The sequence below is a fragment of the Orcinus orca genome, chromosome 3, assembly GCF_937001465.1.
Source record: "Orcinus orca chromosome 3, mOrcOrc1.1, whole genome shotgun sequence".
Taxonomy (NCBI): Eukaryota; Metazoa; Chordata; class Mammalia; order Artiodactyla; family Delphinidae; genus Orcinus; species Orcinus orca.
In genome coordinates, this window is record NC_064561.1 from 152,755,600 (window position 1) to 152,899,778 (window position 144,179).

Below are 144,179 nucleotides of genomic sequence, written 5' to 3' on the forward strand. Positions count from 1 at the left end.
GCTGTTTTCAAGCTCTGGGTTATTTTTCCATCTCCTTTTTGGCTTCTCAGCTCTCCCACCACATGTGTAACAACACTGTGTGTTAAAATTCCTGTTTTAAATACTTAAGAGTGGTTTCATTTTCCTGGATAGACTCTGACTGTGACAGAGTATCGGGAAAGACTAAACGGAAGAAGCAAGATTTAAGAAAAGAACTAGGAAACTAAAAGGATCCAGACGTATGATGCTCTAGAAGGAGGACAGTCCAGGTTGATAAACATGAAAGCCCATAAAGAATGAATAGCCTTGGACTTTCTAAGAAGCATAACGCAATCCAGTGCAGCTGTACCATCGTGTGAGAATGGACAGCGATTAGTTAAAGCCGGAGAGGCAGATGGATGCAGGATCGCATAGGTTTTCATTCTAAGTGTGAGAGAGATGGACAGACATGCTTTGATTTGAACTTTTTGAAGATTTCTCTGGCTACCTTGTCTATAATGGATTCAATGTTGGAAGGAAAGATAGTCCAAAGTAGCAGCTAAGGAGATGAAGAAGAGTGGGAAATTCACAAAGAGCTTTTGAGATAGCGTAAACCCAATTTATTAGCAGTGTCGATGTTGAGTGTGAGAGAAAAAAAAGAAGAACCAAGGATGACTTTGTAAATTTTTATTTGAGCAACCGGGTGGATCCTGGCACCATCAATTGAGAAAAATGAGGAAGAAGCAGGTTGAAGAATGAGAAACGGAGAGAATTAAGGGTTCTGGTCCTGTTAGGTTGAAATGCCTCTTAGACCTCCCAGTAGAGATGTATAAAAGGCAGCAGGTATTTGAGTCTGGAGTTTAGGAGAGAGGTCAGAGCTGGAAAATAACTTTAGGAGCTCTTGGTATATAAATGGTTTTTTAAACCACAGATTTGGATAACATTGCCTGAGAAGGGAGTGAAATTGGAAATGATTTATTGCAAGCCATCTGTGATTGTTCTAAACACAGGATTTTGAAGGGAAAAAAGTCATTAGACATAACCATGTTTTAATAAATAGACTTTTTACAGAACAAGTAGAAACTTTTTGTATGTATGTTTAAAAATAGCCTGAGAACCCAAAGGCTAGCCCTACACAATTAATTTGATTAATGTAGACAGCTTTTCAAATAATTTAGAACACATGACAGATTGCCTGAATGGTCTTTGCCATGTATATGGTCTCAGTGAAACAGATCCTAATTAGAAACTCTTTTCCTTCGGATACATAAATTTTCCCAGGAAATCAGTCATATGTGATGCACTTGAAATGAGTGTAGAAATATCAACTGACCCTGAATATTACAAAGCTTTAACAATTTATCCTCCATTTCCTGTATCTCTATCAGAGGAAGTAATGAATCATCTTTCAAATATTCTGAGTATGGACACTGAGAAATCTTCAGCTTCTTACTGTCTTTGGCATTCTGTGTTCAGTCAGTTAACCAAACACGACATGTACTTTCTGTAGCTCATATCTCTTCTTCTTTAATCCAACTGCTCCACTTCTAACCCTGTGGCTCTCATCTTCTCTCATCTGGATCACCTTCCTCCTTCTGGGCAACCCCTTCCCAACACCATCCCCTTCATATGTTCTCTCACTGCCATTCCCAGAGCAGCATCTTATCCTGTTACCTGGAAATGCTAGAAGGGCTTTCTAATTCATTCCTGATTACATCTTCTGTGTCTCTAGTCCTCCAAAAGAGCATCCACATGGCCTTATCTGAAATCCCAACCTCTCGGACATCTCCAAAACATCGCTAGCTGCTTATATCAGTGGAATACCAGGCGATTCAGTGTAAAATGTTTGCTGTGCTTTGTTCAACATGTGCTTTTAAACAGTCAGAGAATAAAAGATGTAGTCCCTAAATAAGAGTAAAGTTTATTTTAAAGATTTAGAATTATAAAAGAGGCTGCATTGCAAACTGAGTATTGATAGTGTAGGGAGAGGAAAAGTCAATGGAATGAGTCAGTCGTGTGTTTATTGGCTGTTTTCTCTTAATTGAAAAGCATCTCGGGGTTGGAGGATAGTTTTAGCAATGTAGAGAGTGGGATTCTCCCCCATACTTTTCTGACCATGCTAAGAAAAAGGAAAAAAATAAAGGCACTCTAAGTGTAGAGAAGAGATAAATATAAGCCTTCCCAAAGATTTTAAGACAACCCTATTTCTCACAAAAAAATATAAATTTTGAGAACCGAGGAAGAGGAAGCATTAGATGAAAGCAAGGAAATGTTGACACCCCATACAGTACAGCTGGATACACACCAGGTGAGAAGAAATAAGAGATTCCTGGTCATAAAGAGGAAAGTTAAGGGTAGCATGATGGGAAAAAAAATGAAAATAGTTTTATTATTTATTTTATTTCTTATTAAAATTATATATACAAATGTAATTTTAATTGTAGGTCACTTAAAGAGATCAACCATCTTCATCTAGGAAAATACCTTGAAAGTTTGCTTTGGGTAGAAAAAATGAGACCTCTCCCAAAACATGGTGTGTAAAATGACAGGATTTTCAGAGATTAGATAAGCTGCTCTTCACAAACAGCTAACAGTTAATCAGTGATTGGGGTAAGAAAAAAGAGAAAAGAGGGATGAAAAGTAAGAGAAGGATAAAGGAGCTAAGAAACACAGCAGGCTGCAAAGCCTGTAGAAGCAGGGCTCCATGAGAAAGCCCAGTGGCGGGGCACCGGGGGTCACTTGTGAACAGCAGTGTGAATGCTCAGTTTAAAGTTATCTGTAGCGCTGTGATGGAAATCCCCTGCATTGCCCTAAAGCGTCAGCAAAATCTGTTACACACGTGTGCACCAAGGCTTTTCGAAAATTACAAAGTAATAGGCTTTGTTCAACCTTAGAATGGCCTGGAGCAGAGAGCAAAGAGGAGCTTCAGTTGATGAGACAGGAAGGGAAACACAAGCTATCCCCCGCCGCACCACCAATTCCTGGATATATTAGAGGAACAGTAAGAATAGAAAATGAGGTATAGGACCTCATTTGTATTTAAATCTGAAAGAGAAGACGTCCCCCTTGACATGTGGATTACGTAAGCATTAACGATAGGTAAATTCATTGGGAGAAATTATTTAATTTCCAATGCAGCTGTTTTCACGTCTCGTATTATGTCATATTGGCATGTTTTTAGCTTGTAAAAATAGTAATTTATAATTATCTTTGTTGAAATCCTTACTTTTTATGAAAATGTTACAATCTCTATAGGAAAAAAATTAAGCATTGAGTGGCATGTGGACTAAATGTTACACCCTAGAAGGGGTTACCTCTTGCTTGCATTTTCTTTGCCAAGCAGAGAATTTTAGTCACAGTGCCTAGGAGGTAATTATTACTGATGCCTAACTGTTTCTAGTTCCATGGAACTTTGAGAATCTTTTTTAAACTGTGGATCTTCCATCCAGACGAAGAACACTCACTTAAATGCAAAAGTTTGCATAACATTTCAGGGCTTTATTTACTGCCCTGTATCTAAAAGCCCAGCTATATTGTGTGTGTGTTTAAAGGGGATGATGGGGGGGAAAAATTGGGAGATTGGGATTCACATATACAGACTACTATATATAAAATAGATAACAAATAAGGACCTACCGTATAGCACAGGGAACTCTACTCAGTACTCTGTAATGACCTATATGGGAACGGAATCTAAAAAAGAGTGGATATGTGTATATGTATAACTGATTCACTGTGCTGTACAGCAGAAACGAACACAACATTGTAAATCAACTAGACTCCGATAAAAATTAATTAAGAAGGGCTTCCCTGGTGGCGCAGTGGTTGAGAGTCCGCCTGCCGATGCAGGGGACACAGGTTCGTGCCCCGGTCCGGGAAGATCCCACATGCCACGGAGCGGCTGGGCCCGTGAGCCATGGCCGCTGAGCCTGCGCGTCTGGAGCCTGTGCTCCGCAACGGGAGAGGCCACAGCAGTGAGAGGCCCGCGTACTGCAAAAAAAAAAAAAAAAAAAAAAATTAATAAAATAAAAAAAGTTGGGAAATGTGGCTCCCTGGCCTGCCTGCCCCAAACCAATACAACCAATCCCTGTTCTCAACAGTTGACTCCTGACCCCCTACCTCACCCAAACCAACTTCCCAAAGTGATAAGAAAAAAAAGGAAATGTGTTGCTTTTCTTTATCTTTTTGCTAGAGGTTCTAGAATTTTTTTCAACTATCCCTGTTTGGAATTCATGAAAGTCAGTATTGGTTGGATTCTGACCTATAGTTCAGAGAAAAATGGACTTTACCTTCATCCTCAGTCTGAGCGTGGCATAATAATGAATGAATGGACTATTCTTTACCTGGGTTCCATGGTTCTTGGATCCCAGCACTAAGAGTTCTACCCTCACTGATGGAACATGGAGAACATCATTTAGGCTCTCTGGGCTCTACCTTATTTATGCAAAGAGGAAGTTTACAATTTCTTCCGGCTCTAACATTTTATTCGTCATAATATAAAATTTTATCAGAATAGATAAATATTCCTCCTTCTGATCATAAATTTCTGAAAGCAAAGCTGTGCCTAGTGCCTCAATTGTCCCTGTTTTTAAAATATATACACAGAAAAACAGACTCTCGTGATTATAGTCCTAGAACATTACCCATTGTGGGGAAAGGGTGGTCAACTCTACTACTTTCCAAATACTGTATATTCTTTCATCACAAACATCACACTAAGGAAAAGTAGATCAGATGAATATACCGGTAATGGTGCCATGAATTATCAGGATGACTATTTCCATCCAAATACAGCCCTTATTTCTCTGTACTATGGCATCAGCAGTTCAGATTGTTTTCCTGCATCCAAGAATCATGGAGTCAGGAGTCAGGAGGGTTTGGTGCTGAGCTTGCCAGAAACTAAAGCATTAAAGCCAAATAATATGTCATCTTCAGTCCTGAAATGTGCAGAAAAATTCTAAGTGCCTTTTAATAGGTTATGTAACCTATCCTCTATTAATGGGCCTTTGGATTGATTCCAATTTTTTTCATATAAACAATGCTGCCATAGACATTTTTGGATAAATGCCTTTGTGGATACATTTGAATATGTGTATATGTTACGTATATGACCTTCATTTGGTGACCATATTATCAAGATGTATGAGGTCTTTCAATCAAATCACAAGCGATTAAACAAAGGTAGTTGAGATTCAGATGGATCGAAACCAATGCCCCGCTTTCTTCTTGTCAGTAGAATGTCCTTTGAGGTTGCAACTGAATAGCAAGGGAATGCCATGGGACAATATACAGGTTCAATTGATATTATTTTAATATATAAAAGAGCTGCTCCACATGCTGCGGAGCAGCTAAGCCCGCGCACCACAACTGAAGCACATGCGCCTTAGAGCCCGTGCGCCACAACTGCTGAGCCCATGTGCCACAACTACTGAAGCCCGCGTGTTCTAGGGCCTGCGTGCCACGACTACTGAGCCCGTGCGCTGCAATTACTGAAGCCTGTGCGCCTAGAGCCCGTGATCCGCAACAAGAGAAGCCACCGCAATAAGAAGCCCGCGCACAGCAACGAAGAGTAGCCCCTGCTGGACACGACTAAAAGAAAGCCTGCACGCAGCAACAGACCCAACGCAGCCATATATGGAGGAGTTTAGTTAACTAAGTGCATAAATGTGATTACACACGTTCAAAATTTCCCTAAAAATGGTTACTGAAATCATCCAGATTTATAAATAGAGTAATAAATCTGTAAACTGAATTTAAAAGCTTAAGAAGTATGGCTTTGGATTTTTAATTTTAGTCAATTAAATGCTAAGTTTTTAAGCAAAAGCAAATCCCTGAATAGTCTTTTCTACATACAGAAACTACTTTTAAGACAAAAATATTCATACTTAATAGTTGTCACCTACACTATATCCCTCATAACAATGTAATAGGGCTAAGAAATAAATTTTTAAAAAGGAACTCCTACACACAAATAAGAATAGCCCATTAGAAAAATTGGCTAATTTTAAAAGAAACGAAATATAAACAGCCAAAATATATGAAAACGTACTTAACCTCACTCATCGTTAAAGACAGGGAAATAATCAAAAGTGTGGTCCCATACAGATTCAGTGAGACACAGTAACTGTCATATGTAGATAAACATGTTAACTAGAACTACTTTTTTGGAACACAATTTGCCAAAAACTGTCATGTTTGAAAATGCACCTATCTTTGGATGTGACATTTCTACTTCCAGGAATTTATCATGTATACATATTTGAATGTGTTCACAAAGGCATTTATCCAAGAATGTCCACTGCAACATTGTTTGTAATTAAAGAGTTGGAATGACCATCAGTAAAGGACAAGTCAAATATATTATTAAATCCATGCAGTGGCTTAGCACACAGCCATTCAAAAAAACAGAGTAGCTTTTCATATATTGATATAGAAAAATCTTCAATTATGTTAACATAAAAATAGATAATAAAGCCAAATATAGAGTAGATATGATATACTTCCAATGTATACTGGAAGGAAAAAAGATATCTATGTAAAGATATTTACATAGAAATTTTCTGGAAAAATATAAATACATAGATGTCTCTTATAGGTGATTGACTATAAGGAAGATGTATCAGCTTCTTAGAGCTGTTATAACAAAGTACCACAAACTGGGAGACTTAAAACAACAGAAATTTATTCTCTCACAGTTCTGGAGTCCAGAAGCCAGAAATCAAGGTGCTGGCCAAATTGATTCTTTCTGAGGTCTGTGAAGGGGAATCTGTTCCATGCCCTTGTCCTAGCTTCTGGTGAAAGCTGGCAATCTTTGATGTTCCTTGGCCTGTAGTTGCATCACTCCCATCTCTGCCTCTATCCTCACATGACTTTCTCCCCATGTCTTTATGTCTTCACATGGTCTTCTTTTATAAGAACAATAATTGTATTAGAAGGCTTTTCCAGTACGCCTTCATTTTAACTTGATATCTGCAGTAACCCTATTTCCAAATAAGGTCACATTCTGAGATACTGGGGATTAGGGCTGCAACGTATTTTGCCAAGGGGGTGGGGGGCAGAATTCAACCCATAACAGAAGGATATGGCCATCTGGGCTTAGAGTAAAACTGGTTAATAAGAAAGGACTACTAGTTAAGTGATACAGGCATGATTAAGTGTTATTTGTGGTCCTGATCCGTTCTGAGATAAACATTTGGACAGCAAATACCATGCTGTATAAACTGATCTTCCAAATCTCAACATTTGGCATTCAATTAATTTTAACAGTGTTTCTCTCCCCCACTCAGAAGACTTCCTTTTGGTTCAAAAGAACAAGTCATTAAAACTCAATTTCCCTCAAATGATATTTTTAGTTCATGGAGTCTCAGAGGTAAAAGGGCCTTTAGAGACCATTTCGTATATGCCTGCAGTGCTTGACAGTATCTTCAGCAAAAGGCCCAGTCTCTGTGTGAACACTTCTAGGAATGAAAAACCTACTGCTCCCAAAGCAGCCCGTTCTGTTCCAGGACAGCCCTGATGGTTAGAAAGCAGATACTGAAATTCTGCCTCCCTAAAATTTTCACCATTCTGCCTGTAGTCAGCCATCTGAGCTTTGCAAAATCACATGTATATTTAATATTTAAAATTTTATATATACGTGTATGTAAATATATATTTTATAGAATGTATTAAAATATATTAAAAGTACATTTACACTACTACTACTAAAATATTGTGGGACATCTTTGGGCTCTATCACATGTCTTACTTGAGTGGCAATTACAACCACTTCTTAGAGGTAAATATCAAAAAAAATCAAAATCACAGAAGTAACAACCAGATAAAGGAAAAATGCCAGAATGAAAGTATTGGATAATACAAGCAATCAGCTATCTAAAAAACAGTACGTGGCCACATTCTCATTGACATTGATCCTTTCAAATACATGCGTAGCAAATGTCATCACATAATTTGATTAACATTTTTATAAGAAAATATCCAGTATAAATGTAAGTTCTACAACTTTTCTTTGAAGACTCAAGTCTTATTTCCAAGATGTTCCTAAAGAGACATATTCCCTTGGGGAGAATGTTAAGAACAGGAAAGTTATCTCATGTATATAAGGAAGAGCTGAAAGCCTTGAAAATAATAGGGGAAATTTTGTGGGAATTTTGCCCAAGAAATCTTTTAGAAAACTTAAATACTTTAGGCAGCTTGAACAAAGGCATGAATTCTGTATGTGAAAGGATTCCATAAAATTGTGACAAATTGTTGCATTCACAGTTACTCTGCCAGATTTTGTCACACAGTTTGAGAGACATTAATAAGTATATGTCAGCTTGTCTTTCCTTGACAAAATACTCCCTTCACCCAAATAAATGGACTTGTTGGAGGCTACAGTAGCTGTCTGTGTCTAAGAAACACTCAATTTGTAGATGCATGCTCTTTGCTTGCAGCACCAATTCACACAAAACTCTTTACACCTGGGCAAAAACAACAATGATGCTTCTTTAGAAATATGAAATATATCTAGAGCTCTCAGAAGTGCTGTGGGAAAGTGCAATCATGAATCACTTGGACGTTTCAATAATAGTCAGAAAATCAAACCTAATGTGTTACAAAAATGAAGCTCTGTATCAAAGTAAGTTTGCCACCCAGTTGTACAGTGAAGTAGCTCAGAAAATTGACGATCTAAATTTACCCTCTTTCTTTAATCAATTGTAAAGGATAACATTTCTTCATTGCCTCTCTGATTTAAAGAAAACAATAAAATGTCCCCTGATAATTAAGGCCTGAGAATCACAACTTCACAGCAGGAAAAAAAAAAAGAAAAATTATCACTTAAAAGATAAAAATTCTACCTTTACAATAATACCTATGACTGACGTGATAAAAACTAATGGTTGTACAATCTGTGAGCACTTTAATGATATATCCCACTGGCTAAGCAACACCCAATCATGGGCTTTTTCTGCTGTACTTAAACAGAATTTTCTTACCAGGAAACAGTTGATTCGGTTCTTAGAGGTGAGCTGTTTATTCCCAAAGATCAGTTTGCTCAGCATTAAAAAGAGATACCACTATTATTTAGTCCTTTTAGGATTCATGTTTTAAAAATGGTTTGTTGGTTACTTCTTTGTTTTCCCTTTAACAATGATTTTTGTAGAACTACTCATGACTGTACATTTAGAACTAAATAAAATCTAGACAAAATGTAAAAGAACAGAAACCTTAATAAAGTGATGGCGAAAGGAGGGAGTATATGAAGTCAGGATATCTATTAAATTCTGTTTCAGGTTAAGTTAATCTATATGTCCTACATCGTACACTGCCAAAAGCCACTGATGGAAGTGCTGCTTATCTGGAAATATATACTATTAAGTTGCTCACAAATTGCCAAAATAAATATTTTTTAGCACAATCAAGTCTCTAATATTATTGTAACCTGCCGTCACTAAATTTCAGTAGTGGTTCGATGGTAGGGTTTGTTCCTTGTGGAGTGAACGTTCTGCTATTCTTCTGAAAAATACTTTCTAAATATTGTCTGTCACTTGACTGTACTCAGCCAGACTTGGTTTGGGACTAGGTTTTGCAAAATCAGGGGTTTTGTCCAACAATGGCTAATTTGGGTTTTGGTTTGGCGTCGTGGCCTATAAGAACATGGAGGGTTTCCACTTTCCAAGTTTTCTTCACTGATGACGTAACCTGAAACAAGAATCCCTGTTTTTCTTTTCAATAATTTGTTCTCCCTTCTGGCAGGGTGGCCTGTGAAACTCAGTTAAAACATGTTATTTCAACACTACCAAACAATAAGTGAAACTAAGCTTTACAACTTACTTTGTCATAGACCTGGATAAGTGTATTGCGGTAAGGAGTTTTATCAACCTGCAGCCTATCTTGTTTATTTAGGAGAAACCCCACAACTTCCCTACACTGTCCCCATTCTTCTTCCATGACTCTGTTTCCTCTTTTCTCTCTGAGCCAGGAAACTTTGATAGCTCCATGGTCTTACAGCCCTTATTCCTCGTGCTCTAGAAGTCCAACTCAGGACTCCCATTCTATTCCTTCACAAACTTGGCATACATATTATACATATACTTAACTTATATGCGCCACAATTCATGAACTCTACCACTCCTTTATTGCAAGATGCGCCATTATGTTATCTACCACTAAAAAGGTTGGTAATGCTGCCGCTTAAAAAATCTATGCAAGCCATCAAACGTATGACATATTCCAACTTCAGAAATATTAAAATGTGAAAAAAATTTTATTGTAGAATTGATGAACTATGGTAATTTAAGGCAAGAAGAAAAGAGGATACCTTTAAATATCTGTAGAAAGGCATTAACAGAACCACTGACTTTCTTCCATTTTGATTTACCGATTGTCTACAGCCCTGACTATCTCATCCTTCACTCACTTTCTGCATTACAAAAAAAAAAAAAAAAAAGCCTACCATGTGCAGGTCCTGTGGTAGGTGCTGAGGACATGCAATAAACAAGAGACAGTCTTTGTGCTCGAGATGTTTTCGCTTGGGGAATGGATACCGAAAGCAGCTAGAGAATTACGATAGAGTGACTATCACTATACTAGACAGAAGCAAGAATTCTATGGGAGCACAGTGAAAGGTGACCTAACTCAGCCTTACAGAAGTTACGGAGAGCACTCCATAAAGAAAGGCAGCGTCCTTGTTCAAAAGGACAAGGCAGATGAAGAAAGGATACTCAGGTAAAGGAAATAGCGTTGTGTTCTGGCAAATGCAAGAATCTCCATAAGACTCTGCTGGACTGGAAGAAGTGAGGTGAGCTAGGACCAGCTGGTGAATGGCCTTGCCTACTGTGCAGAGGAGATGAAAATTGATTCTGAAGAAATTGGTGAACCAGTGAAGGTCTTAAGGATAAAGTGACAAGATTAGTTTAACCCTTTATTTTAATTTGTCTTACTTTTACTTTGTAAGGATCAAATTAATCATGAATAATTGGGTCATCTCTGTCTCCTTGGCTTCTGAAGTTTCACTGTGTTTGTACTGAATACTCAGGTTTGTTTTTTCCTTCTGCAGATGCCTATCTATCCATTTTGATAAATTTCCTTTAATCCTTTAGAATTTTCTTCCTCTAATATCTCTTTCTGAAATTCCTACAAGTCAGATAGTTGACTCTCTAAATTGATCTTCTATGATTCTTACTCAAATTTTCCACCTCCTCATCTTATGGTTCTACTTCAGGGAGCATTCCTAGAATTTATCTTCCAACCCTACTACTCATTTTTTATGGAAGGAATAGCACTATTGTATTTTTAATTTCTACGAGCTCTATAGGGTTTATTTTACAACAATCTGTTATTGTTTATGAATTTAATAGCTTTTCACATCTCCCTAAGAATATTATTATAGAGTTTTAGCATATGTATTATCCCTGCATTATCTCCATTTTCTTCTCTTGCCCTGTTTTCACCTCATTTACTTTGGCCCCCCTCTCCGTGGTGAGAGCATCCCTTTACATTCTGGTGATCCAAGGCTTTTCATTCATATTTAAGAGTGGAGCTTCAAGACCTGAGTGGAAACTCAGTATACACGGACAGGGTTAGCTGACTATCCTTCAAGTAGATCTTGTAGGCAGCTGGCCATTCCATTAGGGCTTCCCAACCACTAGTCTATAGGGGATCTTTCTTCTACATGATTCAGTTTTTCTAGAGACCTTCTAACCTCTTGTCTTGGGGACAGCTTCCTGGTTGTGGTGTTGTGTGCATAGGAAGGAAAAGGGGGCTGGAAGAATCAAACTATTCTAGAAGTTTCCAATGAGAGCAGATTTTATTTGTTTCCTTGTATTGAACTATGACTCTCACCTTCACACCCTCCACCATGTCTGGTGTCTATGAATCATCAGCCACTCTCATCTAATTTCTCCAGTTAATAAATAAAACTCTAGTTTCTTATGGTAATGATGGGCAAGTCAGGGATATGGTAGGCATTGATGTTCTGTTCATGGTGGGCATTGGGGAGTTGAAAGGACCTGGTTGTTAGTGTTCTATTACTTGATGAGAGGATCGATTTATACAACCTTACCATCTACTCCCTGGTCCAGCCCCATGCCTCAATCCTCCATCTACCTTACCAGCTACTGCCGTGAGTTAAGCCTCTCCAGGGTTCTGCAGTGCCAACTGCTTCTTTATAGTTATTGTGCTACCTGCATGTACATGAGGTCTGGATTTTTCTGCCTTAATAAACCAACGTCTACACCTTCATCCACTCTCCATTATTCAATGATTTGTTCAAACAGCTTGCCTGCTGATGCCCTCTTCTGTTCTCTTTGTCCTTTTGGGTTTATAGCCTTGTGCTCATTTAATAATAGTTTAATGGGGGCTTGGGAGAGAGACAGGGTAACACATGAGTTCAGTCTGCCTTCTTTAACTGAATACTATATTTGCAATTTAGGTTTGCAATATTTTAACTCAAATAATTTCTTATGCTCATATATGGAATAAACATATTTTATGAATCATAAATTAATAAGCATGATATGAACGTTATGAGAGACAATAACCACAGAACATTTGCAATCAGAGCTACCCTGAAAAATTAAGAGTGTACAATCATATTTCCTAACTGACACCTATTCTCTGCTTCATTTTCATACTTTTTATAGCCTTAATTAAATTTTCTAGTCATAAGCCAAAATGAAATAGTAATATGTCAGAAAAACTTGAACCCAGGCAACTCTCACCCCCAATCCCAGCTTTCTCACTCTCTTCCCCCAGAGTACTTTCACCAATACTCCAAGGAATTTATACATCCAATTTCAGACTTAGACATATTTTTAATCTAGATAACGGCCAACTTTTCCACTCTTGGCTCAGAAGGATATCTATTTTTACTTTTTCACATGTGGCACAGCACAACTGAACCAACAACTAAGGCTTAAAAATCTGTACTTTGTGGTAGTCAGTGAATTTATCCAGAATTCACTATTCTCTTGCTCAGTTGTTTGAATTCTTCCGTTATCCTTGTAACCTTCTCAACAAAGGCAATGTAAATGGAGCAAAACCTGGAAAGATTCTCAGACACCAAAAACTTTTAAATATATACATATATTTAATATACATATATTACATAAATATATGTACATATATTATATAATATATTATATAAATATAATATAAATATTATATGTATTATACATATAAATATATTATATGTATAATACATATATTATATAAATATATTACATAAATATACATATTCCCCCCAAGGAGGGAATAGTTTAATTTAAAATGTCTTGGTAAACCTTTGGGGTGGATGATAAGAACTTGAGAGCATGAAAATGCTTCAAGTAAAAGAGATAAACATATATCAGCATGTCACCAACAAGAATTTAGAAGTTTGCATAATACCCTCCAAGTCTTTCCATGTTTTGCAAATGGCAAAATTTCATTCTTTATTATGGCTGAGTAGTATTCCACCTTCTTTATCCTTTCATCTGTTGATGAACACTTAGGTTGCTTCCATGTCTTGGCTACTGTAAATAATGCTGCTATGAACATTGGGGTGCATGTATCTTTCTGAATTAGTGCTTTCATTTTCTTCAGATATATACCCTGGAATGGAATTACTGAGTCATATGGTAGCTCTATTTTTAGTTTTGTGAGGCAACTCCATACTGTTTTCCACAGGGGCTGCACCAGTTTACATTCCCACTGACAGTGTACAAGGGTTCCCTTTTCTCCACAACCTCACCAATGTTTGTTATGTGTGGTCTTTTTGGTAATAGCCACCCTGACAGGTGTGAGTTGATACCTCACCGTGGTTTTGATTAGCATTTCTCTGATGATTAAAAATGTTGAGCATCTTTTCCTGTGCTGTTGGCCCTCTGTATGTCTTCTTTGGAGAAATGTCTATTTGGGTCTTCTGCCCATTTTTTTTAATCGGGTTGTTTGGTTTTTCGATGTTGAGTTGTATGAGCTATTTGTATATTTTGGATATTATCTCCTTATCGGTCACATCACTTGCAAATACTTTCTCCCATTCAGTAGTTTTTTTGTTTTGTCAATGGTTTCCTTTGCTGTGCAAAAGCTTTTAAGTTTAATTTGTTCCAGTTTGTTTATTTTTGCTTTTGTTTCCTTTGCCTTAGGAGATAGATCCAAAAAAATATCGCTACAGTTTATGTCAAAGATTGTTCTGCCTCTGTTCTCTTCTAGGACTTTTATGGTTGCAAAGACACTAGGGAGCAAACAAAAGGGATTTCTAAACACTCTGCGTATGAAAAGAACAGGAATTTGGGCTTGGGAAAAAGAGTTTGGCTCTATAAAGGAGCAAAGAATAAGACTTTTAACAATAGAGATTCTAACCTTCAAATATATATTGTGTTGTATATATGTCCAAATGAATATATATGAATTTTAATATCTATTAAAATATATATTTAATTAATATATGTACATCAAATAAAATGTGTATATTCAACACAAGTCAAACAGAGAAAGATAAATTTTGTATGATTTCACTTATATGTAGAATCTAAAAGGAAAACAAAACAACTGACAAACATAACAAAACAGAAACAGAGTTATAGATACAGAGAGTAAACAAGTGCTTGCCAGAGGGGAGGGGGGTGGGAGGAAAGAAATAAGTGAGGGAGATTAAGAGGTACAAATTTCCAGCTGCAAAATAAATGAGTCACAGATATGAAATGTACAGTGTGAAGAATATAGTCAATAACTATGTAATACCTTTGTATTTTGACAGATCAAAACTAAACTTATTGTGATGATCATTTTGAAACGTATAGAAATATTGAATCTCTATGTTGTGTAACAGGAACTAACAGTGTTGTAGGTCAATTATACTTCAAAAACAAACAAACAAAAGAACTCATAGAAAAAGATACCCAAATTTGTGGTGACCAGAGGCAGGGGGTAGGGGGAAGGGAAATTGGATGAAGGCAGTAAAAAGGTACAAATTTCCAGTTATCAGTGCTAGGGATGTCATGTACAACATGATAAATACAATTAACACTGCTGTATGTTATATATGAAAGTTGTTCAGAGAGTAAATCCTAAGAGTTCTCATCACAAGGAAAACGCATTTTTTTCTATTTCTTTAATTTTGTATCTATATGAGATGATGGATGTTCATTCAACTTACTGTGATAATCATTTCATAATGTAGGTAAAATCATTCTGCTGTACAGCTCAAACTTATACAGTCCCGTATGTCAACTATACCTCAATACAACTAGAAAGAAAAAAAGAACACCTTAAACAATAAATAAATAGGGGCTTCCCTGGTGGCGCCGTGGTTGAGAGTCCGCCTGCCGATGCAGGGGACACGGGTTCGTGCCCCGGTCCGGGAAGATTCCACATGCCGCGGAGCGGCTGGGACCGTGAGCCATGGCCGCTAAGCCTGCGCGTCCGGAGCCTGTGCTCTGCAACGGGAGAGGCCACAACAGTGAGAGGCCCGCGTACCGCAAAATAAATAAAAATAAATAATAAATAAATAAATCCCATTTCACTTCCATACACCTTCAGAAAAGACTGCTGTATCACAAACGTCTTTATTTACGTGGGTTTCATATGCCGTACAGTGATTTGATCAAGGAAGGATGTTGAGTTTGACATGGTGCAAAACAGACAAGGCAGACAAGGAGCAGCAGGGTGAACAATGAGCTGAAAAAAAAGTAGCAGAAACATGAGCTCCAAGCCAGCCAAGAAAACTGTAAATCATCTCCCCTCCAGAGTCCACAGAGAGATAGGAAGGAACTCAAGGTTCCCACTCTAAGTTCATAATACATCAGCTGACATCTGCGTTAGTTTTATGCAATGTCTCTGAGCCTTAAAAAAAAAAGATGCAAGCAAAACCGGTAGCTTGCAAAAGGAGGCTGAATCTTCTCCTGTATCTGCTTTTGATGAGAATCAAACAGAAAAGGTATTTAAGCTAAGTAAAGACACAACAGAATGCCTCAGGACATCCCCTTTGCTGAGCGTGTTCTAGGGTAAGGTGAATAACTTCTTAGGGCAGGGAGGGTACTGTAGAAGAAATGTAAGGGCTGGCTGGGAGACTGGACTGGATGAGGTTCTTTAAGATCCTGAAAGTCTATGGTTCTAGGTGATATGCATACCATTTCAATTTTCCTCAAATGCAGCTAAAGTTAAACAGATGTTATGTATAATGCCTCAAAGCTCTCTTAGCAAAATTCAACACCACCACATGGTAGTCCTTATTCTTGCTCAAGCCAGTGGTGGAGAAATGGAGGTCTTGCAAAAACTATTCCAGTATTTCCTGTTGGATAAACTCTATCATTCTCTAAAACACCAAAAGGAAAAGTGAACAGAGTCAGAAGTAGAAAAGCTTCCAAAACCAGGAGGGCTGGGCCAGGTTGAAAGAGCAGGGCCAGTGGCTTACACAGAGGTCTCCTCCTGGTTGGAACTGGGTTTTTGTTCCTCTGAAAAAGGTTGGCATGCTAAATTATTATTTGTATTTATGATGCTTTCTCATAAGCACCCTCTGGGGACTTGCATTTTAATTCAAGCTGTGGTCTTTATTTTAGGGATAAATCAGTAAAAAGGGTCTGTGCTAACCTGTCATTTTCCTCTTCTATTTTGAAGCTGTCTGTATGGGAGTTAACATCTCCCAAAAAAAGCATTTGGAAAATTCCTGGTTAGGCCACTTGCTTGTTTTGTGAATGACGTTTGTGGTCAGCTATATCATATATAGCATGCCTTCTTCTTATTGCTGCCTTTTTCATGCATGTTTTTCTTATTTTGGCATTTTTATGGAAGTGATTAAATATTATTGGGTTTTAAGCTGGTGTAGAAATTGTGGAGATGTAGAAAATACTCTCTAGTTGAAATCCAACATACACATACCCACACAATCATAAACACACACACATATGCATGCAACATTCCTAAAATATGTCCCAACAGCTTTTGTTTGATTCCGCTTGTCTTTCTTTCTTTGCTTTTTTCCCCTTTCTTTCTCTTTTGAGAGAGAGAGAGAGAAAGAGAGTGGAGGGAGGGCAATGAAAGGAAATATGATTTCCATTTCATTTTAGGCCTGCTTTCTAATAGAAGCAGCATTCCTTGGATGTCCAAGCCTCCTGCCTTCTTCCAGAGTTAAATGTTGTTTCAAGTCTTATTCAGAATAACTGAAATGTTTTTGCAAGGTGTCACCTTCCAAGCTTTCATTAATGTTTACGGTTTCAAATGCAAAATTGTATTGCTATAGTAACTCTTAAAGGAATATTCATTCTCTACCTCAACTTTAAGCTGAAGAGAAAGTAAATCCTGGTATTTAGACCAAGAATTCCGGACACATTGATTAATATTTAGTAACTTCCAAAACATATCCCCAAGAAGCAGAATGTTTCTTATTCTATTAAATCAGTTTCATATCATGTTGTATGATAAAATCTAACTATTTTAAGAGAAACTCTGGTTTTGGTTATTACAAACATCAACCTCTAATTGATACAAAGAGGGAAGCATGAAAGAGTACAATTGGGAATTGTGCCAGAATAACATTTTTTGTGAGGAATCCTACAGCTATCAGGAGGGTTAAAAAGTCTACTCAATATTTCATAGCTGCCTGTAGACATAATAAGAGAAAAAAAGTCTATTTCATTGGATTACTTCCTAGAAGGTTGAATTGGAATATTTTGGCTTCATCACTGTATAATCCACTAGTTGGGTCTGCATAATGTTTATAACTGAAAGGAGATTAGATATTTGGATACATTTTTAAACACTCTGTTTATATATATTATAATAATAGTAGTGATTAAAGTCAGATTCAGAATTTTTCTTTACCTATCCATAGTATTTAGTTGCTAGGAGATAAATATGAATCGTCTAATATCATTATTGATAAATGAGTCATAATCCACTTTCAATTTCCAATGCCAGCTGCTTTGGGACATGTATTTATTTAGACTCTGTAGACATATTGTATACTCAATGCAATAAGAACATCTTTCTCTGCCTGATCTTTCATTTGTAATTTGGAGAAAGGTTAATAAACATAAATCTTGCTAACTAAGCATGTTGAGGGTCCCCTAAAAAGTAAAATGATCTCTAACTCAGAGCATTGTCAAATTATCTGCAATTTAAAATTTTGATGATTTACATAAACCAGTTGAAAGCAGAAACATATGTTTCATTCTCCTTTCACACCAAAAATGTGTAATGAGAGGTCTTCCAACAGTAGAAGTGTTCTATATAACATTTCTCTCATGATTGATTTTATCTCTTTTATCACAATATGCAGGACAGGTATTTTTCAAATTGAAGAATGCCACATGTAGAGATCAGTCATTTGCCACAGGACACAAAGTAGTGACTGGGACAGTATTAATCACCATGTCAACTCTACCTCAGCCCAGTGTACCCTCTATTGGATTGAAAAAGAGTATCTTTTCTACTGAGAAATCTCAAACTTCAACCTTCTTTGTTAAGTAAATTATCCTATGATTTTTGCGTCCTCATTAGCTTTTGTGTTCTTTACAGTGTCTTCTATTATATTTTAAGAAGATCCATTCAGATAAATAACAAGTATATTTACTTACTTCTTTACTTAACATAATACTTCTATTGCTTTAAAAAAAATTCTTGAATTTTTGTTGTGTCTGGACTTACATGGTAGTTCAACTTGGAGACTCTTCAATAATAATAAAGAGTACAAATTCTTTGGACTTCCCTGGTGGCGCGGTGATTAAGAATCCGCCTGCCAATGCAGGGGACACGGGTTCGATCCCTGGTCTGGGAAGATCCCACATGCTGCGGAGCAACTTCAGCACAACTACTGAAGCCCATACGCCTAGAGCCCATGCTCCACAACAAGAGAAGCCACCGCAATGAGAAGCCCACGCACCACAGTAAAGAGTAGCCCCCTCTCTCCACCACTAGAGAAAAGCCCATGCGTAGCAATGAAGACCCAATGCAGCCAAAAATAAATAAATTTATAAAATAAAAAGAACTGCCTGACAAATTCTGGGTTACTACCTATGCGACCTCAGGCAAATTCCTAAGCCCATGCACCACAACTACTGAGCCTGTACTCTAGAGCTCGCGAGCCACAACTATTGAGCCCACGTGCTGCAACTACTGAAGCCCACATGCCTAGAGCCCGCGCTCTGCAACAAAAGAAGCCACCACAATGGGAAGCCCACTCACCGCGACAAACAGTAGCCCCCAAATGCCACAACTCGAGAAACCCTGTGCACAGCACCCAAAGCAGCCACAAATAAAAAGAGTACAAATTCTTAAAAAAGATAACTTCAGCCCCAAAGTTTTCCCAATCCAAAGAGTAAGTTTTCCACCTGATTCATCTCAGGCTTTACTTTTTTGTGTGAATACACACTTCTTTGCCAACCCTACCTCTATTTCCTCACATTGCTTTTCTTGCTTGGATCGAAGGCTATATCTCTTTTATGGGCTTTGCTTAGGAGTGCCATAATCAGTGAGCATTCCTCAGCTAAGAAGAACCAGATGGCCATGAAGAGATGTTAATATTCCCCTCACATCTCCGGGCAGTCCTCATTCATAAGGGACAAGTGTGCTGACTTACCACTACTTACCACTACTCTGAGACTTACGTTAATCCAAATAACCAAGGACAGTTTTCCTATTTTGATGGCAGGCATAAGCCAGAGGATCCTACCTTTGTCTAGCAATTAATCAACTTGTTTGGAGACAGCCCTGAATTGTGCCATATATTATATACAGTACCAAAATAATATTCTGATCCAATGAAAATATTTTAGGCAAAATAGAAGACTCTATGATTTTACATTATAATGCCCAGAGATTTTCGGAGATTAAAAAGAGAATGTGTCTAGCACTAATAATAGTAATAAAACATAGCTAAGTTCACAGCATCTGTGCTAATGAAGACATGGATAATTTTAAAACTCTAATATCTATACGCTTCTTCCTTGCTTTTCATCAAATGTTTAAGAGGTCATACAGAGTAATTGAAAGGTCACTGGGTGGGGTAATAAGACTTAGAAGAATTGGTTTGAATCTTGGCGCCTTCACAAGCAATCTAAGTGCACTTGAAGGAGTTCCCTGACTTTTCTGAGATATAATTGTATCATCCTTAAAATGGAGACGGTTATACTGGTTTAACTTGCAAGATGAATATTAGGATCAAATAAGAATATATTTGAAAGTCTATTAAACTATAAAGTTGCATGCAGAGAATGCATAACCAGCATCGTCTTCATCGAGGTCAAACAATTTCTGAGTTCTATCCCATCCCTCTTCTGCCCTTGACAGAGGTGCCACAACTCTTGAGCAACAGGAGAAAAAGGAAGAGAAGTGAAATCCCTCACACCTCTCCCCCCCCGCAATATCAGCAGTAACTTTACAATGTAGAATTGCCTTTGGTAGCCATATCCTGACTACCAAAGACACCCCTGAAAAAAAAATCTACTTGAAGCACTGTGGTTGATTTCCTGACTTTATGAAGCCAGAAAAAAGAAAAAACAAACTCTGGAACATCTCATCAGACAAGCACATGACAGCACTATGGGCCTCTGTCTAGGGCTCAGAAGCCAAACAGACTTTGCACCTATTTGTTCTCACCCCCGTGGTGTGAAGCAGACAGGAGAGACAAGGTCCTTCTGCAAGTCACCTGACTCCAGCCTGAAGTCAGTAACCCAGAGGAAAAAAATCTTGGGACCATAGGGGCGTCAAAGAAGGGGCCAGGCCTGGGCTTGCTGATAAGGCCTAATGTTGAGTGGAGGGTGGTGGGTATGACTCAGTTGATCATTCAGCCCAGAAGGTACTCCTCCAGCAAACACAGATGTCTGGATCCCCTCTGGAGAGGAATTAGGGTAAAACAAAATCACCCTCTCAGACACGGGGTACTATTATATCCGGAGTCTGATTCCTGAGCTTCTCAACACTGACAGAATATTGGTTTTCCTATGAAATAGCTCCATGTGAAAAGTTCTCTGAGCTAAATCATGGAACTCCTAGGGTAAGTTAAGGCTTGTTTATCTACAGCACTCACTGGTAGCCCAACAGTAACTAGCCCATGGAAAAATGGAATGAACGAACTCCACGGAACACCTAATGGTAGCAGTGATCTTTAACTTTTCTTATTACGGAAATTTTCAAATATAAACCAAAATAGAGAGAATTGTATACAGAACCCCCATATACCCATCACTCTGCTTCAACAATCTTGTTTTGTCTCTTCTCCCTCATTTTGGGGGATGGAGTAGGTTATCATTTTACCCGTAAACACTTTACATCTCTAACTCATAAGCACAATGCATTCACACACCTGCAAAATTAATAATTCCTTAGTATCTTCTAAAATTCCAATTTTTCTGCCTCAGAAATATTTTTTAATGTTTGTTTGCTAGAATCAGAATCCATGCAAGACTCACAAAATTGCATAGTTTTTTCCTTGTCTTCGTAAATCTATAGAGGTCTTTCCCACCCACCCCACTCCATTTTGTTAATACCATTGACTTGTTGAAGAAAGCAGGCTTTTTCTGTAGCATGTGCCGCATTCTGGATTTGGCTTACATGCCTGGTGGTGTCATCTAATTTGATTCACTATATGTGTATCTCCCCTAAACTGGTAGATGTGTCTAGAGGCTTTCTTAGAATCAGTCTGCTTCAAATATACTTCATAGTTAGCTGGGTACTTCCTACAGTATCTCACAGAAGTGATCTTTGAAAAAGCATCAAATGGCAAGAAATCAATTTGGTCTGTCTATATGCCATATATAGGTTATAGCAGGCGCATATTCCAGACATACTAGAAATTCAATCCTCACATTAAATAACATATACTCTCTCTTTTTGGTCTTATTTGTTTTAATGGATCTGTATTGGTGCAGTAACTACACACAGCTATTTTCTTGAACCTGAGACAGGAGGAACAGTAGAAGTTAGATGAGTTTAGCAGGTATTCCCCTTACTAAGGAAGCAATGTCACACATGTAGGGATAAACATTTCCAGTTGGAAGAGTAGGTGAGAAGGGAAAGTTAAGTCACGTTTGGAGACTACAGTGATTTGCTAATCGCCACAGTCATGAACCATATTGCTCAAGGGAAACCTAGAAACCATCAGGCTCTTGTCAGTTAGTGAGAGGTGCTATGGAGAAATGTAAATCAGAAGTTATGTAGGAGGTAGAAGGTAGTGGGGCAGTAATTTGAAATCAAATGATTTTATTTGCTTTCTGGGGCTGCTGTAACAAACTACCAAAATCTAGGTGGTTTAAAACAAGAGAATTTTATTCTCTCATAGTTCTGGGGGTTAGAAGTTTGAAATCAAGGAGGCATTGGGGGCCCTGCTCCTTCCGAAGGCTCTAGGGAAGAATCACTTTCATGTTTCTCCCTTGGCTTCTGTTAACAGCCTCAATCTGTGGTTACCTAGGCTTGCGGCAGCCTCATTCTAACCTCTGCCACCATCTTCACTTCGCCTTCCTCCTTATGTGTCTTGTGTCTAAACTTCCCTTTTGTTTCTGTTTCTTTCCAGTTTTACTGAGATATGATTGACATACAGCTCTATAATTTTAAGGTAGACAACAGAATTATTTGACTTATGAAATGATTATCACAATAAGTTGAATGAACGTCCATCATCTCATATAGATATAAGATTAAAGAAATAGAAAAAAATTCTTTTCCTTGAGATGAGAAGGCTTAGGATTTACTCTCTTAACAGCTTTCATATATAACATGCAGCCATGCTAATTATCTTTATCATGTTGTACATTACATCCCTAGCACTTATAACTGGAAGCTTGTACCTTTTGATTGCTTTCATCCAATTCTCCCTCCCCCACCTTCCACATCTGGTCACCACAAATCTGATCTCTTCTTCTGAGTTCCTTTGCTTGTTTGTTTTTGAAGTATAATTGACCCATAGCACTATGTTATCTCCTGTTACCCAACATATACATGCACACACACATAGAAATGTATATTTCCATACATTTCAAAATGGTCACAATAAGTCTAATTATAATACAGCACCATGCAAAGATATTACATAGTTATTCACACTGTACATTTCATATCCATGACTCATTTATTTTGCTGCCAGAAGTTTGTACTTCTCGGGAATTCCCTCATGGTCCAGTGATTAGGGCTCTATGCTTCCACTGCAGGGGGCACGGGTCGATCCCTGATCCCTGGTTCGGGAACTAAGATCCCACAAGCCATGCAGAGTGGCCAAAATTTTAAAAAGAAGAAGAAGAAGAAGTTGTTTGTACTTCTCAATCTCCCCCCCTTATTTCTTTTCTCTCCCAACCCCTGTCCCCTCTGACAACTACCTGTTTTGTTCTTTGTATCTATAACTCCGTTTTGCTGTTTGTTCATTTTTTGTTTGTTTGTTTTTTAGATTCCATAAATTTCCTTTTCCTTATAAGGACACCAGTTGTTGGATTTAGGGTCCATCCCAATTCAGTATGACCTTATCTTAACTTGATTACATCTGCAAAAACCTTATTTCCAAATAAGGTCACATTCACAAGTTCCAGGCTGGACATGAATTTTTGGAGGACACTATTCGACCCAGTACAATGGTCAAAAGTACTCTCCATGAGAAGGTGACGATTGAGCAACTACCTAAAGTAGTTAGAGAGCTAACTGGTCATGAATCTGAAGAAAGACAGTCCAGGCAGAGAATAACAAGTGTGAAGGTCTGAGATGTGAACAGGCCTGGTGAGTGAAGCGAGTGAGGGGAAGGTCAGTAAGAGTGGCAGTTACATAGCACGGGGGTGGAGGGCGGTCAATACAGCCGTGGAGGCCATTTCTAAAGACTCTGGCTTTGACTTTGATGGAGAAGGAGTTTTGAAGGGTTCTAAACAAATGTGTGATGTTATTGGACCTTTCTCGTGAGAATCACTCTCTCCTCTGATGACAATAGACTGTGGGAGGGATAAGAGCATAAGTAGTGAGAGGTTATTTCAATAATCCATGTGAGGAATGATGATAGTTTGGACCACAGTGGAGGCAGTTGGAGGCGATCAGATAATAAGAACTATAAATTAAAAAGTTCCAATCTGTTTCCATCAATACCTATCTACTACATTATCGAGTGTTTTGTCACCTGTTAGTACTCACCCCCAGACAGTGGAGGCAACACCAAAAGTTTAAGAATTCTTTTCATAAGAAAATCTTCAAATGAGAAGAATGTGAGTTATTTGCCAAGAATTCGTTATCTCACATCCATTATTATATCATTTAATCCTGAAAATAAACCTGTACCACAAGCATTGTTTCCCGTTTTACACATAAGAAGTTTAAGGTTCAGAGAAGTTAAGCAATTCATCCAGTCATATGAACAGTTAACGACAGAGCCAGAGTTTGAATTTATACACACTTAATCTCAATCCCATGTGATATTCATTGTACTACAGTGTGAATTAGGAAAAGTCATTATTCTGTTTCCGTATCTAATCATTATGGCCCAGATCTTGTTCCAGAGAAACATTCTTCATTTATAGGTAGTTGATTCATCAATTTAACCGATGGTTATTGACCAGGAATATTGTGAAAATAGTATGAAAATAGTACCTTCGGTAATGAAGGTATTGGGAGAGAAAGAGCCTAGTACATGCCTTATACCAGGGCTGTGCTACAGCCGGCACCCGTGCTCACAAGAGCAGATCTTTCCATCTCTACATTCAGTGATGTGATGTCACATCCTACATTGAAATAAGCCCTGGTGGGTGTAGTTACCTCGTGGAAGTCAGCTAACACACTAAAGCAGAGCTTTCTTTTTCAGAGACCTGGTTTACCAACATACTATTGCCTATAACTCAATCACAACTAAATATAAAGGTGTGGGGTGGGGGACAGAGATGGGGGAGGGGCGGAGATGGGGGAGGGGCGGAGATGGGGGAGGGGCAAAGTGTTACCAAATTACTAAGTATAGTTAATGTCTAACAGTAGTTTAAGGACTGCCTCAATATAAAACGAAATAATAGAAAGTGTCCGCTTGACAGATAAACACATTTAGAGTTTATGATTACACGTTTCCTGGTTCGCCTCAGCAAAATGACCATAGGACTTAAGCGCATTCACCTGCAACTGCAGAGTTCTAGACTGGTTTTCCCTAAACACCAACACACCTAGCCTAGCTTTGGCAGGTGGTGTTTCTTCAGCAAGTACACCTTTGGTGAGCTCGGTTCCTCCACGGAAGATCAAAGCCACAGCAATCCTGGCAGAGGCAGGCCAATTGCCTGGCTGGCCTGGAGGAATGCTGTTTCACCAAGGAGAGACTGAGGAGAGGAAACAGCCTGAATATTAACCAAAGTAAGTATGCTTTCCTTGCCATGGGGAAAAATCAGGATACCTTCATCTAGATGGAGTGATGACCTCTGAAAGCCAAGGAGAAATTGTTTGAGGGTTATGGGTTATTTTGAATCATCCCCACACCTTGTATCTTCCACCAGGATTTCTTTTTTTTGCCACTTTAAAATTATTTCATTTGCCGTAAAACACATATAGCATAAATATGTAATTTAACCATTGTTAAGTATACAATTAAGAAGCGTTCGTTACTCTCACAATGCTGGGCAACCATTACCGTTATCTATTTCCAGAGCTTTTTTTTAATCACCCCAAACATAAAATATGTACCCATTAAGCAATAACGCCCCATTCCACATCCTCTCCACCTAGCTCCTGGCAAGCTCCAATCTACTCTCTGTTTCCATGAATTTGCCTATTCTAGATATTTCATATAAGTGAAATAACACAATATCTATCCCCCTGTGTCGGGCTCACTTCAGTTAGCACAATGCTTCCAAGGTTCATCCACATGTATCAGAGTAGCATGTATCACAACTCTGTTCCTTTTTATGGCTGAATAACATTCCATTATATGGATATATCACATTTTGTTTATCCATTTATTTGTTGATGGACACTTGGGTTGTTCACTGCAGTATTATTTACAACAGCCAAGATATAGAAACAACCCAAGTGTTCATTGACAGATAAATTGAATATTATTCAGCCATAAAAAAGCATGAAATCCTGCCATTGTGACAGCATGGATGGACCTTAAGGGCATCATGCCAAGTGAAACAAGTCAAACAGAGAAAGCCAAATACTGTATGATCCCACTTATACATTTCATCTATTAAAACCAAACTCATAGAAACAGAGAACAGACCGGCAGTCGCCAGAGGCGGGGGGTGAGGGGTGAGGGAAATGGGTGAAGGTGGTCACAAGGTAAAATGTTCCAGTCAGAAGGTAAATAACCTCTGGGGATATAAATGTACAGCATGGTAGCTACAGTCAACAGCACTGTATTGTATATTTGAAAGTCGCTAAGAGGGTACATCTTAAAAGTTCTCATCACAAGAAAAAATTTTTGTTAACTACGTGAGTGATTGATATTAACTAAACTTGTGCCAATCACTTCACAGTGTATACATATATCAAATATTATGTTTTGTACCTTGGACTAATACAATGTTATATGTCAATTATAGCTCAATAAACTAGAAAAAATATAATATGAAAAAGAAGTAAAAGAAAAAAAAGGCAGATTCCTGGGCCTCTCCAAAGACCCACTGAATCAGAACCTCTGAGGTAGGACCTGGGAATGTGCATCTATTCCACCTTCCTGGAGACTCTGAAATGGGCCAACATTGGAGAAGCCATGCCCTACGCTGTACTGCCTACCCCTGCACTGGACCAGGGGAAGGGAGTGGGGAGGCCATTCTAGCAGAGGCTATTCTGCTGAGACCTATTGATGTGGAAGACTGTGGAGTTTCAGGGATTGCAGGAACAATGGGCGTGCCTGAGGATCCACTATCCCAGACGTGCTGGAGGCCTGTTGACCCCCACGTTCTTTTCATACTCACATCTCTAACTTCCTTCACCAGGTCCAAGACAAGACAAATCCCTGGTGTTCTTCAGGGGCACTTGCTTTCACAGAACCCAGAAGGCGGCATCAGCACTGACCCACTGGACACTCTTAGGCTGCCGACCCTGATCTAAAGGCTGAGCGTCCCTGAAGGCCTTCGGTACCACACCCCCTACTCCCATTGTAGCCCGCTCTGAACTTGGGGCTAATGGCTGCTAATGTGGCAGCCATCCTTAGCAGGGAGGGGACCAAAGGAGTTAGAAACATCCTTTTGGAGATGTCATGACACTTTACTGGTGTCATCTCATTTTGTCCTTCAACAGCAGGTGAGAGAGTGTTGATTATCTCCATTTTACAGATGAGGAAGATGAGGCCTGAGACAGGGAATGGGGAGGCAGAATTCCCTGATTGGTCCTGAGATTGACAGGGGAGAACTGGTGGCTGTCACGTAAGTGGTCACTGCGTGGATATAGAGCAGGGCCCAGATCCCCACCAGTATTTCTTTTAAAAAACAGCAGCTTATATCCTGAACCAACACACACACACACACACACACACACACACACACACACACACACACGCACGCACACCTGCTACCACCTCTACTCCTACCCAATCTCTCTTAAAACCTTTCTCAAAGAAACACTCCTTTGCAGGGCCTCGTCACTGCTGTCCTCAGCTGGAGTGTATAACTTCCCATTTTCTCTTCTCCTTCTCATGACCACTGTCCCAAAGGCCCAGACCCAAGGCTTCTCCTTGGGCTCAACATCTAGACACCAGAGATGGCCTGGAACGATGCTGAAGTCATGATCAGAGACAGACAGACGAATCCGAATGAGGTCATAGATCCAGGGAGGGGAGAAGAGCAAGGAGAGATGAGGTGTGAAGCCCGAGTGTGGGGGGGGCAGTGGAGGGGCAGAGCAGCCGCAGGAACCAGCAAGCGGAAGTGACTGGCGTGCCTTCCAGAGTTGTGCTGGAGAGTCCGTGTCACTTACAGCCTTCTCATTTCTTCATAACTTTTAACAGGAGTCAGGATTGCACAGGGGTTAATTCACAGACCTTGGAACCACACTTCCTGGCTTTCAAACCTGGCTTTGGCATTTTTTTAGCCTGTTATGTTCATCAGTTTCCTCAGTTTCTTAATCTGTAACATGGAGAAAACAATACAGGTTTTACCTCACAGGATTGTTATAAGGATTAAGTAAGGTAATATCTATAATGTGCTTAGAAGAGAGTCTATATAAAAAAGCCATAAAGGGGCTTCCCTGGTGGCGCAGTGGTTGAGGGTCCGCCTGCCGATGCAGGGGACACGGGTTCGTGCCCTGGTCCGAGAGGATCCCATGTGCCGCGGAGCGGCTGGGCCCGTGGGCCGTGGCCGCTGGGCCTGCACGTCCGGAGCCTGTGCTCCGCAGCGGGAGAGGCCACGACAGTGAGAGGCCCGCGTACCGCAAAAAAAAGCCATAAAAGTAAAACAGTACATATCCATGCACCCTGCGGCAAGTCTTAGGAAAAAAATTATCAGCATGATTGGACGTCTCTTTTATTTATCTCTCTTCCTTCTCTCAAAGGAAAGCACCATCTTGAAATTGTGACTTATCATCCCCATGCATCTTTGTATTCATTTATATGAGTATCGTGTCTCTAATGCACAATTTTATGTTTTGTATTTTAAACCGTCTATGAAGTATTTACGTGTTCATCTATACCTTGCTCTGCTTACACAGTTCATCTGTGTTGATGCAAGCAGATCTGGGTCATACATCCATGTCATTGCTATTATTGTTAGGGTATTCCCAATGGATGCCTGCACCACAATTTGTTTATCTGCTGTCCAAATGATGGACACTTAAGTTGCTTCTACTTTTTGCTTTTCTAAGCATTCTTAGACATATTTCTTCGCAAATGAGTTAGAGTTCTTCTAAGCTTATTTAGAAGAGAAATTTCTGAGGTTTAGGGTAAGCTTATTTTCAAAATTACTTGATATTTTAGAAATTATTCTTTTAAGGTATTCAGACAAAAAACACGTTTTCATCAGCACTCTACTTGTGCTAACTAGGACTACAAGTCTTTCAGACAAATTGACTTGTTTAATCCTCATAACAACACTATGAAGGAAGTTCTATTATTTCCCTCACTTTACTGAAGAGAAGTTCAGCAATTCTCAGATCTCACATTTGGTAAGCTGTGGAGCTGGGATTCACACCTAGATACACTGGTTCCAGAGTTATGCTAAATGAAAATAGGATATAAAAAAAGCCAAGAAATTCTGACCAAAAAGTATCACAAGGCAGATAAAAAGGTTTCACTGATGGAGATGAGACTTCATATAATCCAATTGAACTCATCTTAACGAATTACATTTACATAGACCTTCTTTCCAAATAAGGCCCATTCTGAAGTTCCAGGGTAGACATGAATCTTGGGGGGAACACTATTTAACCCAGCAAAGGATCCGCTTCTATCTTCTGTGGCCAAAGAGAAGAGTCTAATCTACTTTCTACAGGGCAGGCCTTCGGATACTCGGAAAGAGCTCTACTACCCATAGATCTCCACTCCCAGCCCCTGGCAAAACGCGCCCGATTCAGTCAGGCCATGCTGGCAGCCATCCAGTAGTTCTCAGTCCCCAAGAAAATTCCCTTACTGTCCAAGTGGCCCTGCTCTGGACACTCTTCCATTTGCCAGTGTCTTTTGCATGAAGGGGTATCTACAGCAGATATTGGACAGACCGATACAGGAAACAGTAAACCCTAAGTGGTTGGGTCATGACTACGTAAGCCATACATTCTAGGTCATTCAGGAAAGTTGAGTAATAGTTCTAGCTCTGTCTCTAACTTTGTAAACAGAAGTGAATCAAGGTTTCTGTGCTTGTATTTCTTAACCTTTAGAAAAAGGAATGCTTGCCCTAACCTGTTTGACAATGATGCTGTGAGGACACAAATCAGATTGGTACAAAACACTCAGATAAAAATCGTCAGATAAAAATGAACAGGAGGAATGTGACTAGACAACCAAAATGCAATGGAATTTAATCTTCTTTTACGCCATGGGGTCCTTTGATTATCCAGTGAAATCTGTGGTGCACCTCTTCAGAAAATGCACATGAGCGTGGGCACACACATATACCTAAGCTTCCAAGTAATTGGGGAGGGAATTCCCTGGTAGTCCAGTGGTTAGGACTTCATGCTTCCACTGCAGGGGGCCTGGGTTCCATCCCTGGTCAGGCACCTAAGATCCCACAAGCCATGCCGCCAACAAAATAATAATAATTGGGGAGTTAAGTTACCCTGGAGTCCAGACATGGTTTCCCTTCATTCTTTAATTAAGAAGTGATTTTGAGCCTGAGGATTAAATGAGTGCAGCAAATAGTATTCCCCCTTGATTCCAGTTTAGAACTGAGATTATTAAGCCAACCCAGGAACCCCAGCACAGCAAGTGGCCATAGTTGGAGCAGAGTGGAATCTGTTTTGGATCGAATTGAGTGTCTAGATTTTGAGACCTCTTTCTCAGTCGTAGCAACAGATCTCCGAAGTAAAAGAGGTTGGTGCTCATTTTCTGATTTTCTGCCTTTCCCCTGCTTTTAATATCCCCATTTCAGCAGAAATTCACTCATCTCTCTTTGACAGGATGAAACTGATCCATTAAAGTAATCCTCACTAATATGTTAGAAAATCAGGGTCTGGGATTAGCCCAAGGGATCAGCCTTAGGAAAGTTCACTGCAGCCAGAGGAGCATCATTATCTAAACACATGATTTACTAGTGATAGAATTTCTGATGTTGGTGGCGGAAATCATTTGGGACAAAGCACCTTTCTTGTCCCCCTCCCCCGCAATAATGTATTTTTTGAATAATTTTTGCATAATTTATGGTATTTATATAATGTCAAACTTTCCAATGTCCTCCCAGGTATATAACTTCTTTTTCTTCCCACCAGAAGCCAAATGGGAGGGGAAGACAGGGCATGCCCGTTTTATAGATAAGAAAATTGAGTCCTTGAGAAGTTAGGAAACTTGCAGAAATCTTGTAGTTTGGTAAGAGATGGAGCCTGAATTTTAACCCAGATCTGATCTTAAATCTCACTTTCCTTTGCTGTATCAGAAAAACAATTATGTACATAATATACAGCTTCAATTTTCGAATGGCCCCTTTGAAGCCAAGATGTAAAATGACGTCAGGGATAGCAGAGGGCCATTCCAGGAGTTGGAGGTCCTATAATCTTCTCTTTCTAGGTAACCTTAAGCTGGATGCAGAGTGGAGTTGACAATCACCTCCGCCTGCTCAAAAATAGGAAAAAAATCGGTCCCTGCTCTTACTGATGTCTGAGATCCTTTTAACACTGGGCAGTGCCTTTCATACCAAGTAAGGGTCATGGTTGGAAATGCAAATATCTCGGTACAGGTCCATGCAAATGACTGGTATCAGATCCTTCTCTGAAAACAAGTCTTGACAGGGGAGGGGGCAGGGAGAGAAGTCACCACCAGAGCCAGGACACTGTCTGAGGCTGCAGAGAATCAGGGGAGAGAGAAGGGGCAGTATCTAAAGACCAGTGGCACCTGCTTCCTCTCAACCTTGCTGTTTTCCCTCTCCACACAGTTCTCAGGGCTCAGAGAGGAACAAAATGAGTATCTTCTTGACCACAGGAGAAACTCAGTGTTTCTCAAAGAGGGTCCCCCAAAACACAGCATCCGAATCACCCGGAAGGTCTGGTTAAACCTGCAGATTCCCATGCACTGCATGCCTCTCCTCCCACACCAACCCCCCCCCCCCCACCCCACACACCTTTCCAGGCTCTGGGGCTGGACCCAGGAATTTTCCCGGAAGCAAGTTCCCAGGAGGCCTGAGGTGAACAGTAAAGTTTGAGAACTGTGCTCTAGAGGCCAAATTAGATCAGGAGGACACATGAACACTCACTTCTGAAAGACCTTGAGGAAAACTCCTCAGGGAAAAGCCATTTTATAGCTTTTACAACTTTTCTCTCTCCTTGTCTTAAAATCACTTGGTGTATTTTTTTTTTTTTTTTTTTTTTGGGTTACGCGGGCCTCTCACTGTTGTGGCCTCTCCCGTTGCGGAGCACAGGCTCTGGACGTGCAGGCTCAGCGGCCATGGCTCACAGGCCCAGCCGCTCCGTGGCATGTGGGATCTTCCCGGACTGGGGCACGAACCTGTGTCCCCTGCATCGGCAGGTGGACTCTCAACCACTGCGCCACCAGGGAAGCCCACTTGGTGTATTTTTTTTTAATTATACAAACCTATGGATATATCATTTCACTTAAATGCACAAATGAGATCTGTAACTATATCTGCATACAGGCTCTTTTAATTTCTTTTCCCTTTTTGCAGGGCTCTCACCCTTCTCCTCCCCCTGTCTACCCTCATCTCCATTGGGTCCCCAGTAATCTGTATTGTCACTAGTCTCTAGTGTCCCTGATAACCATGCACACACACACACACACACACACACACACTCAAACCTACATAGCTAAGTGTTGCTTTTTGTATTACTAAAATAGAAACATATTTTACATTTTTTTCTATATCTTGTTTTTCTCACTCAACACTACCTAATAGAAATCCTTCCATATTACAAGGTTCAACTCCAATTTTATTCTTTTAAATGATTGCATATGATTTCATAGTGCAGATGAATTGTAATTTATTCAATCATCCCCTTACTGACAGACATAATTTTTTCCCAGGTTCCTGCTGTTGTGGACAATGCAGCAAGTAACATCTTTGTATTTTTTAATGTATATTTTATTTCTAGGGGATAGATTCTTGTTCATAGGATAGAGAACTGTATAAGCATTTGCTACAATAATAATTAATATTAGCATTTTGTAGTATTACATGTATTTTTATTTTTAATAACTCTTTCCAACTTACCTTCCAAATAAGATAATATTTTAATGAGTAATTCATTATGAGGCCTCTTTTTCCCCTTTACAACTTCTTATTATAAAAATTTTTATTATAGCAAAATGTAACTAGTTATGTAAACCTATCATATTGAATTTTTCCTTCACTTTACAACATTCCAGCTTTTCAGGTAACATCTGAGTTTCACTAATGTTTCACATCAGAAGCAAACAATAAATATTGAGTTCTGAGGTGCGATACAGGTGTAACCAAGAAACCAAACAAAAGCAACCAACAAAAGAAAAAACAAAAACAAACAAACCAATAAAACAGGCTGCCTTTAGTAGACCACGCTCCAAATATCTTAGATTTTAGATAGATAGATAGATGAAAGGGAAAACCCTCCAATGTTTGCCCTGCCTTGCCAACAGCCAAATCTGATAGGGCCAGTTTTTCTGCATCTATGAATGTGCAGAATGAGTGAAGGTCAAAGAACATTTTCTGGGAACAATAGCTATTCTCTTCTTTTTTTTTTACAACACCGAAGAGGGGAAAAAAAAAAAAAAGATGTGACCTTGCTAGATCCACAGACTTCAAGCAGTCCTTGTTTGATTAGAACATCTGGAGGCACCCAGCAAGGAATCAAGGTGCACAGACAGTCTACCTATGGCCAAGTCTAAAGAAACATTTACAGTTCATGGGAAATGGCAGGATTCAAAATGGGATGTTTAAGGGAAACAAGAACAGTAGGGAAGGAGATAGGAGAAAACCTGGAGAAGGGAGAGAGAAAGCCTTTCGTCTGTGAGCTATAGGGGGAAAAAAAAACAGCTTAATTATGGAAGAAAAGACACACACATAGGATAGCTCGCACAGGCAGAGTTGCTGTGGAAGCACATTCCAGGAAAATCTTAAGAGATTACTTTAATAATAAACCATGCATTCTTCAGCAAGCCATCACGGGATTAACTACCCCTTTCCTAGGCTGGTAACAGTCGTCAGTTTTTTTTGGGGGGGTTTCTTCCTTTTCCCTCACAAGCAGGTTTTGTGCAAAGAAAGAGTCATGCAAGGACCACAGTTTTTCAAACATTGCACTCAATTTTCCTCACCTTAATTGTCTAAACATTAATTTCAGAAGTGATAAGAAAAGACCGTGGTTTAGGCAGGGTTAATGTCTGGGTGGGTTTGGGTGTGATTCTCCAGGAGCAAGGATGTTCATTTTAGATTTACTGAAAAGCCAACAACTTCCATGGGACAGGAGACTATGCTCTACCAGGAATAAAAAGGGTTACATTTATTTTCATTCTTCTCTCTGTCTTTTTCTTTCTTTCTTTCTTAATGTGAGCAGGATACTGAATTACTGCCAGAGTAATATCAGAGCCCTAGAGATATAAAAACACACTTCAAGTCAAATCAGAGTTCTCCACTGTTGACTCTTAAGATATCTGTGTGAAATGACAGAGCTGTCCACTTCAAGCTGTATGTGTGAGCCCACTGCTCACAAATGCACTGTTTTCATCCAAAACCTTCTCTTGAAACTACAGGTTATGGCAGATGAAATCATTTTCTTCCTCTGGCTTCTTAGACAAATCCCTTCCATTTGGTGGGGTAGAGCAAACATAAGTCAACATTTCTTGATAAGAGTCTTTCGATTAAAAAAAAAAAGATGTGGGTGGTCATTTCTGAGAAAGTGTTACATAGTGAGGTTAAAAGAGAGACCCATTTTTTTTTTCTGCAAATTGTCAAAGCCTCTGTTTGCCTGAAATCTGCTGTCATTTTTCCAGCTACTTAGCTTTTGGAAGGGAAACCAACCCTCTGTACTTCTGGATCTTAAAAATAAAGCACTATGTCCTAAAATGTACCAAAATTAAAGTTCTCTGCACAGAAACTAACACACCACTGTAAAGCAGTTATACTCCAATAAAGATGTTAAAAAAATAATAAAACAAAACACAGAATGTGGTATAAAATAAATAAATAAATAAATTTCTCTGCACAAATGTTATAAATACAGTCCCAAGACTAAATTTTATATACCTCTTGTCATTCACACAAAGTCATTTTTTTTAAATAATAGCAAATTACCTCAGAGGAATATTGAAAACTGTCAGCACCACCCTCCTCACCTCTACCTCCCCAGGTATGAGGGGATGAGACAGGTGGCAGAAAGAGTAAAGGTCAAAAGAGGTAGTATTCTCATCGTTGACAGGTTTTGCTGCTCTGCACGCCTGGCTCCAGGGCTGTCCCAAGCCTGACCTACTTGAGAGCAGGGACTGTCACTCACACTGAGCTGTCCCAAATTACGTGGTTTTGCAGTCGGATCTAGGCTGGGACCACAAAATACATATCTGGTGTCCCATGAGCCTGATTTGAACCCCCAATTTCCAGAGGTAAAATGCAAATCCACTGTGTGTTACTTACTCAATAAAATCAATAACCCCTTCCCATCCAAGTCACAATTTAGTTGTTTTCACATTTAGTACACACTGTCTCAGACTTAAAAAAAAAAAAAAAAAGAAGGAAACATAGACATACTTTTCACAAGAATAATTTCATAACTCTTGGAAATCAACAAAGCTTCTGGGGATGTTTTACAAGTGTTCATGATTTTAAAATACGGAGAAGATGAATCCCCAGCTTGTTAAGGTCCACTAAAATACGCCATGGAGTGCCTTCTACTGCTGAGTACTGTATGTCACTATTTTCAAACATTTTATTTCTCATATTTCAGATTTTTCTTAGAAGTATAGGAAACACTATAGAAATCACTGCAGATAAAGTCATGTTATGTGTCTACCCAGGAATGCCCATACTGTGGGAGAAGCCAGTATATAATCTCTCTGTTTATATCAAGTATATAGCTTAATTAGGTTATATAGGCGTGCATGTTTTTGTTTATATCAATTTCATAGAGAGTATTGTCTTTATATCTGTATATACAGGATTATATTTCATACATAAATACAGTATGTTTTACATATACACACAGATTACCCACCAATTTAAATTGGTGCACTTAAGTGCACCCACATCTGCCGTGAAAGAGACACGAATTCCTTTAAAGGGGGCAATCACACGTGGAACTGTAGCGACAGCAGATCTGAGCTAGCATCCACTGCTTCTTGCCAGGAAAGTCAGGAGTAGAGGCAGCCCTTTGTTCAAAGGGCCCTACCGGGTTAGGATGACTTGGGACGCCACATCACTGGAAGCGGCAACGCAGAGAAGGAATTTGTGAGATGAAGGTCGCTGGGTCCCACCCCTTTCCTGCGGAGTTTCCCTTTCCTGTCCTTAAGCGCACCCTCCCCTGTCCCTTGTCCCCAGCCCCGCGAGTCTGGGCTCCGGACGGCGCCCTGACTCCTTCCTCCTCCCCTTCGCTGGGCTCCGGGCGATCGCCCCGCGCTGGTGGGGCTCCCAGTCCACGGGAGCCGGCTCCTCTGCGCGGCCCCAGCTCGAGTTAATAAACAGTTAAGTTTGGAAGACTCAGCAGACACGTTGAGGGGGAGTTACCCAGCCCAGGCAGCAAAAACATCCCGGCGCATTCCTGGGGAGTCCTCAGCTGCCAGCATCTGATTAGAACCATATCTCACCGGGAGTGGCCCGCGGCTCCGAGGCTCCCGGGCCGGCGGCTATTTAAGCGCGGCCGCCGTGTCGGCTGCGCGGTAGCCAGGAGGCTCGGGCATCACCGGGAAGTCATGCTCGCATCGCGGAGGCGCTAGCTAGCCTGTGAGTAGCTTTCCGATCCTTCCTCCCTTTGGCTCCATTTTTGGCGACCTCTTTCCCTCCTTTGCTTCCCTCCCGCTCCGCCTTGGGATGCAGACCTGGGACTGCTGGGGCATCTTAGAAAGGAGACGGTGTGCTTGGGCAAAAGGCGGTTTTGTGGCCTGACATCCGAGGAATGCTCCCACGAAATGCGTTTATCTTTGGGGTCGGAATCCAGATGTCCAACTAGTGACATTTAACAAGCGCCGTGTGTGTGTGTGTGTGTGTGTGTGTGTGTGTGTGTGTGTGTGTGTGTGTGTGTGTGTGCTTGTTTAAAAGCTCTGTGGGCAGCCCGGATCGGACGCTGGTGTGGCTGCTGACCGCCTAATTAACTCCTCCAAGGGGGGTTATTTTTGCCGTGTGACGAAGGCTGGGGACCTGGTTTGTGCCCGCGAGAAGCTTTTTTCCGGTGACTGACAACGTATGGCATCAAAATGTGAACTTTGTCTTACACCCGATTCTTAAGAAAGTATCTGCCCAAGAGACTGAACAAACTTGTTTGAAATACTCTGAGGGTTTAAGTGGTGTCTGCCTGCTTGTTGTAATCTGGAAAGATTAAGTAAGAATTTTGGAAAAGGGGGGAAAAAAGAATGGTTGACTGGAGCCCCAGTCAACATAGCGGGTTTCATAAGCCTAGAGCTGACTCTGTTATTTGTTTCTGTCGTCCTTTCCTCTTGACTTAATTCTTAGCCTGGAATTCAGGTCCGCAGTCAATTTTAGAAGGGAGCCCTCTGAGTCCAAAGGGAAATCGAACTGGATTAAAAACACTTAAAGAATCTGGATGTTATCTGCACCCCATCCTTTCCCCTCCTCCCCCCACCTTATCCTCTTTCTTTTTAGTTTGTGTTTGGAAGGAAGAGAGGCACTCTGTAAAACGAGAAGAGCCGAAATAAGCTTCCAGACACATGGAAAGACTTAACAATTACGGAGGGGCGACTTCATGAATAGTAAATGTTGTTATTGCACTATAAAGTGACTTAATGAAAAAATTTCTGGCCCTAATCAGGCAAAGCAGGGGAGGGGGGAGAGGGAGGTAAGACAGAGCTAACTCAAACAGAAGGAATGGCTGAGGAAAGAAGGCAGCTGCAGAAATGCCCTCAAGAGGTCCGATAAGGCTCTTGGAATGGCTTTGATGGGGTATGTCATTGATCTTCCTGCAGGCTTGAGGTTTGCTCCCCACACAGGAGCATCTACTGGCTATTGGGGCAGGAGGGACTAGCTGGGAATGGGGGAGCCTGACAGCTACCAAATGGCTTGCCTCCACGCTCTGCAACACCTCCACCTGGCTTCTGAAACCAGCAGCCAGACCTTGATGAGGCTACTCTTCTCTGGGCGTGGTGCCTGCCCCCTACGCCCCCAGGTTCTGTCTCTCCCTCCTTGAGGGGAGATAGGCCTCTATGATACTGCAAGAAGGTTTATTGCCATGAGAATTCAGAAGTATTTGAGATTGAGCTGTCCTTCATCTTTGGGGAAGGATCCTTTTGGTTGAAGTGCTACGTATGTGCTAATAAACAATGGTACACCTAATGCAATGTGCAATCTTGTTGAGAAAGCACAAAGGAGGCCTAGTGGTTTTTTCCAATGTGTATTTCTGGAAGAGATTACTTCTAAATCCCTAGCCAGTATCCTCCTAAGGCAGACTGGATTCTTTTTCTTGTTGGTGATGACTAACTTCACTTCCCCTTCCCTTCCCACTCCCAACTCCAAATGGATGCCCTAGCAACCAGTTCTTCTTAAGCTATACCCTCCTCCGTTTTAAAGTAGATGGTAGGAGAACGTCTTCCAATTTTGAGCTGTGACACATAGGTAGTCGCCATTCTGGTGATCTTGGACACAGCTGATCTTCTCCTGAGGATGTGAGAGAGGAAGGGAGCCACAGCGCTTGTTCAAAGCCTTGCCTCACTGTTAAGGACAGAATCCAGGGTCTGCATTTCCACTCAAGACTTTTTATAGTTGGAGATTCAACTAAAAGTCCAAATTCCTGTGCATAGGCCTTATGCCTTGCCTTGCCCAAAAGGTTGAATGGATTTCAGCCACCTTGTTTGGGTTGAAGGGAATTGCTTTCAAGACACTTGTTGGCATGAAGGAAGGTGGTACAGGGACCCCTGGAAGCTGCTGACCAGCTGGTTGGGGTGATATTATTGGCCTGCTCGGCCATGCCTCCCATTACCTGAAGACTTAGAGAGCAGGAAGACGGAAGCCTTGGTCACGGCTCCTGGTCAGCAGGAGGCTTTGTGGAGACTTGGGCTGTTGGTGGTACAGCCAGTATGGGCTGCTTCACTTCTCTTTCTACCCTCATATGTCTGTAAGCCTACACTTGCTACCATGATACTTTTCACCTGGGTAGTTTTGAAGTTTCCATGTGTTTCCCTTCCTCAGTCTCTAGTGACTTGAGGATTTAGTTAATGCTTTTCTTAAAGACAAACCTAGGATGCTGAAATACTTGAGAAGGCTGCCAAAGACAGAGCTCCAGGGTGTTAAGTTGCCCTAAGGGGAAGCAGAAGATGCCTCCCCAGGTGGAAAAAGCCTTGAAACTGGACCAGTTAGGGAGGTTTTGGTATTTGACCAAAGGCATAAGGCTGTCTACACTCCAAGCAGAACCAGAATGAGAACTCGACTCGAAATATGAAACACCTGAGGAACAGGATGTGGTATTTGAAAATTCTCTGGTGCTGCTGTGTAATTCTAAAGTTGAAGCCGTGCCACTGGATTGCACAGAGGTTGGCCAAAATCACATTTAGCCGAAATAGCTGTAACCTCAGATCTATGTATTTAAGGGTAACCTAACTCATGGTAATGTTTCCTGACTGGATTAATCCTGTGACTCAGAAGGAAAGCAGGCCATCGAGCCCCCTCCTATAAAGAGTACGCTGATTTCTGGTGAGGGGAACACATGACGCTGCGTGTGGACACCAAGGGCTGGCACACAGACCATTTCCACCTCACACCTTGCTTGGCCGCGAGTGTGGGTTCGGGGGCCCCATTGCCTGAGTTCAAATCCCAGGGACAGCACTGCTGCTCATGTGACCTTGAGCAAATTGCATCATTTCTCTGACCTTAAGCTTCCTTATCTGGAGAGAATAATAATACCTACCCCCAGGTTTGTTGGGAAGACTGTTAATCCGGTATGCTTAGAATAGTTTACTCCGATGTTTTGTTTTCATGTTGCCCCCTGAACCACTGAATTATGTATCTTTGTGAAAACTAAATGCAGAACGGGGCATGTCTTTGTCAAAGTTGGACACCACCTGTCTACCTGAAAAATGTTAATCACTTAAGCACTTAGTATTAACAAAGCCAGGGAGTTTGCTGTGCTTAACACTAAACCGCCTGGGAGTTACTCTCTGTTCTCTGCCTGGAGCCTGCAGTTTGCTTTGGTCAAGCTGACCTCCTCTGGTCTCATTTAAGTCTTTCCCCCCACCCCCTACCCCCAGACCCCCTACAGAGAAGGAGCAATCCTTCTGCCTGAAGTCAGCATTATAGCAGAAGGAAGTGGGAAGGGAGAGGACCACGGGAACTAAACTGAGGGACTAGGCTAGAAATAAAAAGTCTTCTGAGTACACAGGGCCCCATGCTGTCCTTGCCCACGTAGCTGGGCAGGTTGCCACCGTTACTCCCCTTCCCGAATCTTTCTCCTACCTTGGAAGGAAGCCTGTCACTCTAGGGTAAGCAGAATCTGAACAAACTGCTTCCTGGTCTAAAAATGGAAGTTACTTTTTTTTTATTAAGTGAGGTAGAATCTCCTCTCTACCTACCTCATCCTTCTCTTCTAAAGTTATTTTCATCCAAAACTATCATCCAAATTGTCCAGCTCTTGCTAATTCTTACATCATCACGACACAAACATTATGGCTTATGAAATTTCAGGAACATAAAAGCTGTTGGCTCAATACAGAGCAAGCCAGTTAATGTTTTTCTGCTGCTGTAACTTATAACTTAGCCCCTAAGCTAGCTAGAGGCAAGTGACCTTTAACTCCTTTAAACTAGTAAGAGTTCTTTCTGAGTGAACAGAGCAGGCTGAGTGAGCGTTCAGGGCAGGGGAGCTACGGTGAGGCAGAATGCATTGGGGCTGTCACTTATATTTTTAGGTAACCATGGAGCTGGTAGGTTAGGAAGTAAGAATACTGGAAAATCTGGGTTTGAAATGTTCTCCAACCTGGAAGAGATTTGGGTGAGGAATTTACAGTTTAATGTTTTCTCTGGGTAAAACGCTACCCTATTTCTCCCTAGCAATGTGACACAAAGTGTTATTCTGAAACAGACTTAGAACTTTATGTAACCGATGAGCTGTGTAAGTTCTCATTTAACAGTCAGATTCATTCAAGAACTTTATGTAACCGATGAGCTGTGTAAGTTCTCATTTAACAGTCAGATTCATTCATTCTTTCAAGATTGGACACGTAGTTAGCTAGAGTGTATTGTTCACAGCTAGAAAGAACTCATCTCAGACTAGCTTTCAGAGTGCGGTCTCCGGACCAGCTACATCAGCATCCTTGGGAACTTGTTTGAAATGCAGATTCTGGGTTCCCATGCCACATCCACTAAAGCAGATGTGAGCAGTAGGGCCATCCAGCTGTATCTCAGCAAGCCCTTCACGTGATCTAAGACTAACTTTCAGATTTCACTTGTTCAGTGGAAAGCATAACAAAGTAACTGAATTCCTACAGTCATGGAGATAATAAAGCATTTAAACATCGCTCAGTTTAACTGAATCTGAGAAAGATGAAAAAGCACAAACCTTGACATTCTTCCTGCTATCTCACATAACTGCTTTCTTGATTCTAGGAAAACCGATCTACTCCTTAGTTTTATATTGTCAGTTCGCTTCCAAATCCTTTTCCCTTTGGGGTTTTTAAAAAAACATAATTAATCTCCGTTTATTAGAAGACTGTCCCAGTTGCTTCTTTTTAAAAAGATTTCCGTAAACTACATCATTACTCTTGAACCAGATGGTTCTCTCTAACCTATAAAACTTTTTATTTTGTTTTTTCATGCCTTGCCCAGAGTGCAGATGTAGGCCTTGCCATCATGGTAAATGAATCTGCTGCACTTAGTTTTTATAGCGCTTTATGGTTTATGAAGTACTATGCCATTCTCCCATTTGACTTTCACTTTAAATCACTTAAGGTAGAAAAGATATCTCCATTTCTTAACTCCAGTATGATCAATAGATATCAGCCTGCCCAAGGTCATACCATTAAGTGGTAGAGCCAGGATTCAAGCGTGAATCTTTATGATTCAAATCTTGATGGTTGTCAAAATATTTAGTAAACACCTGTCACATGAAGTATGTTGCTAGGCTAGCAACGGAAGAACTCCCGGTGAATAGAAGTCTAGAAGGAAGTCTAGAAGAAATTCTATTTTACGTGAAGTAAAGAATGTAGGCTCTACTCCTGCAGTGGAATGACAGCACGGCCATTTCTTAGTCCCTGACCCTTAGTCACCTCACCCTCCTTGCAAAACAGTCCTAAGAATGACCAGTGTTCATCAGAGACGGGTGTTTAGCAGAGATCGCGCCTTAGACTGAAAGATACAAGGGTGTGATCTAGAAGGAGACAATTGGAGCTCTGGCTTTGAAGAGGCAGCATAGGTTAGTGGTTAAGAGCTTGGGCTTTGAACTACAAATGATGGTGTCCACAACCCAGCTTTGCTATTGAAGGCGAGGAATATAACAACTGAGCTTCATTTTCTCCGTCAATAGAACGAGTTGCCTCCAAACTAAAATTAAAGGAGGAGCCATGAAAAAAAAAAAAAAAGAAAACAACTTCCTCAGAGCTGCTGCTTCAGAAGTGCACCTGCTCTAGGACTATAATTCTCAATGAAATAACTAAATTGATATTGGAAAATCGTCTTGTTCTCATTGTTTGTGGTCTTTTGGCAAGCTAAAATCTAGAGATGAACACATTCAGGCTGAAAATGAGACCATCTTTCTTACCTATCATGAAACTATTAAATGTGAAGTTCGAGCAGGAAAATGTGGCCATGCTTCCTAAACAAGTACAGGCACACAGATGTTAATTCTTAAGGTACCACTTAAACCTCCTCTGGGCAGGACAGTTGAGTCGTCCTGAGGTCTAGAATTAATCCATGCCCAAGTAACTGGAAAGTTAAAAATATCTTCACTAATGTATCCGTGTTGGGTACAGCTGCCTTCCTGTTCTAAACATTTCACCCAAAGGATCTCACTTATTTTTCATATTTGAAGTTTCCCACTAAGGGACCAAGAGCTGTTCTAATCTTCTATAATATGTAACGCAGATGCTAACGTGTTTTTTTGTTACCATTTAGGGCAGCAGAAATAAGCCAAATGTGTTCAGCTATTTGTCAGAGGGCTCTCGTAGTCCTATGAAGAATGCCAAACCAGTCTGGGTTTGGGGCACAATGTTAACCCAGATGAGAAACGTGTAACTTACTTGTAGATCAGAAGTTGGAATGGTACACACAGTAGGCGCGCAAACCTCCCTAAAAGGAAAATGCCAGCTGTGCTTCACTACATCAGCATTGGGTGGTGGTCGTGTTATTTTTTGTTTTTGTTTTGGGATTTCTTTTTTTACCCTTTGCTTCTGAAGTCAGATATCTTAAATAAAATCCCAGTTCTGAAGTAGAAAACAAATAGAACAGGCTCTTCCATCCATAGCTGGTTGACGATAAGGAGATTTAATATGGATTTCTGCCTGGACCAAGGTTCAACTATAGCTAAGGCTTTTCAGAAGAATTCGTGTACTTGAATTGAAATGATAGTTTTATTCAATGTCCAGCCTGTCTTCTGAAGGATATCTTGATGCATAGATGTTTGCTCGGCTGCCTGATAACTTGTTCTTGGGGTTTCTGATTTGTCCAGGTGATCTAAAGTTTTCACTGGTTGTAATTGAAAGTTGGCTGAAAGCATTTACCTAACACCTGCTAGGGAACACGTAAGTGTGAACAGTTGCTGCCTACCTGAAATTCAGAGAAAATGACAACCGCTCAACTAATGTATGGTTTTATTATAATTAAGTGGCACAGAGTGGTACAGAAAGAAAAGGACGCAGGTGTGATGATGGATTTGGCTTTCAAAGGAATGGTGGAAGTCAAATCAGCAAAGGTAGGAAGAAAAATGCATTCTAGGCAGAAGCTCATAAGTACATCATGCAGATGTATGCCCAAAGAATACTGATTGGCCAGTTTGGCCAAGAGAAAGTACAGGTGGTAGAGAGGTAAGGGGTGATATCATTTGGAAAGGAGAGATGGACTGCACTGAGCTTTGGATGTCAGGGCAAGGACTTAGATCTTTATCTGCTAAGCGGTAGATCTCTTTATTAAATCCGGAAAACAAAATGCTGACTCAGATCAATTAACCTGGCTGTATTGGCAGGAGGAGTTTGAGTAGCGATTGCTTAGCAGTTGAAGAAAGACCTGTTCTTTCATGGAAAATCAGCAAGGTAAAGATTTCTATATTAAGGAACAAATTGCAACTGTGTATTACCTCTAATGTTTTAAGTGCACTCCTTCTACCAGACTGCATGGGGGCTAGAAAAGTAGGGTAAATGATTCCCTGACCTCAGAATTTCATTGAGTTAAGGGAAGAGTTCCACAGGAATCAGAGGACAACAATAGGTCAAGTGTGGAGAAGTGTAGGGCCGGTGAGAGGTAAGTGAAGACCTAAGACAACACATCTTGAGTGAACTTTGAATGACAGGTAGGAATTTAAGTAGGTGAAGGCAGTAAGTATTACAGGCTAGGGAGGTAACAAGAGAAGGCACTGTGTACTTGTGTGTGCACACACACGTGTGTGTGTGTGTGTGTGTGTGTGTGTGCAGGGTAAATGGAAGAGATCAGCTTCTCCAGGCAACAGGTGGCTATGTATATATCTACTGTGCATTCTAAATATACAAGGCTTTGCATCTCAGATTGACTGTAAATAGAGGAATTGAACACTGATGCCTGATTAATACAAAATCAGGAAGACCCTGAGGTCTGATAGGGCGCCACTACAAGAATTCAGCCATGAAAGTGGGTCAGAGACAACTAGAGGCTCTTACAACTTAGATTCTCATTGGATCCTTTTGAGAAGATGGAAGGGAGAATTAATCCCACAAAGAGCTTTTTTACTTCAAGTATTCTAAATATGAAATACCTGTGCTGTGTGTATAAAAAATATAACACTGTACTAAGAGTTGGCTAATTGTCAGGAACAAGGTACGTGACACAAGATAGTATAGCTTTTTTGGAAGCAGGAACTCGTCGGAATGGCGATGAAGCAAGACTGGGGAGGAATCCCGGAACTAAGTAAAAAAAATTTTTTTTGGTGGAGAGGGAGCAGAGGTATGGAAATAAAGGGTAATTATGGAAAATAGAGGGTCGAAAGTTTGCCAGATTCAGTAGATATGTGAACAGTCTAAGATAAAATCTTAGCTTCATTCTAAGCTACAGACAATACTGTTGTGGGTCTTTTAGGTATATCCATGAACAAAAGAAAATCTGTACTTCAGTTTCCAGATAGTGTATAGAGATAGAAATCTTCAGCTTTGTATACAAGAAGTCTTTAACAGAAACAATGGATGCAACTGTGCTCTGTTTTAGGATCCAAATTCTTATATTTCATGCAGCCAACACTTGTTGAGCGCCTTACTATTTGGGGTGATAATAAAGTCCATGTTCTTGATGAAGGCTAACCTTAACCAATTGTTACCTAATATTCTCTTGCTGATCCTCTCGTAAACTAGGTAGTGCTCCTTAAATAACTAAAGCCACTAGTAGAGACCCATGGTTACGTTTTCAAAATATTGCTTCATTTAAATCCACAGTTCAGTAGTTTGGCCTGATCTGAAAGTGACCCTGTTGTACTCTTAGAAAAATCTGGTAATTAAGAGTGCCACAGAACATGTTTGGTTCTAGAATATAGAGGTTTGTGTCATCTCTGAATTGCTTGTACTCCTGAAGTGGCAAAACTGATGCCAAGTGAGCATATGTTTCTTTCCTGTGTTTATGAAAAGAGTGTTGATTCAGAACTCTGGATTTTAAGATAACTTTGCAGGAAACATCACTGACATTCCTTCATAACCTAGCATATCACAAGATTTTTTCCTCCCACTGGCTCTGTCACACAGATGGTCTTCCAGATTGCAATATTATTATAGGAGATTCCCAAATATTTAATGTAAATATCTCCCATCTAATTAATGTTTTAAGTAAATGTCATCATTTTAAAACTGTCTATTGAAGAGGGTAATTAAACCCTTAAGACAAAATTTTCATCTTTCCGTGGTTGATATTAATAAGAAAACAATATATAGAATTCCTTGAAGTAGTCTAATTTTGCCTTCTCTTCTAAACGTTATTAATGGCAGTGAAACTTTCTACCCTAATCAGAAACATTTCCTCTGAAATACTTAGTAGCAGTTGTAACTATTACTTGCTTATTCTCTCTCCCCTGTTTATACTGTAAGCCCCTTGAGAGTAGAGACCATATCTATTTTTGTCACTGTATATACAGCATAATACAGTGCTTGGAACACAGTAGGTATTTGGTAAACACTAACCAGATCGCCAGGTTAATGAGTGACTCAAGCGACTCTCATCTGCAACATTAATTGGAATTTATTGTAAAGGGAGCAAAACAGAGAACTTCAGCTTGCCTTATCTGTTGGTATAAGCAAAATAGTTTTGAGTCTTTTTTTGACTTTAAGGTTATTTATAATGAGCAATACCCCTAGGTTCCTCTAGTTTATATCTGCTCAGGGCCTGAGAAAAGCCAACAAACTGTTACTGAAATTCTCCACATGGTGTGGTCAAGCCTTTGGTTTAACTTCTGCCACTGGAGTATTCATCATGGCTCATACATCTATCTAACCCAATAGATATTATCACAAGGGCCAATAATAATCATAGTGGCGAATAGTTTTCAACCTGATATTTTATCAGTTTGTCCAAGGACAACTTCTTATTCTCCTCCTGTTTTCTCCTTTTAAGAGCATCTACCAAACTATTTACTAAAGAACTAATAAAAATTGAGAAAATAGATGAAACCTTTGGCTCAGTACTGAATAATTAAGGTTATCCCTTTGACTTAACACAATTTCTGCTCAGATCAAAGAAAGCTGCTTTTTTAAATTTGTATGTGCAGCTGTACTGAACATACAAATTAGGTTCTTTAATTCTTAACTTAGGTTGCCAACTTGTTCCTATCTACACAGACCCCATTGGATCCAAGAAAACCAGTCTGGAAATAGGCAATAGACCGTACTCTGATCAACTTTGAAAATGCTAGCATAAGAGTTTTTTCAAACCCCAGTGAGCAATTGATTCAAAACATACTGTTCATTTGTTTTAATATATCAGGAGCTTTTCTCAACAATTTTGGACAAGTAAACATTTAACGAAGTCTAAGATGACAGTGTGGAAACCTTCTGTGAGCAGCGTTCTGCACGCTTGCAGAGATGTTCAAGTTCAATTTGTAGGTTCTCTTAGCTTTTGAGTTTAATCTCATGTGACTGATACTAGAGTAGTTTTATGATTCTGTCTTTAGCCCAAGTAAGACTACAGATTTGCCTACATTTTAAATATTGCTATCTGACAAATTAGTACATCTCTAAGGAATTTAATTTTAAAAATGCGGAAAGGCACACGTCACCCTAATATCACTATTCTAAATGTATAAGAAGCAGAAATCTGTCTCTCACCCTACTGCCACCCTTCTTGACCAGCATTTCCTTGCAACTCTTCCTTCTAGTCTTTCAATAGTTATATGGAGAAACATATATACAATGGGAAAATGCTATCTGTTCTGCTTTAAGCAAGGAGCTACAATGACATGACTACTTTAGTCAATAGCTCCCTTTTACAAGTTCCTTTAGTCGCTCACATTTCAAATATCATTATACTTATGTAAGGTTTTATAAAACTGACATTATGGGAATTCTTTTTCTAGGGTCTTAGAATGAAAGTTATAAGACATAATGGCCTTTGATTTTTTTTTTTTAAGCCACCTTTAGGACATGTTGTTTATTTGAAGTTTGAGGGTCACCAAGCATCATAGCTCGGCAAGATGGGATAACCTTGAATCCGACATTTGAGATTGTTAGACCTTAACCTTTCAGTTAAAAGGCTTTGTTTCCAAAAGATTAACCAAGTAATTAAATGAAAGAAACCGGCAGTTTTGAATCACTCAAAATGGCAAGTTCATGCAACTATCATACTACAAAGCTATCTGACTCTTTGATACCACGGCTCCATACACAGATTTGTCACCACCTCGACCTCTACACCATTGCTCAAAACCTCAAAGTCTTCTCAGCACCGTCTAGACAAAATAGAGTTCTGTTAACCCACCCTAATCCAGTCTGACCTACTTTTCAACCTTTTCCCATCATATAACCCAGCACGGGTTTGGTATTCTAGTCAAGATTCCATAAATATCCTTTTCCCATTGCTATCAATTCCTCTTTCCCAAAAGTATTTTCTGGCTAACACCCATTCCACCTATCTGAAGAACTAGATGAATTCTCTCTTTTGCCTGTATTGTTCTAAAACAAAGACATTAAAAGCATAGATATTAGACTCATGTGACTTTCAGGGGGTTGATTAACTTCCGTACTTCAGCTTCTACTCTTGTCAGAAAGGGATGAAGATAAATTTACTTTTAAAACGTTGGTATTCCTTCTGTGTTTCTTAAAAAAACTATTTTTTTTGAATTTAATTTATTTTTTTATACAGCAGGTTCTTATTAGTTATCCATTTTATACGTATTTGTGTATATATGTCAATCCCAATCTCCCAATTCATCCCACCACCCCCCTAAAAAAACTATTAAAGCCATCCCCAACCCTGAACTCCCAACCCGCTTTACTCTGCTCTTTTTCCAGAGCATCTGTCACCTTCTGAAAGACTATAATCCATTTAAGGCTTTCCCCTGCTAGAGTGTAAACCCTATAAGGGAATAGATCTTTATTTTGCTCACTGACATATCCCAAGCGCTAGAAGAGTGCCTGGCACATAGTAGGGATGTAGCTTTATGACATGAATTGACTTGTTGGCACTGACCCCTGGCGTTCAGGAGCTAACTTTGTTTCCAGTCTCTAAATCGTAATGGCTTTGAGCAGGGATCCGTCACCAAACCCCATATGCTCTCAACAACATATGAAACAAAGCTGCCTGTATTTGAAGGCCTTTCTAATTTTCTATTAGCATGGCTTCAGAGCAAACTCTGGGGTAGCCAATGATTTACCATCTGTAGAGTCACACTAACTGAGCACAGTGTGAGACAGATGACATGCTCTTAAAAGTCAACAGGGGTGGGGACTTCCCTGGCAGCGCAGTGGTTAAGAATCCACCTGCCAGTGCAGGGGACACGGGTTCGAGCTCTGGTCCGGGAAGATCCCACATGCCGCGGAGCAACTAAGCCCGTGCGCCACAATTACTGAGCCTGCGCTCTAGAGCCCGTGAACCACAACTGCTGAGCCCGCATGCCACAACTACTGAAACCCATGTGCCTAGAGCCCGTGCTCCGCAACAACAGAAGCCGCCGCAAAAAGAAGCCCGTGCACCGCAACTAAGAGCAGACCCAGCTCTCCACAACTAGAGAAAGCCCGCGCACAGCAATGAAGACCCCATGCAGCCAAAAAATAAATAAATAAATAAATTTTTTTAAAAAAAAGGAGAGTCAACGGAGGTGGCATTTGACTCAAGGGATTTCTTAGGTGGAGGTGCAAATGTAGAATGAAATTTCAGTTAGAGAACCTCAACGCTGGAGAGAATGACCCTGAGAAAGAAATTTTATTCACATCCTACTTGTGATAATTAGTCCTGAAAGTAAAACTTTGCTTACTTTAGAGAGACTGAGAAAGCATGTTAGTGTTGTTTCTCTCACTGTTTTCTTTGGTGGAACTCATTGTCTACACACATCTATAGTTTAAGGATCACATTCTGTTTTTTAAAGACATTACAACTATGTTACAAACCACTATATATAAAATAGATAAACAACAAGGTCCTACTGTAGAGCACAGGGAACTATATTCAATATCCTGTAATAATCCACACTGGAAAAGAAGAACAAAACATTAAAACTATAGACATATTCCTAACTTCAAGTTTTACTGCAGTAGAAGGCATCATTGGGTTATAGCAAAGCTTGATCATTACTTTTTTAAGGATTTGTCTTAACCTCCTGGTCCATAATATTGAGTCTTTTTAATAAAGATTGGATTAGGAACTTAATAGTGGCTTTCAAAGACTTGTCTTTGCACAGGACTATAGAGTTCAGCTAAGGAAACAAATGATCTAATTGCATTCTCTGATGCTAAAAATGCCTACATAATAAAACTAGAAAATAGCAGATGCCACTGTGGAGTGAATCTAAATCTTCAAGGACCTACTGAAGTTCCTTTTATTTAATGACCATATATAACAGGGATCGTAAAGAGAAGCTACAAATGAAGGCCTTATCTAATCACTTATATCCATTCATGTTTTCCTCAAGTATTTAAATGTCAATTACTTAGCAGACACAGAATTTTGCAACAGGTCATTAATGGTTCAGAGAACAGATGAGATTGCTCTAAAAGCTAATGAAACCACTTGCTTAAATATTACATTTTTTATGAATCAAGTAAATTTCCTTCACAGTGAATCATTGATGTTGACATTGCTGTGTAGACTAATGAGAAAACTTTTTGTAGTTGAATATAAATATGACATCTCATAATTGGCCAGGAGGTCTCAGTGCAAGCCCAGCAAAGTGGCCGGCAATAAGGAACCATGCCTACTAGTTCATCTCACGCTAAAACTATAGACCCATGTGGCACCCCCATGATTTGTCGTCTTAAGAAGGCAATGAAACCCAACAGGGATGGTGTACATGCAGCAGGCCTGGGAGAAGGAAGAATTCTCATCTCATCTGCTTATTCTGGGAAAGTCTCCTCATAGTAAGTCACATTTTTGACCAATCGCTTGCCCTAAAGCCAAGCCTTGACCATTGGTTGATACTTGTGACTGTGAGTGCTAGGCAGGTTATAAATAATAACAATGCAAAGGGCAAATACTCGACACAATTTCTTTTTTTTTTTAATTTTGTTGAAGTATAGTTGATTTACAATGTTGTGTTAATTTCTTACAGTTTCTAGCCAAAGCTCTGAGAGCTAGAAAACAGACACACTTCACAGGTTTTTAGTGCAACTGTTAGACAATACAGTATTCTCACTATTAACTTAAGTCAAATTCATTTAATGGGGAAGGAGTAGAGGGTTAACCAGCATTAGACTCACACTAACAACATCTGCAGCTGGAGATGATTTTGAATAACACATTTTAAAAGACACAGACATAGATCTAATAAATGAATCTTTACAGTCCAAAAAGCCAGAGAAACTAGATTGTCCTAGTATATAAATTTATCATTTCAAATCTGTTAAGCTCTTTGGGAAGTAGCAATTCTTTTGTCTCTATATGAATTGATGGTTTATTTAGTTAAGGCATTTATTGCCTTTTAAAATACCCAAACTGAGTTGTTTATCAGGCTACCAGTGTAGGTTTATAGGAAACAGCATACTGCATTGAACATTACTTTATGTAAGTATAAAGTTAAGACACTGGTTACTTCTTCAATCTTGCAAAATAATATCTAGGTCAAAAGTAAAAAAAAAAAAAATTATGCTGGACCTGGGGAAGAAAAATCTCATTTTCCTAGGCTCCTACAAGCCATTGGTTAACGCCACCCGAGGAACTTATCTTTAAAAAAAGAGAAAAACAGTAAATGAAATATTCAAGACTTGAGCCTTTGAAAATGGTGTATAATGACATAACCAGGGCAATTTTCTTAGATACCTTGTTTTTATGCAGCTGATACAAATTTGATTTTTTTCTCCCTTTCTCCCAGCTCTGGAATGATTTTAATATTAGAAGAAATGACTTAAGAAAACAATCCAGTGGAATATATATGTTAGAAAACGTTCAAAGTCATTCTTTAAATCCCAGAATAAACTTTTCGAAATCTGTACAGATTAAGGTGATACTTGAGATCTTTCCTTGTGTTCTTTGATTATTGCAACCAAGAAAGAAAATCAGTAAGCTGTATCTTCATTTTCTAAGAACTCTTAACTTGGTGCTCTGAAACACCACCTCCATTATTTTAACTTTATTTGTAGAATCACTTAAATGATTGCCAAAGGTGGAATAGAAATTGACTTCCTGAAAGCTTCTTTAGATTAATAATGGTTAATGTTTGGAATCATTTAGGGGTGGCTTTTTCCCGAAGGCTTTAGTAGATACAAGGTTCCCTGAATTACTCTTCCAGACTTGCCAATTGTACACCATGATCCCTAAGGTAGATGTCTAGACATGTTTGTGGAAGGGAGGACCAGTTAATGGTGATGACTTACATGATTGTAACAGGTAAAATTTTGGTTGCATTCTCATGAATTTATGCATAGAATTCATGAAACAAAACCTGTCTCACCTACTTAGACTTTATACGCGGAAGTCTGATATTAAGTGGTAGGATTTTTTCTTGTAATTGGAACTTCCTTTGCTCATCTATCTCTGCAGTGAATAAACCATATACAGATATTTCAATAAACTAGAACACTTTGTTACATACATTGTTCAATGTAGTTGCTTCAACTGTGAAGCAATTAAAATCCCAAATCTGTTTCATTTAGCATGAGTTAATGTGCTGCCATATAGAATTTTTCCATCCCTCAGTTTAAAAATGCACTGACTTATCCCCATGTGCTTATTTGGTCCAATTCAGGGGTTCCCAACCCCCAGCCGCGGACTCGTACCAGTTTGCAGCCTGTTAGGAACCGGGCCACACAGCAGGAGGTGAGTGGCTGGCAGGCGAGCCACGCTTCATTTGCCGCTGCCCATCGCTCATTACCACCTGAAACGTCTCCCATCCCCCATCCCCCCATCCCCCCAACTCCGTGGAAAAATTGTCTTCCACAAATCCGGTCCCCGGTGCCAAAAAGGTCAGGGACCGCTGCAATACCATTTCCCAAAAAATGAGAGAATAATGATGGCGTGTGAACCTTAGTTCAAGTTCAAGGATGCTTGTGCATTTCCACCACTTTGTCCATCTCACTCTGCAGTAGCTTTTTTTTTTTTTTTTTTTTGGCTGCATGGCATGCAGGATTTTAGTTCTCCAACCAGGGATGGAACCCGTGCCCCCTGCAGTTGGAAGCATGGAGTCTTATCCACTGGACTGCCAGGAAAGTCCCATGCAACAGCTTCTTAGAGTATTTGTGTGCACACAAGTTCAAAGCAGGTGGGCTAGCTATTTCAGACCATTTTTGGAACCTGTCTCCTAAATTTTTAGTACTTGAGTAGAATTAATATATCACCACAAGAAGCAAGAAAACAAGTTGGCAGACTCACCCTTCTCCTTGTCTAACAGAATCTGCAAGTACCTGGGGATTTCTTATCTGTTAACTTATCTAATTTGGCCAGCAACCAAGCAGTAAGCAAATGAGCCTATATGCTTATTTCTTCTGGACGAGTTCCCCTGGCCTTTTAGATAGCATTCTGGAGACTTCCTAACCTTCGGCATGGTAGAGCACTGGTGTCGGGGGGGGGGTGGGGCAGAGGGCTGGTTATCAGGTTCCTGGTTCTCTGTAAACCTGAAATTCAACAAATAAATAGAAAGTCCCTTTCTATTTTTATTATTTTTTAAAATATTTACTTATTTATTTGTTTGGCTGCATTGGGTCTTAGTTGCGGCACACAGGATCTTTGTTGTGGCGCACAGGCTTCTCTCTAGTTTTGGTGCTCTGGGCTCCAGAGCGTGTGGGCTCAGTAGTTGCGGCACGCTGGCTTAGTTGCCTCACGGCATGTGGGATCTTAGTTCCCCGACCAGGGGTCAAACCTGTGTCCCTTGCATTGGAAGGTAAATTCTCAACCACTGGGCCACCAGGGAAGTCCCCCTTTTTATTTTTAAATGACTCCTTTTTCCTTCATCTTGTTTGAAAACAACCAAATCTTCTCTAAGGGAAATCAGCTAAATCATGAAGATATCCTTTGACTCGTATATTGAATTATGTTTTGGCTTCTATTTTTCTCTGTGGATTTCACTGTAGTAACTACTAAATTAACCAGGTGATTCAATCTATGGTTTTTATTAGTAGGCTTTTCTCAGAGATTTGCATTTTTTCCTGTTTCTCCTCCTTAGGGCAGTTTACACTAATCACTTTGCAGTAGCGTCTTTCTCAGGCTACAATAAAAGCTCATTTTTAAACGGTTAAAAAAAAATCCTTAAAGTGATAGTTAATATATTCAGCACACAGGTAACAGTAAGTGTTTTAAAAAAAAACCAACCTATTCTTATCTATGGGGTTAGCAGGGCTATTGTCATTCTTGAAGATGAAGCCCAAATGCCCTGTTGGCTGTAGATATCTTGCCCAACTAGAAGAGATTGTGTCAGACGTGGAAACAGGAGCCAGTGGCAAAGTCTCTCATGGAAGGTTAATACCAACTCTAAGGGTAGATTGAACACGAAAACAAAGGGCATATTCTACTGAAAAGGCTACTCAGAACCAGAGATAACATATTAGAATCAAATAACTTAAACTCATCTTATGTTGGGTCTACATAGGTATAATAACTTTTTTCATGGTTTTGGTCTATGTACAGAAATGTAACAAAAAAGAAGTCCTGACTGTCTACACACACTTACTACATACACCTCAGTTTGACTACTCTGTCCAGGTGTTACAAGGCAGCTGGATTCTTCTTCCTTTAAACTCTCCAAAATACAGCACATCTCTGAAACGTGAGTTACAGAAAGATACAGAAACACTCAAGCCATGGCTTTGAAGATTATATGAACGTGGGGCTCTGCCTAGGAACGGAAACCACGTTGGAATTTAACATAATTCAGCCAGGTTACTAAAGAAGAAACTAAATATCAAGCAGTGTTTCTTGCACTGGTTTTGGAAAGTTTAAGATGACTTGCCTGCTTTTAAAATGGCCTGATATGGTATATCATAAAATAATCCTACTAGTGTATGTTTGTTTATAGCTTAATGTTTAAAATACAAGTGCCTTATTGTATAGTACAGGAAACTATACTCAGTAATTTGTAATAACCTATAAGGAAAAAGAATCTGAAAGACCATATATATATATATATATATATATATATATATATATATGAACTGAATCACTGTGCTATATACACCTGAAACTAACACCACATTGTAAATCAACTATACTTCAATAAAAAATAAAGTAAAATAAAAAGAAATGCACACATACATGCATCAAAAGATACGTAGTAGAATATTCATAGAAGCACTGTTCATCACAGCTCCAAAGTGGATAAAATTTGTGGTGTATTCATACAATGAGATATATGGCAATGATAATGAACAAGATACAACATGGCTGGAACTTCATAAATATTATGTTGACTCAAATAAACCAGACACAGAAGCAAAACAAATTTTTTAAGTAAATAAATAAGATGCAGGTACTTCTAAATAACGTGCTTTCTTGAGCTCTTCTAATATCCACGTGGACTTTCAAGATGACTATTGTAATGGCACTCAAGTAGAAAGTGCAACATGTTTAACAGTTAAGATTTACATATGCAAGCATCATAGGTGAAATCACAGAGGGGCTCAAATGAATAAACTGTGTATCCTGAAGTCCATGTGCTAGGTGTTGCTACATGGCTGGGCTGACGTCATTCAGATTATTTCATTTGGGAACGAGAAAGCACAACTTGATACTGTGCATGCTAGGAAACAAACTGCTAAGATTCATTTGTATGATTTATTTAAAAACTAGCTTGGAATTAGGAAGAGGGGTGAGTTTTGGTAGAAGTATGTTAAAGTAACCTGGGAAGGATAGACATGAAAACGATGAAGTATTTGCTGGTCAGCTGGGTAAGTACACGTAGATATGAGGGAAGATTATTGAAGGTAGGAATAGTGTCAGTGCATTGGCCCAGAAATCAAATGTGCAATGACAATCCTTTTCCCTCATTCTGATTCATTGGTATTTTGACTACATTTTCCTGTAAGGGACAAGCATAATATCCACTGTACATTTAGATGCCAAATTCAAAGTAAAAATCATGTGTTTTTGTGTTTTTGTATCATAATGCTTCTCAAATTATTGCCTCAGAGGCCCTGCGATAGAAAAATTCCAGAGGCTTCCATGTTAGTAGTTTTGGCTTTTTTTTTTTTTTTAATTTCAAACCCTAAAATATTTCATATAAATTGTTCAATCCTTAGAATACTCTCTTCCCTTGCCTTTAGGATGGGAGGGACGCAGAATGAAGTGTAGTGTTCTACTTTACCATCTAATAGTACAAAATAGAGTTCTTCTAAACTCAGATTTTAAAACTGGTTTATTCCATCCACCCATTCTGGTTATCTCTGAACGTTTAGCTTTTCAGAATCTTATTCCTTCCACTTGCTTTTTTGGTATACTTTCTGGTTACTATCGCTTCATAACTAGACCAGACTCGGTGAGGACCCCCTTCTGTCACTGTCAGCGTGGTGTTCGCAGCGTTATGACAGCACCAGTGTGAGCTACTGTGCTACCACTAAACCATGATGGGTTTGGCCACTAACGCAAGTGCTCTGGTGACTGAGGCAGGTGCTACTCTCTCAGGTCCTGCAGTGGTGACTCAGGGTGGGGGGAGACCTGCTCTGCAGAGTTCCATCATGTCCCCACAGGCCCTCTAGTCACACAGCTCGTTCAATGTGCTCATACATATCGCCCACCAGCCAGGGTACTGAGGCCTGCCCAAAGTGCCAACATACCTTCTTGGCTGGGTTCGATGGGAACCCTGACATTTGAGCCCAGGTCTTGAGTCTAGACGTTTTGTCTTCTACTCGTTCCTCAGACATAAGGAGTTTTTCCACCCCTCCCTCCCATCTCTGCCCACACACACCACCCCATGTTGGACCACTTCAATCCACTGGCCATTTCCCAGAAATGTCTTGGCTTGGTATACATATTTACCCACTAGATCGTCAGCCTTTGTCAAGCCTCTCCTACCCCCTCAAAAGCCACACTATCCTTTCCCCCAGAACAATGGATTCCTAATAGCCTTTCCTAGAATTAAAGGGAATCACTCCTAGCTCCTTCCATAGGTGACTTGGTAGCTCACTAATAGAAAGAGAAGCAGCTAATAAGGTAGTTCAAGATGATACTTAATATTATGAACTTCACTCAAGGATGCAGTCATTACCTTACCAATCTCTCTTCACCACATAGCTCCTGAGAGACAAGTGAAAAACGGACAATAGCAACAGATAAGGAACAAATACCACATCGTTAGGGGGATCAGGGCCCAATAACCACCAAATGCAGAGCTCTGGTAAATCTAGGTTGAAGCACACTGCACACTAGACCAGAAATCCCCCATTCTCTTTTCCATGTCAAGTTGCACCCACTACATCACCCTGCCCAACTCGCTCGAGATATACAGAGCACATGTACCATAGCCTAGTTGAGCCAGTCCAAATGGTCCCTGGTGTCAGGGTTACCACAGCTACCCCAAATGATCCAATGCTAGCAATGTAAAGCAGTGGCACAAACATGATTTTCAAATCTCCAAAGTATCAATGTCACTTCCTTCCCTTTGTAGAAGGGAGCTAAAGGATAAAGTTGGATTTCAGTTTTCCTATTCTGTTCAGTCTAAGCTGGAGGAAGTCATACTCAAAAACTGGGGTAGAATGATTAGCTGAGATGTTAAAGTTGAGATGGGTATACTCACTCATGTCAATTAATCCAACCCCAAGCTTCATGTGTCTGTATTCACAAAAATTCCACACAGCCCAACGACCGCAGAGATATTCCAACAGTACTTTCTCTCTTAGAGTTTGATTAGGTGTAAGGAGGGATTCTAGAATCAGTCTGCTATGCCTTTGTTCATACAAGCATGTTAACTTGTGCCCAGCTTGCCAAGAGGCTAGAGCATACTCTAATTGTGAATCTGCACATTCTACTTTTTCTAACCCTAGTAAAGTGTTCAAAATAACAGTCATGGCACTGAAACAACTAAGTAATGTGATTGCAAAATTGATTGTAAATAATACTTCAGTTAGACTAGTGAGCTATTTTTAGACATTTCTAGTGAATCTGCTGCATTGCCCAGTCTAGAGAATGGGCCTTCATTCAGAAAACATTAAGCTCCTTCTTAAAGCCTTAAGCTCTCCCAAACACTTTTATTATGATGACTATTCTTTAGGCCCTGTTAGGAGATACTCCTAATAAAAAGTTATTTTAAAAACAAAATGGGTGGAGGTGAATACAAAATTAGGAGAGGTCATAATGAGTCAAGAATAGTGGAAAGGGCTTCCCTGGTGGTGCAGTGGTCGAGAGTCCGCCTGCCGTTGCAGGGGACGCAGGTTCGTGCCCCGGTCTGGGAGGATCCCACATGCCATGGAGCGGCTGGGTCCGTGAGCCATGGCCGCTGAGCCTGCGCGTCCGGAGCCTGTGCTCCGCAACGGGAGAGGCTGCAACAGTGAGAGACCTGCGTACCGCAAAAAAAAAAAAAAAAGAATATTGGAAGTTGGAAGTTGCCAACTCAAGAACTCAAACTTCCTATCGTGCTTTAAAAACAACAACAACAACAACAAAAAACCACTAAAAGGCCAAGCCCTGAATAGTAGAGAATGTACTGAAATAATGTGAATTCTTTGATCTGTGGGTTGCATCTCAAACCTAGCCAAATACTTTCTTCCAAGCAGCCAAATTAACATTAATGAGCCAGTTTGACCAAGCAGGACTCCAGCTACATAGGCAAAAGAGAATCCAGTGACAATGTATCATTAGACCACATAAAATCCTTTTTCTGTTTTGGTTCAGAAAACATCTATGAAAGTCCATGTTCAAACTATTCTGCTAAATTATCTTCTTGTTGTTGGCTTGGTATATCTACTAAATGGGAGGTGTTCTTGGTTCAGTCTCTATATCATGGGCCTTGTACAGCCTTCTTAAAACACAGTTTTAAAAAAAAGCTGACTCGGGCTTCCCTGGTGGCGCAGTGGTTGAGAGTCCGCCTGCCGATGCAGGGGACACGGGTTTGTGCCCCAGTCCGGGAAGATCCCACATGCCCCGGAGCGGCTGGGCCCGTGAGCCATGGCCGCTGAGCCTGTGCGTCCGGAGCCTGTGCTCCACAACGGGAGAGGCCACAACGGTGAGAGGCCACAACGGTGAGAGGCCCGTGTACCGCGAAAAAACAAAAACAAAACAAAACAAAAAGCTGACTCGTACATCTCTAGAAATAAGACACTAGAGTCTCATTTTAGGATCTAGATTTCTCCTGGTACCAACTCTTATCCACAACCAGCTGTTTAACAGTTAGACAAGTTATATACTCTTCCTTGCCCTCAGTTCCCTAATCTTTATAATGAAAGTGTATGACCAAATTATTCCCTAGGTCTCTTCCAGCTCAGTAGTCTAACCCACTTGGTATTTCTTTAAGGGGACAAAGGATTATGGAAGTTAGACTACTGTACCTCAAAGTTGTCGGTACATTAGAATCATCTGCGAATCTTGAAAATATATTTTGAAAATATATATATTGGTGCCTGCATCTCTTCCTTCATGGATTCTGAACTAACGGATCTGGGTGTGACATGGACTTCAGCGTCTTAAGAGCTCCACATAAAATTCCCCAGGGGGTGTGAGGTAGACCTTCTCAACTGCCAGTGGTAACGATGTAGGCTGAGATTTGACTCAGGATTCATTAGAGCAGGCCTCTCTGCATAACTTAGAGTAGTTTTTATGCCCACAGTCCTGTTCCTGTCAGGACCTACCTTAGTCACAGAAGCCAGAGTTGGACAGGATGTGGCTCTAACAGTGTTTCTTCTTACTAGCTGTTCACCTATTGGCCCTGCTTGTTCTAAAATCGTTTAAACACTTGCTGTGGAAGAGCAGTGTTGGCTACAACACAAGACTGCCTACATGACACAGTGTCCATGAAACCTAGCTGTGATTTAATCACAGCTGCCATTTGTTGAGCACTTTCTGTATGGGAGGCACTGGGGTCTCTACATCAGTTCTTACTGATTTTTATAACAACTCTGCAAGCTGTATTCCCATTTTACAGGTGGAGAAATGAATATTAGATAAGTTGCCTCAAGCCACTGTGCTAGAAAGTAGTGAAAGTATGTAAGATTTCTAAGCCTGAACTCTGAGCTGCTATACTATCTCACCTCTACCCAGAATGAACTGTCTGAGGAACTCTTAACTCTGGTCTGACTTGATTCCAAAAATAGGGGAAAATTTTCTGGTTCAGAGCTTTATAGGTCCTATCAGTCCTGCAGCATCCTTCCTAGGGGTTAACAGCAATGATACGTGCTCTCTGTAAATGCGTAACTAGTGTATACCTCCTTGACTTAGGCATGTTTTGTTCCTGAGGCCCCTACAGCAGCGTCAGCATTTACAAGAAAATCTCGTAAGGACTCCTTTTCAGTGTGTGTTAACATAATCTTATTTCCCCAGTTAAATAGGCTGCAAAAATCTTACTGTCTACTGTCAACTTGGCCTTTGCGGAGAAGAGTAAACCTTCCTAAAAGCATAGAAAGTCAAGCAGTTAAAGGAGAATAGCTTTACATCAAATACCAGAAACTTGGCTGCATCATTTCTGGCAAGGTCCCTTATTCTCAAAAGGCTACTTTGAAGATAGTGGTGAAGGCTGTTTGCTGCCCTCTTGGACCTCGAGATCTGCCCTAGAGGTTAATATTTCACATGTCCTAGTTCATTAGCTCAGCTGAGACAGGCATAAAGTTCCAAAGGACAAGAAAGCACATTTCTGACCTGTACAAAGTGCTGGACACTAGCAAAGACATTTATGTTGCTTTGTTCTTGATTCTCCTTAACTCGCTTTCCTGTGTCTATTTTACGTAGCTCTGTCCGGAAAGTTAATTGATATGTTAAAGTCAATGGGCTTATGACTTTGAGACCATCTGAAAAACTACAGGTTAAAATCAGTGAATTAAAAAAAAAAAAAGTTAAGTGCAGCAGCATATATAGTAGGAAAGGGAACACAGATCATGTTCAGTTTGAGCCCAGCGACTTATTAGTGGTTGATCTTGTGTTACCGAGTCCATTTCAGTATTCATAAAATAGATACACAGTCTATTCCATAGAGCTGCCAGGGTAAGTGTTTTAAGGACTTGGTAGGTTAGGTGTTTGTGCCATCCCCCTTAACATTAAAAACAAGTCCTCTACCATTTGTGGAATGGGGCTACCGTTAAATAAGTTCTTAACTCAAGTTATTCCTTTTACCAGCATTGAACCTGACCAAGAAAATATCTCTCTGCTCAGGATAATAGGTGAAAAGATAGACTGGGAGGGAGGTGGCAAACATGTGTCATGATATTGCTTTAGAACGCTGTAATCATTAATTAGAATCATTGCTGATACCAATACACTCCTATTGGTGGAAAAGGTAAGGAGGAATAAGGAGGCACCAGCCAAATTGGTCCCTACACAAATTTGTCCCTTCTGAGTATTCCAAAGTGATTGCATGAATCACTTTAAGTGCTAAATAAACTATAGCAGATTGTTTTCTAGTGCAAAGGACATAGTCATCTGAAGATGACTCACACAGTCTTCTGGTATACATTTCTCAGAGCCTTCTCAGAAATCCAAAAAAAACGTGTTGCAGAATCTCTCACGGTCATCTGATTCTTGTGCCATGGAAAGGGCAAGTCCCCACGTGGTTTGTATTAAGTCCAAAATCCAAGTTAGATATCTTCACTCAAATGAAGCTAATTTTATTGACTCAGCATAGTTTCATTTACAACTTTCTATTCTATATTGGCCTTAAAAAGGAGTCAAAATTGATGGGGAGCTCTTCGTGTGACCTTTTGTATATGTTTTTGAACTTTAATTAGTAATCCCTTTTTTATGATAACATCCCTTGTGTGTCTGTTTCCTGATTAGTTTTTGGTCCTTGATCAGAAGAGTCCCTGGGACTAAACCCAGTGAATGAGAAGGACTAGACCTGCTGGTTGTCCTACACCCACTTGTTCCCCTTTATTAAAAAATCCCTTAGCTTAGTGCAATCTAGACACTTTCTTCAGCAATGCCTAGGTTTGGGAAAGCAGTCACGGGAAATTGTAGGGCATCTTTTGGCCCCCAGGTCCCTTTTTCACGCCCAAAGCCTTTCCAAAAATCAGTTCATTATAAAACCTGCTAAAGGTTTTATGAGCACAGCTGACAATTCTGTAACATTGTTGGAAGGATTATGCATTTGAATTTTAAACACTGGATTTAAGTTGATGATTCCTACGGAGGGACCTAAGTCTGGAAGCAAGACTTCTTCTGTCTACCACATGTCAAATGGTAACTTGGACATTTGGGAAATCTGTTCTGTGGAGAAAGAATGTTTATCACTCTGGTATACACATAACTGGATGTACACTTCTGTTAAAATTTTTCGATAAACTTTAATGGTTCTTTGTAAGGGGATTTATCTTTGAGTCTTGGAGCCTATGGGCAGAATCTACCTTCCAATCATTTCAGGGAGCATGGATACCTTTTAAATTGTATGGCCTACAATGGAGACCTGCCCTTGGCTATTACAACCCACCATACACATCCATCTTCTTCAAGCAATAAGCTAAGATGCTAAAGAAACCTTTTCTCCCTACTTCTTTCTCCCTTGCCCCTTGTAACTGCTCATCCCCAACAGTGAAAGGATATAGTCAAAAGATACCAAGTACCTTAAAATAATCCCAGTGCTGTGAAAAGTTGTAGTTCAGTATCTAACAAGAGAAATTTTTTGCTGTAAAACCAAGGTAGCACCACTCATTTTAGAGCTCTTCCATTTTGGCCCTGTCTACCAACACCAGATTTGATGCTGGTTTTGAGTTATAAGGTTGTTATATCTTGTATCACCTTTATGACTAAACCGCACACCATTCCCTCTCTCAAGCCCCCTCAAAGTGCTCTGTGGCGCTTCTCAAATTCCATTAAAATACTCTCACTTTAGGACAAAACTTCCCATGTTTAATGAGCTAATAAGTCTTTTCTTCTCAGAAATAATATGTATGCTACAGAAAAGTATGGTATCAGCTTCAAAGGTGAGTGACAAACGTTTATGCCAGGTTACTTTCCAGCCAGAATTGGAGGGGAGGAAGGGAAAGTCTTCAGGGACAAATAGGTAACTGGGATGGGCAGGAAAATGGGGGAAAAGGGAGCTATGCTAATTTGAAAAGGGAAGGAGTCAAAACCAAAATGTTTTCTAAAAGAAATGAGAAGTATTGGGGTTTCTATCCAAGAATGAAAGAAAAGGATGTTGAAGATAAGTAGGGGTAAAATATTTGAGTCTCATATATAAAGTGAAAAAGTCTCAATCTTTGTCCTAAATGCAAGGGGAGCCCCAAGATTAAGTAGGAAATCTTTCAATGTTATTCTAACATTTAGGGGGCTTCATCATTTAACAACAAAAATCCGGATTATCCCAATTCAATAAACACAAGCCATGGACTGGAGCTTCAGGGTGGTCATGGGAGCAAAAAATGGTGGGAAAAGGGCTCTCAAAGAGGTGTAGGTATCTGATGCATGCAGTCGGATACCCCCAAAAGGATGAAAGCGAAGTAATTGGATTTGGTCAAGAGAGCCATTAGCCGCTGAAGTTGACTTCCTGCGACTAACGTTAAGATGAACAGTCCTATGAGGGGAAGGGGGTATGAAAAGGTGGAGGATAAGTGCCCATCAATTTTAGATGTTTAGATCATAAGATGATAACTGGAGGACTACAGGGTCACACAGAAGTGTTTTCTTTATTTCTAAGATGAGATGAGCAACTGATAAAAGAAAGGGCCCACTGGGGAGAAGGTGAGGATGCAGGAGGATGAATGTTGATGTGTCTCCTTAGATCAGAGCTTATCTCACCTCCTGACATTGTTAATGTGGGCAAATATCCTCTTGATTTGGGATACGTTTTCTGAAATTAAGAAAATGATTATTGGCTTCCTGACATTAGAAGAGTGTGGATATGACAAAGAGATTTATCATGTTGTCAGGAAATAAATCTTGGAACCATGAAGCCAACCAAGGCACACAAAATAGAGGTGTTGTATTAGTTTCCAAGGGCTGCCATAACAAATTACAAAAAACTGGGTCACTTGAAACAACGGAAATATATTCTCGCACAGTCTTGGAGGCCAGAAGCCCCCAAATCAAAGTGTCACTGGAGTTCATTCCTTCTGGAGGCTCTGAGGGAGAGCTCATTCCATGCCTCGCCCTTAGCAGCTGGTGGACATTGGCAGTCCTTGGCATTCCTGATTTGTAGGTGTATCAATCCCATCTCTACCTCTGTCTTCATATCGCTTCCTCCATGTGTCTCTGTGTCTCAAACTTCCCTTTGCCTTTCTTTTATAGTGACATTTGTTACAGAATTTAGGACACTCCCTAAATCTAGGATGATCCCATCTCAAGAGCCTTAACTTAAAGACAATTGCAAATACCCTTTTCTCAGATAAGGTCACATACAAAGGTTCATGGGTTAGGACTTGGATGTATCTTTTTTGGGGGGAGGTGAGGGGCACTATAAGTATATAATAGAGCACCTCTGTAGCGAACATGAGGCTTCCCATGTGAGACTCATCAGTGTAGTGTTTAAGGAACTCTGGCTTGGGGCCAGACAGCCTGGGTTGGAGACCTGGTTTCAACTTAGCAGCTGCGTTGTTTAAAACCTCTGTGCCTTGGCTTTCCCTCTGGAAAAGTGAAATAATACTGTATCATAATACTCATAGGGTTACCATGAACGTTCTGCAGTTAATACAGTTAAAGGGCTAATGGTGCCTGGCCCCCAACTAAATCTTGAGTAAATAAGGCTTTGAGTCCCCTATAGTCTTCACCTGTAAATAGACTGCCTCCCCAGCCACCTACCAGTCAGGTGTCTTTGGGCAAAATTAACTACTAATGGGACTTCCCTGGTGGTCCAGTGGGTAAGACTCCATGCTCCCAATTCAGGTAGCCCGGGTTCGATCCCTGGTCGGGAAGCTAGATCCTGCATGTTTACCAAAACTAAGAATCTGCATGCCACAACTAAGAAGCCTGCATGCCGCAACGAAGATCCCACATGCTACAACGAAGACCCGGCACAGCCAAAATGAATAAATAAATATTAAAAAAATTTTTTTTAATTTTTAATAAAAAAAATTAATGACTAAATCTTCAAATGAAATAATTCAGATAACATTAATCGTATACAGGTTTGTGTAATTGTGTATGTATGTATTTTAAAAGACTATTAAGATTATAAAAAATGAAGAGAGCTTTTGGGGGTAAGATGAATGTACCAGCCCATTCATGGTCTTCACAGGATTACAACACCATGAGTGGCTTTTCTTTGCTTTAGTCTTCAGTTCACATCGAAAGTTAACCTTTCCTAGCGCTCTCAGGAGCTGTGTAGAAATTTTCACTCCTGGGAGGTGAAAGAACCTTTTGAAATGTTAGTTTTGACTTCTGTGTGCTAGCAATGACGACTTTTTTTTTGTTTTACCTACCGTGATACATAGGGGAGCTTTGTGGAGCACATACCAAAGGGTTCTGAGGATAGTAATACTAAATAATAGCACAAGATCTGTTCAATGAGACACCCCAAAAATCCATTCTTTCCCTGATATGTGCGTTAGTGTCAAAAATGGATGGCTTTTAAAATACAGTGCTTAGATAGCTCTGGAGATCATGTGCAGAATCTTAATACTTAAAAAATATTTATCTATGAATAAGATAAAATTCATAACTCTCCTCATCACTCTCTATAGAGTTACATGATTTTTTGAGGAACCAGAATTTTTTTTTTTTTTGCGGTACGCGGGCCTCTCACTGTTGTGGCCTCTCCCGTTGTGGAGCACAGGCTCCGGACGCGCAGGCTCAGCGGCCATGGCTCACGGGCCCAGCCACTCCGCGGCATATGGGATCTTCCCGGACCGCGGCACGAACCCGTGTCCCCTGCATCGGCAGGCGGACTCTCAACCACTGCGCCACCAGGGAAGCCCAGGAACCAGAATTTTTAATGCCCAATTTCAGATGCCAGTTGCAATCTTCTCAGCTCAGCATTCAATTTATTTAAACTTTGCTATGAAAACTTATTCATCTACGTGTGACACGTTTTGATCCCTATCTTTAATACTACATTTTTATGCCAAAGTTCCAATATGAATTTCTGAGCTAGATAATAACATTATTTTTAAATTTTAATGAGATATCGTTGATTTACAATATTATATGTTTCAGATGTACAACAGAGTGATTCACAGTTTTTAAAGATTATACTCCATTTATAGTTATTATAAAATATTGGCTATATTCCCCATGCTGTACAATATATCCTTGTAGCTTTTTTATTTTATACATAGTATCAATAGTTTGTACCTATAATCACATTAAGTGTTATCAGATATCAACTACTTAAAGAAACATCTGGTAAATACCCTCTTGGTATTTTGGAAACTACAAAGGAAACAGTCCTACCCACTCCCCTGCTGTCAGAGTTCAGTCTAACAGAGAAGAAAGAACAAAATGAGTCTGAAGAACTATGCTCCCAAATCACGGGTTGTGGGTCTATTAGGACATAAAGTCTGGGTTTGCTATGTTATGATCTCATTATGCCTCTAAACTCTGCCCACAGGTGTCTGCAGCAGGTTATGTTTGTTTGAGACGTCTCCATCGGGGATCGCTGGGTGTCACTAAGTGTCTGCTGGTGCTGGAGTTGGCTGTCTGCCTCCTTGCCATGTCTAACGAAGCAGAAACAAGTGCAACTAATGGTCAGCCTGACCAACAGGCGGCACCAAAGGCACCGTCAAAGAAGGAAAAGAAGAAAGGTATGAAGAGGTCCTCTTGAGGCCAATGAGGGGAGCTAGTGGTGGTTACCAGTGACGAAGTGTGACGTTCAAGGCAAAGTAAGAGCTGGCCCTTGCCTTAATTCAATCTCAGCCAAGTGTCAACTTTTCCTAAACAAGAAAGTAAGACTTTGGCAGAGGAGATTGGTCCGATCCATATACAATAAGACGTATCTCTGAACTCTGTGGTTGTACCAATTTGGGTCCTGCTGGGAAGCTTTCATACATCTTGTTCAGTTGGGAAATGCAACTATCAAGTATTACATGGTTATCTTTCAGTAACCTATATACCACTTTGCTTTACTGAAGTAGCCGTTTTATAAAAAATCAAGATCTTTATTTTATGACACCCTCTTCTTTTGACCTGAAGTACCACTAGAAAGTGTCAGCATCCTTAATCATTCATAGTTTGAGAATATGCCGTGATTTCCTTGCCTTTCATGTCCACGCTTTAGAAATGGGAATGAGAAGAGAAGCAGAAGAAGTTATAAAGATGGATAATTATCTTAGTTATTTCCAAGGGAATTTACCCACAATTCTCTTTCACTTTATTGACAGTTCAACGATGCTAGTAAATTGTGCAGTGGCTTATTTTCCTTTCATTAAAAAAAAGTATTATCCTCCTTATATTCTTTTTAAAAATGATTTTTAAAACTATGCTGAAGAATATCCCCCAATCCCATCTCACATATTCCCGTAAGTTTCCCATAACTCAGCCCAGTCTGCATCTTTAAGAGTTTATTTTCTCTCCGCCCCAATGCCATACACAGTTTTACACAGTGTGATTTTTTTTACTCAAAGGAAGTAAGGATAAGGGTAGAATATTGCATACTTGATCAATTGTAGAATAATCAAGATATTTACTACTCAGATTTTTAGATCCTGGGGCATATTTGGTCATACCTGGGGCTGATATTTCAATACATTTATAAACTTTATCCTCTATTTCGTTCTTTTCTCAGGCACTGAAAAGACAGATGAATATCTTTTGGCCAGATTCAAAGGGGATGGTGTGAAATACAAGGCCAAGCTAATCGGCATTGATGATGTGCCCGATGCAAGAGGGGATAAAATGAGCCAAGATTCTATGATGAAACTAAAGGTAAAGGGGAAAAGCATACTTTGTCTCTATCTTAAGCAAATATGCAGCAGAGGAAATGATATTAGAAGTTTGTATTTACCTATATCTCAATTATTTGAAAGAAAAACTTTTCTAATCATGTAATTGATCCAGCGGTGCTGCATTTTATGAGAAGCCATGAGTTTGTTTGCATATATTGAGTGCTGTCTAGAGACCTGATTTAATCAAGTGTAGCAGGACCCTAGATGCCTTTTCCTTTGAGAAGACCAACTTTCTGAGCCTGGAAGTATTCAGGTAAAATTCAGGAGTCGGCTTCAAAACTGGTGTTCTTTAGTGTTAGCCCTTTGGTTTTTTAAAAATTTTAAATTCTAGTATTGCCATGCTGTGAAACTAATGAAGGAAGTAATACTCATTAAATAAGACAAGGCCTAGAAGGAACATCTTTGAATATGTTTGAAGATCTCTGGTCCAGTCTTCTTGTCTTTGCCAATGACTGTTTGGAGGCCAAGGGAATGAGGACTTGTCCAAGTTCACAGAGCTGACTAGTAATTGCCTGGCTCAATGCCTTCTATTTCATCCTGCTGTCTCTTATGAAAGATGCCTAATCCTTTCATAGATGGTAAACCAAGCTGAAAACAAAGCTGATTGCCTTCTAAAATTTTAGAGTCAGAAGCATCATAGGGTTCTTTTAACTAGATTTTTCTTGTTTTCCCAATTTCATCAGGGAATGGCGGCAGCTGCTCGGTCTCAGGGACAACACAAACAAAGGATCTGGGTCAACATTTCTCTTTCTGGAATAAAAATCATTGATGAGAAAACTGGGGTAAGAATTCACTTTCACTGACACCTTTCTGACCACCTGAGTCTGACAAATAATTTGTGACATAAATTTCAGCTCCCCTCTTCCCTTTTCAAAATTCTGTAGGGAAAAAAAAAAATTACATATTACTGAACTCCTCCAGAAGTAACAGGCAAAAAACAGATAGGATAGGAGGTGAGGGGTCAAGATACTTTATTTTGAAACTTTTTTCCTATAATAGATGCGGACCTCAAGTCTATAAGTCTAACCTAAACACTGGTATGCCATAGATATCAGTTAGGTATTTTTTGGACCAAGATATACAGCACGAGATCAACTAACCACTGGTTTGTGATGCTATCATAGATCTATGTATGGGTCTCATTTTAATATAAGGTCACGGGTGAACTTACTGGCTAACCAAACAGAGAATACTATCTGAAACACATCTTCTCTTTTCTCTCCTTCTCTCTTTTCCCTTCCTCTTTACCCCATAGATGTAAGCTTGCTCATTTTTTGTGGTTACTCTTATTCTATCACATGAACTCTCCTGCTTATTTTTTGTTTGTTTGTTTGGGCCTTATCAAAAGCTATCATACTTCAAGTCTTCTGGGACTCTTTTCCCTCTACTCAATATAACATCATCAGATTCATCTGCTTAAAATGTTTTTCATTGCTGCACAATAGTTTATTGTATCAGGATACTGTGGGAAGACCTCAAGTTACTATTCAACCCTTCCTAGAGATTCCCATTATCTAATATGCAAAATCCATTGGTCAAACTTAGGGCTCTGGAACCCTGGTACACGCTCACCCACCCTGCTGTCCTCATGCACTTCTGTCTCCACTGTCCCTTAACTTTTGCCTCTTGTTTTCACAAGCCTGCCAGAGAATGGTGGCACTTTTCCCACACAAGCATTCTCTCACTCCCAAACCTCCTAAGATGCCCAATCTAAACTTTTCAGTGGTCTTAGGTGCTTGGAAACAAAAGTCAAGACACATTCTGAGCATCTACAAATATGCATGAAGAGTTGAGCCCTACCATCTACTTGAAAGGGTCAAGAGAAATGGGGGAGGGGAATAGCAGGGAAAGCACTGCTAAACCAATAAGCCCTGCCACATGAAACTCCTGTATAATGACGTGGACATCTGTGTGATGTTGACAAATACTTGATGACAGAATCTGGTGACTTCCAGAATGTATTGGGGGTAACTGTACCAATAATACTTAGGAGGGTTCTCTGGCCAGTCTGAGGCAGTCAAAGGATCCTTGTGAACACTCCTCTAGCTTAATTATGCTATTCACTTGAGTTTGTTGAGTTGAGAAAGTAGACCTCCCTGGAATGCTTTAGAGGTGATATGTTCCATCTTCGCTTTAGAAATTCTTGGTCTCCTAATCCTCAGTCCTTCCTTGCGATGTGGCATCACGTCTTTGGGATAGAGAGAATCAAGTATAGATAGTTTAAGAAGGATCATTCTTTCTATTTCTGTTTTCTACTCTTTGTTGTTAGGTTTTTTGTTTTTTGTTTTCCCCTTTTGAGCCCGTCCTAGCAACGATAAATGTAGCAGTAACCTTCAACCAGGAGTGAAAAAATCTTCAAATGTTTTAGCCTTCTCATATATGCCTTGGTATCTGATGCTTAGTTGTGCTCCAGAGAGAATCTACAAATAGATTCTAGTTTTCTCAATACACCATTTTTGATGTCCCTTTTTTAGGTAATAGAGCATGAACACCCAGTAAATAAGATTTCTTTCATTGCCCGTGATGTGACAGACAACCGAGCATTTGGTTATGTATGTGGAGGGGAAGGCCAACACCAGTTTTTTGCCATAAAAACAGGGCAACAGGTAAGCTCTAAGCTTTGAGGTATACCTGGAGGGGGACTTGAACATGAGAGTGTGTGTCTCTCAACTAGAGAGCCTGCTGGAAACAATTGGATGTAGGAGGACTAAACAGTACCTCAGAGGATGACTATCTTTAATTAGTCTAAGGAATCTTCTTTAAATGTCATTGATACCCATGTAGTGTGTAGCATTGTTAGAACGGACCTTCTCATAAGATCATTGCTGATTTTAGAACGATAGTCAATTATTCCCAGAAATCTTGAAAGGACTTGGAAAATTATCATTGTGCTTCTTGTTTTATCTAAGTATTTTATGTATCTGAGGGTTGGGGTGGGAGTGGTGGTGATCTTCCACAAACCAGGGGAGGGTAGGAAGGAGCTTTAAGAGAAAGGAAGGAAACATTACTAATCAGAACTGATGGGGGACAAAGGGAAGAAAATAGTAAGATTAAAATTCTGATAAAGATGCTTTCTCTCGCTTCAGGCTGAGCCACTAGTTGTTGATCTTAAAGACCTTTTCCAAGTTATCTATAATGTAAAGAAAAAGGAAGAAGAAAAGAAAAAGGTAAGTACTATCTAATACAGGCTCTATTAGACTTAATACAACATTCAAGACCATGTCTGAACATTATGTGAACGCATGGCCTGCCTGGAGTGTTGGCATCTATGTGGCTCTTCAAAGTATAGAAAGTGATATAGTTTTTGTTCTTCCCAATAGGGCAATGTTTGGATGTTATAGTTAGGCCCTTCTGATTTCTAGTGCCTGACTCTTGTATTTTCTCCCTATAAACTTCACATTGATTCCAGGACTACCAAGTCCAATAACGCTATTCAAATCCAGTATTGATATGAAAAGGGGAGGAGAATGTAGGGCAGAAATAATATGCAAGACTCTCTCTTGCTTTCTCTTTGTGAACCCATAGGTATATTTATTCCTTTATTTAATTCTCTTTAACTATAATTTACTAAGATCACTGAATTTGTGTCTTTCTTTTTAGATGGAAGAAGCCAGCAAAGCAGTAGAGGTAAAACCGCATCTTTACTTCTCGTGAATTGCACGTGTGATGTGTATAAGCCCTTGTTTGCCACCTGCCCAAGCAGCCTTCCCTCCTAGTTTTATTACTATGTGTTCATGACCCTTCTGGTCATAGAAGATGTACAGTTGAATGACTAGTGCCAAAATCTAAACTTCTTAGCAAGCCAATACACTAGGAAATTAAACTGTGTAGGGAAAACTCACCAACTAAACCTTTAATATTTGCCATCTTTTCAGAATGGGAGTGAGGCCCTAATGAATCTTGATGACCAAGCTTGCAAACTGAAATTGGTACGTATGTGATTTTTTTATGATTCTTACTTACCTGAACACGGGATTTGCTTCCTAAAGATGTTGTTAATAAAATCCAGTTGCGACAACTCTTTCCCTAACTGTTAGTATAACATTTATGTCAATATACAAAGTGATCTTTTTAGTAAACACTTCTGAATCTAATCCAAATACTTCTTTAAAAGTGTACATCAGGTGGATTTGTTTGGGGACTTGTCTACACTTCCTGACCTAAACAACCTAATATCAAATCTGTATTAGTTAAGTGAAAATCCAGTTGTGACCACTATTTTCCTAAACTTTAGTTTAGGAAACAATTACAACAATATACAAAATCATCTTTTTTAATAGACACATCTGAATCTAATCAAAATACTTTTTTAAGGGTGTTGACCAGATGGATTTGTTTGGGGACATGTCTACACCTCCTGACCTAAGTAGTCCAACAGTAAGTGTCTGTTTTTAAATTTGCAATGTAATGGAAATGACATCTATAACTCAAACTGGCAATTAACCAGAAATCTTGAGCATCTCATTGAAACTTGGAAGGTGACTGCTGATTTTTCTGCATAAAGTGTAAATGGCTACTAGAACAAATTTGCATCTTAAGTCACCACGGGAGCCTATCAGCACTACTTCAGATACATTAATATTGCTTAGAAGTTAAATCTGAGCAATAGGTCAGGCAATGTAGTCCATCTGGGTATTACTTAGGATCAGAGGAGGAGCTGAATATTAGTCCTTGGTGTAAGCCTACTTGAAGGAAACGTGTTTGTTAGATGACTAATTGTATAGACTCCTGGTCTCTTCATTTTTTTTCTTTTTCTATTCTTTCTGTTGTGATTTAGCAGCATAAGCTTGGTGTAAAATAAGACTTAAAACAAGAGGCTCAGTTATATTTAACCAAAGCTTGTCTTTGTTAAAAAAGTTGCTCATCCTTTACAGGATATTGTAGTATATCAAGTCTTATTATTATTGATCTGTAACAACTCTGTGAGAATGGAGCAGTAGTTTTCTTTCCAAATAAGGAAGTGGTGATTCAAAAAACTCTCATTTACCCAAGCAGAGGTCCAGTTTCAAGGCTTAAGCCTAAGTCTCAGACCTTCCAAAACAGTCCTCAAGTGAAATTGCCTGTAATTTTGAATGACTTCTTACAACTTATTTTATTTATTTAACAGTTTCTTGAGTACCTGCTGTTTGCAGGGCACAATGTCAGTGACATCATGGAGTTTACTGTCTAGCAGGGAGACCAACATTAAAACTTATCACAAAGCCTAACAGTTGATGTTACTTACAAGGTATTTATCCAGTTTAGAGGTTCAGGTAATGCCTCTGAGTAAGTGAGTTTCTGGACTTGAACATAAAAGATGAGAAGGCAATAACTAGACAAAAAGGGTATCAGTCTAGAACGTTGGGGAGAATGTTTATCTAGGGGTCACTTATATCAGGGAATTATCAAGCAAGCCTCTGTGACCAAGAGGGTCATAGGAATTAAAGCAGCAGCAGATTGAGGACTAAAATTCTCACTTGCTGGAGTACTGCAGAGAATGGCATGCCTATGCGATTTCACACAAATGCCCAGGCCCAGTGAGACGGGTAGGAGCAGGGACTGCAGACCCTCTTCTCTACCCCTCCTTTTATGAGAATCACAATGCATAATATAGCGCTTAGAGATCCTAAAAAGCCCGCATTAGAGAAGCCCATTTAATGTTCTTTCAAGTAGTGAGTCCTAACTCGTTTGTCTGTAAAACTTTTTGTAAAACCTTATGTTTGTCTGTAAAACATAAAATGTTTTTCGTAACATTTGTTACCATTGTAAGGATAAACTTTTTGAAATACCAGATTTGATAATCCTGACAGGTCCATCGTAGATCTGAGGTTTTTTGATTCCTAGGCAACTTTGCCCCTCCTCCGTGAGTAGCTCCCTTCCCAAATTAAATTGACATCTGAATGACCTTCATTCCAAGTATTACTGACATTGAAACCAGTAGTATATTAAAAGAGATCAAAACACTCAAGCTATGATGTAGAATTCCAGTGGGATAGGCAAGGAGGCACTGACTGTTTAATCTGCTTCTGTAGACTTCTAGAAAGTTCTAAAAAAGGAAATGAAAAACAACACGAGTAATCTTGAGTCTCATTATTATGAGACCTTACGCATTCTAAGAATTTTTGACTTGTTGAAATAAAAGGCAAGTTTTAGCTAAACTAACAATAAATTAAAATGATAAATACCATCAAAGTGATGGTATCTGATAAGTAAAAGAATGCTAATGGCGCTAATTATGTGCTAGTTAGACTTTGCCAGTGTGTTCTTACATACTGACTCCATATTCATAGGTCATGAAATAGATTTATCTCTACTTGATAAAACCAGCATGTTTAAAAATTTTGAAATCTCACATCAGTTGCTCTGGAAGAGATGAAGAAAGGCAGAAATCTAAATTAGCTAGACCTTATTAGTGGTTCCCTAACCCAGCTACCCTTCCCCCAACATTTATACAAAATAGTTTTCTGCATTTCAAGTAAAGCTCATGTTGCAAACTAAGTAACATACCTTAGAATGTAATTTTTTTCGCCAAACCACTTGAACAATATTCTTCCATACTGTATCTCAAAAAAAAAAGGAAAGAAAAAAAGACCAAAAAGACATGATCTCTAACTTTAAAAACTTGACCATTTGAAAGCATAGTTATTATGAAAAGAACATAAAGTGTGGTTTCCCCATTAAATCCGGTATGGGGATGGGTATCAGGGCACAAAGCACAGTGTCATATATACGTAAGATGCCATGGGTGGGCACAGGTGAAGTTGAAATAGAAGGATCAATGGGAAAAAGCTTTGTAAAGAACCTGAACTTGAGTTGGGTCTTTGAAGTATGTAGGAAAATAGAGTAGTAGTTAGGCTAAAAGTAAACGAGGTCTCCTGGTGGGTCATTTTGAAAGTCTGGCTAATGGAGATTATTTTAATACTGGGGAGTAGCAGGAAGTCACTGAAGGCTTTGAGTAGGGAGGTCCAGGATTTGGTAGGCTGGAATGGTTAGGCAAGATGAGCTACCTGCAGAAGAGCTAGTCTAGAACTTTGTATTTTAAACCTTGTCTGTGCAGACACACCTTCTTGGTTGCCTGCTTGACCCTCTTACTGGAGCCCCTTAACAGCAGGGACTATATTTCATGCTCAGTTCTTGTCTCTCAGGTGCTTACATGACGGCCAAGTGGATGCAGTGTTTACAGTACAGCAGAGAATTAAAGAAATGCTGGCCAAGGGGGTGGACGAGAAGTCTTACATCTTTCAGTTGTAGTCTATGAATCAGACTCTTAATCTTGGATTAACAACGACCTCAACCTGAGGAGAGCCTTATACATTTTACTTATAGGGTGACTATTCAGAAGTCTAACATTGTGGTTCCTGTTTGGTGTCCTAAGGACTTCTTCTGAAGTAAATGAAGGAGAACTCTACCAGCTGTGAACACCCAACTGTTCTAACCCAGAGGTGGCTCATAATAAATGAATAAATATTACAATCACAAGCTTTCGTAATACATTTTGTCCTACCTTTTGATTGTTAAAGACCCCTGCATTAAGAAGCCTTCCAATCAATTTCTTTGATTTTTTTTTAAGTTTTTTGTTTTGTTTTGTTTTGTTTTTTAATTACAAGTTCTCTCTTCTGACAAGTTCTTCTGGTTATAAAGAGAAAAGCTGGCTTTTAAAAATTGTGCCTTTATACCTAACAGTGAAGGAAGCCAAAATATAGAATACCAATTAGGTCTGATTTAGGACCTAAACTTTTAAAAATTTTGTTCTTTTCTCTTAAAGCTGAGGAGACCTATTCAGTCTCCCTTTTTATTTACTAGTTTGAGAATTTTATATTCCCTTGAGATCGTCTTGATCATTGTCCCAATGACCAAAATATTTAATAATCTGCCCAGGATAATACTAGAAAACTAACTTCCATTTCAGCTCGACAGTTTTTATTGTTTATATTCTTCTGTGGCTAGCATAGTTAAGTATTTAATTGATCAAAGTCAATCAGAAGGAAGGTCTGTCAGTATGATAGCTATATCCCAGGGTGAATCCTAATTAGTTGTGTCATTGCCCTGAATAAAGACATGTCAGATTTATCAAATTTGCTGTTTTTATGCTGAGAAGAATGTCATATCTGACAATTGAGAATCCAAATAATTAACATAACTGAAAAATGATAGGGAAGGAATAGAATTTGTAGAGTTATTCATTTAGTATGTCTTTCAAATTAACTCTTAAACCCATATCTCCACCTTATACATAAATTAAAGATTAGATTATACATAAATTAAAGGTGACTTCAACATTAGTTGAATTTATCCACTAAGTAGAGGAGACTCCTGTCATGACACAGGCAACACTAAACTATATTATGAAAAAAGGTACAACTATGAGAGGTTAATGTGATATATTATGTTAGATTATATCAGTATTTTGAGTATCATGGTCTTAGAAGGACATAGACAAAAGAGTACGTCCAGAGGAGAGACTAGGATGATGAGAATGAGAGATCCAACTTGGCTACACCTTCAAAAAGATCCTTAAGTATTTAAAGAGGCATACCTGGCAGGCTGTGATGTGAGGGGAAAATCTTTGCCCCCCTAGAGGAAAGACCAATTGTAGGGAAATATATTTGACCTTAAACTTTATTATAACTAGAATTATAAGATATGACTATATTAGGCAATGAATTCACTCATTTAGAGAGGTGATATTAGGTGACTCTGGGGGTACAATAGGAATGTACATCATGTAGGAAGAGGGGCTAGGCCATTTTCCTTCAAGCTCAATATGCTTAGATAGTCACTTAGAGTGACTCGAAATCAATTCCCTTTAAGACTGTCAAAGGCATGAATTGAAACAATGATGATTATGAACTCAGCCAGTCTGAAAGGGTGAGGGGAGACATGTGAAGTAAACAACAGTAAGATTTCACTGAATGAAGGGCCAATGAAGTTGAGACTTAAAAGGGCCTGGGAGGGGCAGGGAGGACCTATTCTACAACTAGTAAGTGCACTCAGGGACACGATGGGAGGAGGTAATAGTCAACCAGTAAGACTGAAATCGAATGGAAATTTTGATAATCTTAGTCATCTTATGTAGCTTTCTCATTTAAAGTCACAACATGGACTAACATTTTCTTTTTTTTTTCTTTCCAAATGTGATAGGAAAGCAAAGATATCCTGTTAGTGGATCTAAACTCTGAAATCGACACCAATCAGAATTCTTTACGAGAAAATCTATTCTTAACAAATGGCATCGCCTCCTGCTCTCTTCCTCGACCAAAGCCTCAGGCATCTTTCTTGCCTGAAAATGCCTTTTCTGCCAATCTCAACTTCTTTCCCACCCCTAATCCTGATCCTTTCCGTGACGATCCTTTTGCACAGCCAGACCAATCGGCACCCTCTTCGTCTGATTCTCTCAAATCTCCAGATCAGAAGAAAGAGAATTTGACTAGCTCGTCTACCCCTCTGAGTAACGGGCCCCTGAATGGGGATGTTGATTACTTTGGTCAGCAATTTGACCAAATCTCTAACCGGACTGGCAAACAGGAAGCTCAGGCAGGCCTGTGGCCCTTATCAAGTACGCAAACACAGCCAGCAGTGAGAACTCACAATGGGGTATCTGAAAGAGAACAGAACGGCTTCCATATCAAATCCTCCCCGAACCCTTTTGTGGGAAGCCCTCCCAAAGGACTGCCCGTACCGAATGGCGTAAAGCAGGACTTGGAAAGCTCTGTCCAGTCCTTACCACATGACTCCATAGCCATTATCCCACCTCCACAAAGTACCAAACCAGGAAGAGGCAGAAGGACTGCTAAGGTGAATTGTCTCCACATATCCATTGGCAGAATGCATGTTCGGTACCAAAGGGTGGTGTGATGCAAGCTCTCTTTCCTGCTGCTATTGTAGTTTCCTGTGTGGCTGTAACATAGGAGGTGGGATAAGGCGCATCGTTCTCCAGGAATACTTTCCTCTAACTGTCACCCTTTTTAAGCTTCTCACTCGGCAGTGTTTGTCACACCCTGCTTTCCGTTTGCATGTCGTCACATATTATTAACTAAACACAAGTTTTTCCATTTTTAATGCTGCTATGCTTCTGTACCTCCGGTAAGTTTGATCATCATGTTCTGGGAGGGGAGGGGAAGGGTTCCTGTGATTCCCTTTGTACCTTCCCCGTACTAACACACGCCTCCACACACCCCGGCATATGGCATTCATGTCCAAGGTGGTGGTCTAAAATTCTCGAGTTTGTCTCCTCTGATTAATGACTGAACAATCCATTGTCTTAAAAGAAACATATATTTACTATTTCCACTTCCTTCAAAAGCAATTTAAAATGGGGTTTATATAAGTTTCATTTTAAAAATCGCATTGGAATATGCTGGCCTAATGATTAAACTACTGTATCATCTTTATGCAGAATGATTTAAATCCAGAAGAAGGATCAGAATATTTAGGCTACTTACTTACAGTTGCCCTTTCTCTCCCAGCTTCAAGCTTTTAGCTGATAAGGAGACCAGACAGAATCAAACGTGTAAATGAGCAAAATAGATTTCACTTTGTAGGTCCTCCATTGCGTCAGTCACCAGGACCCAATATTCTGTCCATTGCCAGGATCCGTGTCTTTTTTTTTGTCTTTTGGAGTTTGTTATAATAATTTATCAATAATGGGGAAAAGTTTCTCTTTTTGTGTTCGCAAATTTGAGGTACAGAGTAGGAAACAGAATAGAGCTGGATTTCACTGTTCCTGAGTAACTGCTCTGTGTCCCTCTCTGCCCTGTCAGTCTCCAGCAAAAGACTTACTTGCATCAGACATCTTTGCTCCTCTCGTCTCAGAACCTCCAGGCCAGACATCTCCAGGACAACCTGCAACCGTACAGACCAAGCCCCTGGACCTCTTCAAAACAAGTGCTGCTGCCCCAGTAGGGCCCCTTGGGGGTCTAGGTAGGTGTGTAGAGATGGAGTTAGGTTTGGCTCTGTTATTTTCACTCCTAAGATGGTAATTCATAGGAGGGAGCACTTCATATCCATAGGGGTTCCTGGGGCATAAGATTTGAGCATCCTAGGGAGCCTTTCTCCCACTTTTACTTCTCTACAACCCACCCCTATTAGGTACTCTTGACCTGTAACTGGAATTTGACTCCTTGAATTGGCATGTGAGAAGAAATCCATTTTTAGTATTGCACTTACCTGAACCAACCGGTCATGGCTTACTGAAGACAGTTGGAAGGGATTCTGAAGCCCAGACCAGCATCATCGGAGAAACAGGGTTGAGATGAGAGAGCCTTGTCTATCATCTCTATTTGAAGAAGTAGCAACATGCATGGCTTCCATGCAATTTGCCATTACTAGATTGAAGTGCTATCCCCTATTTAACCTCTTGGTTAAAGGAAGGGATATACACCCCAAGAGGGCTATAAGTTAAATCTGAAGCAAGTGTGAGTACTTGAATGAAAGTGCCGGGTTCTGAGCCCAGCTCTGTTTCTAGGCGTATGGTGGGTGTGAGACAGGCATCTATCCTGATCAGTCTCTGAATAGTTCAGCCTTAGCAGCTCCTTGCTGGTATTTTGGCTAGTTGGGTGCCTTAGTAGAGTTAGTAAGTCCACAGTATAGAAGTCTGAAGTTGAAGAGAACACAGAAATAAGGGAAGAGATGGAATTTTATCAGATACCTGAGAGGTGATGCTGCTGTCATTCAAAAATGTGTCACCAGCTCTGCAAGCCACTGGGCCACTCTGTGGCAGGACGTTGGGGAAGGCCACTTGGCCGAGGGCTGGCCCTGCTACTCGTTGCCTGAAGCCTCCAGTTCTTTCCTGCCTCCATGGAACAGTCTTCAGAAACCCCGACAATGGTCTTTGCTCTCCTGCTGGGGCTTCTCTTTGTTTTTCTACTTCTTATCTCCTCTACAAGCTCCAAATAGACTCTGTCTTGGGAGGGGGCTGGGGGGGGGGGGGGGCTATGGGTGAAGAGAGACTCTCCCCTATTTTGTAAAATCTGACCAGGGATCTTGGCTTTCTCTGCCTCCTGCTGAGTCAATCATCAGGACTCTTTTTTTTCCTGCTGTTTTCCGCCAAAGGAAAATATTTTGGTTCTGTCATCTTAAATCCGCGCCATCCTATCTGGAGCGTGGTAGCAACAGGAGGGTTGGTTCCCACCTGCTGAGTGGCTGAAATCCCTGCAGGTGTGAGAAGCCCACTTGTTCCAGGTCTCTGCTTGGCGTTTACACCATCAGGAGACTCTCCCCAAGCACTTCATATCTCTTGGGGTCTTCCCCTTTCTGCATCCCTTTCTCCTCCACCCTCAAGTGGAGCTGGTTGGTGCCTTCCCTGCGGAAGGATAGAGAGCTTGTATGCAGTGCCTGCGACTAGGTCACATCGCAGAGCTTTGTAGTTTCATATCAATGCCCCGAAGCATTTTTACAGCCGATATTTAACAAGTCAGCCTGAAAATACAGCCGGACCCTATAACTGTTAATTTATTCAGACGAAGTGTAGCTTTTTGGCTAGGTGCCCCTGTTGAGGCCTTGGGGTATACAACTGCAGAATACTGATGATCCTTCCCAGTTTGGACATGGGACTCAAACTGAGCCCTACAGTATAGCCCCTGTCCACTAGCAGGGACCCTCCGCCAAGCCATGGAAGGTTGTAGGTCTGGCTTCCGCTGGACCCAGCTGGGGGACCGTTTCCTCTGGAGAACTGGGGGTGGGGAAAGGGCATTGTAGAAAGCTGAGCCTTTGGCTTTGACTAGCTGCCCTGCGCTTTAATCTAGCATCTAAAGGTTAATAAAACTAACTTTTTATACCCACACTTTCTTTTTCCTTACCTTTCTCCAGCAGGGCCTTAAATATCTTGGAAACGTGATGCATGGGATCTGGTAGACGGGAATGAAGGCTGGCCTAAGTATACACTGGGAAAGCCTTTAGTTCCTCTCAAATGTATTTTTCTCTTTTACCGCCACTCCCACTAATACCATCTAGGACTAAAGCCACACATTTTCCTAAGGGAAGGCAAGTCATCCAACATGAAAGATGGTAAAATTCTATCCAATTTTTGCACATCCAATTGGTGTAAATTATTAGTGAGTGACTCTAGCTTCAGTTAATAAAATGTAAGTAATTTGTTTTAAAATGCCAGCAATAACTTTGTTCAAACTCAAGCCACTTCTAGAAGCCTGTATTATAGGATCTAAGAGAACTGTTCCCTTGATTGGTTGTGAAAGGAATACAGGCATACCTCATTTTATTGCACTTCCTTTTATTGTACCTTGGAGATATTGAGTTTTTTACAAATTGATGGTCTGTGGCAACCTTGAGTCGAGCAAGTCTATCAGCGCCATTTCTCCAACAGCATTTGTTCACTTCGTGTCTCTGTATGACATTTTGGTAATTCCTGCAATATTTCAAACTTTTTTACTATTATTATATTGCTATGGTGATCTGTGATTGATGATCTTTGATGTTACTATTGCAAAAAGATTATGACTTGCTGAAGGCTCAGGTGATGGTTAGCATTTTTTAACAATAAAGTATTTTTAAATTAAGGTATGTACATTGTTTTTTTAGACATAATGCTACTGCACATTTACTAGACTACAGTATAGTGTAAACATAACTTTTATATGGGCTGGGAAACCAAAAAATTTGTGTGACTCACTTTATTGCCATATTCCTTTTATGGCAGTGGTCTGGAACCAAACCTGCAATATCTCTGAGGTCTGCCTGTATGTATACTCTTGAGTGTACATGAAGTCTCATTTCGGTATATGTCAAATAAGTATTTGGATTAACATGCTAATAAAAAATATAGTTCTGTTCCTTGATGCCAAGGAGACAGAACAGGAGGATAGGGTGCTGGATTTGGAGGTGGTATGCCTGAGTTTTAGTCTCTTTCACAGACTGTGACCCTCTCAATTGTAATAATATTCTTGTGCCCAGTTTCCTCACCCCAAAAATAAGCATGTTGATTTAGTAAGATGACCCACCTCTGAAACCCAGCAGCCTTCGTGAGCACACCTTGTGTTCACGGCCAGATGGCTGTTGTTCCTGATGACGGTTGAGTCAAGTAACACCAGGCTCCAGTCCCAAGAACATTCAAGATACAACATCTTACCATATCAGCCCCTGAACGTTGTTTTAATAATATTTCTCACTCTGGAAACAAAAACATTCCTAACCCAGGTTTGAAGGCCTTCTCCTACTTTGGTTAGAAAACTTTCATAACTCAAGAATGCTCTGCTCCAAAGCTCAAAGCAAGTAGGTTTTGAGAGCAGAGTGTCGTTTGTGAATGGGTATGAGGCTGAATTTTGGTTTTCTGTTAGTGGTGACAGTTTAACTGGGTCATTAATACACTTGGGAAGAGGCAGAAGAGAAAATGTGCTACGTATTAGAACAAGATGCAGGGAATGAGCTTCTCAAGAAGAGGAGGGCGCACACTGGCGAGACCTAGATTTTAGTGATTTAATGAATTACAAATCAACGATGGCAAGGGTGCAGGTGATAGAGCCGTTTCCCCACAAAGAGCAGATGCCTGCAGACGGGCAGTTAGTCACATTGCAAGGGTTGTTTTTTTTTGTTTGTGTTTTTGCTTCACTTTATCTCGTCTCCCTCTCTTCCTCTTCCTCTTTTAAATACTCTGTTCTAACTTCTGGCAAAGTTTAGTGAGTGACACATGGCAGGAAGCACTTTTATTTGAAACAGCTCTCCTAGGAAAACTAGCCTTTTCTCCATTTTTGTATATAAAAGTCTAAAGCTATCTTGGCATCAACCAAATTTTATCATCCTTTTATGTAGCTGTGTCCACCTTGGCAGCATTTAAAAGCAAGGAAGCTTTGAAATGGTTTCTTCGGGATGTAAACATGTTAAAGCCTAATGCACATGCCTGATAGCTAGTCTCCATAAGACCTCAGACATGAGCCAGTGGCCCAATGAAAACATTAAATCAGTTTCTCAAGAGTATCTGATGGATTATATATATATATTTTTTCGGTACGCAGAAAAAATAATGTTGTGGCCTCTCCCGTGGCGGAGCACAGGCTCTGGACGCGCGGGCTCAGCGGCCATGGCTCACGGGCCCAGCCGCTCCGCAGCATGTGGGATCTTCCCGGACCGGGGCACGAACCCGTGTTCCCTGCATCGGCAGGCGGACTCTCAACCACCGCGCCACCAGGGAAGCCCTGATGGATTATATTAATTTACTTCATAACAAGCATGGTTTCTATATGTAAATGTATTTACTCAATACGTAGGTTCATGCTATTGACAGGCTCTGTTCTAGCTGTTTGAATGACGTCAGTGTACGTACGAGAAGGGCTCATTTTCTTTTTTATGACTGGGTACTTATGGACTGTATTATCTATCTAATGAGGAAAGTAAAAAAGGTGTGGAAGAAAGAAAGGGCTTCGAAATGCAACCAGCATTTAAATGCTTGCTACAGCTACTTCGTCTTTGGAATGAAATAATCTAATAAAAGCCATGTCAGCCTCAAGGCTTAATAAAGTTTGGCATGTAGATGCTCTCTAAAAATGCTCTCCGGAGAGCTGACTCTCTGAAACTCAAGGATCCTCTTCAGGCTAGTTTCCTGATAAGTCCTTTATCCCATTTCCCTCCTTCAGGTGGTGTGCCAGTTATATCTGCTCAGACAGGACCATGGAACCCAGCGCCCTTAGTCTTTAGTCAATCCACTACAATGGTCCCGGGCACTATGATGGCTGGTCAGCCTTCAGGATTCAGTCAGCCAATCGTCTTTACCACAAGCCCAGCTGTTCCAGGTTGGAACCAGCCTTCATCCTTTGCAGCCTCAGCTTCACCTCCAGCCCCTGTAGTCTGGGGCCCGTCAGCATCCGTGACACCCAATACTTGGTCATCAACCAGCCCGCTGGGGAATCCTTTTCAGAGCAATGTTTTTCCAGCTCCTACTGTGTCAGCCCAGCCCCCTTCTATGCTCTCCTCTCTCCTGGTCACTCCTCCTCAGCCACCTCCCAGAACTGGTCCTCCGAAGGACGTCTCCAGCGATGCCTTCGTTGCCTTGGACCCACTTGGGGACAAAGAAGTGAAGGAAGTGAAAGAAATGTTTAAGGACTTCCAACTGCGGCAGCCACCTACTCTGCCAGCAAGGAAAGGAGAGCAGAATTCCGCTGGGACTTCAAGTGCCTTCTCCAACTACTTCAACAACAAAGTTGGCATTCCTCAGGAGAATGCAGACCATGATGACTTTGACGCTAATCAACTGTTGAGAAAAATCAATGGTAAGCTACCTACTTCTCTGTCAGCTGTACCAACAAGTATTCCACTGCCATATGGGCCCACAGAGTCCCTCAGAAGAACCCTCTCCCGACCCACCAATAGCTTTACTCTTGCTTTTTTTGCCTAGCAGGGGTTATGGAGACAACTTAACCATTTACCTTACGGAGTTAACTTTACCTTAGTTAGCTGTTTCGAAGGGCTGGCCCAATGCTGCCCTCTTGTGACAATTCTTAAAAGGGCTGCCAGGAGCTATTGAAATTCAATGGGTCATGGCACCTGGAGGCTGTATGTGTGATAAGGACTCATTTTTTCATGAGTAGGTATGTATGGACTGCACTACCCATCTAATGAGGAAAGTTAAAAAGGTGTGGTAGAACGAAAGCGCTTCAAAACGCAGCCAGTATTTCAATGCTCGCTGTACTGTATTAGTGATTTAATCTCTCGGAGCTTTTACTTCTGTGTTGGCCTCAAGGCTTGGTGAAGGTTTGCCATGTAGGCGGGCCTCCCACTGTTGTGGCCTTTCCCGTTGCGGAGCACAGGCACCGGACGCGCAGGCGCAGCGGCCATGGCCCACGGGCCCAGCCGCTCCACGGCACGCGGGATCCTCCCGGACCGGGGCACGAACCCCTGTCCCCTGCATCGGCAGGCGGACTCTCAACCACTGCGCCACCAGGGAAGCCCCATGTAGGTACTTTTAAGTGAGGGAATTCTGAATCTCTTCCACTTCAAGCAAATATGCATGGCTTCATCTTCCAAGAAGGGATGAATTTGCCTGTAATAATCACTGGGAGTCTTGGTATTTGGTGGTGATTTTTGTTCCATTGATGTCAATTTCAAAAGTATGGAACTTAGGACTTCCTTGGTGGCTCAGTGGTTGAGAGTCCGCCTGCCGATGCAGGGGACACGGGTTCGTGCCCCCGGTCCGGGAAGATCCCGCATGCCGTGGAGCGGCTGGGCCCGTGAGCCATGGCCCCTGAGCCTGTGCGTTCGGAGCAAGTATGGAACTTAATTTCTAAGATAGCCTGACTGGAGAACTTGTGCATGTATTTGGGGAAAGCTTGTCTACTGACTACTTTTTCACCTTCTAGAACTACCAAAGCCAGCTCCCAGACAAGGTGCCCTGCCAGTTTCCAAATCTGCTGACAATGCATTTGAGAACCCCTTCTCTAAAGATTCTTTCCGTTCATCACCAGCGTCTGTAAGTATCAACTATTAGAAGATGATGTTCCAAAGTACACGCCACATAGAGTTACCACCTCCTGAATTAACGTTGCTTGTATCTTTGACAGTAAAGGACATTTGAATACGATTGATCATTGAGGACCATCGCAGTGTAAACCTCAACTCAAACTGGGGAAAGATTATTTTTGCAGGAACTACTCTCCTGAACTTGAGAAACAAATAACATATAGAAAAGTCCTTTGTATCTCACTTAACCTAGCTCAGGAAAGCACTTTGAAAGAAAATTGAGCCAAAATAGTATCTTTAAAATTTTTTCAAAGATTTAAGTTCCTAATTTCCCACCCATAATTACTTAGCTCATAAAAATAATATTTTGCATTGGGAGGCAAACATAATTCTGAAACTTGGTTTTGATGTAAATAATACACACACACACACACACACACACACACACACACACATCACAGGCAGGCAAACACAAGTCATCATAGACCCACATACAATATCTGATTAGTCTGTGACCTAAGTGATTTTTTTTAAAGGGATCTGAGAAGTCTTAATTATAGTTGTTTTCTTACAATTGTAATTATGGTTATTGACTAGATGGTTTTATCTCCGTAGATGGCTTCTCCTCAATCCACATCTTCTGATGTATATAGGGATCCATTTGGAAATCCTTTTGCCTAACTTCTGTAAGTAGAAGATCCTCCTAAGCTTAGGTTTGGTGAAAAAGGGTGGCATGGGGGTAAGGGTGAAATTTTAATTTTAGAATCGGAAAGAAGTTAAATCTCTGTAATGGAGAAGTAAAAGATATGGAACACTATACTTAACTAGTTTAGTAATGAATAGGCTGGACATCTGTGAATAGAGTTCTCATACATATGAAAAACAGTACTATACTCATATGGATATGACTTTCTGTCATCCTGTGTTTTTGATATTTCACTTCTGTATGGGAGTAAAGCTCAATATAACACATAGCCTTCTAGATTTTTGACCTTCACATTGAAGTGATTGCAAAGCTTCCTAGTAATTACTCAGTTTTCTATAGAAGCTTCAAAATCTGGGGACCTTCTGAAGCCACCAAACAGGTCAGCCAAACAGATCATGATCACACTTCTGCCTCCCAAATCAATACATATTTCTTTGTGAGGGGCCTCAGATTAGTCTGAACTAGTCTGGCGATGTTAAATCCCAAAGTGGTGACAGCTGCCGGTACCTCCTTCAAAAGTATTATGAGCTCACATGAGTCTGCTGGTGGGTTTCATCCTCGGTCAGTTATTGTGTGTAACCACCTTAGACTGAGACCCGGGAAGGCGAAAGGGGGAGGGCTGTTTTTCTTTCTCAACAGCGAGTGGAAGCAACTTTAATCTTAAAAGGTTGAAGTTAGTGGAGGAGAGACTTATCTGCATTTTGAAAGGGGTGAACAACAGGAAGAATGAAAAGAACCCAAACCCATTTTTTTTTCAGTCTTGCCCCGTTCAAGTGAGACTACCAAACTGTCTTGACCCACGTAGAACTGAATTCTTTTAAATAGATAAATATCTTAAATCTGAGATCAACAATAAGATTTGAGTTTTTTTGCAATTTGGATTAGCCCCCCTCACTCCACTTCTGTAATTACAGTATTTCTGAAAGTGCTTTTCCGTAAAATCAGCTTCAGAGAACCGAGTGAGATTACTGAAAAGACAAATTCCCGGGCCCCAGCCCTAAGGAATCCCCCTCGGTGCTGAGGAAAAGCTTCATTTTAACAAGCGTCCAGATGGTTTCTAATGTTAATAAAGCAGTGTAATATATGGAAGATGTTGAAGGGCTAGAAGTCTTGACAGACTCATTATTGCTTCCTCTCCAGGGGAGGCACACACGGACAATAGAAAGGAACAAACCGCACTGAAAATCTAGGAGGATTGTTTGTGCTAAATTGAATTGACTATAGAGTTCTCTTTGGAGGCCCTTTCTTCTTTACGTCGTGAAGGAAGGATAATTTTGGTCAACCTGCTAAATATATAGGTTGAGGGGTAGGGGGGACAATTGCCATGGGAGAAAATAGCTAACATTATTAAGCACTTGTGTTAATCACTTTATTACAGATTCTACATCGACTATTCTATCCAATCCTCTTGAATCGGTCCTAGGAGATACTATGACTGACGTTTTAAAATAATGACTTAATATTTAATACATTGATAGTCAATCCAAAATTTCTAACCATGGGTTTTTTCTTCTCCACACTTTTCTAGGAACTTGGCATGCTGACTGTCCAGAGGAACAAAAAGGTTGGCCTTAGTAGTCAAGGACAAAGCTAATAAGCAGACAAGTCCTGACCTCTGCCCTTGTTCTAGCTTTGACATATTATCTGTTGCCCTATTTCTTGCTGCCTCTTCCACTTGTAGAATGCCTTCCACTTTCTGTTTAGCTAAACTGAATCTATGGATTTAAATAAATTAAGAACCTAAACTCTCTAGCTTAAATGTAAATGAAGTAGTTTCCCTCCTTGAACCCTTGTTTATTGTGTCCCTAGAACCTTCTAGAACACTGTGCTGTGTACCCTCTGGCTGGGCAATGCAGCCACCACAACCCCTCAGATCATACTGTTTTGAATAAATTTTAAAATCCTTACGGTTCAGAGTGTTTCGGGGTTCTGTTTCAGAGCATAAAAACCTAAAGATTGTGGTAGAACAAGGCACCTTCTTAAACCTTGCTTCAGACCATCACTTACAGAGTATTTTTAAAGTAAAATAAAGTAAAAGTTCGGTTTCTCTCTGGGGACTTTGAACACACCTAAGAACGTTTTTAAAGATATAACTTCTCTTTCTGAACATTATTCTTCTCTCATGGGCAAGATTGTCCTTTCTCCAATCTCTTGCTAGCTATTGCAAATGAGGGAAAATCATTTTTCATCTCTCCTCTTCTTTTCCCTCTGATTCTCTCTTCAGTCATTTTTACTCCTGGGTTTATATAACATTACCTCTCTTTCACAAACAACAGAGTTTTATGGGGCAAAAAAAATCTAATGATTCACAGATCTGAAGCCTCTCTGCATTCTCAGTAATCTCTAATCCCAGTAACTAGAATTGCAAATGGGCACAACCTTTATCCTTTCTATGGAATAGGAGGCCATCCTCCTGAGCTGAAGTTCCGGAAGAGCAGTTCATGTTGAAGAAAAATTGAACTCAACTCAGCAAAGAAGGACCATGTTCTGAAGAGAAACACATCACAAAGTGAAATGTGATAGTGCCAAACGTATTAGGTGCTTATTTGGGGTAACGCCAGGCCTTTATCAAGTAACTGGAAAGCTTTCTTGAAGCCACACAGTCTCACAGTTAGTAGGATGATAAATGGGAGAAGAAATCTGCAGTGTTATCATTAAAAATCTAACGCCTGCAATATTTTTCTCCTCATAACCTTGGAAACCTTTCCAGTTCATTTTCAGTCCTATTGTCAGCACAGTTCAAAGGGTTTGTTCTTGCCATATGAGTTTTGTTTTGTTTTGTTTTGTTTATGTTGGGTTTTTTAATGTTGTCTCTTGACCCCTAGTGCTCAGGTTCTTGTGGGTGTTAATCAACCACATACAATGTTATCTTTAGGTGGAAGAAGAGGATGACTGCTCAGGATCTAAACGAGATGGTGGCCTCCTGAACCTCTACTGATTAGCTCCAAGTAGTCCGAGCTAAAGTCCTGTGGCTTTACGTTGAATGATAATAGCTGATCACGTATGGCATCATTTTCCATCTGACTTCCCACTCAGTCATTGTCAACACAGACTTGAAATAGTATTTTATATGTCCAAATACCTAAATGTGCTAACTGGAGGCAACTATTTCTAGGGAATTGAATTTTTGAAAGTGATGGACAGCCACACAATTGTTTTGTACATACTTATTTTCTTGTGCACTTTTCTGTATGCAAAGAAAGCTATAAATTTACTCATTTCAATAAACTGGAATGGCAGAATCTCATGTGTCATCATCAGTTCATTTGACCCCTGCTTTCGGTTGATGTAGTAGAGTCAAGGTACAGCGTACACCAGGGTAAGGTCAGCAAATGTTAGTTATAATAGATTCTGGATTGTCACAAGAATGAAAAAGTGGAAATCCATGAAATAGGACCACAGGTAAATTACTGTCTCATGACTTTCAAGCTTCTATTTTCTCTCTCAGACCTATACATAGTCCTTCCCTGGGAGTTTAATGGGAGTCTAGCGGATAAGACCTGTACCAGAACAACCTCAATTATGTCTAGTATAAAAATCATTCTTTAGTGAACTGTTGGTTCATGCCTTTTACCCTTTGCCTCTCCTTGTTCTTTAGTTAGCCATGTCTGATTTCATCAAAACACAACTGTGTGGACTGGTCCAGACTTGTATAAGCTACTCAGAAGAGGCTTCTGAGCTTCTGAGTTAGGTGGTCAGGCCGATGCTCAAATGTCTTTAACACTAGAACATTCTTAAACACTCTTCCCTATTAAAAAAGTTCAAGGTTCTCATTCATTTCAAGAAGACCTAGAGCTACAGGGAAGATGACCCCAAGGCAGACCCTGCTTGACTGTAGAAGTCTTGGTGTTAAACTTGACTCCTCTAGGGAATAAGATGAACTTGACACAGTAGGTGTCATTGATTGGCATTTACTGTTAGGGGATGTTTGGTAGTACTGCCTTACCTTTCCCTTTAACTGAAACATTTGGTCTCTTTCTGACAAGGAGTAGAATATAGAGAAACAGACTCCACATGTGAGCAGCTTCCAGTAAACCACAGATGAACTGGAGAAGGCTGCTGATAAGCACAGGTTGCACAAATTATGTGGCTTATCCAAATGGTCTGCAGTATATCTAACCCACTGAACCTGTGTGATATTGCCATGTGGTTTAAGCAAGATCTTGCCAGAGGTTAAGGGATATGTGTACAAGGGATGACATTCACTTCAGTGCAGTAGGAACTCCTGTTGACCAAGCCGAGGGAGGTGCTTCCTGAAGTGTCCCTGCAAAGTAGAAACAGACCTCTTTAGAGTCTCTTAGTAGCAGTGGTGTTCACACCTGTAAGCCAGGAATTCAGCTTTGAGGGTAACACTATTATCGCAGAAGAGGGTTTCATTTAAGCATCACATAGCTCTAAGCTAAAAGCTGAACTTTAACAGCCAGCCTGGACCTCCACTTCTCTCACATACAGGCAATACAAAGGGAGAAGGTATTGATTTTCTCAAAATAATCTTGCATCTGTGAAGTGCTTTACCATTTACACAACATAACCTCATTCTGTTGCTACTGTAATTCTGCAAGGTGGGATCTGTTATTGTTCCAGCTCACCTGAGAATGTCATCCATGCTTTAAAATTGCTACAATTTGCTTCAACTTTTTGAGTGGTTTCCAAGGTATTTGATTGTGGAACTGTGCATCTTAACTACCTTTACTGTGGAAGTTGGTAAAGCTGAAAGCTTGATTTCCCAGCCTCCCTTGCACGTAGCTGTGGCCATGTGACCACATTCTAGACGATGAGCCATAGCTGAGGTCTCATTCAGCTATGCAGGGAGATCTTTTCAGGCAGTGATTTCAAACTCCTCCGTCAAAATGTTAACCATCATGTCTCGAGAGCCAAACAGAGTATGATTCTGTGTCTTTCCTGTTCTGACAGCAGGGAGGGGAAAGAACAGAGGATATAGCTAACTCAGGAGTTTGGTTGACCCTGCAATAAGCTGACAAGTGAGGACTCTGACCCATATTCCTGGAATAGCTTCAATACAAAGTCTCTTAGTGAAAGACAGGAGCTCCCCAACAGTCCCTGGTAAATATTTAAGCTATTATAACCATTGGAGGAGATTGCTAAATAATAAAATGCCTAATTCTTGCTGGGAAAGGCTATGTTTTAACGAACCCCCTTCTATTAAAAACAACTACATCTCACGTCCTAAGTCGATATGCCAAACATGGACACACATGGGCTGTGGCGGCAGCAGCCCTGTTAACGTGTCCTAAATACAGCAATGCTGATGGACAAGACCCACCCAGGTGTCGTCTCACTTAATGAGGGACTGAGCCCCTTGTTCTCCCTTGCTTCTCTGAAAGTATGTGCTTAATTACTGGACCTCTACCATGTGCTGAAATCATATGAGTGACAGTCCCCAGAGAGATGACAGTGACGGCTGCTCGTGGCAAGGAAACTGGGCTTCTGCGGGGACCAAAAATGGAGTGATCATAAAAGAAGAAGAAGAAGAAAAAAAAAAACTCCAACTATGAAGGGCTCCAGACTAAGTTTTCCTTATGATGTTAGCTGTGGAGTTTTCTGTCAATTCTTTTTCATTTGCTTGACTTCAATCTCTATTATCTTACCTTAATTGTAAGAAAGAGAAATTACTGCTGGTCCAAAAGTTACAGGGTGACCCAACTGGTCTGAGTCTGGGTTTTGGAGGTCTCCGGGGTGTGTCTGAGGCTGCCTCCACCAGGTACCTACTTACACTGATGGATCATCACAGAACCTTTTGTTTAGGAGCAGCTAAGAGGAGTGCTGGAACACAGGAGCTATAGCAGAGAGGGGTGAGAAAGAAAAGGAAGGGTCAATAGGACATTGCCTCCCTGTCTCCCTCACTGGCCTGTGAAACTGGTAGAGAGCCTTGATGGTGGAAACAATAGGGCTGAAAGAAGGAGGAATTTTCTTCTTCTGATGAAAGAACTTGGGCAAGGCAGGCAGTTCAGGGCCCAAGAGTCCACTAGTAATGAACGGACAAGAGTAATGGAAGGCTCACAGTGGCTAAAATTAGTAGGGGATTTTTTTTTCACAAAAAAGTCTAGATGGATGGCTGCTGGTGTTGGCTCAGCAGCTCAACAAGACCCTCAAGGACACAGAGGCTTAGCTTTTCACTCCAACTTTTATAGCCTTTGGTTTTTTTCTTATGTTTATTTCCTAATGGTTACAAGATGGCTGCATAGCACCAAATAGGATATTACTATTCAAAGAGGGCAGAAGGGGAAAGGCAGTACAATCAATGTCTGCTCCTCGAACTAGGCATTTCGGTTTTCCCCAAGCCTTTCCAGTGGACTTCAACTATGGCTCGCTGGCCAGAATGTGGTCACGTGGCCACTGCTAAGTGTAAGGGAGGCTGGGAAATCAAGCTTTTAACTTTACCAACTTTTATAGGAAGGAAGAGGCAGGGCTGGCTGGATCATTTGTGGGGCTCAGAGCAAAATAAAAACAAGAATGGAGCAAAGGGCTTCCCTGGTGGCTCAGTGGTTGAGGGTCTGCCTGCCGATGCAGGGGATGCGGGTTCGTGCCCCGGTCTGGGAAGATCCCACATGCCGCAGAGCGGCTGGGCCCGTGAGCCGTGGTCACTGAGCCTGTGCTCCGCAACGGGAGAGGCCACAACAGTGAGAGGCCTGCGTACCGCAAAAAAAAAAAAAAAAAAAAAAAAAAAAAGGAGCAAAAATCCCTTGTTCAAAAAGCAGGGGGAAAAGTACCATTAAAGGCAATAAAATATAAAGCTATCTCCTTTCTTCTGAAATCTCTCTCTTAACATGATGTATTTTGTTTGCCATTTAATGTTGTTTAAGTAAAGAAAAATTAAAAGTTTAAAATATTAGTGCGAATTTTAACTCTAATCTGTAACTTATATGTGGAATCACTGAAATTACACAATTTTTGTATTTCATAACTCATATATGCACGTGTATTTGCACATATTTCATTCTTCCCAGAACTGTTAGAAACACTGCACAAAGCTAACTCAGCTGTTTTTAATTCACTTCTTGACACACGTGCATCCTACCAGCACATCTCACTAATGAGTTAAAAAAAGATAGAAAAAAAAAAACTATGTGTTGCCCTATTTTTTCTTTCCTTCTATATTGTTATTTTCAGCGTTACATGAATGCTGATGCAGGGAAGGAACACTAGGAAGAAAGATATGATAATGTTTCTTGGTCATTTGTGGGGTTTTGTGTGGGTTGGAAGGAAGTTCTGGTTCAGAGAGTGTGACTTCTCAGGGCTGTCAGTGCCCCACCCACAGCCACTTCACCCCCCCAACTTAGTCTTAGACGTAACACACTTAGTTATACTCACTTTTACTTTGAGCCACTGAAGTCCCACACATCATAAATCCACCTGAATCCCATGTTCACAGGGCAACATAAACACCCTGTGCAAATGGGGTGTCATGGAAAGGGGGACACACAGTGCACATTTCTTCTGCTTGTGCACAGGCTCCACTTTCCCATCAAACTTTGCTTTCAAAACAGAAGTCCCAGCGTAAAATTCAGAATTTCAAGATGGTACCAGCAGAGCATTAAACAAAGCCTGGGGCCCTCCTGAGTGCTGAGCCCTGTGCTACTTCCCATGCCCATGAAGCCAGTCCTGGCAAGAGGGCCTTGGAACTGGATGATAGATCAGCTAATGTGTTTCCCACATGCCTGGGTCATAGGTTAACCCCAAGTTGGCCGACTCCAAAGATAGATCAGGGCAGTCTTTGACTCCATAGCACCCTCAGGGCAGAAGAGAAGCGCAGCTGAGAGCACAATAAGCAAAGCTAATGGTAAGGCACTTTTACGAGAAGGTAGAAGCTAAAGAATGTAGAGGACTAGTCTCTGTGAGTTAGTACCATGAAGGTCACCACACATAATAAAATGGAAGGGGGCGGGAAACTACAAGTCACTGCACAGGAGGCTTCAACTTTTTTTTATTATTTATTTATTTATTTATTTATGGCTGCGTTGGGTCTTCGTTGCTGCGCACGGTCTTTCTCTAGTTGTGGCGAGCGGGGGCTACTCTTCGTTACGGTGCGCGGGCTTCTCACTGCGGTGGCTTCTCACTGCCGTGGCTTCTCTTATTGTGGAGCACCGGCTCTAGGCACGCAGGCTTCAGTAGTTGTGGCAAGCGGGCTCAGTATCTGTGGCATGTGGGCTCAGTAGTTGTGGCTTGCGGGCTCTAGAGTGCAGGCTCAGTAGTTGTGGCACACGGGCTTAGTTGCTCCGCGACATGTGGGATCTTCCCAGACCAGTGCTCAAACCTGTGTCCCCTGCATTGGCAGGCGGATTCTTTTTTTTTTTTTCTTTTTAATTGTATAAGGTTTAAGAGGCTCAGTTTTCATAATTATAAATAGGTGAATCTTCAACAACATTGATATTTAGTAAATGAAAAGTCACACAGAACATAAATGGTTCTGAGAGAAAATATTACCTAATGTTTAAAGGTAAGATATGTCCCCTGGCCTATAAAAGCTAGGAGCTCATTACTCAATCTTTTCATAAAACTGTTTTATAGCATGTAAAAATTCCCACTATAACTAATGCACTTCTGTTTTCAAAATAAATAGGATTTTTGTTATCGTGCCTTGGGCAGTTCAATAATCATATCACATGACTACAGCTTATAGCCTACCTGTTACCACTACTTTTTTTTTTTTTATTCCAACAGAAAGTCACAAAAATTATAATCATCCTCATCAGTTCACTCAGTCCCATGTAATTAATTTTTTTTCATCTTGATCTTTTGTTAGCACTTTTATGAATTCATCAGTTTTCCATTAGAGTTCTGAAAATGCTCATTCATTCAGTTCAGCAGCATAGTCAGTTCCAGAAACCTGTACTTGTCAGAGCCTTTTCCATGAATTCCTTGAAGATGAAACCCTTTTATAGGAACATTTTTGCAAAAGCATCAGAGTACACCCAGAACTGTCTGTAAATGACAGAAGACTTAAAAATGACCATGGTTAAAGATTTGATGAAAATTCATAATAATGCAACTGACAAGGAAATTTAGTTATTTCTGAGATATACATTTTAAAGTGATGACTAAAATTATGACTTATAACATTATACCAGAACATATAAGATTTTTAGAAATTTCATGTAATGTCTGAAACATTTATATTAACATATTTCCATACAAATAACCCAAAAAAAGTTTAGTATTAGTTGTTTTTTTTGTTGTTTGTTTGTTTTTTTATACCACAGGTTCTTACTAGTCATCAATTTTATACACATCAGTGTATACATGTCAATCCCAATCGGCAGGTGGATTTTTAACCACTGCGCCACCAGGGAAGTCCAGGAGGCTTCAATGTTAGTACAACCTAATTTGAACTCAAAGGGATGTGCTATTTCAGTTAAAAGGATCCTGAGGGGAGGACTGTGAAACTCCTGAGTAATTACTTGCTAAAGCGCTTTGAGATTCTTCATTCTAAGGACGTTGCAATTCTTCATCGCAGGCACAGTGCTGCCAGATTTGAAAAGCAAGCGTAGTGGATTCAGGGATGGTCCACAGGAGTCGTGGAATAATACCACCAAACAGCTACCCAGCATGTACCACAGGCAGACACTCTTTTGAGAGTGTAACAATAAACAATTTAATTTCATATTAACTCTATGAGGGGGGCTGCTACTACCACCAGCATTTTATAGAAGAGGACACTGAGGCACAAAGAACTTGAGTCACTGCCCAAAGTCATACAGCTAGTGGCCAGAGTGGAATCCCAGCCCAGGCTCCAGTGTCCTTGCGCTTAACCTCAAGTTAACTGCTTATCCACTTCACTGCCTCCAAAAACTGGTACCATTGCCTCTAGGCTGGCATACCTTACATTCACCCAGATTGTATTCTCCCCACAGTACTTCTCTCCTCCTTTTTTTTTTTTTTTTTTTTTTTTTGCGGTACGCGGGCCTCTCACTGTTGTGGCCTCTCCCGTCGCGGAGCACAGGCTCCGGACGCACACACCAAGCGGCCATGGCTCACGGGCCCAGCCACTCCGCAGCATGTGGGATCTTCCCAGACCGGGGCACGAACCCGTGTCCCCTGCATCGGCAGGCGGACTCTCAACCACAGCGCCACCAGGGAAGCCCCTTCTCTCCTCTTATACTTCCTATAACCAATATGCTTACCATAAAATTGAATGAAAAAAAATTCAATCCCCTATTATATTTAGCTGGGTTTACATATCGTTAACTAATAAGTCTGTATATATTTTGGTCCTCAAATGCTAGTTTCTTTCTGTCAAAGTCCCAAGTTCCAGAAGCCAAATATACCTGAAGCAAGTGAAATCAACCAATCATTCAGTAACTATAAGTATGAAGTAACTGCTTAACATTTCATATACTGTCAGAATATTAATGCAATAAAAGACAAAGATGATTTTGAGATATAGAAACAGAAAAACAAGGCAGGTGGTGACTCATTAATGAAATAAGGGATATAAGAAGAGCTTCCTTGACAGGGGCAGGGAAAGAATTACGCATCTGATTTTAGACATGGCAAGTTCAACTTATGGACAAATTAAAATCCACCTGGAGATTTCTTAGAACTACTCGAAGATTGTTAAGCTGGAAAGTAACACAATAAGCTTTACAGTTTTGAAAATTATTGCTTCTAGATATCTATACTTTCAAAATAAGAACTCAGAAGATTTTGGTAAAGGAACGTCAACAGACCACCCTTTGAGACTTCTGGTTCTAAATGATAGGTTTACCCTTAAAGCGTAGGTAAGAAAAGTAGGTAGATATTGAGAAGTGAAGAAGACAGAGGACAGACCCCCCTGGGGAATAGTACAATCTGCATGATGGACAAGGGAGAGGAGCTAACGATTGAGAAGCAGAAGAACAGGAAATGTTGTATCACAAAAGCCAAAGGAACAGAGAATTTTAAAGCATAAGAGCGGCCAGTAGGGTCAAATGCCTCTATGAGACAAAGATAGGGCCAAAACATGTACCTCAAATTTAGCAGTAAGGAGGTCTTCAATGGAATAAAAGGCAGGCTGCAATAAGTTGAAGGTAAAGGAAGAACCATGTAGTAAAGGAAGAAAATTGATACAGACTGCAAAAGTTTGGCTGGCAAGGGTGGTAGCAATGAGAAAAAAATCAAAGAATTCAGTAGAACTCTATAAAGATAAAAGAGATTTGAGCATATGCACAAGGCTGAGGAGAAGAAATTGATCAAACTGAAGAAATGGAGGATATAAGGGAAAGCACAGCTAATACAGCAGAATCCTGGCACGTCAAGAGGTAACTATAGAGCACCAGATTTTCCTAAACAAAAGCAAGCCTGCCCTTCTTCTGAGGTTTGATTGAGGTGCATGGAAGTTGACATGACAGGCACCCACTGGAAGCCAAAGTGTTTCTGAATTTCTCGGTAGAGCAAGAGGTGAAGGAGCCTTTAAGAGAAATGGAGAAAGAATCTGTCCAAAGTCCAATGAGTAAACAAAGATGAGTGTCCAACTCGATTTAGGCAGGGCAGCAGAAAACTGAACTGGTAGGACTGATCCCAGGATGAGAGTTTGTAGACGGTGGTCCAAGGGATGGAAGAGGTGCGAGGGGGTTGAGCTTGTGAGAAGGGCCCATTAATGGGCAGGGAATCCACACAGAGGAGGAAAGGAAAAGAAGCCAGCAAGAGGGTGTTAATCTGGGGGAAAATGGAGAAATCGAGGAGCTGGATGTCTCAGTAAAGCCAGAGAAAGGGGATGTTGAGAGTATTATGAGAGTGAGGTAGCTGAAAGAATTGGAAATTGTGGTCAGAGAAGAGATCATGGACGTTCTCAAGGTAAAGCTATGACAGGTGTTGGGATGAAGCTGAGCATGGCAGTGGGCTGAATTGAATTAAGACAACTATTGATAGAACTGATGAAATCAAGGCAGTGAGTATGGTGCCTTTAAGAATACTGAAATAACTAAAGTAAATGCTGGGTGTGAGTGGAGAGGGAGATTCTAACGTGATGTCAAAGCCTTCCGTGAAGGTAGGTGGTCAAGAGTGTTGGTAAACAGAAAGATAGGAGGTAACAGAGCCAGACTTTGTGAACTTCAAAAGAGAAAGGGACTGTGTGGAATCTTCTCTCAAAATGAAGTGCTGTAATGCAGTCAAGTGGTTCCCAAGTAGTTCCATGTGATTGTAAACAGATCTGAGCCACAGGAATCCTCGTTACTGTAAAGGGACAGCCAGACTTACATCACCCCATTGAGCTTCACAATAGCCCCAAAACCACTCCATAGAGAAATTCTCTCCCCTTTCTTGTAAAAGAGCTCAGCTGAGAATATTGTAATGAACAGGCACAGAACCAGCAGTGAAGAGAGCTGGAATCTGACGCTGCCTCTGCCCCTGGCTGTGTGACCTTGGATGTGTCACTTACCTGTCCTGGACATCACTTTCCCCACCTGTATTCATTCATTCATCTATTAATGCATATAACTTGCAATATCTATTGAAGCTTAATATGTGCTAGGCACAATCCTCGATGTTAAGGACCTAGCAGCAAGGAAAACACACCTAAGACCAAGGGGTCTACAGTGGACAGTCATCTCCAAGTTCTCCCTGTTCAAAGATTCTAATTATCTACAGCAAGTGCATGTGTTGTAAGTAAAAGCACAACAAGTCCATAGCATTGTAAGACACATGGATCTTTTGGGACTCAGCTAGAAGCCTATATGGAATGAGACAACTGTTCCCAACTTGAAATCTCTGGACCCTAAAAGGGAGTCCATGAAATTACTAATAATAAACTTTCAAAAAACTGATTCTACCACTTTAAAAGAGCCAAATGGAAATTTTGCTCAATGCATTTATATCACCTCAGTAAAAATTCAGGGTTTCTGCCTGATGGGCACACATCCTAATGTCCACGTGTGCATGCCTCTGCCTTAAAAATGGGGGAAAGTATTATTATTGTGCGATAAACATAATTTAACCTCGCAAAGTTCCCCAGCAAATTGAAACCAGTGGGGATTCTATTTTTTTTTTTTAACTTTAAAAGGCCCCTGAGTGGTGAAAACTTTGAGAACCCTCAACAGAGTGGGAAACCCTGGAATTAGAGTTTGAAGACATGGTTTATTCAAATCCCACCTCTGCCATTTCTTTACATGTCACCTTGCCTGTTGTTTCTCTGAGCTTCATCTGTAAGACTAGACTGAAAGCTTACCTTTTTTGGAGTTGAGAGGATTTAGTGAGGAATTTTATAGTTTCATGTTTCACATTACATAATTAGAATAATAACAACAGAACTGATGGATGAGCCTGAGATTCACCAAGTTCAAATTCTAGCTACTCACCACTGGGGGTGGGTGATGCTGGACAAACGATGTCATCTCAGTGCACCTCAGTTTCCTCAACTGTAAAATGGGTTATCTTGAGGATTACATGAGATTATGAATATATAACCTGGCATATTACACAAATTCCATAAACATTTATTCATTCTGTTCTTTGGAAGCCATTAAGTATTACACAAATTAAAAATGTTACCATTTTCACTGCTGTAGTCTTCATTTCCCTGAGATAAACACAAACCTCATTTCAAAACATGTCCTATACGTGATAGATGTTAAGGGCAAAGAAGAGTTAAAAGTGCTACAAAAATGTAAGACATACTATATTTTCATAATAATTATTATTATAGTATATTATTATTATACTTTACTGCTTCCATTACTTTGCTACATTACATTTTGCCTGAACCATGGAGAAAAAAATAAATATAACTTCTACAGAACAATTCAACATTCAAACCAGTCAGCGAAGAAACACCCCTATACTCCATTCCCCGCCTCCCGTGAGTCAGTCTCCAAGGAGAGAGGTGATTTTTCAATCTCCAGTCACATCTAATTGTGAAGTCAATTATCATGAAGTCTAATCAATTAGCATTAAGTCTAATTAGCATAAAGCATCGTTGTACCCTGCCTGCTTCCAAGTCCTTCTTTCCATACATATCCTGGCAGGGTTCAGAGAGGCCCTGTAAGAGAGGGGGCTCAGCATTCTTCCATTATATCTGACAGATTCCTACCGTATCTGGATACAGCCTACTTGTCATGTGCAAAGATTCCCAAGAAGTGTCTTGTTGCATAGATTTATTCATCGATGTAGTTATAAGTGTCGCCGCACACATTTGAATCACCTTATTACTTGGCAACTGCATGACCTACATGTCGACCATGAAAATTGTCCACACAGCAGACTCAGGAACTGATGAAATTAGTCCCATTAGAGAGCTCTAGCCCTGCATAAAAAAAGAAAAAGAAAAGAGGAGGCAAGAAAGGGTGATAAGACGAGGTAATTTTACTCTAGGTAAGACCATTGAAAAGATCAAAAGGTAGGCAGTACTGGAAAAACTAGCTCTATATCTGTTATCGCCTCAACCCTACCCTCTATTTTGCTCGTCTTTGTATGTGCTAATGGTTGAAAATTGCCTATTTTTGATGAATGAATACTTATGAAGTCCCCTTAAGTGTTAGCGAATTTTTAAAAATCAATAACATACCGCATCTCATGTGTTTTTTCTCCAGGTAGTCATTTGAATTCTCGACCCTGACCGCACATTCGAATGACCCAGCAAGCTTTAAAAACTACTGATGCAGGGCCCCATCCCAGATCAATAATTAGTATCAGGTGGGAACGGTCAGGCACCAGTGTTTTTTCACAAGTCCCCAAGTCATTCTATTGTGCAACCAGTGTTTTAAAAGCCGCTGTGATGTCCCCATTTTCCGGTAATTCCAAAGTATCCTGCCCTTTCCACAAGTCCTGAAGAACATAAAAGTGAGGGGAAAAAATTCTTTCCGATGGGTTTAGAGCAAGTTATTCCATCTCAGACTCTATCTTGCTGACAGGTGTGTTTCTGAGATAAAGAGACCATATCCTTCTGGAAGATATTGGAAAGGCCTTAGGGAGGGTACCTGGATTCTTCAAAATGACCCACTCTACCTGTTAAAAAAAGCCAGGTTTGTAAATGCATTTTACACTTTGCCCATGTGGAAATAACCCACACAGCTCATCCTCAGATTGGAACATCTACGTCTGTGCCTCCGTTTCTGGTCGGTGCAATTCTTTTACTAATTTTGAGTTTCTGCCTCTATGAGAATCATCCAAAGACCTTTTTTCCCCCAAATTACACAGTCTCTTATCATCCCTTCCAGAGTCTCCCAAAATGAAAACCACCCGAGTTTTCTGTTTGCTTGGTTTTTTTTTTTTCAACACAGTACTGCTCTTAATCTCAGCCGTTTAGCATTCACAGGCCCCTTGCCTGAAGGTACAATTGATAAGTACATTCTTGGCCAAAACAGTAAGCCCAAGTTATGAAATGACTCTCCTCTGATTGGACTTTGGCACCCAGGAAGCCCAATCTGACAAAAGTTCTAAGCAAAAACAAACAATAATTGTTCCCCAGTCCTTTGCAAATAAATGTCTTCCAGGAACCATCTGGCCATTCCACTGGGAGCTGCCTAGCTAGAGCAGATGTCTACCAGCCGGAGGTTCGCCTTTGCAATATGCATTTTAGAAATAAGTCTCCTGAGAGCGGGGCCCACTCCCAGGTGAGTCGCTTTTCCCTTTGTCTCTGGAATTTCCCTGTAGGCTTCGATATTTCAGAGTTTACTTTAGTAGCAGAGCAGCAAAGCAGGTAAAACATTTTTACGCACATCGAGACATAGAGCCCCAGAATTTAAACTTTGAAAAAGGGTGAGAAAACGCCTGAGTGTGACTTTCAGAGTCTTCTGAGGATATCTGCTGCTGTTTCCAGGGATTTCTTTTAAACAAGGTATTCAAGTGTGAAGGCTGAGATAGTCTTCAAATACTGGACTTAGGAAACAAAGTTGGTTTTTACTAGCGTATAATAAACCTGGGTATATCAGTATCTAAGGTCTGAGAAGTTTAAATTTAAGGCAATAAATCTTTCCCTCACTCTGCCTCAGTGTCTAACACTCTTAACTATTGGCTACATCCTCCTTTTGCCCCACATCAGGCAAAGCTTAAGCATTTTGCTTCTCCTCCGTGACATCCCAAGTTGTATCCAGAGGCACACGTTTTGTCCTTAGGTTTAGGGTGGTATTTTCTTCCATTTGAGAAGAATCACCATGGTGCAGACCTGTTGGCCAGGCTTCCAGGAAAGACACTTTCTCTTCTTATGCTCTGATCCTAATTGGGAACATGAAGCCCACACCAAGCCCACCCAGGAGATAAACCAAGCAGACAAGATGTGCTCACTGACTGTCTACACTGTACCCAGAGTGGCTGGAGAACACACAGTCCTGTGTCATCTGATACAGCATGATCTCATCCGGTGATGGTATTAAAATATTCTGGCCTTTGACAATATAGCTGGGGGAAATTATCTACCCAAACACTGTCCCTCTGCCTGCTGTGACTGTGACCTGTATCCAATTTCCCTTTGGTCATTTGACTCTCGGTTTCACCAAATTCTATTTTGGACGCTAATGTCCATCTCAGGCACATTTTTGCCAGCCTCCCGACTGCAGTGGAGGCTGCCATTCTGCCTGGACCCCACCAGGCACGTGGTTTGCTCACAGGGTTGCATCTTCTAGGAGGGGGCACACAGAGGCACTCTACGGACCAGCCAGGGCTTGGGTGAAGTGCTCCACCAGGGTTTCCTTCATCCCATCACTTCCTCTTTCCACATTATTTAAGAAGCATTGTTCTAGGGCTTCCCTGGTGGCACAGTGGTTGAGAGTCTGCCTGCCGATGCAGGGGACACGGGTTCGTGCCCCGTTCCGGGAAGATCCCACATGTCGCGGAGCAGCTGGACCCGTGAGCCATGGCCGCTGAGCCTGTGCGTCCAGAGCCTGTGCTCTGCAACTGGAGAGGCCACAACAGTGAGAGGCCCACGTACCGCAAAAAAAAAAAAAAGAAGAAGCATTGTTCTATTCAGAAAATAATTGCATTTACTGGGCATCGGGTACAAAGGGGATCTGGGAAGGCAGTTACTGAAAGTGGCTTTAGCCCTCTTGTACTTACCCTGACCCTTTCTTAAGTTAAAAAAGTAATTTAAAAACCCGAATTCCTGGATTGTGACCTTTGCTCGTCAGAAAATGAGAGGCCATGAGGAAGGCTTCCGCTGCTTTGAAGTTTGGACCCCCTGGGTCCTGGCCACCCTCATCTGTTTCAGGGAGGACCAGAAAGCCCCCTTGGCTGCCCCCCAGCTCTGAGCAGCTGCACCTCTGGCTGGGATTTGGCTGCAATCACTCTCACTGCCATGCCCTCGGGAGTGTGGTAGGGTTGTCCCGCTCCAAACACTCTGTGCCCTGCCCTTTGATACAGGGTTGAGGTCAAACAGAGTGTTCAGACCAGCCATGAAGCAGGACACGCAGTTCAGCCACAGAACTGAGGTTTGCAAATGATTTTAAGATACAGATTTGATCAGAATGAAGCATTCCTCTGGAACCAGCCTTCCCAAGCTCAGGTTGAGGCACCAATACTTACTGACCAACTGTATAAATCTGGGCAACCTCTACGAATTGTTACTCAACATCTCTGTACCTTGGTTCCTTCCTCTGTTAAGATGGTGATTGTATTCATTTCCTAGTACCACAAACTGGGTGTCTTCAAAGAACGGAAATTTATTGTCTCACAGTTCTGGAGGCTACAGTCTGAAATCAAGGTGTCAGCAGGGCCACGCTTGCTCTGAAATTCTGGTGGGGGATCCTTCCTAGTCTCTGGTGGTGGCCAGCAATCTTTCACATTCCTAGGCTTGCAGCTACATCATTCTGATCTCTGCCTCTGTTATCACATGGCCATCCTCACATCCTCTCCTGTCTGTGCATGTCTGTCTGGCTCCAGATTTCCCCTTTTCAGAAGGACACCAGTCATACTGGATTAGGGTCCATCGTAATGAGCTCATTTTAACTTGATGACCTCCGTAAAGACCCTCTTTCCAAATGATGTCACATACTGAGGTACAGGGTATAGAACTTCAACATATCTTTTTGAGAGAACACAATTCAGCCCATAACAATGACAAGGAAAGTCCCTACCTAATAAGGTTCTACGTGAACATTAAATCTTTATACATGTTATACACTTACAACATCTGTGCTTGGCACACTGTAAGAACTGAATAAATGTGAAGTATTCCTTAAAATAATAATCTTGCTATTCCTTTCACTTTGATATGCTTTCTGGTTTAGGATAGGAGGGGATGGAATTACAGCTAGCCTTCGGGGGAGAGCACATGGCCACAGACATTGTATCTTAAGCCATTGCTACAATGAGCTATTGCAACTGCTGAACAGTTGGGGATTTCCAACAATCACTTGTTTGCAAACACAAGCATGCCCATGAGACTAGGTCATGAGGGGACATCATCTCTTACGTCTCTCAAGGTAGAATAGAAATGTGAAAAAACAAAAGCAAAAACAAACCCTGTACAAGTAGAGTAACAGCTCATAATATAGGTTCCAGAGCCAGGCAGTTGGGTTTGAGTTTGAGGTCCACAATTTACTAGCTGTGTGACCCTAAGCAAATTCCTTAACTTCTCTAAACCTGTTCCTAGCACCTGCACAATAGGAATAAAAATGTGACCTGCTGTGAAATCCCCGAGATAATAAATGCAATGTGCTTAGCACAGTGACAGGCAAGCTGGCTGTGAGTATAGCTATCGTTAGTTTCTTCCTTTTCATTTGTAAATAACAAAATATTTACCTGGTTCAAGGGTCAAAAAATATAACAAGTATACATTGAGAAGTCTTAATTTCCCTACTCCTAGCTTTTCATGAGATTTGTGTTATATGTAAAGTACTTAGATCACTCCCCATCTCCCACCTCACCCTTTCCCCACAGGGAATACCCTTTATTAATTTCCTGTATCTTTCCAGTATGTCTTTATGTGGATTAAAGCATGGAGCTAACTATAATCTTCCTCTTCCTCTTTCTTTCATAAAAGGTATCATATCATATATACTATCTTGTACTTTGCTTTTCTTCTTTTTACTTTGCAATATATCCTTGAGACCTTTCTGTATCAGTAGAAAAGGAACTTCCTCTTTCTCCTCACAAATGATTAATTTTCCATTGTCTGGATATACAGTTCAGATAACCGATTTTATTAACGAACATTTGGGTTGTTTCCAGTTTTGTATTATAAGCCATGTTGCAATGAATATCCTTATTCACATATCATTTTGCAAATGGATAATTGTACCTGAGGATTAATTCCGAGAAGTGATATAACTGGATCAAAAGGTATCGGCTTCAAGCTTTTGCTGAAATTGCCCCACAGTCCCGTGGGTGGGTATTATTTTACACTTTCGCCAGCAGAGTGTAAGAGTGCTTGTTTCTCCAAATCTTTGCCAATGGGAGCTCTAGGCCAACAGCTTGATATTTGCCAACTCATAGGTGAAAAATGGTATCTTTGAATAGTTTTAATTTGCCTTTCTCTTAATCAGGTTACACATCTTGTCATAAGTTTAAAGGCTATATGTATTTTGGGGGACAGTGAACGATCTATATTCTTTGCCCATTTTCCTATTGAGTCTCTTGTCTTTCACTTAGAGATTTCTATGATGACTTAGTATATTCGTCCTTTTTCTCTGGTATGAATTACAAACATCTTTCCCAGTTTGTCATTCATTTTCTGGCTGCATATGTGGGTGTTTATAGTTGTCATATTTATTTTATTCTTCGTTTTCTAATAGTTAAGGAATTCTAGACTGGGAGTTAGAAATCCAGAGAGTAGCTGAGTAGGTCACCTCTGGAGAGAAACTGCCTGGGTTTGAATCCCAACTCTGCCACCAAGTAGCTGCTGTGTAATCCGAGAAAAATTACTCACCATTTCTGTGGTTTAGTTTCTCATCTTTCAAGAATGATAATACTAGTAGAAGATATCTCATAGCGCTGATGTAAAAAGTTAAATGAGATAATGAATATAAAAGTTTAGAAGAGATCCTGACATAAACTAAGCACTCAGAAATGCTAGAAATTATCATTCAATTTATTTTAATCAAACTTAACAATCAGGAAAAATACCCAAACCCTCACTAAAGTTGGGAATAACTATTAAATTGAAAATGTCCAGGGAATTCTCTGGCTGTCCAGAGAATGGTAAGGACTCCATGCTTTCACTGCAGAGGGCATGGGGTTTGATCCCTAGTTGGCAAACTAAGATCCCACAAGCCACACGGTGTGGCCAAAAAAAAAAAAAAAAAAAAAAAGCAGAATTGAAAATATCCAAAATGTCAGTTTTTTTCTCCTTCTTTGGGTTGTATCCATCTGTGTTTTTAATATAAGTTAACAGATATTTGTTTATGAATTATTATTGGCCAAGTATGGTCTTTTTTATTCACCCATTTAATACAGGAAATATTTATTGTTTGCAACGTGGGCTGGACATTGCTTCGGGAGCTGTAGTGTAATGCAGAGCATGTAATTACCAAGGGTCTCTGCCCTCAGTGAGCTTACAGACTAGAGGAGAATATCAACAAGTAAATGGCAACTGCAATTCAACCAAGTTCTCTGAGTGAGGCCTGTGATGCTAAGGGCAACACGCTCCCCTGAGCCTAACCACTCACTTGTGCACTGGCTTCATCTGCTCCAGCCTCATCAAGGACTTTGCTCTTTTAATTCTGACCCCTCCCCTGCATTATCAGTATCTCCCTTTGTACCAAATCATTCCCATCAGCTTGCAGACATGTTGTAACATTTCCTTTAAATGTTGGCTCTGTCCTCAGACTTACTCAACACACCCACTCACTTCCAGCCTCATGGTGTGAAATATCATTTATATTCTGACAGCTCTCAAATTTGTGTCTATGATGATGATCTCTTTCCTGAGCCCAGTGTCCAATTACTTAGTCAACATCTCTTCTTGAAAATGTAACAAGCATCCCAAACTTAACATGTCCAGAACATACCTATTGATTTCTCTGCCCATCCTCATCCAACCTGAACTACTACTCAACAAGTTACTCACATAAAAACCGGGGAACAATACTTGACTCCTCTATTTGTGTCATTGCCACATGCAATGTAACTGCAGGTGCTGTTGGCCTTACCTCGAAAATATATCCCAAATCTACCCACTTCTCCGTGTCTCCACTGTGACCATTTTAGCCCAAATCACTATCCTTTCTGCCCTGCATCCACTCTTGTCCACTCCCCAATAGTCAACTCTCCACCCAAAAACCAGGGAAAGCTTTTGAAAATGTAAATCTAAGTGTTACTGTTGCTCTCATATTCCTCTAAGGATTCCCATCAAGCTCCGAATCAAATCCAACTTCCTCACTACAGCCTACAAGGCATGAGCTGCTGCTGCCTGTTCCTCCAGATGCACCTCACTCTCCTTTGTGGTCACTCTGCTCTGTTTGCTGTGCCTCCAACATGCCACCTCAGGGCCTTTGCACTTACTTTCCCCTAGCTTACAACACTCTTCTCCCAGATCCTCGCATAGATTCTCTCTGATATCATTCACATACTTAATCAAACAGCACCTCCCTGTTCTGGTCATTTTTACTGTGTAACAAACCATTACAAAACAGTAGCTTAAAATAAGACCAATTATTTCTTTGGTTCTTGAAGCAGGGAGTTGGCTGGGCTCAGTTGGGCGGTTGTCATGGGTCTCTCACATGGATGCAGGCAGATGGTGGCTGTGTCTGAGGTCATCATGACAACTTCTTCACTCACGTCTGTCACCTGGGCTGGGAAGACCCAAACAGCTGGGGGACTAGAGCAACTGAGTCTCCCTAGGAATCTCTCGTGTGTGTGTGTGTGTGTGTGTGTGTGTGTGTGTGTGTGTGTGTGCTCTCCACATGGTGGACTCAGGGTAGCTAGCTTCATACGTAGTGGTGAAAGGCTCCCAGAGCAAGTGTCTTTAGATAAACCAGCATGGGCTTCTCTAACCTAGACTTAAAAGGCATGCAGGCTCTCTTCCACTGCATTCTACTCCTCAAAAGCATTAACAAAGACCCTACCAGCCTCAAAAGGCAGACGCATAGACCCCATCTTTGATGAGCCTAATTTCAAAGAATTTGTGAACACGTTTGTAAAGCACCACACCTGCTCTGAGAGGGTCCTCTCACCACGCTCTATAAGAAACGCCCAGCCCTGTGGGGCTCCAGCGCAGCCCTAAGGCACTTTTTGTCCCCTTACCCTGGTTTATTTTCCTTCACAGCTCACATGTCTTAACTCATACTGCATGTTGTATTTCTTAGTATACTCTTTTATTGTATCTCACCCACTGGAGCGCAGGCTCCGTGATGGTCAGGATGTCGCCTTGTGGTCCCAGTTACCAGAACAATTCGTGACATAGAGCAGACCCTCCATAAATGTTACTGAATGTTGGCTCACTGGAAGCACATGAGAGAAGCTCTTGACTAAGACTTGGGAAACCAGAAAAGTCCTGAAATTTTAGAGTGTTGGCCACTGCTGTTATATTATCTCTTCACCTTGATGAATTGCAGGAGCTAAACAAACTGGCAGATCCATGGGTTAAAGATGCAGTCCTAATTAGCTTCTATTTCTCCACTCAAAGGAGCCACATTGTCTTATTTATTGACAAAAAGGTTCCTTCCTACAGCAGGTGTTTTCCTGCCTGGGCCCACCACAAAGTGTCCTGGGGTGTGAACTGCTCCTGAGGTTTTCTTTATCTAAAGTTGGAAACCTCTCTTCATGGCAGGGTGATGGGACCAGGTGTACATCAATGGCTCTTCATTCAATGCATTTCTGGTCCAGAGTTAGACCTCCTGCCATGTTGATGTACATCACTTTGATCTAGGAAATGACTTTCAAGCTGAGATTGAAACACTTGGAAATAGGCTTTACTTGATAAACACATTTCATCTACGAATCCAGAAAATGCTTCACAAATACTTCTCCACTCAGCCTAATAGCTCAGCAGGGTGAAAGGCAGGTGGTAAGCATTGTACATACACAGTCTTTGAGCTACAAAAGATTGTCTGTCTAGTGAGTCAAAGGGGCTGGGGAGGGGGTACTGGGCTCAGAAGGAGCTATCCAAGATCACTCACCCTCTTTCTTAATATTTATGGAATGCATTCATTTCAATAACATATTCCCCTTGCATAATCTATTATTTCCTCTTAATAATTGCCTCAAGTCCTGCCTTTATTTTGCCTCTAAATATCCAGGTACCTGGTGCAGTGAAGGCAAAACATCCAGGTGTTCCCACAATTTTCAATTTATTTTTGCCTAATTTGACAACATTTAGGTGTAAGCTTCAAAAATATATCCAGGCAAGAGCCAGATTGTCCAATTGCTGTGCTTTACCTGGAGCTGCTATATTTTAAAAATGTATTCTTAAATAAAAATGTAAATACATTCTTTAAAAATATATTCTGCTATATTTTAAATATATTCTTATTAACTTAATGTGTCTCCAAATGTCTACAAATCATCAGATTATTACATCCAGCAATTATTGGATAAGCCATGACCCTTTAGATTATTTCAAAGAGAATTTGAGTTGGTTGGTGGGGGGGAAGGCAGCACAGGAGAGAGAGCAAAATTGCAGTGAACTAGGAGTGGAGAGACATAGATTCTAAATCCAGTTTTGCTACTAACTGTCCAACTTTGAATAATTAGCATAATTCTCTGTTTTTAGTTTCCCACCTATAAAGTATAATACCTACAAAATTTACCCTCAGTGGTAGAATAAAGGTTTAATGAGAAAATGAGCTTTGGAAATTATCTAGTAAAACTAGTAGAAAACATAGGTATTGCTTAATCAAAAAACTTTTATGAGTGTTATGGGCTGAATTGTGTCCCTCCAAAATTTAAATGTTGAACTTCCAAACCCCAGACTTCAGAATGTGACTGTATTGGGGGTCATTGGGGCAGGCCCTAATCCAATACAACTGGTGTCTTTGAAAGAAGAGTAACTTTGAACACAGACATGTACTGAGGAAAGACCAAATGAAGATGCAGGAAGAAGATTGTCATCTGCAAGTCAAGAAGAGAGGCCTCAGAAGGGACCAACCCCACAGACACCTTGACCTCAGACTTCTAGCCTTCAGAATTGTGAGAAAATAAATTTCTGTTGTTTAAGCCTGTGATGCCTTGCAAGCAAATGAAAGAATACACCGAGCCTGCTATCTAGTGGGGTGTAAGTCCCACTCTGAGGGCAAGGGTGGGATCTGTGCAGACCTTCCCACAGGACCAGGTTGGATCATTCAGGAAATGAATCTAAATCACAATCTAGGAGGGCAGTAAGAGATCAAAGGCGAAGTTCTGGTGCTCTATTCTAAGTCCAAGGTGTGAGTCAAATATGTAAAAAAAAAAAAAAAAAAAAAGGAGTCCTGAAGTTAGAAGGAAGGGAATTAGTGTGCACATTGTTAATATGGGGCTATTATTAATGTGACGGATGTTAGAGAATCATATACAGGCAGTGTCAGTATCATTCGAGCAGGGTCCTGGTCACTGATGTGTGAGACAGATGAACAGCCTTTCTGATCGGCCCCCTTCACTGACTGGGCTCTCGGCTTGCCCACCAAAGGACTGTAACTCACTCTGCAGTATTTGCAGTGAGTTTTACCTTCCATACATGATCCCCCAGTCTGTACTGTACTCTCTGAACTAGTTATTCATTGAAGCTGGTCTCAATGGCAGGTGAGAAAGATTTAGGTGTCATACCACAGGTCTATTTAGGGTGTGGTTTCTAGAACCAATCTCTTTGGGGGAGATGCTGAAACAAAATGTTAACATGATCTTCTAAGTAAGTGATATATACAAAAAGGATAGACAGGAACAGATAATCCAGCTGACGGCAGCAGGCCTAACTAATACTGGAAAAACTAGATCCACAGGTTGCAAAGATCCATAGGGACACTAATAGGCAAAGCCTAGAGTAATTCCTAAAACCAATGATAAAGCAGCTCAGTGACTCAGGTCAGTGGCAACCTCAAGCTTGGGTTATGTGATGAAATGGGCACCCCCATACTTGAATTCCACCCCTTCGGATTTCATGGATACCCACCAGATGGTGCCAAGAAGTTTTCCTCAACATTGTGTGAACACGAGAATCACCTGGCCTACTTTTTAAGAACATTGATGCCTGAAGCCCATCCTCAGAAAGCTTGATTTAATTCGTGTGGAATGGGGAATCTCAATCTTACAGTTCCTATTTTTACTCTCTGAGGATTATGATATGCAATCAGTAGTGAGACCTGCTGCTATAGGTCATAAAAGTGCATCTGCCATTGCCTCTTGATGAGGCCGGTCAGTTCCAGATGAGGATTTAGTCTGATGGAAAAGTTCTAGCAGCAAATTTCTCAGCCATGTGGTTTCAGATAGATACTAATACTCAAACCTCCATGAAATCAGTTTCTTCAAGGAGTTTTGGCAGCTTGTCTAATACGTTTTTAACCTGCACTTTTAGAAGATTGAAGCTCATCAAGCCTTTTGATTTTCTGAATGATGTAGGCAAGGGTCAGGCTTACAGAAATGGTATCTCCAGTCATTAAGGTTGCCTAATGACAAGCAAGTCTTGCAAAAATATGATATGAGTGGTCCACCAGGAGATGATAACCTAGAGAAATACAGACCTAGGTCTGTCCTAGACCACACGATCAAGAACTTTCTTCCTCTTCATGCACTTAGTTTTTCATTTATTCATTCGTAAAGCATTTACTGAGCACCTACTATGTTCCAGACACTTGATATGTAAGCTGAGCAAGATTGAAAATTTCCTTAACTCACTGATATTTTTACCTAGAACATAAGATCTGTTAGTTTGGGGATCACGGTTTCTGTCTTATTTTGTTTTGTTGTTTTGCATACCATTGTATCCTCAAAGCCTAGAAAATAATAGACAGTAAATATTTGATGAGTGAATAAATGAGTGAATAAATAAATTAAATTAAACATGTCATTGCAAAGGCACTTATGTTATAGGGAAGAACAAGACGTTATAAGAATATGTACATAGAAAAGTAAATTACATGAGGGGTTAGGGAAGGTTTTCTGTAAAAAAAAAATATGTTGAAGATGAGATCAGTGTGGTGAATAGGAAACAGTAGGTTTAAAGGCCTGAGGCTGTGAGAAAATGTAGCTTATCTTGGGCATTTCAGGTTCGGCATGGCTGGGGGAAAAGTGAAGGTGAAGAAGTAGGAAGAAGATGGGCCATGTAGAGAGCTCTGGACCATGTGTGTTAGTTTCCTGTAGCAGCTGTAACAAATGACCACATGTTAGTGGCTTAAACAACACAGCTTTATTATCTTACAGTTGTATAGGTCAGGCATCTGAAATGGGTCTCACTGGCCTAAAATCAAGGCTCCGGCAGGGCTACGGCCCTTTCTGGAGGCTCTAGGGGAGAATCTATTCCCCTGCCTCTTCCAGCTTCTAGAGGCTGCCTGCATTCCTTGGTGAAACTCCTTCTGTCTTCAGAGCCAGCAACAGTGGATGGAGTCCCTTTTCATGCTTTGAATTTCTCCTGCCACTTCTGTCTGCGCATCTCTCTGAACCACTCTTCTGCTTTTAAGAGCTCGCATAATTGGAATGGGCTCATCCAGGTAAAATACAGAATAATTTCCTCTTAATCACACGCTCAGAGTCCCTTTTTCCATGTAAAGTAACATATTCACAGATTCTGGATATTAAGACACAGATGTTTTGGGGGGTCATTACTCTGCCTACCATATCATGTTAGAAAGTTTGGACTTTATCCTCAGAACAGAGAGAAGCTACTGAAGAGTTTCAGTAGGGGAATGAATGATAAGCTTTGCATTTTTAAAAGATCGCTCTGGGGGCTTCCCTGGTGGCACAGTGGTTGAGAGTCTGCCTGCTAATGCAGGGGACACGGGTTCGAGTCCTGGTCTGGGAGGATCCCACATGCCGCGGAGCAACTGGGCCCGTGGGCCACAACTACTGAGCCTGTGGGTCTGGAGCCTGTGCTCTGCAACGAGAGAAGCCGCGACGGTGAGAGGCTCGCGCACCGCAATGAAGAGTGGACCCCGCTTGCCACAACTAGAGAAAGCCCTTGCACAGAAACGAAGACCCAACACAGCCAAAAAAAATAAATTAAATAAATTAAAAGAATGCTCAACATTTTAAAAAAAAAAAGATCGCTCTGGGCGATTTAGGGAAACAGGATTAGAAAAAAATGACTGTCATCTAGGAGAGATGAAATGTTAGTGTAGACCAGAGAAGTGTCTGGAAGAGATGAAGGGTGGAAGGATTTGAGAGTCATTTATGACTGTAAAGAACAGGTTTTAGTGGTTGATTCGATATGGGGGATGAGCTTCGATAAGACAAGTACCACCCTAGTCTGGTTAGGGTGACTGCATAAATGGAGACACTGTTTACCAAGACAATAAATACAGGAGGAGAAGCCTTGAGAGAAGAGGAAAAAGAATGGATTTGTCTGGGGATACATTAAATTCATGAGCCATGAAGACATTTAAGTGCAGATGTCCAACTGGGAGTTATATCCAAGGGTTTAAAATTCAGAAGAGATGTCTGGCCTGCAGACTTAGCTCTGGGTGTCATTAACATATACATGGAAACCAAAGCCCTGGGAAAAGTGTAGAAAGAAAAAGAAAAGAGATCCAAGGACAGGAGCTTTAGGAAAAACAGCATTTCTGAGACTGTCAAAGGAGAAGGAGCCTGAACAGGAGAGTAGGAGAACAGGATGCAGGGGAAAGAAGCAATAAAAAGGGTCTAATGTCATTCAGTCCAAGGGAAGAGATTATTTTAAAGAGCAAGAGTGGTCAACCGTATTGACAGCTGTGAAGCAGTTGGTAAGATAAGAACTGAGGGAAACCACGGAGCCGGCCACTTGAAGGCATTGCTGACTATGGCAAGAGCGATGACCTTGGGTCAGGAGGGTTGAGCTGTAATTGGAAGGTAAGGAACAAGAAACCAGGGTGCAAACTACTTTTTCCAGAAAGTTGGCCTAAAAAAGATGAGAGAATTTTGGAGGTAGCTAAAAGGAGGAGATGAGACTTGTTTTTATTTTGGAAGAGAGAGAAACAGAAATATGTTTATAGCAATTCCTTTGAGTGTCATTGTGAAGGGTGGGAGGGAGGTGGGGTAGTTTGAAGGAAATGTAAAGTTCAGGAAGAGTATTCTATTTGTTCATTCCTTTGTTTGTTTATGTTTAATGTCAAAGACTTGAACACATTGTATTACAAATGGCAAGGAGCTGGTTGTAAGGGAGAGGTTTAAATGGAGGAGAATCTCGGTTCTCAAGAGCTCAAAGAGATGCTGGGATCTAGAACTTTAGGGGAGGGATGGGCCTTACCATCCCTCTGAAATAAGAGGCTGCACCAGAAAAAGGATAGGTGCCCGTTCGGGGAAAGTGGGGCAGGAAGTTGATAAGATTCTTGTTTCATGGCTTCTGTTTTTGGATTTCTTTCTGTCACTGAATAAGATAGTAATCCAAGGGGGTGCTGCAACTACAAGAGATCCAAATGGTGAACCAAGAGAGATAGAACAGTTCAAAGCCAGAAAAGCACAGCTGGGGGTGGGAGGGAAGGTTAGAAGTGCCAAAAAGTATACATTGAAATTCAGAAAGATGAGGAATAAGTCCAGATACGGACTGTGAAATGGGAAGTTCAGCACATACAGAATCTAGGGACAGGAGAGCTTGATTTATGAGGCGCTTACCACAGGAACGGCTGGGTGCGCTGGCTTAAATTTGCAAGAAAACCCAGCAACTTGAGGCTTTGCCAGACTCTCTGGGGGGTACAAAGTGAAACAAGGCTTCTAGCTTCAATGAATTTGTACACTAGTTGGAAATATAAGATTAATCAGAGAAGAACACAGCCGGATGACTTGCTAGTTTTCTTCATCACCATCATCATTATTGTTGTTGTTGTTAGGGCGAAGGTTAAATTACAATGCAGTACAAGAATTAAACAAAAAGTTGAGTTGAAAATACAAAATAGCACGTGATCAAGTGTCAAAATGCGAGATGGAAGAAAAGGATAAATACTGTGGTTCAGAAGGGGGAAAGGAGTAAATAAAATTGAACGGGTTTGTGAAGACTTTTTAGAAAGAAGCACACACGATGGTCATTATAAGCTGGTGTGTTTTATTGTCTTAGTTATGACTCAGAGCCCGTGGAAAGCAGTGGCACGTCATTGCCCATAGACTGCAAGATGAGCTCCTGGAGCAGTTGGTCCAACTGTGACCCTTGCCTCAAACAAATGGTAAGCATTCGTTGCCATTCCCCACTGATGTCCCCAAGTGGAAACTGTACTGCCAGCATCTCCAGGAAAATGACTATGAGGCAGGGAGGGCCCCAGCTGAGTTCCAAACCCGGAAGGAAAGGGAAATACCTAAATGGATGAGACTAACCTTGCTGGGAAACCTGAGTGTCGCACAGTGACTAAATGAGTATTGGGAGGAACCATATTCTATAGAAGAGCCCGCCAACCCCACCATGTGAGTTGTTCCTTCAAGTGACATCAGGCTTCTATCTTAAAACCTTTGACTCAGCTGGGTTTGGAGGGCTGCAGTGGTGTGGATGCAGTTTTAGATCAGAATCCCTTCTTGGCCTTAGAAACGCTAACATTTCCAGCTGTTCCTGGGCAGTTTCGCTCAAGGAGCATTGAGAACTTTGGACAATTTAACGGGCAAAAGTGCGTGGACGCTGTAGGAGATAGACGTCAGTGCGTGCCCACGGAGACCTGCAATGACCCTGAGGATGACTGTGAAAATGACTTTCGATGCCATACAGGTAATTCTCCCGTTGCCTAGTGTGGGTTTCGATGTGCCCTCATGAGCGAAAAGAAGAGAAATGTGCTTCCAGACGCTCATGCTTCCAAGCATGAAAAGGGGCTGAGAAAAGGGCCATCTATATAGTCTATACAAAAAATTCAAATACAGGTGTGGTCCCTCCCCTCTATCATTAAAGTATGTTTGATAACTTAAGAAAAAGAGAGAGAATTTGGCCTGAGAGACACTGTGTCTTTCTGTCTTTCCTGATTTTGATTGCAGGCACATGCATAAAGAGGCGACTTCTGTGTAATGGTGACAATGACTGCGGAGATTTTTCAGATGAGGATGACTGTGAAAGTGACCCTCGTCCTCCCTGCCGCAACAAAGTGGTGGAAGAGTCGGAGCTGGCACGGACAGCAGGCTACGGGTCTGTACCCCACGTGGTAGAGGGTTTGAGCTGGTACAAAGAGTAGCCTTGAGTCTGTATTCTGTTTGAATTACATTTGAGCATGAAAGAAGGTAAACGCTGAATCAGTATCTCAAGATCATTTGGACAAACTGCCTGGCCTCGGTAGGCATCTGTAGAATAGACTAGACCATCAGGATGATAGGTGATTACTTCCCAGTCCAGTAAGAGATGAGAAACCTTGTTTATCAACCTCTGGAAGACCATAGCAATATTGAAATGACATGTTAACATTTGAAATTGAACTGCCAGTAGTAGGTCTGACAATTCGATTCAAATATTTGTATAGCCAGGAAGCCTGTCTTCTGCTGGAATTTCTCTTGGATATATACCTGGGTAGAAATTCTCTCTCAGGAGATGCCAGTGTTCTGGAGATTACCCAAGAGAAAAAGGACAGAGGAAACAATTCTGATGCCAGATGGGGCTGGGGTTGAGACTCTGGTTCTCATCAAAGAACTGAAATTTCACTTGTTTTCCACACAAACTATAGGCATTCCAGCAGCAGGGTCAGCTCAGATGAGACGTCTTAGACAGTTTAGACCTTAGAGTTACACAGAATAGAGACCATTTGCAGAGATCTGTGCTCTCAGAGTTGGAAAATAACATAGGCCTGAGGTTCTGTACTGTTCTATTTCATTTAGTTAGAGAACATTCCAGGGATGTCCACAGCAAAGTTTCCATTAGCTGTTCTGATCTGTTTTCAGTAAAGGTACTTTGGGTGGATTTGTTGGCAAATTGTCCCCAACAGAGACACAGGTGTTCCCCCATCCAGTGGTATATTGACAGCGATGGCACATGGCTGTGTTTCATGGCCTGTAATGCAATGTGTCTCTTCATCCTCATAACCCCAGTGCCTTGTTCATCATAGACACTCAATTAATACTGGTGGGTTGATAAATAGGTGAGTTAATTAATTAAAATAAATGCTTCTAAAATACTGTCAATTGCAACAGGTAAGATTGAAACTGGGTCTCTGGAAAGAAATTCAGGCTCAGGACTGGAGTCCTGGGAATGGAAATGAGGAGAGGAAAGAAGATGGGGTTGATGGTAAGATCAAGGCCTGATAGAGGGACTAGGGCAGTGGTTCTCAACCAGAGAGGATTTTCCTCTTGGGGGACATTTGGTCATGTCTGGAAGTTGTCAGTGGCCACGACTGTGGGATATGGAAGTGGGGAGCTTTCCGGGGTGGGGGGGTGAGGGAAAACTACTGACATCTAGTGGGTAGAGACCCTGGATGATGCTACAATGCACAGGACAGCAACATGTCAGGAATGCTGAGGTTGAGAAGAACCCTACACTGAGGAACTGGGCAGTTCCTAAGACAGGACCTGTGTATCAGGTTTGGCTGAAAAAAGAGATGTCTCCTCTCTCTAAAGCAGATGAAACATCCACTTGTTTAATCACCATAGGAAAAAAATTTCAGGGTACCAAGAGTCAGACCCCAGATAAAACATTTCACATATCCTTTATCCCTTCATAAAATCTTATCCTAGCAGAGTCCAAATATAGCCCACAGTGCGTTTTCCCAGAGCCTAAAAGTAGGAATCTCGAATCACATGGGATGGTCTTGAGCCCTACACTCAGCAGGGCCTCTTCATACTTGGCAGAAATGGAATGGAGGTTGTCCAAAACCTTATAGCCACAGCGTGCTCCAATGAGTCCTGACTCTTCTTGCTGCTTTCCTCAGGGAGAGACTGAGAGTCCATGGTGAAAGCCCATTACTACTTTACTTGCTTTATTTGGGATCCAAGAAACGGTTTTCTCTCTAATCTAAACAAACAGACTTGAAGCAGGGCATTACCTGTGTTACGTATGTCTCCTTCTATGCAAATTTACATCTGATTTTATAGGAAAAGGATACAGAAACCGCAGCCCTCTTGGCTGAAAAACAACCATTTGTAATCTATAGGTTTCCTTCGTTCGGGGAAGAGAAAATTTGTTCTATCGCCTTTGCCAGGGAGTTTCATAATGAGGCACACCCGAGAGTGGCCAGGACCCCTTAAATGCCTGCCTTAGCACGGTCAGGGCTGGCGATGACGGACGTCACAGGGCTGAGCCTTCAGGACTAAGTGAGAAAGTGGGGACCCAGCTGCGTGGAAAGGTTGGCTGAGAGGTGGAAAATGAGGTAGGCTCTGATAGAATCAGCCCACCAACGGTTTTGATTAAGTCCCCCATTACCATGAGCAGTCACCTATAGCTAACTTAGTCTTTATAACCTATTGTTCTCTGACCGCTTTCATGTGCATAATACTTTGAATTTTTCAAGATCTTTTTGCACATTCCCTCTGTTGGCTTTTCACAAAAAACCTGTGGAGCTGGTTAGGGGTGGTATTACAGTCACCTTATAGATCAGAACTGAGTGAAATAAATAAGGCTATTTGACACACTTGTTGCTAGCAGAACTAAAATCCAAGTTTCCCTGACTGATAGAAACTACGTTTTTTTTTTTACCCTGCCACCTAACCTTCTCTTTCTCCCCACATGCCCATCAGCACTGACGTCACTCCCCCTACATCACTACAAAGACCACAGGTCAACTCCCTGACTTCAAAGCAAAACTAACCTTAGAAGATGAAACTCCTTAAGTAGCTATTTATTACCCAAATATTTGAATTAAGAGCATAGAAGACTAGCATAAATCAGTAACTAAGATTTAGGCTTTGTGACCGCCTGGAGGGGTGGGATAGGGAGGGTGGGAGGGAGGGAGACGCAAGAGGGAAGAGATGTGGGAACATATGTATATGTATAACTGATTGACTCAGTTATAAAGCAGAAACTAACACGCCATTGTAAAGCAATTATACTCCAATAAAGATGTAAAAAAAAAAGAGATTTAGGAAGAGGTTTCAAAATAACATGTTTTGTTATAGTTATGATATTGTTCAATACCATTGATATTACATATTTATTTACTATACATCTTCATTATGCTTATATGGGGCTATAGGACTACACCAAAATTGAACTAATAGCAGTAAACATCCTAATCACAGCAACATGCTTCTAAACTGTCCAGTCTGGAAAACCTCAACAAGTTTTATCAGAAGTAATATACAGTCAGATTCTTTTACACATGAAAGTCACAAGTACTCATAGTAATACATTTATACTTGTTTTCATTTGAAGGACTCTCATTTAAATTCTCATGCCAGGAGAATTCACCTGTATCACACGTATTTCAGCCTCTTGTCTTGTAGGAATCTGAGATTCTCCACAGGTGTTCTGGGAAATCCCCAACCCATCTTGCATTCATTGAAAAAAATATAAATCCAAATCAGCTGTAAATGATGTGCTATACACAAGGAATGATTTTGTGTGTGATCTAAGCATAACACCACTTCTGTGGAGGGAGCCTGCTCTTCAGTTCACTTGGTAAATTGGAACTGCCTACGGTTCTAGGTGCAGGTGTGAAAACAGGCATCTCTAAGTGCTGCCAAGGAACACATGCTTTTTATTTCCCAGGCGATGACATTCCATCCATGAGAAGTTTTCATGTTTCTTGGCAGAAAAAAATATTGGCTCATTCTAGACTAGACTGGCTGTCTCTGTAGTAGTGGAACCAAATCAGAAGTTTTGAAACATTTCTTCCTTAGTTGTACTTTAGACTGTGGATCAGCTTCACCGTAACTTTCCAGATGGATCTAACCTACTGGGCAATTTGCTGTTCTGTGAAACAAAAACCTTCAAGCTGGGGTATGTATAGCATGGGGTACAAAGTGACTTTCCAAGGGGGAGATAGGTGAGTTTTATGATAATAGTTTCCTCAAGTAAGTCAAGCCTTGTAAGTCAAGTGGTCTCCAATTCTTTTTACCAACAGCACTGAATGATGTCCTAATCAATTGTCAGGTAATGGACTATAAAAATAACTTTTAATGATAGACTAGTATGTGTTCTTTTTGGGGGGGGGCATAAAACTCAGAAGATCAAAGAATTGAGTGACATTGCTGCGACAAAATTCTTTCTATTCTTATCTACTTATTTATGTGAGTTAAATTTCTCAGCATTTACCTCTATAAAAATGGAAAGTAGAAATAAAATTGGTACTCAGCCCTATCTTTTTCTAGCAATAAGTAATATTCACCCATGGGTACAGTAGCTAATCAATTAATTAAAAAGGAAGCCCCATTCATTTCATTGAGAGATAACGATCCAATAAAATTTTACTTAGATTTATTAACTATTTTTAAATTTTAATATACTGAAATATACTACTAATAATAGTAAATCAAATCCAGAAGAATTTTTTAAATACTTAGACCTTATGGTCAAAGGATATTTAATGTTTTAAAATTTTCAATTAATACCTTTTTCATACAGAAAAGTGTGAAAAAGTGATCAATTAAAACTTCCAAGCATAAAACTACATTACATTAGGTTAAAATTCTGGAGCAGAAATGGAATAGAAATATGGATTCAAGCATAAAAGGGGGATAAGGGCATATGGGATATCTCCCTATCGTCCACTCATCTTGCCATGAATCTTAAAACTGCTCTAAGAAATAAGGTCTATTTTTAAAAGAAGAAAGAATCCAAAGGAATACCATAAAACATCCAACTGTTAAAGAAATATAAACATTGTAGTCACAGTATCTGTAGTCACAGATACCCATCATCACTATAGAATTTATATTCCATTGGATTTATTTTTAAAAGAGGCAAAATAATTATATTTTAAAGCATAAATATTTACAGCTTGCTGAGAAGTTATATCCTTTGCAACTACTTAAACTTAAGAGGGAACATTTTAGATGTCCGACTAAAACTGTTTAAGGAGGCATAGTTTATCAACATTTTTAATAGATTAGACAAGCAGGAAAATCTGAAGACCGCTACCCAAAAACATGCCATATACATTTCCACCTGCAGAATTTTGCACCCTCGTTCCTTCTGCCCTTCAGGCCCCATCCTTCAAACCCCAAATCAAAACCTACTCCTTCTAAAACCCTTTTGATGACCCTGCCATGGGGACCTCTTCCTCTTGGGAACATTGTACATCACTTACCTGTACTACTCATTTGGCACATGTATATTCGTCCTTGGACTACTGTTTGAAATTGGTAATTATATCCAACCCCTTACCTTGAATATAATTTTAATGAGATCAAGGACTGTATTAACTGTCTTAATATTACCCACTGTTTATTAAAAACACTACACTATCCGTAGATATAGTACTCTTAAGAATTCATCACCACTATAAGCAAAGATGAATGTCCTTATTCACTGAACACAAAGAGGTGCAGCGTCTCCGTTAATGAGATATATGGAAGACAAGTTCACTACAAAATAAAGAAAATGTACTTGAGGTCTTGTTTAAGAAACCAACACAGATCATTTGTTTCCAGTATTCTATGTCTTTGTATTGAAACCTTAGTAATATTTTTTAAACTATTGCTCACATGTCTGTAGATGCAGGGATGGGTGAAAAATCTCCCATCCAGGATAAGAGATTTAAGAAAGTAAACTAGATATATAGTGTTTCTTTTTTCCTCTCTTTTTTATTCGAGTGACTAGGTCTAATTTTTGGCCCTTTATTAGAAATTAGGGCCATAGCGTTTTTCATGAAAAGTATTTTTGGGAGAGCAAAAAAGTGAGAAGGAGTTGATTCTAACTATACAGTCAGCCTTGAGAAAGGTATTCCTGAATCAGTTCCTTAACTTGCCTTTCATTCAAGTTGAGCTATAATGTTCATTTTCTGTGTAGATTCAAAGTTTATTAAGAATGTGCTGTTTATATAAAGATGTTTTTTAACTAACCAACTGGCAATAGGATACTCATCCACTTATTTTCTTTGCATTAGCGATGGGTTTGCAGTAAGTCATCCACACTCTTTGACAAATTGCTCTTGAAACCAACAACTGGCTTTGTAATCCAGCTCATTGGAGTTAGGGATGTGGTCCAGAACAATGGAAGACTTTATGCTTTTGTGCCAAGCTAAGTTATAGATGTGAGGAGCAAACCTCCATTTGGCCTCCCTGCCCTGGGGCCATTTATTCCAGATACAGTCTAGACAGCAATGACTATTTCGCCAATTAGTACTTCACAAAGAATGAACTGCTTCTTTTGCATACATTGGTTTTTGGCCTACGAATCAAAGTAAATACTTTTTGGGCTAAACAAGATTCTTATTTCTGAATTAAAGCTTGCCAAATGAAAATATTTTGCTGGGAGAAAAAAGTAGAACTTTTGAGAATGCCTTGCTGGATGATGACGTTTTAGTGTTCCTCTTGTAAGTATAATAGGAGTAAAATAAGCCTGGAGGGAACAAGGTTCTTGACAATCAATGAGACAGCTGGAGGGAAAGGTTCAAGTTTAAGGAGAATGGAGAGAGAAAGAGCCCCAACGTTGATTCACAGATTAAAAATTATATGCATGAGTTATTCTGCCCCAATGAGATGCTCTGTTCTCAAATAATGTAAAGCGGTGGTACTAGCTCACCAAGGGAGGCTAGCTAAGGGTTACATCAGTGGAGTTCCACTCTTGAAGCCAGATGGACCCTTGCTTCCTACTTACTGCATTTCTTTCATTGTGCTCAACGGTGCCCTAGTTGCCTAGAAGAGTTTATAAGACCTTCTTAATATGTACTTCCCGCCCAGGACACAGAGCAGAGGTGACCAGGCTCTTGCTTCTATTCCTGATTATATCCCATCATCACATGGGTGATGGGGACATGAGCTGAAGCTCTCTTCCCCCAGTGACTGAGGGCTGCCTCGCGTTAGCTCCCGGTGTCTCCACGCCTACTGTTACTCTGTTCACTCAGGATCAACGTCTTAGGGATGGATCCCCTCACCACCCCTTTCAACAACGAGTACTACAACGGACTCTGTGACCGAGTTTGGGATGGCAACAGCTTGACGTACTACCGCAGACCCTGGAACGTGGCTTCCCTGGCCTATGAAGTAAGTATCCTCAGAAGAAAACACATTGTTCAGCTTTAGCTGAAAAATTGTTTCCATAAGTTTCCTACTGAAAAATATGAAAAATTCAGTAGAATGAAAATTTAATGTGAACTCACTTAAAGAAGAGGAGATGTAGCTTGGGTCTCTTTAGAAAATATGCAATAGGGCTTCCCTGGTGGAGCAGTGGTTGAGAGTCCGCCTGCCGATGCAGGGGACACGGGTTCGTGCCCCGGTCTGGGAAGATCCCACATGCCGCGGAACGGCTGGGCCCGTGAGCCACGGCCGCTGAGCCTGCGCGTCTGGAGCCTGTGCTCCACAACGGGAGAGGCCGCAACAGTGAGAGGCCCGCGTACAGCAAAAAAAAAAAAAAAAAAAAAAAAAAAATATATATATATATATGCAATAGTCTACAATCAATCTTCAGTAACATGCACGCAGTGATAGAGTTTTGGGAAATACTTAAACTCTGTAAAAAGAATCATCTAAGGTTCTGATGAAACTAAAAATTAAATGAGTGCTGATTTAAGGACTGTGTACACTGCTTCCATGCTGTTGAGGCTCGGTTTTCGCTAACCTACCAATGAAAAACCATCTTTACATTTGTTTTCCTTCACTAGTCTCCCCTGTAAAACCTGCTTGACTAGTGTGAGTGGCTGTAGTCACTCACCTCAAACCCCTCCAGTTCTGGTGAAACTGTTTCTTAAAGTGATTTTTACTCTACAAAATGCTACCTCAAACCTACCACCTTTCTACAAGTCACCTAAATTCTCTAGAGCCATCCACAAACTCTACCTCCTCATTCAAAGGATTAATATTTATCACCTTTAGAGATATTTGGGGGGCTCTAAACAAGATATAATAAAAAATAATAGTTTATTCTGAACCAGTAGCTACAATAATCTGTTTCTCTAATTGGTCCCATTGGTGACCCACAAAATTCACTTTATTCAGTCATTCCAATGTCCTTCATTATCATTGACACTCCCACCAGTTTGAAAAACATATATACTTTTCAATAATTGTAGCTAATATTCCTTTTATCTCTAACAATGTTGTAAGTCAAGCCCTACCCGTTGCAGCCTGAAGTGATCATGCTCTCCCATGAATGCTAACGACTTAATGTCCCTACTTATTTGACTGGCATCTTTTTTCACATATGACCACATTGTCATATTTTTGGTGCCTGTAAGTCCAGAATAAAATCAGTTTCTCACAAATCGCAGGGAACAGTTTGGATTATTGATCTTTCCCATCATGCTAGGTTAACCTTCTTTAAGTATATGTCTCGAGGGGAAGATTATCATCTTTCTAAGAAGAATTATACATGTTCTACTTTCTTCAAAAGAGTATGCCAAAGATAAGGGAACCTCTGTCACTTCTGATGCAAGAAGGGTTATTGTGTTGTTTTATTTTTTTAGTTCTCAGGTCTGTGCTGTACAGCCTTCCTGTCTTTGTCACTGTCACCAGCCTCCTAGCTTCTCTGTAGGGTTAGTAACGGGTGTGAACCAAGAAGTGAGGGCTGGGGGCTTGCCTGGGACTGGTCTTGAAGTTGCATTTGGAGAGTAAGCATGCTGTTTTCCCTTATCTACAACCCTGGAAACAGATGTACTTCCGCATTCAGAGGGTTTGGATCTTACAAAGTGATGTGGTGCTTACCCTGTATATCACTTACACCCCAGGCGGAGTTGGGAGCAGCATCTTACGATCAAACACATTAATGTCTGTGGCAAAATTAACCCATGTTCACACAAAGTGGAAGAAATGAAGACGATAACTTTTTATCAGTTCAGATCAGATGAAGGCCTTCAAATGAGCTTTGGCATCAAGCTTAGAAAAAAAACGACAGGGATTGTGGACCTGAGTATTAATTTGGTGCCACCTGAGAAAGAGCGCTGATGGAGCTGGCTGGGGGCTTGTTAAAGTCCCCAGATCACACCCTTGGTGCTAGTAATACTGATGCTCCCCTTATTCTAATCTGTCATGGTCTTGGAAAACGAAGAGCTGAACATAAAAGAACGTGCGTGAGCTTCTCGAGTGGACATCTCGATTTTGACTCCTTAGAGAGGGCTACTTTCTGCACTTTCTAATATTCAATGACATACTTGACCTACTTTTTCGTGTATGTTATTATTATAGTGCCTGAAGGCAAAGAATGCGTATTTTTCTTCCTTCTAGCTATTACCAATACTCAATATATGTATAGGGTAGGTGCTCAGCAACATTTTACTGGATGAATTAATTTTTTAAATCTTGTTTTAGTTACTTATTGGCAATAACTTACTGTCTTTCAGTTTTTGAAAGAATTCTACGGACCTATCATTCCATGGGGAATATCCCTTGATAATGACACCTTACTCTGACACATTCACACTCCCTCAGTGCCTCTTGTTTCAAATGCGGCTCTGGCTCTAGAACACACTGCATAGGTTAGAATCCCAACTCTGCCCCAAACAGGAGTGAGATCTGGGCAAATTATTTATCCTCATCATGCCTCAGTTTCCTCATCTGTAAAACAGAAATAATAATGCCTACCTTGTAAAGATAAATGAGTCTATGTATGTGAGACATTCAGAAAGTTATTGGCACTAGCAAACACTCAATAAATATTTGCTATTCTTCACAGGGAACTCTCCTTAATGCTCTGTGGTGACCTAAATGGGAAGGAAATCCAAAAAAGGGGGGATATATTTATACATATAGCTGATTCACTTTGCTGCACAGCAGAAACCAACACAACATTGTAAAGCAACTGTACTCCAATAAAAAAAAAAAATATTTTCTATTCTTTTTTAGAATATAAGAACACTTAGCTATGGTAAAAGACTTAGCTATGGTTAAATGCATAATTAGTGGTTACATTCTAGGTGAAAGTTTACTGGCTGCTTTGTAAGTAATGATCAAGAACAACTGAAGCTTGCAATTATGGGGGAAAAAAGTGATGATTACATCTAGGAATTAGTTCCTTTTCACTTGTTTTTCTTTAGTCTTCTCTGCTTTTGTTGTTGAAAGTAACAACTTGTAAATCAGGTTTCAGGTTTTCATTATAATTCTTTTTAAATCTGGATCTCCATGAGAATGTAAGATTTTGTAGGTCAACAAAGGTTTGTAAAATGCACCTGGATTATAATCATCCTTTCCACCCCAAATCCTCACAAAATCCTGAATAACTTTTTTTTTTTTAAAAGGGCTTCAAATGCTTGGCTTGTTTATTTATTTATTTATTTATTTATTTTTGGCTGTGTTGGGTCTTCATTTCTGTGCGAGGGCTTTCTCTAGTTGTGGCAAGCGGGGGCCCCTCTTCATCACGGTGCGCGGGCCTCTCATTATCGCGGCCTCTCATTGCAGAGCACAGGCTCCAGACGCACAGGCTCAGTAGTTGTGACTCATGGGCCTAGTTGCTCCGCGGCACGTGGGATCTTCCCAGACCAGGCCTCGAACCTGTGTCCCCTGCATTGGCAGGCGGACTCTCAACCACTGCGCCACCAGGGAAGCCCCCTGAATAACTTCTATATCATGTGAATTGCCAATAATTTCTTGCTATCCCTTAACTTCCTATATCTGTCCCACTCGAGTCACTCACATCTCCAGCCACATCCTTAACCTTGTGTTCACCAGAACTACGCTGCCTCTGAAATCTGTTGCTTAAATTTGGTGATGTCTCCCTGCAGCCTGCAGGATAATAATCAATCTCCTTGGCACGGGGACAAAGGTCATTCCTGATCTGGGTTTTGATTGCCACGTTACTCTCAGCTGTCTTCTCTGAATCCTCCATTACATGCCTTTTCTGCAAATTAATGCAATAGCCTTTGCTTTCCTTTCTGTTCTGGTCTTTGTTTTGCTGTATCATATATACCCTTAGTTGAATTTCTAGTCATTTTATTTACCATATAATCCTGAGAAACTAACATTGTAAAGCAGGCTAAACAAATGATTGTTGAATTAATAAATAAATGCATTCAGTATATTGACACTCTTCTTTCAAAGAGCAAATGCTTTTTTTTTTTTTAAGGAAGGGAAAAACCCATATTCAAGAAAACATATAATTGGAATCGTCATTAAAGTTGACAGCAACTGAAAACAGAGGCTTACTAAACATTTCAACTACTCTTTCTACTGTTAGCTGGAGCCCATTTAGAAAACCTGGGGCTGTACAGATAAAATTTATTATATACACAGTGATTTATTTATTACATATTGCTGCTCCCAAGGAATAAATAATACTGTGCCTATAGAAACTGCTATCTTGAAAGGAGCTACAGCCTGCAATGAACTTATATGAGGTCAAATTTGGAGTCATAGGCAGGGGTCAATTATGAAGGTGCTCATATGCCATGCTAAGTAACTTGGGCATAATCCTGAGCATGGTAATGGAGCCATTGAGGAGAGCAATGTGGTCATAGTTTCATTTTAAACCTTTGTGTTTTGTGGAAATGAATTTTAAGGAGACAGTACCAGAGATAATAACAGAAGGAAGCTATTTTATGGTCCAAGAAGGAGATGATGAAAAACTGAACTGTGTCTATAATAGTAGAGGCTGAGAGGAAGAGATGAGATCCAGCTCAGTTTTGAGAACTAAGAGTTCAGTACAGAATTGGAGATAGTGGAGCATATGGTCAAGTGCCCAGTTCTGAATGAAATTCCCTGGATTTGAATGCTGATAAGTTCCTTCACTTATCATCCATGTGACTCCAGGCAACTTATTTATCTTTCCTGAACCTCAGTTTCTTATCATAAAGTGGTATAATAACAGGATATACTTCGTAGGAATTTGGAAAGGTTAAATGTGTTAATAAGTGCAAAGTGCTTAGAAGAGTGTCTAACACAAAATAAACCCACAATAGTTGAGAAATATGGAGACCCCCAGTGGATGATAAGCCATCAAAGAAGACCTGAGAAGTGTGTGTGTGTGTGTGGTGTGTGGTGTGTGTGTGTGGTGTGTGTGTGTGTGTGTGTGTGTGTGTGTGTGTGTGTGTGTGTGTGTTGGAAGGGGGAGTGGGGGATCTACCAAAAGAAGAGTTAAATCCAAGAAAAAGATAATGATTGACATCTGGATGGAGTTATCTTGCTAAGAGTAGATTATATGAATGTGAGGATGGAGCCTGAATTGGAGGCAGAGATTTAAGTACCATCAGCATAGAGAGGATCACTGAAGTCTTGACAGTGCTTGAGATCATCCAGGAGGTGTACAATGAGAGAAAAGAACATAGAGAATGGAGTCCTAGAACACACCAATATTGAAGATCTAGGCAGAGAAGATGATCTCTTGAAGATAATTGTATTCATTATCTATTGCTAAATTTCAAAATACCCCAAAATTTAACGGCTAAAAGTTTAGGAATGTGGGTGTGGCTTGGCTAGGTACTTTAGCTGAGGATGACTCATAAGGTTGCAAGCAATCTGCTCTTTCCTGGTTCCTTCTCTCAATTAGTGAGAGATGGCTTTAATAATAATAGTAAATAGTATGTGGTTTTATCCTTTATTTGTACATACAAAATCTTAGTGGCGTCTTTAACAGTTTTCTCTTTACCTTTTATTCCCGCTTGCTCTCCAAGCCTCCTCAATTTGAACTTTGGAATGTGTGTTGAGGTGTTCTATCTCCTCCACTCCCAGTGCCAGAGTAATGTTTATTTCTTTTCAAGAAGCATTAGCTGATAAACCTTTAAACAGGATAGATTTCACTAACTCCTATAATATGCCTGGCCTCCTGGAAGATGTAAGCACCCTTGCCCCTCTCTCTGATTTCTGCTTCTCCAACATCTGTTTATTTGGTTCTCGTAAAGAAACTTGTTTCCATCCGTGTGTCTTCCTACTTTCTATAATCTTGCTTCTTGACCTCTCTTCAAAGACTTTTGCTCTTCTCTTCAAAACGATTCTACATATTTGTCCACCTCTGAATGCCTATCGTTCAGCTCAGACTTCTTTTTGATGGATGGATTTTTGGCTTTTCAATCCAGCTCTTGTCTTTAGGTTTTCTGGGGTGACCCCACCCTCACTGTTTCAGACTCTACTCACCACTACCATCCTAGCATTAGTGAAAGAGGACCATTCAACAACGTTCTAATTGACACCCTGACCAACATTCCCTTATACCTGCAAGCAATCCTTCACACTGCTAAGTTGATCCCTGCCCAGTGCCAGTTCCTTTCTAACCAGTTCAGGTATAAGTGCAAGAGCCTACAAATTACGCCACTCCTATCCTGCAACCAATTAGAAGCCAGTGAGCTAAGAACACCTTAGCCTTCTAGAAGAGTGAGGGAGACGTGGTTTCCTGGTGCCATTTTGCTCAGCCTTGGCACTTGTCATTATGGAAGACTGAGTGGGATTGTCTTCATTTGCTTCTACTAGTCTTAGATTTCAAGGCAATAGAAATCTTATTCATTTTTCTTTCTTTTTTTTTAAATTGAAGTATAGTTGGTTTACAGTGTTGTGTTAGTTTCTGGTGTACAGCAAACTGAATCACCTTTATATATATATATATATATATATATATATATATATATATATATATATATATACATTTTTTTTTTTTTTTTTTTTCCCAAGGCCGTGTTCAAGGCAACATTTTCCATGAATCCTTTCTTCATTTTACCACTTAGAACTTGTCAAGCCCTCTTTGGCAGTATAGCATAAGAATGAACAGCTCCACCCTGGAATCAGACTTCCTGGGTTTCATTGCTGGCTGGGCCACTTCCTAGCTGTATGATTGTATGATCTTGGACAAATTTTTTAACCTATGTTTTCTTATCTGTAAAATGGGGATAATTATAGAAATTACCTTAAAGGTAGGAAGATAAATATTTATTCCACATAAAACACTTCGAACAGCTGCTGGCACAGAGTAAGCACTCAATACATATGAGTTACTATTGTTAGCTGTATTGGATCTGCATATTAAATTTAATACGTCTTTATTATAATCTACTTTTTGTCAGGCACTTTACTAAGTGGTGAGGCTATGGAGGCATGTGGGTAAGATGGATGTGGTCCGTGACTTCTTGGAGTTTACCATCTGAAGGTCTATTAAATAAGCCATTATAGGGCTTCCCTGGTGGCGCAGTGGTTGAGAGTCCGCCTGCTGATGCAGGGGACACGGGTTTGTGCCCTGGTCCGGGAAGATTCCACATGCCGCGGAGCGGCTGAGCCCGTGAGCCATGGCCGCTGAGCCTGCGCGTCCAGAGCCTGTGCTCCGCAATGGGAGAGGCCACAGCAGTGAGAGGCCCGCGTACTGCAAAAAAAAAAAAAAAAAAGCCATTATAAATGGGAAGCATTTTTCATTTTGTTTTATTTTAAAAGAAGAGCTATGAGAGCTTATAGGAAACAGATTTGTTAGTCTGTGGGATCAGTAAATGTCTCCCTAAAGAAGTGATGGTTAAGCTGAGACTTGAAATAGAAGTAGGGATTCACCAGGCCAGGGGTATATAGTATGTGTGTGTGAGTGTGTATAATGTCTGTGTTATGGGAGGATGGGGGAGGCTGGGGGATTAAGGAACACTCCAGAAAGTAAACGCAGCATAAGAGAGCCCTGTGGTGGGACGAAGCATAGGCTGTGGAAATAGAAAGGAGGCCAGAGGGCTGGAGTACAGTCAGGGAGAGATTAACTTGGAATAAGTCTAGTTTAGACTTTATCTTAAAGGCAGTGGGAAGGTGGAAAGATTTTAAACAGGGAAGTGACATGGTTAGGCTACTCTTCCCTTTGCATTGAGCATTTTTCCCAGCGTGCCTTTCTTTAATGAAAATTATATACGTTTTAGTCTTTCCCATTAGATGGTGACTTTAGGTTTCTTGTCTTAGTCTGTTTGGGTTGCTATAACGAAATACCAGAGACCAGGTAGCTTAGAGACAACTGAAATTTATTGCTCACAGTTCTGGAGGCTGGGCGTCTCAGATCAGAGCACTAGCAGGGTCGGGTGAGGGCCCTCTTCTGGGTTACAGACTTCTCGTTGTATCCTCACATGGTTGGCAGGGACTAGGGAGCTCTGTGGGGTCACTTTTATAAAAGCACGAATCTCTTCAAGAAGGCTCCTCCCAAAGGCCCCATCTCCTAATACCATCCCACTGGGCATTAGGATTTTAACATATGGATTTAAGGGGAGACATAAACATTCAGACCACAGCATTCCTCGTGCAGAACAGTCACCCAGTGCATGCTACTGAGTTCAGTCTGTGCCACTGACTGAAGAGATGAGTGTCTCTTTCCGGACAAGAGTTGCAGCCTGTTACAGAGGACCTCTGGAAAGAGAGTTTGTTGAGATGTACAGCCCTCCCGTTGATGCCTGACAATAACCAAGTTGGCAAAGAAAGTTTTTATTTGTTTCTTTCTTTGTTTTATTGAAGTATAGCTGATTTACAATGTTGTGTTAGTTTCTGGTATACAGGAAGGTGATTCAGTTTTATTCTTTTTCAATTCTTTTCCATTATAGGTTATTACAAGATATTAAATATAGTTCCCTGTGCTATACAGTAATACCTCGTTGATTATCTATTTTACGTATAGTAGCGTGTATCTGTTAATTCCAAGTTCCTCATTTATCCCTCCCTCCTCCTGTCCTCTTTGGTAACTATAAGTTTGTTTTCTATGTCTGTGAGTCTGTTTCTGTTTTGTAAATAAGTTCATTTGTTTTAATTGAAAGTTTTAATTTTTAACTAGATTACTTAGTTTTTCTATGCAAAAATGAATGTGGTAAATAAATAAATAAAGTCCAAACCACATAAAAGACGATGCAAGAAAAAGCAAGCCTGCTGTCACTCCAGATATCCATTTACTCACAGTTCCCCTTACCCAGGGCTATCACTCCATGATTTGTCTATTTTTCCGGTAATTTTCTATGCACATAAAGGCTTTTTTTTTTTTTCTTTTTTTTAAAATAGGCAGTAGAGTGTAAACGTTAAGAGGCCGTTCAGGGCTCAAGTCCTGGCCTTTCTACTTATATTAATTAACATGTACAAAATGCTCAAAACAGTGCCTGGTCCACAAGGCTTCAGGAAGGCTTAGCTTTATCATTTCTTTCCTTCTTTTTCTACACAGATGGGAGTATATTGTGCATCTGATCTGTTATGCAACTTGCTTTTTAATTATTAATATATTAACTCTTGAAAGCTTGCTATGTTCTAAGTCCTTCATATGCTTTATTTCATTGACTCCTTATAATAACCTTTGGTCCAGGCATGGTGAGTATCCCGATTTTACACACTAGAAATCAGACTGGGCACAGAGAGGTTATCGTGTAACGTTCTCAAAGTCATCAGCTCTGTATTTGAACCCCCTCAGTCTCACTTTCTTGCCGTGGCTCAACTTCTTTGTTCTACTCCCTTTCAAATAAGTTGCCTGATTTTTGTCTTCTCCTGTTTATTTTGGGGTTTTTTTGTATGTTGTTTTCAAAAACACTTTGCTATTCTCTTTTAGACCAAAGCCGACAAAAATTTCAGAACTGAATATTATGATGAAAAGATGCAAGTATTCAGAAGTATCATCCAAGAGAAGAAATCAAGTTTTAATGCAGATTTATCTCTAAAATACACACCTCATGAAGCAATTGGACAGCTTGAAAGTACAGATTCAAAACCTTCTGGCAAAAAAGACTTTCCACGTCTTTCAAATGCCCAGGGTACCTTTCGATTTACATATTCCAAAAATGAATCTTACAAACGGTTGTGGTCATATTCTTCGAAGAAGGTAAGACCAAACATTTAATATAGAGAATATAATGGAATATTTTTCAAACTAACCAAATGTCCTCTTTTAAGTTTAATCGTTTAGAGCAGATAGAGCGCATAAGAGAAAGAAAAATAGTACTCAACAAATCCTCAAATGTGTAGGTAGTTTGAAGGCCCAGAAGAAGAATGCTAACTGGAGAAAAATCTCTTCAGTATAGCAGTAATAAGTGGGTGAGATGTTTGTGGCTGACAACAGAACAAGCATATTAAGAGTTCAGAGCATACTTTTTAGGACTTCCCTGGTGGTCCAGTGGTTAAGACTTCGTGCTTCCACTGCAGAGGGCACGGGTTTGATCCCTGGCCAGGGAACTAAGATCCCACATGCCGCGTGGCACAGCCAAAAAAAAAAAAGGGAATTCAGAGCATGCTTTTTGACTGAGATTGTGGTGATAGACTGTTTAATTTATATTCTCTTCAGAAGTACAATGAAAAATCATACTAAGGAATTTTGGTAATTCACTGTAATGTCTTAGAATGATGGCTATTTACTTACTGTAAAGTGTATTTCTAGAGTAACGATGCCATGAAATTGTACACATTGCATATGAAATTGGTCTGCTTACTTTGTAATCATACCTTTAATTTGAGACTTTGAAAATGTGTTTGTTTTTTAATATTTAAGCCAGATTTAGAAGTTTGTTTCATTGTCTTTGGAATAAATATAGAATATACTTTCTGTAGTCAGTATGATGCTGGTAAAATGCTCACTCTTTCTTCTCTAATAACACAGTCACCTATTTAGATACCCTTCTTCCACTTAAAAAATAATACTCATTCACTCTTAGTACTTATACTATGCCTAATTGTATAATGGGTTGATCAATACATTGCCTCTATATCCACATGCACACTCACCCAAAGGGTGCAGTTGGAAAATCTTTTAAGTCATTCAACAAATATTTAATTGTGGACTTACTCTGTGGCCAGGCACTGTTCCACGTGCTTAAAATACATTTGTGAACCAAACTCATAAAGAGTCTTCTCATGGAGCTGAAAGTTTAGCAGGGGGAGATAGACAGAAACAAACATAACAGTAAAAAAGGAAGCTATATAGTATTTAGAAAATGATAGATGCTATAGAATACAATGAAATGTAGAGTAGCATAATGGCAATCAGGACTCCTGGGCAGATGGCAGTATTAAAAAAGCAGCTTAGGGTAGGCTTCACTGAGGAGATGAGCTCTGAATAAAGATTTGAAGGAGAGGAAATAGTCAAATAGTTATATTTGGGATGATATATCTGGCAGAAGGATCTATTAAAGACAAGTCCCTAGGATGGGAACATACCTGCCCATTGGGCCAAAGTGAACAGAAGGAGAAAAGGTTAGAGAGGTTACCTTGAATCAGATCATAAAGGGCCTCACAGCCTGTTCTAAGAGTTTGGTTTTTTCAGTGAGTGACATGAGGGACCATTGGAATGTTTTGAATAGAAGGTTGACATATTCTCATATATCTTCAGTGATTACTCTGGGTACTGTTGAGAAGAGATTATGAAAGTTACGAGCAAAAGGAAGAAGGTTTGTTAAAACTGTTGCAAGAATCCAGGTGAGAGATGATGACAGTTCAGAAAGGACAGTTGTAGAGTCAAACATGATTCTACAAACGCCAAAGTTTTTGGCCTGAGCAACCGGAAAGATGGAGTTGCTATCAACTGAGATGGAGAAAATTTCAGGTAGAGCAGGTTTGGAGAAAAAGACCAGTAGTTAAGTTTTAGTTAGATTAAGTTTGAGATGTCTATTAGACATTCCACTGGAGATATCAAATAGGAAGTTGATGTTATGAGTCTGGAATTTGAGAAAGAGGTCTGGGATTAAGCTCTAAGTTTCAGAGTTGTTAATATATAGAAGGTGCTTAAAGTCATAGGCTTTGGTGAGACCACTAATGAAGTTAGTGTGGATAGAAAAGAGAAGATCAAAGACTAAACTCAGGGAACTTCAATAGAAAGAGGTCTGAAGAAAGAGGAGTGAAGGAAAGCAAGATGTGGCCAGTGTAATGCTGTAGAACCTTGCTACTCAAAGTGCGGTCCATGGACCAGCAGCAACAACATCACTGGGAAGTTAGGATCTCAGACCCTACCCCAGACCTACTGAATTAGAATTGTTTTTAACAAGATTCTCTAGGTGATTTGTTCACACTGTACATTTTGAGAAGAACTACCCTAGATAACAAAAAGTAAATAAATTCTATCGAAGAGAAAAGAGTGATGAACTGTGTCAAATGTGCTAATATGTGAAAGATGAGGACTAAGAAGCACTGGCTTTAGCATTGTGAAGGTCACTGGTGACCTTCAGAAGAGGTTTTGAACAAAAGAGAAGTTTTGTTGGAGTAGTGAGGGCAGCAGCATGACTGGGTTAGATTTAAGAGAAACTGGGAAGAGAGGAATTGGAAAGAGCTAGTACAGAAAACTCTTTAAAGGAATTTTGCTTCTAATGAGGGTGAAGAAATGAGTGGCAAATGGCTGAACAAGTAAGGCCAAGAGATTATTTTTATTCCTTTAAGATGGAAGAAACAAGAGTATATCTGGCTGGGAATAATCTAAGATCTACCTCTAAAATAAGTTGAGTCAAAGAACGCAATGTCTTTCTGACAAGATACACCTAATTTTAGCAAAAACGAGAGGGATTCCAAATATGTTTTGTGCATCTTTGAGGTTGCATTAAGAATTATTATGCAAGTCATCAGGTGGAGAACATATATATATGGAGTAAGTTTCTTTAAGATTTTTGTTAGATACTGAATCACCCAAAATCACCTAAAGTTAAGTCACGCAGTGTGAACAATTGTGCTTCTAAAACATAAAAAGTTTGGTGTGATGTTTGTATACACCAAGATGTACCTTTAAAAAAATAATAAAACGTATTAAACTCCTATGCAATCAACACGTGCTAACCACAACTACAGCAGGAGAACTTCAAAAGAACCTTCCACAAAATCATGGATGTCAGTTGTAGTTTAGTTTTGGCCAGGACAGTCTATAGCATTAAATCACATAGTTCTTTGTGACCGCCCCAGTTTTCCTTTGGAAATTTAAGCCATCATCCCTGGGAACATTAACTGCTGAGGTGTTTAGATTGTCTTGAAAGCCACAGCTTAAAATATTATCTGTCCCTCCTGTTATCAAAAACTGAGAGGACTTAGTAGAAGGCACAGAGAGACCTGAGACCTAGGTTTTTGGGACAAATCTCTGCCACAGACTCTGTGTGATTTGGGGCAAATAATTTGATACCTTTGTATCAGAGTTTCCTCATGTGTAAAATAAAATTGGGCTTCATATATAGCGTCTACATTTCCTTCCATTGTTAACATTTTTAAGTCAACTTAGGGAGGTGTAATTTGCATACAATAAAATGAAAATATTTTGCGCATTTAGTTCCATGATGAGTTTTGACTATTGTATCCACCTTTGTAACCACCTCCTTAAACAAGATGTAGAATATTTCCATCACCTCAAGAAAATTCCTTCATGCCCTTTGCATCAATCCCCTACTGCCTGAGAGGCAACTACTGACCAGATTTCTCTGACCACAGCTTAGTTTCACCTGTTCTACAACTTCATATAAATAGAATCATACAGTATATACTCTTTGGTGCCTGACTTTTTCGTTCAGTATAATATATATATTTTTTTTTTCGGTATGCGGGCCTCTCACTGTTGTGGCCTCTCCCGCTGCGGAGCACAGGCTCCGGATGCGCAGGCTCAGCGGCCATGGCTCACAGGCCCAGCCGCTCCGTGGCATGTGGGATCTTCCCGGACCGGGGCACGAACCCGTGTCCCCTGCATCGGCAGGGGGACTCTCAACCCCTGCGCCACCAGGGAAGCCCTCAGTATAATATTTTTGAGATTTATTTATATTTTTGCCTGTATCAGTAGTTTGTTCCCTTTTATTGCTAACTAGTATTCCTTTGTGTGAATAGACTACAATTTATCTATTAACTCCCCTGTCAGTGGACATTTGTCATTTTCAATTTTAAGCTATTCTGACCAAAGCCACTATAAAAGTCTCATACAGATCTTTTTGTGAACTACTCTTTTACTGATCTTACGTAGAAGTGAAGTTGCTGGCCATTGGGGTAGATGTGTGTTGACTTTTACAAGATACTACCAAACAGTTCTCCAGAGTGGTTGTACCATTTTACCCTTCCACCAGCACTGTGAGAGAGTTCCAGGTTCTGCACGTCTTCATCAACAGTTTTAATATGATTTTAAGTTTGCCATTCCAAGTGGGTTAAAGCGATATCTTGCGGTCACTGCTAAAAACGGATTGACTATGGAAATTCTAAATTTTGTGATTTTTGAATTCAAAATAATGGTGATAAAACTCATATTTCTTTTCTTCGGCTCTACAACAAAGGAAAAAATATTTCTGCATGTAAAAGGAGCCATTCACCTGGGAAGATTTGTGATGAGAACTCGGGACGTCATGCTGGCAACAACTTTCTTGGATTCTATAAAAGCTCTACCAGCTACCTATGAAAAGGGGGAATATTTTGCATTTTTGGAAACCTATGGAACCCACTACAGTAGCTCTGGGACTCTAGGAGGACTCTATGAACTAATATATGTTTTGGATAAAACTTCCATGAACCAGAAAGGTATAGCTAGAAATAGAGTTCTAACTTCCAACATTGTTGTAACCATCAACTATTTCTAGTGTTATCCTCTTCCAATGGTTAAAGGCTTTAGAGTTTTGTAACCTGCTTCTTTGAGAGAACTCTCTCCCTGCCCTTTGGCCTCTAAAATCCTATCAAACAGCAAATTGACTTCCACCTCAAACAAGATGACTTGGCCCTGCACTTCTCAGCAGCACTACTGAGAAATGCACAAAATCGTACTGCAATATAATATTATTTGGTGGTGCTGCTTTTAGTGAAATACTATTTAAAAGGTGAAAAGTACAAAAGACGTCATTTACATAACCTCTTCCTTAATCCATAGACTGGTTCAATTATATGTATGCCAATTATCTTCCAAAGTATTCTTCAGAATTGGAAAGGAAATGTTCTAAATTTTCTCTAAGAGAGGAAGGAAGAAACAATGTTAACAACATGTAAGCCTAAAGCAAAAGTGGAAAATTCGTTTTACCTCATATGATGACAATTCTAACTATGGGGTGGTAGTTGAATTGGGTCCATAAATAGGTTTCTGACCACACTTGAATCATGGAAAAGAGTCTATGATTGATCATCAGTGTCTGCCATATGCACAGGATAGGCCTATGTGCTACAGAATTACCATCCTGACCTAAAGACTTCCTCAAAGCCTTTTAAGAATAAACTAGATGCCAAGTTTCTATGTTAATAAGTTTTAATATTTATTTTGTGATTAATTAAGGCTTAGTTACAGCACTCTTTAAAGAGGTGAAAGATGCCAGCATAGCTCCTCTCTCTGCCCTCAAAGATTTGAGTTGTGTCTCTTAGGGAAGGAAGTGTTGCCAAAAGCACTTCCATGGCTCTTTCTCCTTAGCCTCTGGCTGTGTCAAGCAAAAGATGGGATTCATCTCTGATCTTAAAGCCTGACACTGTCCCCACTGTGGATAAACCCTTTAAGGATGAAACAAATATGAATGGCCAGAACCAGTTGCTCTTGATGCCTCAGTCTAGTCTTGGGCCGGTAGATGCATTTCCAGGGGGACTAGAGTATGAGGTTTCTTGGTTTATACTGCCTCACAAGGTTATTCCAGTGAGACGGCATAATGGGGTCTCTAGGAGCCCTGCCCAGTAGGCTATATTGATAGATATCACATGGGAGAGGGGCACAAGAGGAATGTGTCTTGAGTAACTTGAAAATCAGAAGAGAAAGGCTCAGCAAGGGTGATCAAAACACAAAGAACTCTTCAGGCTAAGAGTTGCTTTGGTGAAAAAACTCCATGGGTTGAAATCTTTCATCTTGGACAACTCAGAGCTACCTACTTATATCTACTTACCTTCTGGCCTTAGTAGACAAAGATCATTAGGTGGACTCTGGGTCTTTGAAGAGGAAGTCATTCTTCTCACTTCTCTGCTTTGCCACACCCAAGATCCAAGCCACATCCTGCAGTTTGGGGCATCCAGACTCCGTCTGGTCGTGGAGAGGTCCACAGCTGAGGTAGAGAATCTAAGCTTTAGGGGGTCACTTAGGTATTTTCATCCTCATCTTCGAATCAGAATTCTCATGCTTCTTAGGTTAAGGTTGGAAATCTAGTATTCTGAATTTCTAGCATTATCTTCCATTTTTATCCTCCCTCCTCCTTTACCATGGGAAATTCCACTGGATATTTCTTAAGTTCTCAGTAATTGGGGGTACACAAAAGATACTCGTTGAATGAATGAATGACTAAATGCCTCAGATCTCTACTTCTACATCTCACCATGGGATCCTGGGATCAACTTAACTTCTCCCTTTCCTTTTTCGTAGAGCATTTTGGCTTCCAGGACAAACAACCACGTGTTTGTATACGTGTGTGTATGTGTGTGTGTGATCTGAAGTGATAAATAAGAGCAAAAACTGATATGATCAATGAGCTCAGACCTGGGAAGTTACTCTTAAAATGAAGAAATAATTTCCTCTTTTAAATCAGGAGAATAGACAATAAATTATATACTTGAGTAAATATTGGGATTTTTCTTCGTTATAACTGGAGCAACCACACACCACAATGAGTCAGCTCCCAAGACCAATGTCTACTAAACAGCATTAGTAGGACCAGAATAAAGTGTCATATATTTAAGCCATCTGCCCAAAGCAACAAACTAGCTACCTCAATGATGAACTGAGTCTTCCAAAGAGGATCAGGAGATGTTGATGCATCCCATGACCAAATTATGAAGTTGATGCAGAGAAGTGCTTAATAGCCAGACAGTTCTTGTTTCTAGTACCTACTTGGCTAATTACTAACTGAGTACCATCAGCAGGTTCCTTAACTGCTTTGTTATTCCTCATGCTCATCTGTAAAATGAGGATAATAATAAAACTTATCTCAGAAAGTCAATAAGAGGATTAAATTAGTTGATTTACACAAGATGCTTAGAATGATGCTGGGCATATAATCATTCAATACATGTTAGATATTGTCTCCCTTTTATGGTATTAGAGGTAAGGATGGACTATAACCACCCTTGTCTGACTCATGTCCCTTTTAACAAGGGGTAAATTTATCGGTCCTTCACCATTAAGTTGACAAGCAAAGTCAAAGGAGACCATTAGATTCTAATATGAGGGCAAAGCAGGGCAGATATAACCTTGCATTTGAGTTCAGTAATAATGTCTAGGAATCCAAGTAAGTATGTTTCTTACAAAATAGCAAAATTGGAATTTATTTATGACGTTGATAGACATAATCTAATAATTTCTAACTAAATATATTAAACAGGTGTTGAACTAAGGGATATACAGAGATGCCTCGGGTTTAATCTGGATTTATCTCTGAATGCTGGAATTGAAATCGCAGGAAATATTAATTCAGACAATTGCTTAAAGAGGAGTGATGATAAAATTCGTAAGTATGGCCTAACTTACTAGGGTGAAAAGAAGGAGGAAAGGTCAATGAGCACTGCCCTGTCACTATGAGCCTTCTTTATTGTCTCCCCTCTTTATAAAAAACAACAACAACAACAACAAACTGAAAGTGCTTAAAAACTATTTTTTTTTTTCTTTTTTTGCCAAGCCAGGGACTGATCCCAGGCCCTCGGTGGTAAAAGCACAGAGTCCTAACCACTGGACTGCCAGGGAATTCCCAAAAGCTATTTTACCTTCACAGTGGTTCCCAAACCATTATAAACACAAGTAACCTGGGGACATGTATTCAATGGTATCATCATTGTGCAGGTCGTGAACTGCACAGCTCTGGGGAATACAGCCATTCACACTGTGGTCATTGTAGATTTATATTTTTATCATGGCAATGGTAGAAGCCCGATGGTAGAGAAATATCTTGAGGAAAGTTCTCTTTTTTCCCCCTAATTTTAACAAAGCTTCCAAATGGCCTAGTGGCAGTGCTGTCTGTGTCCATCAAGAAAGAAGAAGGCCAAAGCGATCTCCCTAACTCAATCTTCCACCTGACTCAAAATCCCTAATTCACCTTCACCCAATTGGTCAAAAGGTACAAGCTTCCAGTTATAAGATAAATAAGTACTGGGGATGTAATGTACAACCTGATGACTATAGTTAACACTGCTGTGTGATGTATTTGAAAGCTGCTAAGAGAATAGATCCTAAATGTTCTCATCACAAGGAAAAAATAATTTTTGTAACTATATGAGGTAATATATGTTAACTAAACTTATTGTGATAATCATTTTGCAATATATATGTATGTCAAGTCATCATGCTGTACACCTTAAACTTATACAGTATTGTACGTGATTATATCTCAATAAAACTGGGTGAAAAAAAGAAAATACCTAATCCATCCTTAACAATAAATCAGTGCATAACATTTTTAAAAATATAATTTTTTGATATAAATATTACTTCTGTTGCTAATCATTAGCAGATTTATAAGCATGAGGTAGTGCTGGAGTTCTCAATTTTTACTCTAATCAGAAATACTTGAGAGCATTCTCAGAAATACAAATGCTTGAGACTCAGTTAAAGAGTGATTTAAAGAGTCGGCTGACACAGAGCACAGGGAGATCAGCTCAGCGCTTTGTGTCTACCTAGAGGGGTGGGATAGGGAGGTGGGAAGGAGATGCAAGAGGGAGGAGATATGGGGACATATGTATATGTATAGCTGATTCACTTTGTTATAAAGCAGAAATTAACACACCATTGTAAAGCAATTATACTCCAATAAAGATGTAGAAAAAAAAAAAAAGGGTCAGCTGATAGTGGAGAAGTAGAAGAGAGGAAAACCTAATATTTTTAAAAGCATACCAGCCACTAACATGTGGCCATGCTTGGAAGCTACTGATGAAGTGAAAAGAAAACTGACCTTGCCATCAAATGTCGTAATTTCAAAATTTGGCCATTAAGCTTACTGTGTGACCTTGGGCTAGTCACTCCATCTCTCTGAGGCTCAGTCTTCTCATCTATAGAAATAAGGAAGGATGAACAAAAATCACCTTGAAATTACTTTTTAGTTCAAAAAATTCACAACTCTAAATGATTCACCAAAACTTTTTTAAAGCAGTTTAGTCTGGGAGAGACTGAGGGAGAAATAATGTGAAAATAGGGGTGGAAAGAAATTATGTTTTTTACTTTATTCTTTTTTATACTCTGAAGTTTTTTATAATATTAAAACAGTTTAAAACAAACTTATACAAAATATAATTATGAAGCTAAGTCTGCAACAACAAATGTATCCATTCAAGAGTCGTGTTCCCATGTGTGCATGTGCTTAGGTGATGAACTTTAAATTATTAGTGTATCTCAAGCGTCATACCATTTATATTTTCTTTAAAAAGATGATTGGAATCTATAATTGACTACTAATAAAAATGACCCTTGGATATTTGGGGTGAAAAAAATTACATAAGTAATATTTATAAATAAAATTCAATAAATGTACTAGACTATACCTTATGAAAGGGGTTCAATAAATGTCTATCAGATATCACAGAACTATACATGCTTCACTTATATCTTCTTTCTCTTCTCAGAAAACATCACGAGTGAAAGCCTCATCGATGATGTTATTTCATTCATAAGAGGAGGAACAAGAAAATATGCAACTGAACTGAAAGAGAAGCTTCTCAGAAGAGCCAGGATGATTAATGTGACTGACTTTGTAAATTGGGCCTCTTCCTTAAATGATGCTCCAGTGCTCATAAATCAAAAAGTAAGAAATATTTATTTTCAAATAGAAGATTTTGTCATTTTCTTCCTAAATGTAATTGCTGGTTCAGATGAACAGTTAACTTCATCTGCAAGAGACGTGAGCATTCAAATGCACTCCCGTCCCATCCCTGAAAGAAGCATGGTGTAGAAGAAAGGCACAGAGGGGGCATCAGACCAACCGGGCTGAGTCTGAGTCTCTGCTCCTCACTAGATGTGTAATATTTTCTGACTTCTGCAACACTGAATTCTCCAGGGCTCCACGTTTATTTGAGGATTTAATGTGATTCCTTGTATAGAGACTATAGCTCAGATTGGTACAAAATAGTTGCACAGAAATTGTTGGTTCCCTTCCTTCTGCCCCAGTTGTCCCTTGCCTTCAGGTGACATCATACCACCACTTCCAACACAGGAGAATTGTATTTTTCAAGGGCCTTTATGAAAGGGAAGTTCATAAGTTCTCAGAAAATAAGACCAAGAGTGAACAGTTCTCATGGTCAGGAAATCCTTTCCTTTTTGTGTCTTGATTATAATAGTCTTCCGTTTATAAACCTTTTGGGACTTTACAGTCTTGGTGCTTATTCCTAAGGGGAAAAAGCTACATTATAATTATAAAGATATAAATGCCAATGTTACTTAGCCTCACCATTCTCTCCCCAAACTAACTATAAAGGCTATGTGTTTTCCTTTATTGCTGTTTTGTTCCTGAAATTATTAGAAAGTATTTTTCCTACTTTCTTCTATAGCTTTCAATTTTCCCTGTATGTTTCACAATTTTCTTCCCTTGGGTCAAATTTATCTTTGATTGCCCCCTACTTCCTTTTGATTAACTTGAGTTATAAACATGTTGACTTTTTTTTTTTTTTTTTTTTGGTTGCACTACACAGCATGCGGGATCTTAGTACCCTGACCAGGGATCAAACCCATGCCCCTGGCAATGGGAGTGTGGAGTCTTAACCACTGGACTGCCAGGGAAGTCCAACATGTTGACATTTTTGATAGGACTAGTTATTAGAGAATTGTGTTCCTTCATTCTTCATTATTGTCTTTAAAGAGTGAGTGAAACCACCAAAACTACTTCATTTATGTGAGAGAGAAACTCAGGAAAATTGTAGTGTACTCTCCCTTTAGGTTGTGGAAATCTACCCAGTTGTAAATATGCGAGCACATCTGTGAGAGTCTTCACATATTTTGTCCCAAAACTAGGACAAAGAGAGGAAAATAGTTGTCCAAATTAGCATGCCCATATATAAAATTAAAATCAGAAGAGACCCCTTTTATTTTGTCATATTTAAATAATATTTAAATTCATTATCTTGAACTCAGTGAAATAAATCTGTTTCAGAAGATCTTAAATAAAAAAAGAATTGATTCAGAACTCCCTGGCAGTCCAGTTGGTTAAGACTCCACACTTTCACTGCCAAGGGCCTGGGTTCAATCTCTGGTCAGGGAACTAAGATCCCACAAGCTGCATGGCCAAAACAAACAAACAAGAAAAAAATTGATTTAGGTGGATGTTTACATTCAGATGGACACCTAAAGTGTCTTGTCTTCTCATTTCTACAAAGGGAGTTCAACTGTCCTTGTACGGATCCAAGACTGTTCTCTGAGGAGGTCTTAATAAGAGTCCATCATATTCTAGAGCTGACTTTTAAAATCTCAAGTCAATAAAGTATCTGCTGAAGATTTACTACTGGATTTACTAGAACTATTCAAAAACCTTCATCAACTCTGTTGGCACAGTCCTACTGGCTGGATGCAAAATATAGTTTTATCCTATTTTTAAGGTCGACTATTGACCCCCAGATTTTTAGATTGGTGGGCATTCCATCTAAAATATCTCTATGTTTCTTTCTTCATGAATTGAAAGCCTGGACTTTTCATATCAATATTCTGCCTAAGCAGAAGGCAACCATAGATAGTCCACCATGAAACACTTTTTAAATTTATCTTCTTGGAGAAGTTCAAAAAATAGTAAAATATTATGTTTTTTTTGTTTGTTTGTTTGTTTGTTTTTCGGTACGCGGGTCTCTCACTGTTGTGGCCTCTCCCGTTGCAAAGCACAGGCTCGGGACACGCAGGCTCAGCGGCCATGGCTCACAGGCCCAGCAGCTCCACGGCATGTGGAATCTTCCCGGACCGAGGCACGAACCCGTGTCCCCTGCATCGGCAGGCGGACTCTCAACCACTGCACCACCAGGGAATCCCCTCACTCTCTCTTTTATGTTTCCTATTGTCTTTCTGTATTTCCTGACTTTGTATCTCTTCATGCTTCATTGTCAATATCTTCTTCTAACCTATATTTCAATTCATTAACTTTACTT

The 144,179-nt window shown here is 40.3% G+C and overlaps 2 protein-coding genes across 11 annotated transcripts in view; both read left to right on the forward strand.

Moving 5' to 3' along the window:
• Positions 1-35,901: 35,901 nt before the first annotated feature.
• DAB2 (DAB adaptor protein 2) lies at positions 35,902-88,636 on the forward strand. Of its 9 annotated transcripts, none has more exons than XM_033421221.2 (16): positions 35,937-36,353; positions 65,974-66,166; positions 67,147-67,286; positions 67,990-68,088; positions 69,781-69,912; positions 70,393-70,473; positions 70,907-70,933; positions 71,182-71,235; positions 71,621-71,683; positions 76,427-77,080; positions 78,046-78,205; positions 82,870-83,502; positions 84,589-84,698; positions 85,304-85,374; positions 86,923-86,958; positions 87,796-88,636. In XM_033421221.2, the coding sequence occupies exons 2-14, from the start codon at positions 66,076-66,078 to the stop codon at positions 85,367-85,369; spliced, it is 2,310 nt and encodes a 769-aa protein (XP_033277112.1). In that variant the 5' UTR covers positions 35,937-36,353; positions 65,974-66,075; the 3' UTR covers positions 85,370-85,374; positions 86,923-86,958; positions 87,796-88,636. The 9 variants fall into 9 exon arrangements, with proteins under 9 accessions (XP_033277115.1, XP_033277114.1, XP_033277111.1 ...); XM_033421222.2 differs by having other exon boundaries at positions 88,270-88,636; XM_033421223.2 differs by lacking the exon at positions 85,304-85,374 and having other exon boundaries at positions 35,935-36,353.
• Positions 88,637-100,825: 12,189 nt separating this feature from the next.
• Positions 100,826-144,179, forward strand: part of C9 (complement C9) — a 46,183-nt gene continuing 2,829 nt past the window's right edge. The window contains exons 1-9 of one of the 2 annotated variants that reach the window (XM_033421227.2): positions 100,826-100,939; positions 114,409-114,514; positions 114,900-115,044; positions 115,305-115,452; positions 122,252-122,390; positions 131,794-132,063; positions 136,457-136,697; positions 139,454-139,579; positions 141,681-141,859. In XM_033421227.2, the coding sequence (XP_033277118.1) occupies positions 100,863-100,939; positions 114,409-114,514; positions 114,900-115,044; positions 115,305-115,452; positions 122,252-122,390; positions 131,794-132,063; positions 136,457-136,697; positions 139,454-139,579; positions 141,681-141,859 (1,431 nt within the window). In that variant the 5' untranslated portion in view covers positions 100,826-100,862. The remainder of the gene's footprint in view (positions 100,940-114,408; positions 114,515-114,899; positions 115,045-115,304; positions 115,453-122,251; positions 122,391-131,793; positions 132,064-136,456; positions 136,698-139,453; positions 139,580-141,680; positions 141,860-144,179) is intronic. The other variant, XM_033421229.2, reaches the window with a different exon arrangement.

Coding starts and splice junctions, on each gene's coding strand:
- DAB2 (XM_033421220.2), top strand. CDS start 66,076: ATGTCTAACGAAGCAGAAACAAGTGCAACTAATGGTCAGCCTGACCAA. Junction 70,474..70,906: donor AGGAAGAAGAAAAGAAAAAG/GTAAGTACTATC, acceptor CTTTCTTTTTAG/ATGGAAGAAGCCAGCAAAGC. Junction 83,503..84,588: donor ACTGTTGAGAAAAATCAATG/GTAAGCTACCTA, acceptor TTCACCTTCTAG/AACTACCAAAGCCAGCTCCC.